Below are 144,179 nucleotides of genomic sequence, written 5' to 3'. Positions count from 1 at the left end.
AGGATGACTGAGCAGAAGATGGGAAAAGAAACAATAGAGGCAGCTGGGAGACAGAGGTGGGGTGGGGGGAGCCTTTGTCGGAAGGAGGGGAGAAGCCAACATGACCCTGAGCATTTTGTTCACAAAAGTTAAGGGGTCTTGGAGGGTGGGGTATTTAAAGTGAATTTTGCTTTTTAATGTCACCGCTGTTTTTGTGTGGTTGTTGTTGCTGTTTTTAATGAGGAATTACATTTGAATACTTGCAAGATACTTCCTCGGTATAGTTGTTCTTTGCATTGTTTTTCAACAGGGCTTTCTCAGTCTCGGACTGAAGACTTTGGGTGGTGGGCAGAGGTGGAGGTGCAGACACACTCCAGGCTACGATTTGCCCCTTACTCTTCTAAAACTGCTGGGAGGAATGTCTCTAGCTCACACTGCAGGCCGTCTTTTGCTGATACTGCAGCTGATAGAACCCAGGAAGACTCTGGGCAGTGAGTGTCCTGGGATCTGGGGCTCTGGCAGGGGGAGTGGAGCAGGGGAGGAGGGGAAAGGAAGGGGCTCCACCCTGGTGGGCACCTGTCTTCCAGCTCTTAGGATGGTCAGGTGTGGTGTAGCTGGACTGGCTACCCAGAAGGTCACACCCAGTGTGCAGGGACTCCAGCCCAAGACAGGGTGCCTGGGCCTGTGCTCCTGGAGCAGCTTGCCCTCTCCTGCCAACCCCACCTCCTTCTGCAGTAAAAACTTTCCTGATGATTAGGGGCCCCTCCTGAATGTAGCCTGTGTTCTGTGGTCTTTTTTTCCCCACTCGTGTTGAAAGTCCTGTTTGTTCAGATGGATTTTTAAGCCACTAGAAGGCAGACATTGTCTATTTTTGCTGCCTCAGAAGTTGGTACATGATGGTAAAAATATGTCAACTAAATCTTCCTGCTAACAGTATTAGATCCAAAGGATCCACAGTGGCATCCAAGAGATTAAAGCTCAGACAGTTGAAGATGAGGCAGGACTGAGGATGCAGCAGAGGAGGGGGTCTGGGATAGAGACCCCTCCCTCTGCAACCAGGCCCTGGATGGGAATCTCCTAGACACACCTGTGGTTTTCTCTCACAGATGCCCACTCTCTGTGCCTCGACCTCACTGTCAAATCTCAGTCCAGACAGGGACAGCCCTGGTGTCAAGTCCAGGGCTCCGTGGACACAAAGCCTTTCCTCCAGTTTGACAGAGACAGCAACAAGGTCAGACCTTTGGGTTTCCTGGGGGAGGAGGTAAACGACACCAAAGCGTGGACTGAATTGAGCCAGACGCTGGGAAAAGCAGGAAGAGAGCTCAGGATGGTCCTGCCTGTCATCAAACTGGACAAAAAGGAGATGAGGGGTAAGTATGGGAGGGGGTGGGGAGCTGGAGACAGCAAGAGAGGGGTAGGGGCGGAGTGCATGCAGGGAGGTCCTTCCTGTGAAAAGACTGAACACGATCCAGCCTTAGAGACCCGGTGGACCTAATGGGTAAGAAGGGAGGTCATGGTCGGAAGATCACGGACCTCTAGATGTGCAGACACACTTGACTGGCTGGGGAGGATGGACTGTGGACAGTCCAGAAGGATTCACTGTGTGGGGTGCGCAGGTCCTCCCTCCCTGCAGGTCAGGCTGTGTTGTCAGTGTGAAGCTGAGCAATGCTCTGGTGCATCCTTGCTTTTAAGCCTCAATGGACGGACAGCCCTCCTCCTTGACACCATGAGCATAACCTGGACAGTCATTGATCCTAGAGCCACAGCCCTCAAGGAGGAGTGGGGGCACAACCAGGAACTGTCAGAGTATCTCAGAAGATCTCAATGGGAGACTGCAGTTATTGGCTTAGGGAATTCCTGGAACACTGGGAGAACATGCTGCTCCCAGAGCCCACAGGTAACTGAGTGGGGTGTGGGGGAGGTGGGGGAGGTGGTAGCTCTCTTCAACAGTCCAGTGCCTTCATGTGTGGATATGAGCACATATGTTTGTGCAATTAAAAATGTGGTAGCTGGATGGAGTGACTGATCTTTTGGTGGACTTCTTGTCTGGAGAGTCAGTGATGGGCATTGCATAAGATTTCCCAACATCCTCCTTTCCCAGCCCACCTCCCTTAGCACAGGAGCCCCTTTCCTCATTAACCAATGACCCAGTTCCGTAACCCTGCTAAATGGTCCCCAGATTTATATACGTACTGTGTTTCCAGACCTTCTCTCCTTCCTGTTGTCCTCATCCTTTAACCAGCTCAAATGTCACTTAGAGAAGACCTCACCCCTCCCCAGACTGAATTAAGCACCTGCCCAGCTGTGTCCTCCCTAAAAAGGACTCCCCACAGTAAACGTGTCCACCTTCAAGATTGTCAAATAATCATTTGCTCTCTCCCTCAGTAGATATAGAAGCTCTGTTATGAGGACAGAGCCCAACTCCATTCATCTTTCTGCCCCAATGGCTTCACGTAACGAGCCAGCATCTATGTAGGTGGACAGGTGCTGTCTGGGGACAGTAGATGCTGAGGAAGGTGGACTCTTAGATGTGACAAGGCTTGTGCCTTTTTGTTTGTTTTAGAACCACTCACAAAGGCCCCGAACAACCACCAGCCTGCATCTATCCCGTTAAATAAATGCATCCTCCCATTGATCTTCATCTTCATCATCTTCATCTGCCTAATTATCATCATCGTCAAGAAATGTATGAAGAAATCAGGGACCACGGAAGGTGAGAATCAGGCTGGCCTCTGGTTCCTGGGCAGGTTTCTTCCAGGCATGACTTCAGAGAAGTGAGCCACGGGTCTAACACAAACCCCTCTCTACTGGTACCTAGGAGGATGCTCTTTCTTAGTCTTGGGCCCCCACACTTCCCAGTAGGTCTGAAATTACTCTGTTTTTGGGATAGAAGAGGCTGTGTAGGCAGTAAGATAGTGCAGTGAGCAGAGGGAAACCAAGTATCTACTCCTGTGGCAGGGGGAGAGAGGCGGGGTCTAAACTTTAAAAGTCTGGGGTGGAGTGTTGTCTTGTTGAGATCACACCCAGGGTTTCCCCAGTTCTTTGATGAAAAAAAAAATGTTTCTTTTCTGACAATACCGTGATTCAGTTCAACAGTTTACCTAATGTTCTAACAGCTCTTCGTTCCATCATCTGATGTTTCTTCCATTGACCATGAGAAGGTGGAAATGTTAGATGAGCCCTTGGATGAAGAAACTGATCCTTACTGACAGTCTGGCTGCCAGTCTAGTATATTCTCCTCTACTCGGAGTTGTGTTTACCAAGAAGCTAGAGAACTTCTGACTTTCCATGGCTGTTGATGGGCCCTTCCCATGTATTAACTTAGTCATTTTGAACAATTTGCTAAATAAGATATTTGCTCCTAATCAGTTAAGGGTATCAGCTTTATCTGATGCTTTTCTATCAGTTCCTTCCATTTTAGGTGGAATTGGAGTGTTTGTTGGCACTTTTGAATTCCATTAAGAGGAATATGAGTTAGGAATAAATATATGTGGTTTAATGAGATATACTTCATGTGTTCATGTGTTCTCACTTTTATGCACAGTTACTTCATGCTTTTATGGCCAGAATTGTATTCCCCTGAATTCATGTGTTAAAACCCTAAACCCCCAGGACCTCAGAATATGACCATATTTAATGACAAGGCCTTTATAGAAATAATAAGGTTAAAATGAGGCCATTAGGGTCTACCCCTAATCCAATCTGATTGGTATCCTTATAAGAAAATGGAACAGACCTGGTATGTAACATACATGTTACCTGGTATGTTACATGGTATGTTACATGAAGACATGGGGATGAGATGTCCGTCTGCAAGCTGAGTCAATTCCTAGGCAGGTTTAAAAGAATTCCAGGGACCCCGAGGAGGAAAAAGGGGTCTGGAATTCTCAAGGAGGAGGAAAGGACAAACTTTTTTTCTACATTCCTTAATAAGGACAGAGGATGAGATGGTCCGGGAGTTGGTGATGGACAGGGCTATCTTCTCACAGCTGCTCCAGTGCCTACCGTCTTACTGGGGTTTCTCTGACCTTGGACCGGTCCAGCAAAGCACAGCCAATGCTCCTGACCTTTGATGTGGAGTACCTATTCACAGCTGCTCCAGTGCCAAGCAGCCATGGCTCACCCAAGATTGCTGGGAGAAATATCAATAACCTCAGATATGCAGATGACACCACCCTTATGGAAGAAAGTGAAGAAGAACTGAAGAGCCTCTTGATGAAAGTGAAAGAGGAGGGTGAAAATGTTGGCTTAAAGCTCAACATTCAGAAAACTAAGATCACAGCAAGTGATCCCATCATTTCATGGCAAATAGATGGAGAAACAGTGGAAACAGTAGCAGACTTTATTTTGGGGGGCTCCAAAATCACTGCAGATGATGACTGCAGCCATAAAATAAAAAGACACTTACTCCTTGGAAGAAAAGTTATGACCAACCTAGACAGCATATTAAAAAGCAGAGACATTACTTTGCCAACAAAGGTCCGTCTAGTCAAGGCTATGGTTTTTCCAGTGGTCGTGTATGGATGTGAGAGTTGGACTGTGAAGAAAGCTGAGGACTGCAGAATTGATGCTTTTGAACTGTGATGTTGGAGAAGACTCTTGAGAGTCCCTTGGACTGCAAGGAGATCCAACCAGTCCACCCTAAAGGATATCAGTCCTGGATGTTCACTGGAAGGACTGATACTGAGGCTGAAACTCCAATACTTTTGCCACCTGATGCAAAGAGCTGACTCATTGGAAAAGACCCTGATGCTGGGAAAGATTAAGTGCAGGAGGAGAAGGGGACGACAGAGGATGAGATGGTTGGATGGCATCACTAACTCAATGGACATGAGTTTGAGTAAACTATGGGAGTTGGTGATGGACAGGGAGGCCTGGAGTGCTGCGGTCCATGGGGTCACAGAGTTGGACATGACTGAGTGACTGAACTGACTGACTGACCATTTATTGAGATTTGTGCACTCAACTGTAGGGGTGTCACATTTCAACAATAAATTAATATTGCAGTTTTCACTATATCTAGACAAACTGGAAGTTTTCTCCTTCCAGAATAAAATCAGTTAATTCAATTATGAAGATGCTGTACATTTTCTTTTCTGATGAGAATCACAAGTTTTTATTAAAACTCCTGTATATCAAGGACACAAATTATTTCAGACTTCTATTTTCCACAGCTGCCAAAGAATAAATTTTGATTGTTTTAAGCTGTCGGGTATGGTAATTTTTTATGAAAGGACTTCACTTCCAACCCAGTCTGCATCGGCTTGAGCTGTATTTCCAACACCAAAGGTAGTTGGTGAGTCATAATGCAGACAGGAGACCAGTTTTAGAAAAGAGCAAAGAAATAGACCCAGGGATGTCTAGACACTTGACATCTAGTAGGTGTGGCAAGAAATACCAGTGAAGGGTGTACTGATCAGTACATAGGAAAGGGGTAACTGGTTAATGATGTAAATAGAAAGGAATTTCTATTTGACACAATATACAAAAATTAATTTTAGGTTGATTAATACATGAATATGACTGTTCATGCAATCTCAGGACTCCACGCTAGTAGGAGTGTATTTGGTGAGTTCCTTTAGGTATGGGGCTGGAGCATTAAAAAAGAGAAGGCACTGTTTCGGGTAGGATCCAGGTTGTTGTTGAGTCACTAAGTCATGTCCGACTCTTTGTGACCCCATGGACTGCAGCACACCAGGCTTCCCTGTCCTCCGCTATCTTCTGGAGTTTGCTCAAACTCATGCCCATTGAGTCAGTGATGCCATCCAGCCATCTCATCCTCTGTTGCCCCACCCTCAGTCTTTCCCAGCATCAGGGTCTTTTCCAATGAGTCAGTTCTTTGCATCAAGTGGACAAAATATTGGAGCTTCAGCTTCAGTGTCAGTCCTTCCAATGAATATTCAGGGTTGATTTAGTTTAGGATTGACTGGTAGAGACCTAAAATTCCTGGATCAGCCTGGGGGCAGAGTCCTGGCAGCCAGCCTCTTCCCAGAACTACCCCGAGCTGTGTGTGGGCTCTGAGACTGCTGCAGGTCCCCCTGTCTTGGGCGAGGACTCATCAGAGTATGACTGTGTGTGTGTGTGTGTGTGTGTGTGTGTGTGTGTGTGTGATAGTGTCACACGAGTGTATGCTCCTCGGTTCTTTGTCTCGTCACAACAAAAATTTGGAGTGACGGACATTAAAGCCCCTCGGCGGGTCACAGCTCTCGGAGGACAGACCGTGTTATAGCTCTTAAATGAATCAGTGTTACAGCTCAGTGTTACAGCTCTATTTATTTAGATAATAGCAGGAAAATCCATCTTCGAGGCATGAGGGCACGTAGATCCAAAGACGCGAAGATCGCCCCATCACGCGGCGGCGGAGGGGGGGGGGAGCTTTGGCGCCTCTTTTTATGTGTTTCTCTCTCCCTGGGCCTGTCTTATGTAAATTGGGCCAGCCAGGAGTGTTGTTTGTTTTACCTGAGGGCTTTGTCTTCCAGGTCTTTTAGCCACCGCCATTTTGGACTCTTTTTCCCTATTCTAACTACCTAACAATAGAAAGGAGCTTGTGCCTGAGAGGAGAAGGGCAGAAGAGAGGAGTGTGTGTGGTGGTGACACTTACGTGTGATGAGGAAGGTAAGTGAAGAGAGTGAAGGACCACTGGGGAGAGTGTGTTGGGTGTGAGGGGAGTAACTACAACGCTAATGAGTTGGGTGTTTGATGTGTGTGTGTGTGTGTGTGTGTGTGACTGTGGACAGGTGAGCTTGGGACAGAAGGGGAGTGGACAGTATGCATATGCAGAGGTCCCAGTAGCGGATCCCCCTGGGGACCAGAGAGGAGGAAGACAGTGAAGGGAAATGGCTGTGAGGGGAAAGTTTCTGGATGGCAGTGGACGTAGACGGGAGCCTTCTGTGTGGAACTTTGTGTGAAGCAGTGTGTACAGACAGTGTGAGGAAGCCAGGGTCCCTGTGGGAGGGGAGCCCAGTGTGTCTTGGCAGAGAGTGGAGAGTGTGGAGGGCAGGCAAGCAGGCACTTGTGTGTGAAAGAAAGTGTGTGGTGGGGGTGGGGTGTGCAAAGTGGGGAGAGGGTGTGCGGAGACCTGCACGGACAATTTCTCGAGGGCTGGTGTGCACAAGGGTGGAAGGATATGAGTGAGAAGCATGGAGTGTATGAAGGGTGTATGAGTGTGTGGAGCTGGAGAGTCAGGGTGGAGTATGAGGGGGCTTGTGTCTGTGACTGGGGGGCTGTGAGAAGAAACATGGATGGGGAGTATGGGGCTAAGGTGGGTGATGGCTGTTGTTGGAGTGGTTGCCATAACGACCGACTCCCTCTGGCTGGCCTTTCCTTGGCCTGGACTTTGGAATAAATTAACAGGCTTATTCCTGGTCTGGGCCTTAACTGAAGTTGTAAGGAAGCCAAAATGGGCAGGGACAGTAAAGAAACTGACACCCCCGTGTCACTCCTTTTCAATCTTTTTTTCTTTTAGCTTGGAAATGCCACACAAGAGTAGCTGCCTGGGGACAGGTGTCACCTGGGGTCACCAGCCTTCACCTGCTCATGCCTGCCCCAGGCCCAGGGGCTGAACTGCATTCCCTCCTTAAGTTTCCAATCAGCCTGGAGCCTCTGAGCAATTGCATTCCCTTCAATCCCCTCCTGCCTACAAAGCTCAAGGGGAGGGACTCCTGGGGGTGCAACAGGTGGGAGTGGGGACACCAAAGGAAGTGGTTTTTGTGTGTGGAGCGGGGATGGCACCATCAATGCAATGGACATGAACTTGGGCAAACTTCAGGAGATGGTGAGGGGTAGGGAGGCCCGGCTGCAGTCCATGGGGTCACAAAGAGTCAGACACGACTGAGCGACTAAACAACAGCAGTACTTTTATCAGTTGTTCGGCAGTAAAGAATCTGCCTACAATGCAAGAGACATGTGTATGAGACACTGGTTCGATCCCTGGGTCAGGAAGATCCCCTGGAGAAGGAAATGTCAACCCGCTGCAGTATTCTTGCTGGGAAATCTCATGGACAGAGGAACCTGACAGACTGTATCCTTGGGGTCACAAAGAGTCAGACACCACTTAGTGGCTAAACAACAACAAAATATTTTTATTAAACTGAAGACAACAGCATCTGGGAACAACATCTGCTCAGAATAGAGGTAAAGACGAGGATTTTTATCTTCTATTTCTTTTTCAACAATATCACACAGCTCCACCAACCACTTTATGGTGGCGTCATAGACTCCACTGGGTCATCTCAGCAAGCCTCTCTCACCTGACTTCAACTTGGTCACAGTCATTGGGAGGGCAGCAGGTACTCTGGGCAAAGACAGGAGGGCAAGCAAGGGAGGGATCCCTGCCTGCTGGAGAGTATGACCTCATTTAAGAATCAAGACTTTTTTTTTTTTCCTTTCTCTAGATTGGGCTGGTTTGCTCCAGTTATCTGACAGTTGATTCCATTCATTCCATCTTCTTAATTCTTTTACACCTGGAGATGTTCACCTTTCTCTAAGCTCTTCTACCTAGGTTCTTAAGCCTGGACTCTTCCTACCATCTAGCTCACAGGTTTTTTTTCCTCTCTGCTTCAACTCCACAACATGAGTGTGGACCCAGCCTGCTTGGTCCCAAAGCATCCAATTCCAGGGACTCTTCACCAATTTCTGAAATTTCTGGGCCTGAAGGAAACCAGGTGTCCTTGCAAGGATCATCTGCTGGGACCCTCAACAAGGAGACTGGACAGTCCTGATTCTTCCACAAGCCCCAGAGTAAAACTATTGCCCATACCTGCAGAGAAGAGTGCAGCAAAGAAGGAAGAGAAGGACCCAGGTAAGAAACAGAAGATCAGAACCATGTTCACTCAGACCCAGATGTCTGTGCTCAACGACAGACTTCAGAGGCAGGAATCAGTCTCCAGCAGATGCAAGAACTTTCCAATATCCTGAAACTTAGCTCCAAATGGGTGAGGCCCTGGTTCCAGAACCAGAAAAACAACTGACTGAGGAACAGTGACTCTGTGACTCAGGGCTCAACAACCACAGAATTCCTGGGTTTCTATTCCTGGCACAGGACTGCTTGGTGACCTCTTCTGGAAACCTGCCTATATGGAGTGAACGGACCTAGGATATCCCACCTGGGAGCAGCCAGAGCTGGAACAGTTGGTCTTGAAGCAACCACCCCAGAAAGAGTCAGAGCTGGTATCCCCAAGCCTAGAAGAGCCAGACTTGGAACAGTCAGTTCAACAAACGTGTCGAGGAATTCCTGCCGCCCCAGATCCAGGTCCAGCAAAACTGTCCTGTCAGCGATTTGGAAGGCACTTTGGAGACTGCTGGAGAAAGCTATAACGTAACATAGCAAACTGCTAAGTATTTGAGTTCCCAGCAGCAAATCATGGATTTATTCCCAAATTACACTATAAATGTAGAGTCAGGATTTTTATAGATAGCTATATTATTCTATCTTTAATATGAGCAGTGACTGTATTCTCTGGAATGTTTCTTCTTTTAGAATTTTGTACCTTTCTACCTTGGAGTTTCCCAGGTGACTCAGTGGTAAAGGACCCATCTGCCGGTGCAGGAGACACCAGTTCAAGCCCTGGGTTCGGAAGATCCCCTGAAGAAAGAAATGGCAACCCACTCCAGTATTCTTGCCTGGAAAATCCCATGGACAGAGGAGCCTGGCAGACTGCAGTCCCTGCAGTCACAAAAGAGCTGGACGGGACTTAGTAATTAACATACACAAGAGACAACTTTACACATGGGCATCACCAGATGGTCAATACCAAAATCAGATTGATTATATTCTTTGCAGCTGAAGATGGAGAAGCTCTATACAGTCAGCAAAAACACCACCAGGAGCTGACTGTGGTTCGGATCATGAACTTCTTACTGCAAAATTCAGGCTGAAACTGAAGAAAGTAGGAAAAACCACTAGATCATTCAGGTATGACCTCAGCCAAATCCCTTACGATCCTACAGTGGAAGTGACAAATAGATTCAAGGGATTTGATCTGATAGATAGAGTGCCTGAAGAGCTATGGACAGAGGTTCATGACACTGTATAGGAAGCAGGGATCAAAACCATCCCCAAGAAGAAATCCAAAAAGGCAAAATGGTTGTCTGAGGAAGCCTTACAAATAGCTGAGAAAAGAAATGAAAGGTAAAGAAGAAAAGAAAAGATATATCCATCTGAATGCAGAGTTCCAAAAATTAGCAAGGAGAGATAAGAAAGCCTTCATAAGTAGAAAATAAGCAAAGAAAATGTCTTTGCTTCATAAGCAAAGAAATAGAGGAAAACAATAGAATGGGAAAGACTAGAGATCTCTTCAAGAAAATTAGAGATACCAAGGAAATATTTCATGTAAAGATGGGCACAATAAAGTACAGAAACAGTATGGACCTAACAGAAGCATGAGATATTAAGAAGTGGCAAGAATACACAGAAGAACTATACAAAAAAGACCTTCACAACCCAGATTACCACGATGGTGTGATCACTTACCTAGAGCCAGACATCCAGGAATGTGAAGTCAAGCAGGCCTTAGGAAGCATCACTACAGACAAAGCCAGTGGAGGTGATGGAATTCCAGATGAGCTATTTCAAATCTAAAAGATGATGTTGTCAAAGTTAGTTCAGTTCAGTTCAGTCGAGCAGTCATGTCTGGCTCTTTGCAACCCCATGGACCGCAGCATGCCAGGCCTCCCTGTCCATCACCAACTCCCAGAGTTTACTCAAACTCAGGTCCATTGAGTCAGTGATGCTATTCAACCATCTCATCCTCGGTCATCCCCTTCTCCTCCTGCCTTCAGTCTTTCCCAGCATCCGGGTCTTTTCAAATGAGTCAGTTCTTCACATCAGGTGGCCAAATTATTGGAGTTGTTGTCAAAGTATTGAACTCAATATGCCAGCAAATTTGGAAAACTCAGCCATGGCCACAGGACTGGAAAAGATCAGTTTTCATTCCAAGCCCAAAGAAAGGCAATGCTAAAGAATGTTCAAACTATCACATAATCGCACTCATTTCACACGCTAGCAAAATAATGCTCAAAATTCTCCAAGCCAGGCTTCAATCGTACATGAACCATGAATTCCCAAATGTTCAAACTGGATTTAGAAAAGGCAGAGGAACCAGAGATTAAATTGCCAACATCTGCTGGATCATAAAAAAAGGAAGAGAATTCCAGAAAAACATCTACTTTGCTTCATTGACTATGCCAAAGCCTTTGACTGTGTGGATCACAACAAACTGTGGGAAATTTTTAAAGAGATGGGAACACCAGACCACTTGACCTGCCTCCTGAGAAATCTGTATGTAGGTCAAGAAAAAACAACCAGACATGGAACAGACTGGTTCCAAATGGGGAAAGGAGTACGTCAAGACTGTATATGGTCACCCTGCTTATTTAACTTATATGCAGCGTATATCATGCAAAATGCTGGGCTCAGTGAAACACAAGCTGGAATCAAGATTGCCAGGAGAAATAACAATAGCCTCAGATACGCCGATGACACCACCCTGATGGCAGAAAGTGAAGAAGAACTAAAGAGCCTCTTGATGAAAGTGAAAGACGAGAGTGAAAAGGCTGTCTTAAAACTCAGCATTCAGAAAAATAAGATCACGGCATCTGGTCCCATCACTTCATGGCAAATAGATGAGGAAACAATGGAAACAGTGAGAGACTTTATTTTTCTGGATTCCAAAATCACTGCAGATGGTGACTGCACCCATGAAATTAAAAGATGCTTGCTCCTTGGAAGAAAAGCTATGACCAACCTAGGCAGCATATTAAAAAGCAGAGACATTACTTTGCCAACAAAGGTCCATCTAGTCAAAGTTATAGTTTTTCCAGTAGTCATGTATGGATGTAAGAGTTGGAACATAAAGAAAGCTGAGCTCAGAAGAATTGATGCTTTTGAACTGTGGTGTTGGAGAAGACTCTTGAGAGTCCCTTGGACTTCAAGGAGATCCAACCAGTCTATCCTAAAGGAGATCAGTCCTGGGTGTTCATTGGAAGTACTGATGTTGAAGCTGAAACTCCAGTACTTTGGCCAGCTGATACAAAGAGCTGACTCATTTGGAAAGACCCTGATGCTGGGAAAGATTAAGGGCAGGAGGAGAAGGGAATGACAGAGGATGAGATGGTTGGATGGCATCACTGACTTGATGGACATGGGTTTGGGTGGACTCCAGGAGTTGGTGATGGACAGGGAGGCCTGGCGTGCTGCGGTTCATGGGGTAGCAAAGAGTTGGACATGACTGAGTGACTGAACTGAACTGAGGACATTCTGCTAAGCGAAATAAGACCGTCACAAAAAGACAAATATTGTGTTATCCCACATGTACAAGATTCTTAGAGTATACAAAATCACAGGACAGAAAGTAGAATGGTGGTTTTCTTGGGTCAAGGAGAAGGTGAAATGGGGAGTTAATGTTTGATGGGTACAGAGTTACAGTTTTGCAGTGATAAGATCTATGGAGGAAGATGGTAGTGATGATTACACAACAGTGTGAATGCATTTAATATCACTGGACTGTACACTTAAAAATATTTAATAGCTAAGATGGGATTTCCCTGTTGGTACAGTGGATAAGAAGCCAGCTGCAAATGCAGGGGATATGGGTTCAGTCCCCGGTCCAGGAAAAGTCCATGTGCTGCAGAGCAACTAAGCCCATGCGCCAACAACTATTGAGCCTGCATGCCACAACTACTGAAGCTGGCATGCTTTAGAGCCCTCACCTGGCAACTACTGAAGCCTGTGTGCCTAGAGCCTGTTCTCCACAACAAAAGAAGCCACTTCAATGAGAAGCCCGTAGCCCATGCACTGCAACAAATGTTCACCACATCTAGAGAAAGCTGGTGTGCAACAACCAAGACCCAGCATAGCCAAAAATAAATTAATTCATTAACTTAAAAAATTAGCTAAGATGGTAGATTCTGCTATGTGTATTTTAACACACACAAAACAGTTAAGGGTGCACAATTCTGGCTCATCACTGGTCCTACACTCCCGGCAGCAGGCCTCAACCCTGACCCCTCCTGCACCTGATTTCTGCTCTGAGTACCAACTGGTTTACAGCAGGAGCAGCTGCAGAGAGAGGCCATGCCCAGGTGATGATGACGTGGGTGTTTGCCGCTGAGCTGGGCTGGTAGGGTAGGGAAGGATGGGGACAGCTCTGAGAGCCAACAACAAGGATCTGAAAATGTGGACCTGGGACATTACCTAAAGCTGGAAGACCCCTCTTCCTGGTGTGAGTTGCCCAATAGATTGCCCTGCTCTTCAGGGCCTGAGAAAGGGTAGAAGATTGTGTACTGACACTTTACCAGAACTCCCCAAAACTTTTTGCAGGGACTGGAATTAACTCCTGATGGAATGGAAGAGAAAGAAGGTACAAGCCAATGAACAGAGAGGCGATGGGAAAACAAAAGAGTCAACCCTCTCCACAGAGAGGTGAAGAGTCCAACACTGGTCTGAAAACCTGTGTGACCTTTCTGGCCGGCCTCACGTGGAGAGCTGCCCTCCTCACCCCAGACTGCTGACAGCTGGGCACTGCAGCCTCTCTCAGGGCCCAGGCCTGAGAGATGTTCACACTCCTCGCACTTTCTTCCTTCCTAGTCTCGTTTTCTGAGGCCCTGGGCCAAGGTTCCCTTGTGGTACCTCTGCTAAGGCCTCCATAAGAGAAGAGAATGGAGAAAGCTTGAAGACCCCTGTCCCCACCCGGACTCAGGCCCAGGGCTCTCTACACTGAGTTCCTCCCCTACCCCCACCTCAGGGTCCTTAAAGCTGCTGGAGCCTTTTGCCCTGGGCTCCCTGAACAGGGAGGCGGGCTCCACGCAGGCCATCGCACTGGGGAAAGTGAATGACAGCCGCACTTCCTCTGGGTTCAGACTCCGGCCTGTGTTCTCACATAAGGGTGTTAACTTGGGTGTCGCTCAGCTCAGCTGAGCTCCTAATAAGGAGAGGTTGGGGTGTGGTCAGGGATCAGGAGAGCCTGGGGACTGGGCTAATCTTGACCAGATCCAGGTCACCTCAGCTTTGAAGAAGCCAACAGGAGAGGTCAAGTAAGGTGGTGTCAGTCACTGTGGGGATTGCCTCAGCTTCAAAACACCCACAGGAAGCAACACTCAGCCTGGTATGAGCCACGTGTGCCCCAGGAGCTGAGGGTTTTGCCTGGCAGCCGCTGCTCTCTCCCTCACCCTCACCCTCGACCAAGAGGACGTGCACACCCCAAGCCCATGGCAGAGGGCGCCATCAGCCAGGCGAGCTGGGCGGGCGGCCAGGCTGCCGCCTGGGCTGTCGTGGCTGCTCCGCTGGGCTCACCCAGAGCTTCCGCGGTGTCCAGAGAGATTTCTCCCTGAACTACCCCCAACTTCACTCTCTGCGGACGCTCCTCCACACTCATCTGCAGCGCTGACTCCACTTCCTACTGTAGTGAGTGTCCTGTGTCAGAGGTGCAAAGCGCGGAGGTGAAACAAAACTCAAGCCACAGTCGGAGCTGCCCACCCGTCCCCTCATGACTCCTTTCTGACTGCTGAGCTGGGTGAGTGGGCAGCCTCGCTTCACCTCAGTTTCTTCCTCAGTCGCTCAGGGAGAGAAGCAGGACCACTCTCACCAAGGAGTGAGGAAAAAGCGAGGTCACATTTGCCAAGCCCTGGGTGCCCAAGAGCCGGCTTCCCTGATAGTTCAGCTGGTAAAGAATCCGCCTGCAATGCAAGAGATCCCGGTTCAATTCCTGGGTCGGGAAGATCCGCTGCAGAAGAGATACGCTACCCATTCCAGTATTCTCGGGTGTCCCTTGTGGCTCAGCTGGTGAAAAATCCGCCTGCAATGCAGGACACCTGGGTTCGATCCCTGGGTTGCGAAGATCCAGGAGAAGGGAAAGACTACCCACTCCAGTATTCTGGCCTGGATAATTCCGTGGACTGTATAGTCCACGGGGTTGCAAAGAGTCGGACGAGACGTTCGCTTTCTCTAGGTGTCCAAGAGATGCTCAACAAATATCAGCTCTCCTCATTGACTGAAGAAGCTTCAGTTACTTTTAAACTCTCCAGGATCCCCCAGAGAGAAGCCCTCTACTCCCTTCTGACTAGAGAACCCCAAATTTCTCCCTTTGCAGAAATGCTGACTTCCTTTTCTTAAGCAATTTTTTTCTTTATTCACCTCGGCCCTTTTTCTTCTTGATGGACTCAAAATACTTTATTATAAACATCATATTTTAAAATACTAAATATGCACATGGTAACACAATGCACTGTTTCTTTGTGCTAATAGTAACTTATATTTTATTTTTAATTTAACAATGTTATTGAAGTGTAGCTGATTTATGATCTTTTGTTAGTTTCAGGTATACAGCAAAGTGATTCAGTTGTACATTATACATACGTATACATACCATATAGATTATTACAAAATACCGGGTAGAGTTCCCTGTGCTCTACAGTAAGTCCTTGTTGTTTATCTACTTTATATATAGTAGTGTGTATATGTAGTAGCTTATATTTTAAATGCAAACTCTGAGCTCCACATAAAGGAGACATGGACATTTTTTTTTTCTTTCTTTGGTTGCACCTTGTGGTTTGTGGGATCTCAGTTACCTAACCACGGTTTGAAGCCGAGCCATGGCAGTGAAAGCCTAGGAACCTAACCACTAGGTCAGCTGGAAACTCCAAAGAAAAATATATGTATATGTGTGTATATATATATATATATGTATATATATATATATATATACTTTTTAGCTAAACTCAGATTTAATAAATTAATACATTATTTACTCAAAAAAAGAATAAGTCGATGACAAATTCACACTCAAGTAGTTTTGACTGTTGAGGGAAGTAAGTAGCCTATCATTTGAAACCTTAGCAGCAAACATAGCATACACATAGGTTACACACATTTTGCTATTTGTTAAATATATAGGCGTATAGATAAATATATTTACATCCTTCAGTAAGCTGTAAGAGCACAAAACTAGAGAATAGATCTTTCCCATATTCAACTTATTTGACCTGAAAATAATATACTTTCCAGCTTTTAACATATATTCTAATTTCTTACCATGCCTTAGAAAGTAAATTTACACAGTTCAACCTGTATTATTTCCATGCTAAATACTAGTTGCATGCATTTATTAAACAGGAGCATCCTTATGAGGGGATTTATGAATTTGTTCTGGAACAGAAAATGAGAACCAGATAGTGATTTCATCACCTTAAACTGAATTTCTTAGCATCCCCTCATGATAATGTATGGCAAATCTTTAACTATAAAGTACATTCTGGGCCTTGTGTAGTTCAAAGTGCTAGGACAAAATCATACCATTCTCACTACCTTTGAAAATAAACAGAATTCTTATACTTACCTTAGATCTTGTTTGAACATTCCGTTCAATTTATTGGAATTTTTAAAAATGCTGCATTACAAATGTAATACCGAATGAAGAAAACAAATCTTATTAAATTTAATCTTATTCAAAGCAATTATCAGTCTAATAACATCAGTAAAAAAAACAAAACAAAATGGTACTTTTAGTCAAGGCATGAAATACACATAAAATCTAGCTATTTTCCTATTATTCTTTGAGCACTTTCAAGTTAGAAAATACATTATAAAAAACTGAAAGATTCTGCTAAGTTTCCTCATTGAGTACTTTTGACACTGAAAATAAGAGAAAGATTAATACCACAGTTACAACCACTGGGACACAAGAATCACTAAATGATAGGATTGAGGACTTCTCTGGAGGTGCAGTGGTTAAAATCCGCCTACCAGTGCAGGGGACACGGGTTTGATCCCTGGTCCAGGAAGATCCCACATGCAGTGGGGCAACTAAACCCATATGCCACAACTACTGAAGCCCTGGCTCCTAGATCCCACGCTCTGCAAGAAGATAAGTCACCAGAATGAGAAGCCAGCACACAACTAGAGGGTAGCCACTGCTTCTCACAACTAAAGAAAGCTGGCATGCCACAATAACGATCCAGTGTAGCCATAAATAAATAAATAAAGTGAAAGTTTTTTAAAGAATGATTTTTTTTTTAATTTGGGATTTTTTATTTTATTATTTAAATTTATTTATTTTGTTTTAATTGGAGGCTAGTTACCTTACAATATTGTGGTGGTTTTTGCCATACATTCACATGAATCAGCCATGGGTGTACATGTGTTCCCCATCCTGACCCTCCCTCCTACCCTCCTCCCCATCCCATCCCTCAGGGTCATCCCAGTGCACCAGCCCTGAGCACCCTGCCTCATGCATTGAACCTGGACTGGCGATCTATTCCATATATGATAATATACATGTTTCAAAGCTATTCTCTCAAATCATCCCACCCTCGCCTTCTCCCACAGAGTCCAAAAGTCTATTCTTTACATCTGTGTCTCTTTTGCTGTCTCACATATAGGGTCATCGTTACCATTTTTCTAAATTCCATATATATGCGTTAATATATTGTATTGGTATTTTTCTTTCTGACTTACTTCGCTCTGTATAATAGGCTCCAGTTTCATCCACCTCATTAGAACTGATTCAAATGCATTCTTTTTAATAGCTGAGTAATATTCCATTGTGTATATGCAATACTACTTTCTTATCCATTCATCTGCCGATGGACATCTAGCTTGCTTCCATGTCCTGGCTATTGTAAACAGTGCTGCAATGAACATTATTTACATGCATACATACATACAAGAGTCAGGGCTCATTAAAATTATTTCCTTGATAAAAATAGGGGTACCTGCAAACCAGTCTTTCTTTCCATTGTGGTTTTCAAATATACCTATTTTCCCACCCTGAATAGAAAAACAAACTTAATATAGGTTATAGCATGCAATTTTTCCTTTAACAAAGGAAGGAGAGTAGGTATGTTTTCAACACATAAGGTTTCACTGTACATACGCTGCTGCCTCATCTGTGTGTCACTTGATGATGTACTTGGGAGACACACAGTGCTGAGTATTCCAAAGCATGTTTCTACCAAAATTTATTTAAGCATCTCTCACTTGGGTATATTCAGGGTGTTTCTAGCTATTGCTTTCACAAAAAAAAAAAAAAAAGAAAGGAAAGAAAAAACCCTGCAATAACCATCTGTACATACATCTTTCCAAACTTATATGAATATATTTGCAGAATAAGTTCCTGGAGTTAGAATTACTGGGAAGATGAGAATATTTTTAATTTCAACAATTTCAAAAACTTTTCAAAATTGACCAAATATTATAAAATGTGAGTCCTCAGTTTGGCTGGGTATGAAGGACCTAAGGTTAGCAGGAGTAAAGCCTGGTTCTGGAGGATATTTTGGCAAAGTGTATGAAAAAACCTCTAAAATGTCCAAGCCTAACCTACAGACTCTAAGGTAATAGTCTCTTATTTTGAGTCACTATACTTTGTGCTAATTTATTACAATAGCAATAGAAAACTAGACAGACACTATCAAAACTCCTCAGACAACAGAAATGGACAAAAGATAGATTTTGCAAAACTTGTACCTAAAAACAACCCTGGATTAAGAAAGATTGTACAAAGAGCTTTTCTGGGCCTATTGGAGAACTCACAGGAAAACGGTGCTCATCAGGACGGTAAGTCGCTTACTGCATTTTCCAAGGACTTGTATCCATCTGTTTAACTTGGCGTTGTAAACTGGAAAGTATGCAAATACAGCGTACTGCAATTCCAAGTCACTTGACAAGCTCTCATGATATGTTTGGAGAAAAGATGGAGAAATTTGGCTGAGCAAGGGCAGCTGGGTGGATGAGTAACCTAATAATCATAGCCAAAGCGTTCAAATTAGTGAATCCATGTTAACCTTGGGGTAGGAGTACCTCAAGCCTTCCTCCTTGGCTTTCCTACAGTCCATCATTTAAATCAATTTCTTGGACAAGGACGTAGGACACTTTACAGATGATTCAAAGCCAGGTGGGATAGAAGGTGTTAGGTTTCAGGATCAAGATCTAAAGGGTTCATGCTAGGATGTATGGATCTGTGGACGGACAGCAAGCCTGAGTAGCCAACAGGTACTGACCCTCTCTCTCTGGGGCTGGCCGTTGTGGCAGGTGTTTTCACTTAAACGTCTGGACAGCCCTGGGAAATAAGGTTACACAATCACTTCCACATTATAGATGAGTCCTCTGGGGCTTGCCCCAGGCTCACAGTGCTTTTAACACTGTGTTGAATCTCACAGGCAGAGTTGTTTGCAGGCTAAAATGGCAGCTTTTAAATATATGAAGAACCATCACTTGAGACAAATTACAGATTGCTCAAACAGACCTCAAGAAAATAAACTACAAAAAGTGTGTGGAAACTACACAGCCGACTGTAACTGAATACAAGGAAGAGCATCTAGTGAAGAGAAAGGCTGACCCGATGGGGGACTCCCCGGACGTGTGAAGTCTTGCGCTCCCAGCCAGGACAAGATAGGGACAGTACTGGTACCTGGTGTGTGAGGCTGTGGTAAGTCAGTGATCAATGTTTGTGCTGAACTCAGAGTATTGACTGGCTGTCCGACCACAGTCCTTCTTAAAGTGTCTCTTAAATTTGCAATAAAAATGAATAGAAGTGTTTAAGCAAACGCTAGGCATTGCCTTAGTCAAGTAGAAGACAACCTCTGGGGCCTCCCCCGGCCCCTCACTGCTCCTTTTCTCTGACTCTGCCCTCAGCGGGGAGAGGCAGTGCTCCTAGCCACGCTTGTGGCTCATGCCCTCTGCACCTCATGCCCTCCGCACCTGGGCACCCAGGGCCCAGCTGGACTCCTAACAGCTTCTCCTGAACCACAGTCCATGGGTGCAGTTTCTGTGCATTGCAGGAAATTAATGTATGGTAACCACAGGCTTTGTATATGGAGGGCAGAAAACATCAGCCATTGAGAGAAACAGGACTTCTGTGTTCAGAGGGGTGGAGATGCAAGACCACCGGCCCGGGAGGAAAGCAGCCTCTGGGGACCAGCTGCCTGGCTGAGGGTTTCCGCCCTGGGATCCCGGCCCCCTTTCTCGCTGGCGACGCTTCCTGTCCTGCCCATAAGTGGCATCTCTCCATGCCAAAGCTCCCTGGTGCTTTTCCTCAGGCCACTGTGCAGTAGGCTTCTGTTGTTTGCAACTCAGAGAGATTTGTTTTTTCCTGGCTGGGCTGGGTCTTCACTGATGTGTGTGAGCTTTCTCTGCGTGCAGTGAGTGGGGGCTACTCTCTGATTTGGGCTTCTCGTTTTGGCGGCTTCTCTTGCTGAGGAGCACCATTTCTACTCTGCTCAGGCTTCAGTAGTTGCCGCGAACGGGCTTAGCTGCTCTGTGGCATGTGGGATCTTCCCGGACCAGGAATTGAACCCATGTCCCCTGCAATGGTAGGTGGATTATTAACCATTGGACAACCAAGGAAGCCCAATCCACAAAGATTTTACCATGACAAACCCCATCGCTAAGCAATGATATATACAAGTCTGTGCAGAGAATCCAAGGAGGAGGCCAGGGAAGTGCCCAGGGAAGCTGCTGGGATGAGAAAGTTGTCAGGCAGCCCCTGCCTTCACTCTCTCGGGACTGCGTGTACCCCATGCTCTACAGGTGCCCCCTGCACCCCCTCAGCTGAGCAGCTTCTCTGCTCCATCACCCCACACAGGACCATGTGCCACCCCCCCCACCACCACCACTGGCCTCCCAGCTTCACTTCCCTCACTGACTCCATTGTTCCTGGGTTCTCTGCCCTTGGGAGACAGTGTTGGTTGCTGGGCTCGGGCCAGGAATTCATTATGGTTCCATCAGCAGTGGACGAGCTGGGTCACCTGGGAGCTGGGGCTGCCCCTCTGGGCATGTGGACAGAGCAGACGCTGTGAAGGGGGTGAGGATGGGGACGAACCTTAACGACATAACTACTGGGCGGCAGGTTGTAGGGGATTCAGGCTTCAGCGGGTTGCACATCTTCTAATCTTGGGGAAGCTCCCTCATTTCTCTGGGACCTGGTTTTTTCCTGTATACTTAAAAGGTAGAACAAGAAATAATAATTATTATTATTTATTGAGCATCTTCCATGTGCCAGGTGCCCCTGTAAAGATCTTACACGCACTAGTTTAACTTGTTTATTGCCTGTAAAGCATTTAAGACAGTCACTAGAATGACAACCTCATTCCAACCTTCAATAAACTGATGCATAATGTGCAACGCTCAATTTGCTGGACTTTTACCCTTAATGATCTTATAAAACAGAGAAACATCTCCATCTATTCAGATCACAGTCCTGACATCTATATCCTCACATAAAATTTCTTCTGTCCATTCATAAGGATTTGTTTAGGCTTTCAAATCAAAGCTTATTTCCAAAATAATGGAAATGAGTTTATTTATTTTAGAAATGATAATTTATAAATATGTTTATGAATGATAAATAAATTACTTCCGTTATCATAGTTCAGTCGCTCAGTCACTTCCAACTCTTTCCAACCCCAAGGAATGCAGCGTGCCAGGCCTCCCTGTCCACCACCAATTCCCAGAGTTTACTCAAACTCATGTCCACTGAGTCAGAGATGCCATCCAACCATCTCATCCTCTGTCGTCCCTTTTTTCTCCTGCCTTCAATCTTGCCCAGCATCAGGGTCTTTTCAAACGAGTCAGTTCTTCACATCAGGTGGCCAAAGGATTGGAGTTTCAGCTTCAGCATCAGTCCTTCCAATGACTATTCAGGATTGATTTCCTTTATCACAAGTCATGGCAAAAAATTCAATCAATACAAAGCCTTATAAAGTAAGAAAGTGAACATTCCCCTTCACTGCTCCTATCTTGACCCTAGAAATAACCATTCTTAATGGTAAAAAAAAAAAGAAAGAAAGAAAAGTCATTTCCACTTTTCTCAAAAATATTGAGAAGTTAGCAAAGTGGGGAAACTATGTGGGTGCTGTAAGGGCTTGGACTTGATGCCACTGAGCAATGCGGTCCCACCGCCCTCCCCCTCCTCACCCCACCGCCCTCCCCCACCACGGTGGAGCAGGTGAGCTAGGGGGGTCGCACTCTGTGCTGACTCTTCACTGTCTCCAAGACGAGTGGTGTCACCTGTCCAACTAACAGTTTCGTGAAGGCTGTGTGATATCATGTGTTTGAAAGTGTTTGCAAACCAAGAAAGCATATACAATTGTTAGTTATTATATCATACATGTTGATATATTATATCATACTTGTTGGCTTTTAATACTAATCATAATAATAATAGTTTCAGAAGGTTTGATGATACCTCTGGAGCCATTCTTATTACATGTGGAATGTTCTCCTCATAGCAAGCTTTTTCAAGCTCTGAGGTTTAAACAGAACTGCAATTTAGGTGACTCTCAGGGCATCTGAAAGTGGCTGCGGTCATGTGGGGTAAATATCTCACAATGGAAGAAACTGCAGCCCAAAGTGCTCCAGCCCAGACACAGCCTTTGGGGCTAAGAGATTTTTTTTTTTTAAGCTTCAACATCACTCAAATATGCATACACACACACAATTTTAAAATTTCTCCTTTCGTCAAATGGCAAAAAAATACTAGATTAATTTTTTTTCTTTTTTTCTCTATGTTTAGTTTCCAATTTCACCTCCTACTCTGTTCTTTATTTGAAAGCAATAGGTTCCTAACTGTCAGCTGTGGAAATAAACTACAGCAGAGACCTATTTTCCTATCCAGTCATTTATTCATACCCTCCTAAAAATCTAGACATTTAAAAATGTAAAATTCACAACCCTCAAGTTTCTAGTAAAAAAAACAAATTTCTATGTGCTAGGAACAAGAAAATGTGATTCATAATCATGAGAAAAATGAATCACTAGAAACAGACTCAGAAGTAAACAGCACAGCAGCAGCTTACAGGCAGCTAGAACTTTCAGGTGTAGCCTTCCTTGGGTTGGACTTTTTCACAGGGGTATAGGTCATAAAGTAGCCCATACTTTACTAGGTCACATAAAACAATTCCTCTCAGTCTTATAACACCTCAGCCAAAGGCCTCTGTGCGCACCGTAGAGTGAACTTTGTAGCTCCCCTTAAGTGACTGTGCTCAGGTTTCTAGTTAAGTTTGTAGAACATTGAATGAATGTGACCACTGTTTGTGTTTTTTCACAGCACTGCCTGTCTTCTGTTACCAAGTGCATCTTGGGGAGCTAAGGTGAAAACGGTCATGGACACGGGAGGTGAAGGGCTGATGATGGTGCCAGATGGCTCTCCAGTGGAGCACATCCCTTCTCTAGAGTGGCCCTGAGGTCACAAGGATTTGTGGAGACACCCCGTCCCCTCCTCTCCAGGAGCCCGCGTCGCATTGAGAAGACAACACAGCAGGTCTGGCTGGTTAATAATGATATTATAATGTGATATTTATTCTTAATATAATATATGATACTTATTTTTCACATATGATATTTATTTTTCTCTTTTTGACTTACTTTACTCTGACAGACTCTAGGTCCATTCACATCTCAAAAATGATCCAGTTTTGTTCCTTTAAATGGCTAAACAATATTCTCTTATATATATGCACCACATCTTCCATTCATCTGTCAATGGACACTTAGGTTGCTTCCACGTACAGACATATAGCTGATTCACTTTGCTGTGTATCAGAAACTAACACAATACTATAAAGCAATTATACCTCAAGAAAAAAAAAGGTAAAACATAAAATAAAATCATGTCTTCTCCCTGCTACTAGAAAAAAAGAATAATGATTTAAAAGAATACCTGTGTTTATCTCCGAGGGTGTACTGAAATGCACCTGGAGTCAAAAGGCAATAAATTACTAACTGACAAAAAGATTTTTTTAATTAAAAAAAAAAATAATAAGCCCAGCATGCTTGGACCAGAATGTCCGCCCAGAAGTGGAGGCCGGTGGGAGAGGCGCTAGACCCCTCTGGGGCACCACCTTCTTTCCATGGCTACCTTCAGTTCAGATCAGCTCAGTCACTCAGTCGTGTCTGATTCTTTGCGACCCCATGAACCACAGCACGCCAGGCTTCCCTGTCTGTCACCAACTCCCGGATTCTACCCAAACCCATGTCCATCGAGTCGGTGATGCCATCCAACTGTCTCATCCTCTGTTGTCCCCTTCTCCTCCTGCCCTCAATCTTTCCAGCATCAGGGTCTTTCCAAATGAGTCAGCTCTTCACATCAGGGGGCCAAAGTATTGGAGTTTCAGCTTCAACATCAGTCCTTCCAATGAACACCCAGGACTGATCTCCTTTAGGATGGACTGGTTGGATCTCCTTGCAGTCCAAGGGACTCTCAAGAGTCTTCTCCAACACCACAGTTCAAAAGCATCAATTATTTGGCGCTCAGCTTTCTTTATAGTCCAACTCTCACATCCATACATGACCACTGGAAAATCCACAGCCTTGACTGGACGGACCTTCGTTGGCAAAGTAATGTCTCTGCATTTTTTTTTTCCATTTATTTTTATTAGTTGGAGGCTAATTACTTTACAATAGTGTAGTGGTTTTTGTCATACATTGACATGAATCAGCCATATGTCTCTGCATTTTAATATGCTGTCTAGGTTGGTCATAACTTTCCTTCCAAGGAGCAAGAGTCTTTTAATTTCATGGCTGCAATCACCACCTGCAGTGATTTTGGAGCCCAGAAAAATAAAGGCAGCCATTGTTTCCACTGTTTCCCCATCTATTTGCCATGAAGTGATGGGACCAGATGCCATGATCTTTATTTTCTGAATGTTGAGCTTTAAGCCAACTTTTTCACTCTCCTCTTTCACTTTCAAGAGGCTTTTTAGTTCTTCACTTTCTTTCATAAGGGTGGTGTTATCTGCATATCTGACGGCTACCTTCCCCGCCCACAAAAAAAAAAAAAAGGAATGTGGGCGGGGCCCGAGCTTGCGGGGGGCGGGGCCGAGGCTGGGGGGTCGGGACCGGAGGGGCGGGGCGGGGCTTGACACGCCCCACCCCCCGCGGCCGCTGTTCACCACGGAGTGCTGATCCGTTAGACGCGGCCTCCTTCTCGCCCACGATCTGACCCGGGCTCCTGGCAATAAGAGACGCCGTCGCGCCCGGGCTTCCGGGAAGGGACGAGGAGCGGTGACAGGGCGACGGGCCGGTTATGCCTCCCGCCGCTACGATTCCCGCCGGCGACCGCGAGCCTGCGGCCTCGGGGACGCAGCGGGGCCCGGGGGAGGCCGCGCTTTGAGGTCCCCGGTGCCCAGCGCCCGCCGCGGCAGCGCCGGAGCATCCCAGGGCCGGCGCTCGCCCGTTTCCGTCTCCCTCGCACTCTGACGCCCAGCGTCGCCTCACTTCCTCCGCCGCCGCCCGCCATGGCCTCCGCCGCCCGGGAGGGCGCGGGCTCGGGGCGCAGGCGCCCGCCGCCGCGCCGGGCCCTGCCCGGCCTGTTGCTGCTGTGCTTGTGGCTGCCCGGTGGCCGCGCGGCCGGCTCGCCCTCCGCGCCGCTGTCCGAGCTGCACGCGCAGCTCTCGGGAGTGGAGCAGCTGCTGGAGGAGTTCCGCCGACAGCTGCAGCAGGAAAGGCCGCAGGAGGAGCTGGAGCTCGAGCTGCGCGCGGGCGGCGACCCCCAGGAAGGCTGCCGGGGCCCCGGGGGCGGCGGCTACAGGGCCAGGCCCGACGCCATCATCCGCACCAAGGACTCGATCGCGGCCGGCGCCAGCTTCCTGAGCGCGCCGGCGGCCGTGCGGGACTGGCGGCAGTGCCTGCAGGCTTGCTGCCTCGAGCCGCGCTGCTCCGTGGCCGTGGTGGAGCTGCCCCGGCGGCCCGCGTCCCCGGCCGCCGCGCTCGGCTGCTATCTCTTCAACTGCACCTGGCGCGGCCGCAGCGTCTGCAAGTTCGCGCTGCACCGAGGTTACAGCAGCTACAGCCTCAGCCGCGCCCCAGAGGGCGAGCAGGAAGGCCTGGAAGCCGGCGCCCCGGCCCTCGCCCGGGCCTCGCCTCGGCTGGGTAAGCACTCCACCCGAGGCCCGGGCCTGGTCGCTCGGGCCCTGCTGTCTGTCCTTGTACCTATTGGTGGCTGCGTCTGGGAGACCTACCTAGGCAGGACCGCTGGGCCCTCCTCAGTCAAGTCAGAAATGAAACATCCGGCTTTGATATCTCAGTCCTAGGGATGGTTTCTGAGAAACCCCCAGTAGATCGGGTGGAAGCGGGCACAGTGGACTGCTTCTGGAATTTTTCTAAGTTTAGGGAGGAATACTGATCTGAAAGGATTCACGGAAATTCGCTTTAATGGAAGAGAAAAGTTCAGGGGGGAAAGTCTATTTTAGTCTCAGAGGTTCTTATAAGGTATGGTTTGTGTCAAGTAATTACAAGAGCAAAATCTAATTAGATGCCAGATTGCTCACAGCACACCCTTATTTCTTAGCTTGGCTCTCAGGATTCATGATTCCACCTAAAGTTGCTTTCATCAGACAAAATTGGGAAGGGAACAGGTCAGGTTATTTTGAAGTGGGTCTGACTATTTTCTATGAACTATGGTTCTCTTTTTTAAGGAGTCGGGAGAAAAGGAACTCGATTAATTGAAAATAAAGTTTAAAGCACCTCTCTTTCGAAGAGGAGCTAAGAAGGATGCTTTTCGTTTGATGGTTTTTATTCTGGGGATGATCAGAATGAGAATTAAGACCCAAACAGGAGGCAAAAAAGAAAAAAAAAAAATGTGGCAGTTGGAGACAAGGTCTCAGGAAATAAAAGCTTGATTGGGCCTGCCTGTGTTCAGCTGCGTGTGTTTGATTGCAGTCTGTTGCTGTTTGCTTTATGATGACGCAAGAGTGAAACCAAAACAAGACTAGAGGGGCGTAGCCTCAGTCACTTTGGAAAGCTGGAGTCTCCATGACCTTTAGGTCCAAAGAGAAGGGTCTGGAAATCTGTGTCCACAATGGCCCACCTCCCTTCCCACCTCCAGTGGAATAAACATCCAAGGTCACCCGAGATTTCTAGGCCTTGAGGCACACACTGCAAAGGACCCCAAAGTTTTCTCCCTGAAGTGGAGGTGGGAGGCACTTTCACCATGCATCCCATGGCTGTTTCACACACATCTTTCCTCTGCCCAAGCAGGGACTCAAAAACAAATTCCAGCACCAATGAAACAAAATCCCTTTCCCTTCTCACTGCACAACTGGAGGAAACCATCATTGCCAAATGGAGCTTTCTCCTAAGCCAGTGAAACAGAAAGGAAAGTGGAAACCAGGAAAGAATATATCCGCCATGGGGGGCAGGGGGGACTTTAGTTTACTGTAGAAGTTTCTGAATCATTTTTTCTTCTACTTCCTTTTTTGAACTTCCTTTCTCTGGGCGAGGGGGGCGGGGGTTGTCTAGTAATTCACTTTGGAGATGCTCCAGGGTACACCCAGATGACCACTGGGCTTGGTCCTTATTCAGGAAAAGAGCTGCTCTGCTCACAAGTTCTTTGGATCCCAGGAATGTGGACACATGGAAGGGTGCTGCTTGGCCCAGATGCCCTCATTCTGTCTGCAGAGAGGGCAAAGGTCACCCTACCCGATGTCTTGTGTTTTTCCTGCCCAGATCCTTAACCTCCTGAAGTTCTCTGTGCTTCTGAGACTAAGTGGTTCCTTCATGAATGTTTTTTTGCTTTTCTGAAGCTCATGAGCACATGTCATTTAAGGCTAAAGCAGCATGAAAATGGTTTCAAATTTACAGAAAATGTTTTAGGGTCCATTTGAGGTGAATACAAGGATCATGAAAAAAGAGCAGGGGGCCAGGTGGAATTGCACAGTACACACTCTCAGCGGACCCGTCAGCCATTTGTTGTTACAGTGATCCCCGTCAGCCCTGTTTTTTTCGGACATTTATTGAGTTTGATAAACAGCACTGCTATAAGCTCCTTAGACACGTGAACTCACTGTGTCCTCACAAATCTGTCCTTTCCAAATCTAGGTTCTCTTGTAATCCCCAGGGTACTTGAAGGCTTGGTGAGAGAAAGTAACCTGCCCAAAGGTCTCATAGCACCTGCTTTGTGGAGCTATGCATTGTAAGTTGTGAGCTGTGCTTTGTGAGTTGTGACCTGTGTTTTGTGGAGCTGTGAGCTGTGTTATGTGAGTTGTGAGCTGTGCCCTGTGAGTTGTGGAGCTGTATTGTGGGGCAGTTTGAATGCTTTCTCCAACAGCATCAGGCCACCTGGAAGTAGAGATGCCCGCTGTCGAGTTTCCAGGGTGAGACTGACTAAGCAGCTACCTGGGATGATGGGAGAAGGTGGGAAGGAGTGGAGGATGCTGGAGAGAGAGGCGTGCTGAATTGACACAATCTGCCTGCAGTTGTGTGCAAAAGGCAGGGCAGGGGGCTTTTGGTCTCAGTCCTGAATTTGAAAGCCAGCTCTTCTCCCTGAGGGTCTCTGTTCATCCTCTTAGGACCTGAGTGCTGGCCTTGCCTCCCAGCTGGGCTGTCATGGGATCAAGGGTGGACATGCTTTGTGAATTAGAACGGTGGTTCCCACGCACCCGATGTCACTATGGGACCTTGGCTGGATTGTGTGGCTGACTGGAGGGACTGGGGGTCTATGTTTTCTGATGAAAGTGAGGAGCAGCAGGAAGGAGGGAGTGCAGCGGTTAGGACCTCAGAGGACCCGGAGAATACAGTCTCCAAGAGCCCAAGGGCCAGCACCTTTATGCTCTTTCCACTGGATATTCAGCCTGAAAACCAGGATCTCTGGGCAAATGCAGGGTAATCTGAGAAGTCAGGCTTGCGTCTGTATTAGGGAAAGTTGGTGTTGGACAGCACTCTGCCATCCCCTCTGCAAACCCACGCATAGCTATCCCTGGCCTCTCTCTCATCTACTCCAAGGGCAAAGGAAAGAACTGACCTGGGAAGGTTCAAAGCTCATCCCTCCATGAGTGCCTGACCTATTGCATGTTTCTCACATTTTCAACCTCTCCCTTTTGTGTTATAAATAAATATCACAAAAGAGTTGCAAATAATTATGTAATAATATTGAGATAACCAGTGAGACTATATTGAGACCTGCAACTCTGATCACGCAGAAATTCCAAATGGGTTAAAGAATTAAATAGTTTTTTAAAAAATTAGGCCATAGGTTACTCCATACATAGAAGATTTGAAGAAAATAAATTCACTATTACACGTCTGGGGGGAAGATAACTTTAATCAATTAAAGAGATCACAAAGAGAAAGGATGTAGTATACACATGTTTCTTAAAAACTTCATTATGTCAAGAAACAAAAGAAATTGCAAATAGGAGTCTGGGAAGATATGAGACCAATGTATTTATTATATTAATAGTAAACTTATGTGAATCAGGAGCTTCCCTGGTAGCTCAGCTGATAAAGAATCTGCCTGCAGTGCAGGAGACCTGGTTATGTGAATTAGTAAGAAAAACAAAAAGAAGTAGGCAAAGGATATGAACAGTTTCCAGAAGAGGATATTTAATTGATAAACATGGAAAAATGCTCAACCTTAGAAGTAATCAGAGAAATGCAAATAATACCAGATTACTGTTCCCAGGTGGCACTAGTGGTAAAGAACCCTCCTGCCAATGCAGGAGACCTTAGAGACTCTTTCAGTCCCTGGGTCAGGAAGATCCCCTGGAGAAGGGCATGGCAACCCACTCCAGTATTCTTGCCTGGAGAATCCCATGGACAGAGGAGCCTGGCAGACTACAAGTCCATCGGGACGCAAAGAGTCAGACACAACTGAAGCGACTTAGCACACACACATGCACTGTTATTACATTGGCAATAATAAGTTTACTTAAGAGTTACATTGGTATGCATGTGGAGAACTTACAATCATACATGGTCACTGAGAGTGTACATTGAAATATCTCTTTTAGAAATCAATCAAGAAAGATATCAGAGAACATTAAAATATTCATTCTCCTGAGATATGTTTTAAGGAAAATGATCCATGCTAAAGAAAAGTATAAGCAAAAAAATTATTGTGGCATTATGTATGATGATGAAGAAAATTGGTAACAAAGTAATGTCCAGTAGTAGAGGCTAGGGACTTAAAATGACAACTGTGAAGTTTATGCAGTGACACAAGCAATGGTAGGATATATGAATAAATATCAATAAGTAAGAATACATCAATAAGTTAGGTTAAATTCAGGATGTAACTTTATATTTACTGTAACTAGAATACATGTGAGTGCTCCCAAAGTATAGTGGGATGAGTGGAGCCTTTCAGTTAGACAGATCTGAGCTGATATCTCAACTGACAAATTTATCACTTGTGTGGTCTTAGGCAACTAAGTTAGCCAATCTGACCTAGTTTCCTCAGAGACTTGTGAAAATTGGGTGAATTGATGGCTCAAAAATGCTTCGTGTGATGCCTGGTACAAAGAAATCACCCAATAAACAGTAGCTGTTACTTATTATTGGGCTTCCCTGGTGGCTCAGTGGTAAAGAATCTGCAATGCAGAAGGCCCAGGTTCGATCCCTGGGTGGGGAAGATACTCTGGAGAAGGGAATGGCTGCCCACTCCAATATTCCTGCCTGGGAAATCCCGTGGACAGAGGAGCCTGGCGGGCTACAGTCCATAGGGTGGTAAAGAGTTGGACGTGACCGAGCAGCTAAACACTACCATCACCAATATTAATATTATCAGCAGCTCAGATGGGGAAAGACAAACAATACACACCAAAAATGAAGATAATTATATTGGGGTGGAAATAATTTTTTCCTGACATGTTGCAATTAAGAAAAACGCACAATGAAGAAAACAGATCACAAAAGCAAACAAACCGAAAAAATCAAGATGGATTTTGACCTTTAATATCTAAGCCTCTTCTCTTAGTCTGGCCCCACTTCCATATCCTCAGCCTTGGCTATTATTGGTGCCCATGCAGTAAGACCCAGATTCCTATTTCTTGTCATTAAGGCATTGTTCAGAGGAACATGTCGAAAATCAGAGTAGTTAATATACTTCTCTGCATAAAGTGCCACCTTGATATGCTCCATCAAGATGGGTATGAGTTTTATTTCATCCCTGTGGATCATACCAAATATGCTTAATCTTCAGAAGAAATCAGTGTTTCCAGAGTACTGCACGTTGGCTTATTACCTTTGCATAACAAAAATTTAAAGTGACATTTAAGCTTGTTTTTCATCAAGTCAAATTTTTTTTGAATGACGGCATACTCCTTTCCTCTTTTTGTTGTCATTTGTTTATTTTTAAGACCTGTTTCTGGCCTAAGTCGCCTAAGCCAAATCACTCTGGGTTGTCTTATTTCTAAGATTTTATTTATTTATGTGTTTGTTTATGGTTGCATTAGTCCTTCGTTGCTGTACGCGGGCTTTGTCTAGTATCCATGCACAGGCTTCTCATTACGGTGGCGTCTCTTGTTGCAGAGCTTGGCCTCTAGCGCATCGCGGCTCAGTTATGGTTCACGGGCTTAGTTGCCCCACTGCTTGTGGTGTGGTAGCCACATGTTCCGGGACACAAACTCACTCAGAAGGACAATGCAGATAGTGGAGTTCAGTTTATTACACCAGCGGGCCCCAAGGCAGAGTCTCCTCTTAGCCAAGGACCCCGACCAGTTTTTGTGAAAACCTTATATACCCTAAGTGTATGTGCCCAAACCCACCTCCCCAAATTCCCTGAAACTAGTCTGAAATAAGGAAAAGAAAGACACAAAGTTAACCTGTCATTCATATGCCTTAGGCCTCCGTAGTTAACAGCCGACAATTATCAATAGGCCTGTGGTCATACCCTGATAAGTGTAATAGAATTTATGTTTCTATTCAGTTACACAGACAATTAGGGTATTCTTTTAGGCAATGGAGAGTCTAGGTACGAGCCCTGGGGCTCTTCCATGGTGGGGGCGGGGGTGGTGGTGGTCTGGTTTTCCAGTTGGTATGTCCTTTCCAGAGATACCAGGCACATAGCTCAAAGTCCACAGTCCAGCATGAGATGGAGTCCTGCTTTCAAGACAGAGCCTGTTCTGTCTGTTTCCTCCTTCAGTGGGATCTTAGTTTCCAGACTAGGGATCAAACAGTGTCCCCTGCCTTGGCAAGCGGATTTTTAACCACTGGACCACCAGGGAAGTCCCAGCTCTGACTTATTTTTAAATACATTATGCTGTGTAATTTGCCTGGACTTAAACTGAGTAGGAAATACAGCTCCATTATTTCTGATACAGCGACCAATTTAGAGGACATGAAGATTTTACTGCATTCATAAACCATATCTTTAAGCTTCCCTAAAGAAAAGTAAATGACTAGAGTGATGATTTTTTTTTTCTTCCAGGAGGGCAAGGATTAGTTTTACAATATATGCAGTATTTCCAGGCATACCTGGTTTTTCCATCTGAAATATTTTTGGTTAAATCTTTGAGGGCCTGGGACTTCCCTGGCAGTCCAGGGGTTAGGATTCCGCTCTTCTTTCACTTCCGCAATGGGCGAGTGTTCAATCCAGGTCGGGGAACTAAGATCCCACAAGCTTTGCAGCAAGGCACAAAAGATTCTAGAATTGTAAAGTAGTAAACCATTGTGTCAAAAGTGATGAACCTTGCAGAAGCAAAGAAAAGTTCTCTATAAAACTAAAAGAGGGCCTATTAGTAATGCAGTTGTCATCTCTCTGCTTCCCTGGGAGAAGCAGAATAAAGTCATCAGGCCCTGGACCTTTGCTCAAGGGGAAAAAAAAACAGACCAATTGTCTTCTAAGGCAGAGGTTGCTTGTGTGGCATAATTTGATTAGCAGTCCTCATTGTTTTACATGACTGTGAACATGGGACTCATTTTCTCAATAGGAATATGTACCCTTCGGCAACAGCAAGTGTGCAGATTCCTTGTGTTAGTCGCTGAGTCATGTTCAGCTCTTTGTGATCCCATGGATTGCCACACGCATCCATGCATGCAGTGGTGGGATGTCCTCCACCATCTCCTGGAGTGTGCTCAAACTAATGTTCACTGAGTCAGTGTTACTATCTAATCATCTCATCCTCTGCTGTCCGCTTCTCCTCCTGCCCTCAACCTTTCCTAGCATCAGGGTCTTTTTCAATGAGTCAGCTCTTCACATCAGGTGGCCAAAGTTTTGGAGCTTCAGTTTCTGCATCAATCCTTCCAATGAACATTCAAAGTTGATTTCCTTTCAGGTTTGCTGGTTTGATCTCCTTGCAGTCTGAGAAAATAATAGGATTACTGCTAGCTTCAAATGTCAGACTGTTGCAGAAACCAGTACTCGAGGAAACAAGCACCACACTTGGACAGTTGGAGAACTCAGGTTTATTATGCCAGCGGGCGCAGAGGAGTTAACACTCTGAGCTTTGAGCCCTGAACAAAGGGATTACAGAGTTTTTATAGACAGACTGTTGTGGGCAACACTAGCTGTTAATAGGCTGGTTTAAACTAAGGGGTTTCGCACATGGGGGAACAGTGGTCAAGATGGGGAGGGGGCTGCCTCATCTGGACAGGCATGAGAAAGCAGGTTTGTAGGGGCTGAGTGATTGGAAAGAGCAGGACAAGGGTGAGCGAGATAAGCTCCAGTTCCTAGCATTGCAAGTCCCCACTTTCTGAGACTATGTGACCTACATGATCTAGACTTTGCAAGGGGCAAGCTGAGTTACAGAGGCTGAGTTACAGAAGGAGGTTATGTAAAATTTTAACTTTTCCTCTTCAAGGCAGTGAGTATCTGGATTGGCCCTTAGAAGTTTACTTTGGAGGCAACTTCAGCTGTGCAGAAAGAGAGCACTGTCTTAGCAACATCATTTAAACTAAGTTAAGGAAATCCAGGCCAAAATTTTGATCAAGTTTTGGTGCTAGAGTGTTATAGCCATGCTTTCCGGGAAACAACCTCACTCAGGAGGACAATGCAGATAGTGGAGTGCAGTTTATTACACCGGCGGGCCCAAGGCAGAGTCTCCTCTTAGCCAAGGACCCCGACCAGCATTTGTGAAAATCTTTTATACCCCATGTGTATGTGTCCAAACCCACCACCCCAATTTAACTGAGACTTACATAAACAAAGGAAGGGTAAATACAACTACAATAACCCCATCATTCACATGTTATGTGTTCAAACAGTTAATAATCAATAAGCCCGCAGTTACCTTCCAAACAGTTAATAATCAATAAGCCCGTGGTCACGTTCAAACCAGTTAATAATCGATAAGCCTGTGATTACATCCTGATAGATACGGGAAAAAATTTATGACCTGTCCGGAGACAGGGGTGATTATGGCATGTTTCCTCTTAGGCAATGAGTAACCTGGATGTGATCTTCAAGATTCCCCTGCCCAGAGGGGATCTTATCCTTCCATTGTCATTCCCATAGGTGCTAAGCACAGAGTTCAGAGTCCACTGGAGAGGTGACCATGCACGACCAGCACGGACAGGCCTGAGATGGAGTCCAGGCCTTATGAATTCCTTCTTCAAGAGGAGGAAGAGATAGTGGATGCCAACAAGGATGTATTACAAAAGCCTGCAGAGTTTTTTCCCAGCTAAATTACTGTTTCTGGGACTTCCCGGGTGGCCCAGTGGTTAGGACTTCACCTTCCAGTGCAGCAGTGGGGGGCAGGGGGTGCAGGTTTGATCCTTGGTCGGGGAGCTAAGATCCGACATGCCTCATGGTCAAAAAACTAAAACATGAAACAGAAGAAATACTGTAATAAATTCAATGGAGACTTTAACAATGGTCCACATCAAGAAAGAAATTACTAAGCTTCATCAAAATATATGTGGATTTGCATAAGTTTACTAATAAGATGCTGAAATCAAGTAAAATATCCACAATTCTGATCTTAAGAATGTTTTCTGTATCTGATGGCGTCTATCAACCATCCCTGGAGCAGCTGTTAATCATGTTTAATATTTAGTGGACACAGTGAAACTTACCATGAAGGAGAAAAGCTAAATATCAGTACACACTTGTTTGCTATTAATATTTTAGGATATCTCAAATTCTGTGTCGGCTTCCCTTATAAAAACTAGTAAGAACCTGTGAACTTCTTCTGTTTTCCTAGATGAAAATTGGATTCCAAGCATTTCTATGTGAATTTTATGTGAATCCAAGAACTTGCCTTAACTTTCCAGATTTAATTTATTGCAATGAAAATAAGAAAATAATTTTCAGTTCCTATACATCCTCTTGGCAAAAATACCTCTCATAATAAATGAGAAAAAATAGGGAATCATCTCACTTATGAATTATTTATTTTCTTTCACAGAAAAGGACGAGCCTCCACTCAGCAAGGCAGGGCAGGATGTGGTTTTGCATCTGCCCACAGATGGCGTGATTCTGGATGGCCGAGAAAGCACAGATGACCACGCCATCGTCCAGTATGAGTGGACACTGCTGCAAGGTGACCCGACAGTGGACATGAAGGTAATTCATGTTGTAATTGTAAAGAAAACTAATGTTTCAGCAAAGTGATCTTTCTACTTACTTTCCCCAAATGTCTGTAAATTGGCAGAAGTGTAAAATGGAGAAAAGGTAAAAATGATTGTTGAAAAGGTGTCTTATTATATGAATTTACTTTTCCTCTGAGTAAACAGTGATCCTGACCATGTGTTTTGTTCTTATTTTATTTATTTATTTATTTTTGGCCACACCGTTTAGCTTGTGGGATCTTAGCTTCCCAACCAGGGATGGAACCTGGGCCCTGGACCACCAGGGAAGACCCTGGCCATGTGTTTTAAAGCTTACCTTCATTCTTGCTTTTTTGTCGACTTCTCCAGTGCACATAAAAGCTGCTTCAAGGGAAAAGACTCATGCTTTGTTTTGTTGACTCAGAATAAAACATGTTTTTAAAACATTTAAGAAATGTTAAAAGCATTATATGTTTTCCTTTCTTCTTTGTTTCAGTTCGGAGCCCAAGTAGAAAATATGAAAAATACAAAAGAGCATAAAGGGGAAAACAACAACAAAATGAACTTACTCTTCATAGGATCCAGAAAGCAAGCGTCTCACTTAGCATTAGGCCTCCCTGAGTTAGTTGAGTTAATTGAGGGGAGTTTGACATCAAAGGCTCCTAATCAAGTGCTCCTCACTGATTTTCATAAGGCTTACCTGCGCTGGAATTGCAGCCGATGGGAATGAGCCTCTTGTCCACTGGCTACCTACCCTCAGTTAAGATGTAACTGACATGCAACATTATATCAGTTTCAGATGTAGGACATAATGACTTGATATATGTATATATTGTGAAATGATCATCACAGTAAGTCTAGTTAACATCTGTCACCACACAAAGTTATAAGTTTTTTTCTTGTGGTAACAACTGTTATGATTTACTCTCTTAGTAACTTTCAAATATGAGACAGTGTTGTTGACTAAAATCACCATGCTGTACATTACATCCCACGACTTATTTATTTTCTAACCGGAAATTTATACCTTTTGAATCCTTTCACCTAGCCCTACCCCATGCCTCTGGCAACCACCAGTCTGTTCTCTATATCTCTGAGCTTGGTTTGGGCTTTTTTGTTGGTTTTAGATTCCATGTAAGTGTGAGATCATACAGTATTTAATTTTTCTGTCTGGTTTATTTCACTTACCATAATGACCTCAAGGACCATCATGTTTTTGCAAATGGCAAGATGTCCTTCTTTTTGTATACTGTATTTTCTTTATGCTTTTATCAGCTGATGGACGTTTAGCTTGTTTCCGTATCTTGGCTATCATTAAGTAACACTGCAGTGCATATGGGGTGCATATATCTTTTTAAAACTTTATTTATTTTATTTTTGGCTGCTCTGGGTCTTCCTCGCTGTGCACGGGCTTCCTCTAGCTGTGGCAAGCAGGGGCTGCTCTCTAGTTTCGGCGCAAGGGTGCTCCTTGCAGGGGCTTCTCTTGTTGTGGAGCGCAGGCTCTAGAGTACCCGGCTTCAGTAGTTGTGTGATGGGCTCAGTTTGTGGCCGCATGGCACGTGGAATCTTCCTGGACCAAGGATCAAACCCTCGTCCCCTGCATGGCAGGCAGATTCTTAACCACTGGACCACCAGGGAAGTCCTATATGTCTTTTCAAGTTAGTGTTTTTGTTTCCTTCAGATAAATACCCGGACATTGAATCGCTGTATTAACAGAGTCTACAGTTGTTAGGAAAGTGGCTTTTTATTAACCCTGACGAGCCTCTTTGTAGATAAGAGTATTTCCTGGCTTAGGCAGATAAACTTCATCCAAATCACTCCAGTCAGAGAAGGTGGAGAAAAATCTGTGTTGGTTTGCCAGGGTTGCCATAGCAGAGTACCACCGACTGGATGGCTTAAACAATGCATTTCTCACAGTCCTAGAGGCTGGAAGTCCAAGGTCAAGGTGTCAGCAGTTCTGCTTTATTCTAAGGCCTCTCTCCTTGGCTTGCAGGCAGCTGTCTTCTCTTTCCTACATGTTCACAGTCTCTTCCCACTGTGAGGAAACACTGATTTCTGTTCTCTTAGGATGAAAACAAGAACAGTAATCAGCTAGCCCCTCGAGACTGATATAAGCCCGCTGATTTATCCAAAGACTATACAGTCTTAGAACTGGACCGGACCTTCGACCAGCATCTTACCCAGTCTCCTATCCATACAAGAGCCCCTGCTTTCGCCTCCCTTCTAGTGGTCATCCAGTCTGCCTGGTATTTCCAGAGATGAAAGCTCGCTAGTTCGCATCATGTCCTGTGATATCTTTAATCAGCTCTCATTACTGGGCCAATAGGATGTGCCTCCCTGTTATTTCTATGCATCTATGTTGGGGCTTCCTTTTGGAAAAGCACTGAACTCATCTTATTTCTATGCAGCAGCAATTAAACTTTGTTGTTGTTTTTTATGAATGTCACCACTGAAAATGGTCTTCTCAGAACTCAACACTCCCAGTTCTTACAACATTCCTCATATGAATTGGCTCTTAGACTGTCCACCATCCAGCCTTTTTTAGATTTTCTCAGGTTCATCCATGCCCCTCTTAAAATCTGACCCCCCCAATTGACCCCATACTTAAACCGTGGTTCTTCCTGACAGACTATTACCTCCTGTGATCCAGACATTGTCTCACTTCTATTAATGAAGATTCATTTACATAAACTATTTTAGTATCTGCTTCTCACTATAGGTTCATGTTGAGCTTTCCATCAGAAACTACAAATATGCATGCTGAGTCACGTCCAGCTCTTTGTGACACCACAGACTGTAACCCACCAGGCTCCTCTGTCCATGGGATTTTCTGAGCAAATGTTGGAGTGGGTTGCCATTTCCTCCTCCAGGGTAGGTTCATGTTGAGCTTTCCAGTAGAAGGAACACCTAAAGCCTACTTTACCTTTCCACACAAATTGCCATCTTGAAGTCTCCCCCATTCTATGTTTGTGTAATTGATTTATTGAACCTGACTACAAGGCCATATGTTTATCCTTTTTATACTTCAGTGTAGTTTTCAACTACAACAGAAATAATTTCTGAACTTTGAGTATCATCCATTATATTGGGCTTGGCAAAAAGTTTGTTCATGTATGGCTGAGTCCCTTCACTGTTCACCTAAAACCATCACATTGTTAACTGGCTATATACCCCAATAGAAAACTAAAAGTTTAAAAAATTTTTTTGTTTGGGTTTTTCTGTAAGATGTTAAACCTGATGAAAAACTCAAATGAACATTTTGCCAACCCATTGTTTATTATTCTTCTGTGCATTGTGTCAGCTGCTAAATTAATACATTTTTACAGAAATTTCTGAGAATTAAGATTGATCAGAGGGCTTCCCTGGTAGCTCAGATGGTGAAGAATCTGCCTGCAGTGCAGGAGACCCAGGTTCAATCCCTGGGTCAGGAAGATCCCTTGGAGAAGGGAAGGACAACCCACTCCCACATTCTTGCCTGGAGAATTGCATGGACAGACCATGGGGTCACAGAATTGTACACAACTGAGTGACTAACACTTTCACTTTTACTTTCAAGATTGATCAGAAAAGATGCATGAACAAGCCACTGATCAGACCTCTGTGAGAGTTACGGCACTCATGGATATATTTGTTCAAGCAATTGCAAATCTGTCTCTATGATCACCTAGATTTTCACACTTGCTATGAAAAGCTTTATTCTGTAGATTATGAATTGTGTGTATGAATGCTAAATAAAAATAATGCTTATGATTCAGTATTAAATTTACTGAAGGTGTTTATAAAGAAGTAACAAAATTAGGCTTTTAAGGCTGACTGAAGAGGAAAATGTGTGGGGCTTCCCTGGCAGTCCAGTGGTTAAGACTCTGCACTTCACAGCAGGACGTGGAGATTCCATCTCTGGTCAGGAGAACTAAGGAAAGAAAAAAGAGGAAACTGTGGACCAATTCCCCAGCCCAGTTATAACAGTGATAGCACATAGACCTAAAACTATAAAGCCACCATCTAGCAACAAATCCTGCAATAGGGGAGCGATTTGCTCTCAAACTGCAACTGTCTTATAGCGGTTATTAATAATTATTTATAAATAACTTTATATAAATATATTATATGTAAAATATAATAATATATTAATAATTTTATTAATTTATATAACTTATTTATATAATTTATATAATATAATTTAATACAAATTATTTTATAATTAATAATATAATTAAATTATTATATAATTATAAAATGTAAATTATATGATTTATATAATAGTTATGAATATATTAATAATATTAATATATTACATAATAAATATAATACAATAAATATTTAATATATAAATATATTTTATATTTTATATCAAAATATAAATATTAATGTATTTTAAATAATTATATATTTATATATTATATTTTATATATATTATATATTTATATAAAATATAATATATATTATATATTAATATACTGTATATAAAATATAATATATATATAATTTTACATATATACATTTATATATGTATATATATTTATATATATATAAATATGTATGTGTATATATATGTGTGATATGTATATATACATATATAAATAGATATAAACATATAATATAAATATATATTAATATAATACATTAATATATTGATATAGTTATAATTATATGTTATATATAAATATATATAAGTATAAATATATAGTATAATATATAATATATATTATTATAATGTATATTATATATAATATAATATAGGTATTATATATTGTATTTTATTATATATATTATATATATTCATGAGACATTCACGAATGCCCTCAAAGTTAACTCAACGCTCATTGGTCAGGCTTTCCGCTGAGTGCCTATCCCAACCCCTTCTTGAGCCCTCCCCTCTCCTCTCTTCACTATCTGCACAATCCTCACCCCCTTCTCTCATCTTCCATGGTGCACTAGTCAACCTCACTTTGTTTTGCAATATTTTATGACCAATTTCTAGGACCTATTCTTTCATACCCAAATCACCCATTCAGGTCTCCAAAAAACAAAAATAGATGAGGTTCTCCATCTTAAGAAGAATTATGCTGCCACCTTAATTATGGTAAAATTAATAGCTAACCTTATTTTAGCATCTAGGGTGTGTCCAGTATTGTTCTCAGCGCTTTAAATCAACTAAGCATCAGGAAAAGCTCATGTTCTTATGGAAAAGCTCATATGATTTCCTCATTTATGAAGGAAGTGAGTAAGAGATGACCGGCCATGACCAGGAGGATCTGTTTGTTTTGTTTTGTGCTTTGGCTGACCCATGTGGCTTTCAGGATCTTAGTCCCCTGACAAGGGATTAGACCCAGGCCACAGCCGTGAATGTGCCAAGCCCTAACCACCGGACCACTAGGGAATTCCCAAGAGGTTTCTGATTTTAAAGTCACATATTTTCTGCACTCTAACAGGATATTCTACATCCATTTAAATGAATAGTATTCTGTAACACATTCTTAAATGTAAGAAGACACTTTTTTCAGATAGTCTATTATATGTTGCTGAGTTTCATGATTATTTAATGTAATAACGTTAAATCTGAAGTCAGAATGTAAAATATGATACAGAGTATGACAATGTTCAGGGAGATTTGAAATTCATAAATCTGTAGATTGATTTCCATTCATCAGATGTGGAAAATTGAGCTAAACTGTCTTAAAATACCATGTGTGAAAGTTAGTCGCTCGGTCGTGTCTGACTCTTTGTGACCCCATGGACTGTAGCCCGCCAGGCTGTCTGTCCATGGGGATTCTTCAGGAAGAATACTGGAGTGGGTTGCCATTCCCTTCTCCAGGGAATCTTCCCCACCTGTGTCTCCTGCATTGGAGGTGGAGCCATATGTAACGGAAGCCTACTAAAGGATGGATATTGTTTACACTAATAACTTCATTATTAACTTAAAACCAGTTGCACACAGGTGTGTCTGCTATAAATAATTTTTACAAACAGATAGGTGTATTATCATTGAAACATGTTTGGGAAGTGGAAATAATAATTACACCAGGACCACAGAGATACACTGAGACTGTCTTGAGCAAACAGATACACGGGTCCCTCTTGATAAAACTCAAGTTTCGTGAGACTGAATGATTGGTCTCCTCATTAATCTCATTTTTAGATCCCCTTAAATGAATTAAAATAGTATTTTAAAACTGAGGCTTAGAGAAAAGGTTTTCTGGGAAAGGAACATAAATAGAAGAATACTGACTTTTTATCCTAGGGGAAAGAGAACGCAAAATAAATGTCGAATTTCAAATTGCCTTATGTCTTACGTAGGAGATGTTTTGTGGTTTACCCCTCCTCAGTCAGATTCCCTGGGATATAATCTGGGTCAATACTGAAAAATGACCACAAAAGAAAAGAATCATATATATTAAGGAGAGTATTAAAAAACATATTGAAAGACTTTCTAACCATTTAGTTAGCAGGGTTTTTAAGGCAGCCTGGGTTGTTTAACCAATACACAAAGTTCCAGAGAACCCATGTGATCTTTGAAGAGTAAAGGCTATTAATAACTATATCTGTCTTCTGTTTTTCATTTATGTTTGTTGATAACAGGTCAAGAAAACATATAAAATCTATACTATCACAACAGAATTTATAAGGATTATGAAGGATTCCTTTAGAATTATTTTCAATGAGGGACCGAGTGATGAATGGAATAGGGATTTCAATCGTCTGGATGCTGCCAGGATTTCTCCCCCTTCCTCTTTCCCTCCCCTCACTCCTCTCTTCCTTCTTCCATTTCTTCTTCCTTTTCTCCTTCCTCTTCCTTCTCATCTTTCTTTCTTCCTTTCTTCATATTTTTTCCCTTTATCTCCTGAAGCCTAGAACTATACTTTGTACTCACTAGGATGCTAACACTCACTGATTGATCTTTTTAAAAAAAAAAAAAAAAGATTGACTATTTTGCTAACCTTTCAAAAACTTCCGTTTTAACCCTCAAATTTTTATCATCCTTCCTAGCAAGATGAGCAGGTCAGCACTGTCCCACACTCTGGCCTCACACCGATGTTAGGAAGGGCCACTAAGAGCTATCTAACAATTACTTTGCATCTCATCAAAGGAGATCCTAGACACATATCACCTATTGTTTTTTCTTGGCTACTGGACAATATCTTGTCTTCATGAAACAAACCGTAAATCCCTTTAATAAAAGTTACCCTAGATATTCTAGGCCATGGGGTAGGGGTAGAGAAGTGTAGTAGACTTTCTAAATTTTAAAAAGAGAAAGGATATTAATAACTGAGAAAGCTTCCTATCACATTTCAACTATTTCCTTCCTCCCTGAGTGATTCAACAACAGTGAATGAAAGAGAAAATCTAACACAGCCTCTGCTTGGCTTTGCTTTTTGAATCCTCGATTTGCCACTTTCCTGTGCCAGATGGGGTAACAAAAGCCCTCTTTCAAGGTATTGCCGTTGCATGAACAGGGACAGCCTTCCATGGCCCAAGGCTGGGCTCTTGTCTAACACTCGGGCAGAAACGTTCCAAGGAGACACGGGTGCTGACCAAGTAAGAGAACTCCCTGGGAGGGCGCCCGGGCGGAGAACAGCAGGATGAGGGGCGCCGGGAGAACTGCTCTGCCGCTTGGCGCACAGTCTTGGCCTTTACGTGATGGGATTCGTTTCCAGGTTGTCTCTGGCCAATCATGCCGACTCACCGGCCCTTCCTGGTGGCGCACGCATTTCTCAGCCAAGATGGATTCCAGCGAGAAGGATTCTGGGAGTTGGGAGTTGGAGGTAGTTCAGTAGGTTCCACGTTCCTTACTACCGCAGGGAACTCATGCAAGTGGTTACTGTGAACACGGCCAGAGTGAGTGGGCGGTTTCAGTCAGTGGTTCTCCTAACATTATTACTGTGATGAAAGGATGAAATGCAAATGCAAATAAGACCCCTGGACCAGTGAGCAGCACAGAGTAAACAGTCAAAAATCATGTTATTCTGAGATCGTCTTTCCTTCGATGGTATCCACGTGGTCTTTGGTACTCCTGTCTTGCACCCAGACAGACTATGTTGGTGCCTGGGTAATGTTCGCTTAGAGATTCTCCCAAGGAACCCCAAATACTTACTCCCTGTGTTCAACAGTGCCCAGAAGGCCTTTAACAGGGAACAAAACCTCATACCTCCAGTGCCTGTGGAGGAAATCGTCCAAACTCTGGTCTTGAGGTAGGAGATAGATGGACCCCACCTCATGCCCCCCACCCACACCCAAGGTGAGCGCTGGAGTTTGTTCCCTGTGGACAGAAACTCCAAAATATCATAACGGGACCATCGAGAGAGGAGGCTGGGCCCCTGCTCAGATAAAAGATTAAAGACCACATATTACATATTTCTCATTCTCGAAATTAAGGAAACCCTCCCAACTAGAAAGCTCTTTGGAGGTCAAAAGGGGAGTGATGTCAAGTCTACCCATACTCCTCTTTAGTGGAATCCATCTTGCCTGAGAGATGTGTGTGCACGCATGGTAGGATACTGAAATATTCTTAATACGGATTCTGAACCAGGCAAATCAAAATGATTGGCCAAAGGACACCCAAAGGAAGAAATGTCTCATAAAAGTGATTCAGACTGCCACTAGGGCCTGACTCTCTCTCTCTCTGAATCCACGCATGTGTTCGTCCACATGTACTGTATTCTTTTTCCTCCTAATAAACACTTATTTCACTACTTCCTGTCTTTGTGGGAGTTCTTTTCTGCCAAGCCAAAGGGCCAGGGCCTTGTCCCTGACCTCTGGTATAGTGTCTAGGATTCAGCTCTCACCGCCATGCCCCGACCTCAGTCTCTGGAACCAAAGCCCCCAATTGCAGGTGGAGGCCACCCCAGATCAGTCTGGGTCAAAAAAGTATGGTGTTTCCCGCCCCCCGCCCCCCCTTTTGGAGATACAGGATAATGTGTTTATTTCAGAATTACTTAAATTTAGTAACCTTAACAAACAGTGAGTTTGAAAGTAACAGTGACACTTTTGTAAGTCCCATTCAGGCCCCTTTTGTATTGACTCAAGGAAACAATTATAGTTCCACTGATTCATTTCCTAGGGACCACCAGTTTTCCACTGGTTTCCAGACTCTCTTCCCCCCACACACACCCCTCTTGGAATCCAAGAATAATATGTTTCTTTTGGAATTACTTAACAGACTTGGTCAGTTTAAAAGTAACAGTGACACTTTTATAAGTCCCACACAGTCCCCTTTTGTAATCACCCAAAGAAACACAGTTCCACTGATTCGTTTCTTGAGGACCATCATTTTTCCACTGGTTTCTGGACAGTGTTTTTCTCTGTCTCTCTTTTGTTTCTAAACAGGACTTTTTTTGAAAAGTGCAGTTTTGTTTTTTTAAAGACATTTATTTTATTTGTGGGCTCCTCTTCCTTGCGGTGCTTGGGCGTCTCATTGCGGTGGCTCCTCTCGTTGCTGAGCATGGGCTCCAGGGTGTGCGGGCTTCAGTCGCTGATGTGTGTTCTCAGTAGTTGCAGCCTGCAGGCTCCGGACATGGGCTTAGTAGTTGTGGCACACAGGCCAAGTAGCTCTGAGACACGCAGGATCTCCCCAGACCAGGAATTGAACTCGTGTCCCTTGTATTGGCCCTGGAGAAGGGAATGGCATTCCACTCCAGTATTCTTGCTTGGAGAATCCCATGTACTGAGGAGCCTGGCAGTCTACAGTCCATGGGGTTGCAGAGTTGGATACGACTGAGCGACTAAGCACCCTTGCACTGGTAGGCAGATTCTTAACCACTGGATCATCAAGGAAGCCCCCCAGAAGTGCGGGTTTTGACACTGAAAAACCAGAGAATAGTGGTTTCCTGGGGGTGAGAGCAAAGACAGAAGGGGAAACAGAGAAGCAAAAAAAAAAAACACACCATTTGTCAGGGCACCAAAACAGATAGGGACCTCGGCAAAACTTCACCTACATTACTGCCTCTCAGCTATTTTATTCACCTGAAGATTTTAATAAAAGACAAAAAAAAGTTATAGCAGCCCATAGGGCATTTTTGAGACACAGAAGATTATCAAGGCTGCAAATTTCCTAAGAAACATCTGGGGTTAAGTTGGTGCACATGTATGAATATTCCATGGTGGCTTTAAGGATTTCTTTGTATCTTATTTCAAGAATGAAGGGTGATGTCAGTCAGTAAAAAAAAAAAAAACACAACCTACCCCCCAACCCACAGCAAATCCTAGGATTTACTATTCCAGTTAAACAGTAAGATACATGAGAGCATAATAGATGAATAATTCATACCTGTTTTGTTTCAAAGTTAACCTGGAGCCTTGAGGTAGACTACTCTTTAGGCATGGATTTTTTTTTTACACAGTAGCTCAAGGCCTTCATATTTAACTGCTTTTTTTTTTTTTCTTTAAGAAAAAGTACTTATTAGGAAAGGTTGAAAAATAATCTCCCTGGGGGGAAAAAAGCCCTCATGAAAAATAAATCTGAGTAAGCTGAGTTGTGAAAGCGCTACTCCAATAGCAGCAGGAGCTTTGAAGTCTCTTTTCTGTTCAGGAACACTCAACTTCCGAGACAATAAATTTACAGCACAATAGGCTTCCGGCATCACAAAATCTGCAGTCAATCTGGGCTTCCAGGTCCTCTTGCATTTAAACCTGACTTCCTGTCACTCTCCCTTCAAAGGTCGTGGCACTTCTATTTTGGGGTGGGTAGTGGGGTGAGAATGGGGGTGGGTGAGAGCTTTCAGAGGTTTTAAAGGACTTTGTGTGTGTGTGTGTGTGTGTAAGGAGTATGTGACTTTTTCAGGCCACAACAGGTAGCTGCTTTGTGCATGAGCTGTGGTTCAGGTCTTTCTAAGAAAATGATTCTGGAATAAGAACCCAGAAGGCTTAAAGCTCTGCTAACTGGGAGGTCGGAGTCTACAGTGACTCCGAGCATGGACTTTGGAATCATATGTTGTGTTGTGCTGGGCTCAGTCGCTCAGTCATGTCCAACTCTTTGTGGCCCCCATGGACTAGCCCAGCAGGCTCCTCTGTCCATGAGGATTCTCCAGGCAAGAATACTGGAGTGGGTGGCCATGCCCCCCTCCAGGGGATCTTCCCAACCCAGGGATCGAACCCAGGTCTCCCACATTGCAGGCAAATTCTTTACCATCTGAGCCACCAGGGAAGCCCAAGAATACTGGAGTGGGTAGCCTATCCCTCCTCCAGGGGATCTTCCCAACCCAGGGATCAAGCCCACATTGCCTGCGTCTCCTGCATTGGCAGGCAGACCCTTTATTTTGGGCTATGCTGAGTCTTCATGGCTGCACAAGGGCTTTCTGTAGTTGTGGCAAGTGAAGCCTGCTCTTCGTTGTGGTGCCCAGGCTTCTCACTGCAGCGGCTTCTCTCATCTTAGAGCATGGGCTCTAGGGCTCATGGGCTGCAGTAGTCACGGCGTAAGGGCCAGTTGCCCCGTGACAAATGGAATCTTCCCGGACCAGGGATTGAACCTGTGTACCCTGCATTGACAGGCAGATTCTTAACCACTGGACCACCAGAGACATCCCCATTTCCTCTATTGCTATGTCTGCATGTGTTTTTACACACTGTCAGCAGCTAACTTTGCTCAACCCCTTGGATTTTATATATTGCTTCCTCATGCCTCTAGCCCTACTTCTTAAGTTTGTAAGAAGAGGATTCTTCTCTGATTGGGCTGAGATAGAGGCAAAGAGTTGGACACGACTAAGCAACTACCACTTTCACTACTCTTTTTTTAACCAGGAAAATCCAGACAATTGAATTCATTTTGCTTCTTTTATGAAATTTTGGGTCATATCTGTGATGAAAAGTAAATAGAAAGAGGAACACGTAACTAAAAATCAGAACCTAAGCATGTTCACCTGAAATATCTAGACAATTGTATTAATAGCAGTATATGTTCTGGCCTCTGTTGGTCAGTTTAGCTGCCCCTGTGTCTCCTTCAGCCTGTGTGTGTGCTGGGAGATGGCATTGGATTACAACAAGGATCTTAATGGTGGCCTTCAAACCACTAACAGAGTTCTCGGTTTTGTAAGTTGACACGAGGCAGAAAGCTAGCATGCCTTTGGGTTCGCTGGTTCAATAGAATTTCTTACTGAAATATTTTGTGTGATGTTATCTTGTCACTGCTTATGACAATATGCCCAATGCCTTATATACTTTAGAAGCAACTGTGGGGGTGAGGGGAATAGAGAGGTAGTACTCATTTTGTAACCAAGTGTTGTACTGATAATCATGTATGTATATATGTGCGGTATACAAACAAATGCAAATGTATGTTCCTTGCCACTAAATTATTATTTTAGGGAGGTGCAGTGGAGCCAGAACAACAGACTGAGTTATACATTGATTTAGCCAGAGGCCAACCATCAAAGCCTCTGTTACTACAGAACAGATATGGCAGAGATTAGAAGTTCTTTGTTTTATTAAAGGTAATGTACTTTTCAAGTTACAAATTGGGTGTGTTGTGGCACTTCCCAGTGGCTAAGACTCGGAGCTTCCAATGCATCAGGTGTGGTTGGATTCCTGGTTTGGGAATCCCAGATGCCCTGGGGCTTGACCAAGAAAAAACAAACAAAAATAGGATATGTTGCATATAATCTGTGTGTATGTCTGTGTGTGGTAAATCCTTCCCAGTGTCATAAATGTGAGGAGACATCTAGAAACACCTGGATGCTTGGAGGGAAATCATCTATCTTACAGTTCTATATAGTCTTATATTGATGTTGAGTAAAGATAACTTTTGTTACCTAAATAACTAAACTAAAAAGGGCCAGGGAGTTAAAAATACAGATTACTTTGTATAAAATAAATAAGCTACAAAGATGTATTATACAGGGCAGAGACTAGAACCAATATTTTATAGTAACTGTGAATGGAGTAGTTATTGACTCACTATGTTATACACCTTAAATTTATCTAATATTGTAAGTCAACTATACCTCAATTAAAAAGAAAAAGCACATGTCAAGCTATATCACAAAAGAGATTAAAAAATTAAATGAGGGACTTTCTTGGTGGTCCAATGATTAAAACTCTGCACTCCCAATGCAGGGCATTCAATTCCCGGTTAGGGAACTAAGATCACTAATGCCAAAAAAAAAAAAAAAAGCTTAAAGAAATAATCAAATCAAGTTAGTCTTTTTGCCTTTTATGGCTTAAAAACCTGAAAGAATTTTCTGTATCCAGGAAGTAAAACCACAGAGTGAAAAAAACAACGTGAAATGAGGAAATCCAAAAGTCAAAGTGTTTGCTTCCTTTTCTCTCTGGGTCTGGGAGACCAGGTGAAACAGCAAACTCTTTAAACAAATTGCTGCACAAGAAGGGGCAAGAAGCCTTTCGTAGAAGGATTTTCACAGGAGACTAACAGGAGCTTGTTGACTTTTGCAGTTATCAAAATAAATCTCACACAAAGTCCTTGGTATTAAGTTACTATACTTAGTTTCTGCTCACAGAGGAAAGGCCTGCAGGTGTGGACTGGTGCCAATTGCAAAGCCTTCTTGGGAGGCCCTTCAGGCAAGATCCACTCTCTGCTCACAGTTGTCAGCATCTCCCTTTTCTGTTGGTGTCCAAACCCAGCGGCTCTCAGAGCTTTCCCATGGAAATAGTCGATCGTCATCACGCCTGTGGATAGCTAAAGTGCAAAATCTGACAGACCTATCCTTCCCCTCTAAGCAGAGTGTTCAAACTCTATTTATCTGAAAAAGTTTTTGAGACAAACTTCTACATACCTCGGCTATGTTTGCTAGAGTGCTCTGGCCCCATAAGGGCCAGAGGGAAATTTGGGTCGTTAAAAACCGTATTAAAGGGCTTCCCAGGTGGCCCAGTAGTGAAGAATCTACCTGCCAATGCAGTAGACACAAGTTCGATCCCTGGTCTGGGGAGATCCCACACGCCATGCACCACGGCTCCTGAGCCTATGTTCGAGAGCCCCGGGGGAGCGATGTGCAGCTACTTAGCCCTCGAGCTGCAAGTACTGAAGCCCATGCGCCTTAGAGCCTTCGCAGGGAGAAGCCCGGGCACCACCTCTAGAGAAAAGCCTGAGTGGCAACAGAGACCCAGTTGTTGTTGTTGTTGTTTAGTGACTAAGTGGTGTCCGACCCTTTGCGACCTCACGGACTGCAGCGCGCCGGCTTCCCTGTCATTTGCTATCTCTCAAAGTTTGCTCAAACTCATATCCGTCAAGTCAGTGATGCCACCCAACCACCTCATCCTCTGACCTCCCCTTCTCCTCCTGCCTTCAATCTTTCCCAGCATCAGGGTCTTTTCCAAGGAGTCAGCTCTTCACATCAGGTGGCCGCGAGAACCCCACGAACAGTACAAAAAGACAAGAAAAAGACCCAGTACAACCAATATATAAACAAAATTACTTTGAAAAACCATATTAATCCTGCCAAGTGAATAAGGACAACTAGAGCTGCCTTTAATAAAGAATGTCAACTCACACACACACACACACACACAAAGAAAGCAAGCAAGCAGGGAAGGGATATTTCATTTGAAAAGATCAAAATTCGAGTGCACCCAGGTCTGGATCTGGATCCAGTCTTTCCTGCCTCAGAGAGGAGGTACCTTGGAAGGCCAGAGGGAGGCTTCAGAGCCCAGGTGGATGGACTGGCCCCTTAGAGGGGGGTGCTCTGTCCTTCCAGACCCAGCGTTGGGAAGAGGCTTCCCGGAGAAGGCCCGGCCTGCTGAGGTGTAGTTGGACACTGGCACGCTGCGTGTTGACATCCAGAAGCCCAGTACCTTACTCACCTTCACAAAAATCTGACCAGGGCTTGGGTGAGGCTGATGTCTGTGTGGATGCCCCACCCAGCGCCCAGCCTCAGTGCCTCCCTGGTCTCTTAAAATCCCCATTAACTTCATCTGGGCCTCACTTGGCGTCCCCCAGTCACAAGTGCACTGACTCCGTCCTCCCATCTACCCGGTGCACTCAGGGCAGCAAACCCCCGGGCTGCTGGCCTTCCACAGCCTTAGGTCTGCGCTCGGGCAGACCAGCTGGGGCGGAGGGCAGAGCCTCTCTCTCACACACCTTGCTCAAGGCTGCGGGGCTCCCGTCAGCACGCTCCGGTGTGGTCATCGCCCGCCCCCGAGTCCCCCTGCGTTCCTGTCTAAGTCCCAAGAAGCAAAAAACAGTGGTGTCACCTGCTGCGTGGCTGCCGCCTGGCGCGGCCTGCCTGATTCCAAGCCAGAGTCGGAGAGGGCGAGAGTCTGCCCGGCCACCTCCTCCGGGCAGATCCACTCTTCACCCCCTGCCTGGCTACCCGCTCCCCTTGGCTTAGCCGCGCCCCTGTGGCCACAGGGAGGGGTCATAATGACCCTTCCTTTGCAACCACGTGGGTGGGAGTGGGAGGGAAGTTTCCCAAAGAAAGGGAGTGTCAGGCCCCAAACCCACCGGAACTCAGGTCTCCTGGCCAGCCTGCCAAAATTGTGTGTGATCAGTATTCTGAGGCCCAGGACCAGGAGTGGAGAAGGGGTTCACAGGACTGCTCCAAGGATGGCACTGATTTCCAGCTCAGGAGGACGTCAGATTCTGTGCTTCGGGTTCTTAATTGTGACGTTTCCTGTCTGGGTATCAGGTGCCTCAGTCCGGAACCCTGAAGCTGTCCCACCTGCGGGAAGGAACATACACCCTTCAGTTGACAGTGGTGGACACTGCTGGGCAGAGGAGCTCCGACAACGTGTCAGTGACCGTGCTTCCCGTGGCCTTCTCCACAGGAGGTGAGAAGAAAGCCCTTCCCTCGCGTTCACGGTGGCCAACACAAGCCAGGCTGTGGATGGAAGGGTGGTGTTAAACTGGCATTTTAGGGGCTTCCCTGGTGTCCAGTGGTTGAGGCTTCATCTTCCAGGGCAGGGATTGCAGGTTCCCTCCCTGGCCGGGGAGCTAAGATGCCCACAGTGCTTGAGGGCAAAACACCAAAACACAGAACAGAAGCAAGGATTTCCCTGGTGGCTCAGTCAGTGGTAAAGAATCCATCTGCCAATGCAGGGGACACGGGTTCTATCCCTGGTCTGGGAAGATTCCCACACGCGGCAGAGCAACTAAGTTGCGCCCAGGAGCCACATCCACCCAGCACACATGCAGCAGCTACTGAAGCCTGCGTGCCCCAGAGTCCGTGCTCCACAGCAAGGGAGGCCGCTGCAATGCGGAGCCCTCACACCGCAGCTAGAGAAAAAGCCCGAGCAGCAGTGAAGACCCGCCCAGTCAAAAATAAGTAAATAAAATTATTTTTAAAAACCACCAGAAGCAATATTGTAACAAATTCAACAAAAAACTTAAAAGGGTCCACATAAAAAAAAATTTGCCATTTTATATTCTAACTGTGCAATATAATGGGCCCTTCCATTTTATTTGTGGGAAATGCTGAGTGGGAAAATCTTAACTAAAAATATGATTACAAAACTAGGCTCCACTATATTTCATGTTAAGCGACACTGGAACAGAGGAGCACTTCACACTCCAGGGATGACAATAGGCTGTGTGAGTCACAGGACCTTAGAGATGCCCCATCTTTCCTTGATTCCGTTTCATAAAAGACATCTGGGTTTCCCAGGAGAGGGTGGGGTAGTTAATACTATGTTCAAAGAATGCAGCTAAGAGGTAAATTTAAAACAAATTAAAAAAATAATAAAACACGTACAGTGCATGTGTCAATTTCAAAGGACTGTTGACAACTTTTCATGGACACTTTACAGAGAAGCACAGACACGTTGATTACAGAGAAACACAGACACGTTGATAGTATAGCTCGACATACATACAATGGTTCCCACATCCTGCTGGTCATTGTAAGCTCATTTCTCTCTGTTTCTTGCTGTCCCAAACATCTACATTTCTAAGATTAGCTCATCAAGTTAAAAAAAAAAATGTACTTGGAACTTGGCAACACTAAAGCTATAGAGGTTTTGCAGAGATCGTGTGTGTGTGTGTGTGTGTGTGTGTGTCTAGAGTCCTGTGGCTCGGTCGGGGGATACTTTCTCGGCATCTGCCCTGAATGGTAACTGTGTGCAAGGAAGCGAGCATGGGTGCTGAGTTCCACAGACCTGATCCCCAGACCTGATTAGTGCCCCTTCACTAACCCTGGCTCTAGCAGACTTGTAGCCTGTCTCCTATATCTTCAGTTCCTCCATATTTGGATCGTAATCAAGCGAGCAGTCGGGAGAAAGAATAAAATCATTGGATTTGCTTGTACTTTGGCTGACCTTGTCTTCCATCAAAGAGACCAGTCCGTGTACATATTAGAAATGAAGGAAGGAGACTTTAGAATTCTAAGAACTCTGCCACCTTGGTAATTTGCCTTCCACAAAGAAACAGTGCTAGCAAGATACAGATACTAGCAACATTCAAAATGAGGTCGGCTGGCTTTCCCTGGAGTCTAGCAGTTAAGAATCCACCTGCCAATGCATGGTACACAGGTTCGATCCCTGGTCCAGGAAGGCTGCTCATGCCTCGGAGTAACTAAGCCCCATATGCCACAACTACTGGAGCCTGTGTGCCCTAGAGCCCATGCTGGGCAACAAGAGAGGCCAGCCCAATGAGAAGCCCTCACACCGCAGCTGGAGAGTAGCCCCCGTTCTCTGAAACTAAAGACTGAGCACCGCAATGGAGACCTAGTGCAGCCAAAAACAAACAAGTAAATCTTAAAAACAAAAAATCAGGTTGGTTCACTGCTGTTCAACCATGGTTCAGTTTGACCTGGAGGAAGGAAGAGCGGCTGCAAATGGTACCCCAAACTCCGGTCCAGTAGACGACCATGAGTAGGCGATGGGGAATGAGCCGGCAGCATCCCAGTCCGTACTGGAGCAAGGCCCTGTTTGTGGACCTACTGCAGCGATACGGAAGGGCCAGTTAAAACAAACCTGGCAATGCTGACTGTGCACTGGGGCAGGTGGGAGTAGAAAACAATGGCACCCGGTCCAGCTGAGGTCACGGCCAGTGGGGACCTGGATTTGCTTGTACTTCCAAGCACCTGGCCAGTGCTGAGCTGGAGGGCTGTGCTCCTGGGAACAGGGCTCCCTAGCCAGGGACCGAAGTGCTCCTGGGCAGCTGTCAGCCCTACAGAAATTAGCAAAGGGAGAAATGGCCTGAGCTGATGGAGGCAAAGGGCTGACATCAACCAGCTACTTGTTGCTCTGATTTATTCACTCTGGCCAGTCTTCTGGGCTCCCAAGGCAACTAGAGAGTAGCCAAGTTGCCGGTTGTACATTTCTGGCCTTTCTCAATGTGACGGAAGTGTGTTTGAAGCTGCAGAGGGTGATATGATTCACCTCTTATTACTGAAAGGCCAGTCGGGTGTAATTGGTCTTACGTAGGGATTCCCTGGTGGCTCAGATGGTAAAAAAAAGAATCTGACTGCAATGTGGGGGACCAGGGTTTGATCCCTGGGTCGGGAAGATCCCCTGGAGAAGAGAATGGCAACCCACTCCAGTATTATGGCCAGGATAACCCCATGGACAGAAGAGCCTGGCGGGCTACAGCCCAGGGGGGTCACAAAGAGTCTGATACAACTGAGCAACTTTGAGAGAGAGAGAGATCTTATGTATGCAACTTTATACAGCAAATAGAAAGAATTATGTTGTGTTAACTGCCTTCTGGAATCACTCACTGGTTAGATTGGAATAGCAAACTGAATTAAAGTTAATAAGACACCACATGCTGCTGCTGCTGCTGTTTCGTCACTAAGTCATGTCTGACTCTGAGAACCCATGGACTGTAGCCGGCCAGGCCCCTCTGTTCACGGGATTCTCCAAGCAAGAATACAGGAGTGGGTTGCCATTCCCTTCTCTGGGGGATCTTCCCAACCCAGGGATCAAACCTGAGTCTCTTGCATTGGCAGGTGGATTCTTTACCACCAAGTCACCTGGGAAGCTATAGGACACCACATGGAGACGTTGAAACTGAGAGATGGGGATTGAGAGGGCTTCTTCCCCTTGATTATATATACGGATCTTGCTGCTAGCTTGCTTTCTGGTAATCAAAGATGCAAGTTCTATAGTAAACAGACAAGCATATACCCTTGTTTCTATGATAACTTGATTCAGATTTGGATGTAGAGTCCACATGTTTTCAAGCTTTGCAAAAAATGATCTAGTCAAAATGAATAAAAAACAAACAAACAAGCAGTAATCTACTCAGAGAGCAAGCCAACAGACACTTCCAAGGTAACCCAGTTGTGTGATCTCCATACAGGATCCCCCACAGACAGTCAAGACATTTTTTAAAATGGACAAGAAAATATCAGAACTTATATTTGTATTCATTTTTAGTCCTCTTTAAATTGTCAGTCTATTTTGTAACATGTATTAAAATATGTTACTACAGTGGCACATACATATGATTTATAGATGGGAGATATACATGGTCAAAAGAGTCCGGAGACCACTGATCCAGAAATACATGGATAAATTGTTCGTATGGATCTGTCTCCATAGTGACCAAGGAGTCAGGAAAGCCTTGAGGTGGTTAGGATTTTCATGTCATGCATTTAAAAGGTGTGAGCAGAGGCTGCATCCTGGCTTGCTGTCTGCAGTTTCCCTTTACTTCTCCTCCCAGCCCCTTCCCCGTGACCGAAGCAGATCCTCCTTTCTAGGCCCACGTGCTCAGCCAGAACTGCTGATTCCCTTTGTCCCCTTCTTTCTGCCACTGTTTCTTAACAAGTGTTTGCTTATTTATTTGTTTATTAGGGCTTCTGTATTGGCTCAGCGGTAAAGAATCCACCTGTAAGGCAGGAGACGCAGGAGACCCGGGTTCGATCCCTGGGTTGGGAAGATTCCCCTGGAGGAGGAGATGGCAACCCACCCCCGTATTCTTTCCTGGGAAATCCCATGGACAGAGGAGCCTGGCAGGCTACAGTCCAGAGGGTCGCAAGGAGTCAGACACACTGAGAGACAGCACACACGTTCATGTATTTAGGCCGCGCTGGGTCTTTGTTACTGAATGAGGGCTTTCTCCAATGGCAGAGAGTGAGGGCTGCTCGAGCTGCGGGGCACAGGCTTCTCTTTGCGGCGACTTCGCTTCCTGCAAAGGACAGGCTCTAAGCCAGGGGCTCAGTGGTCATGGCTCCGGGGCTGTAGGGCACAGCCTCAGTAGTTGAGGCGCACCGGCTTAACTGCTCCACGGCAAGTGGGATCCTCCCAGGCCAGGGATCGAACCCTCGTCCCCTGTTGGCGGGCGGATTCTTAACCGCTGGACCACGAGGGATGTCCCTGCCACCATTTATTTTCTTCACCTCTTCTTCCTCCAGAATCTAGGTATCCTCAAATTGCCTTCCACCCAGATGGACTCTTTTCCCAGCATTTTTTTTTAAGTGTTAAAATACATGTTTTAATTTTCTAATTAGTAACAATTTATATTGAGAGAGCATAAAAACAGTTCAGGAAAAGGACTTAGAACTTAATGGAATTTCAAATGAGGAAATTATAGTTAAGAAGGGTTATGTACTATGCAACTAGTTAAGAGCTAAAAATTAAAAATACAACTACCGTATTACCCAGAAATCACACTGCTGCTGCTGCTAAGTCGCTTCAGTCGTGTCCGACTCTGTGCGACCTCATAGACGGCAGCCCACCAGGCTCCCCCATCCCTGGGATTCCCCAGGCAAGAACACTGGAGTGGGTTACCATTTCCTTCTCCAATGCATGAAAGTGAAATGTGAAAGTGAAGTCGCTCAGTCATCTCTGACTCTTCACGACCCCATGGACTGCACCATACCAGGCTCCTCTGTCCATGGGATTTTCCAGCCAAGAGTATTGGAGTGGGGTGCCATTACCTTCTCCATTTTCCCAGCATTTTAACTGAACTTCTTTCCAGTAGAATGCTTCCAAGACCCACTTGGATGTGTATTCTATGCTCAGAAATATCATCATGGTTGCTCTCCTGTGTTCTGAGACAGTTATCTAGTCCATCTGTCCCTGGAGAATATAGACTCCTTGTGACTCCTTTAGCCTGATACCTTTAGTCTGTATCACCAGTGTCAGTGGTTATTAGTTGGCTTACTCCAGAGCTGGGGGCACAGGGAATGCCTTTCAAGAAAATACTTGTAGCTCTGAGGGTTAAAAGCTCTTGAGCACTCCAAAATGGAGAAGGAAATGGCAACCCACTTCAGTGTTCTTGCCTGGAGGATCCCACGGACAGAGGAGCCTGGCGGGCTACAGTCCATGGGATCATAAGAGTCGGACATGACTTAGCGACTAAACCACCACCACCGCTCCAAAATGGAGGGAATTTCATTATTTGGAGATAATAAATTCTCACTAGCTAGTAGCTAAAGATTCTATTTTTTCTTTACAGCACCACGGATCTATGATGGCCAGCAAACAGGGTTCAACAGTAGAAAGTTGATCTCAGTAAAAATTATTATTTAGGAAACATGAATGCAAGACACACGCAGCATGTAAAAAGTGGTGTCTCTGGGCTTCCCAGGTGGCTCAGTGGTAAAGAACCCACCTGCCAAGGCAGGAGATGCTGGTTGGACCCCTGTACAGGAGGGTCCCACATGCCGTGGACCAAATAAGCCCATGGACCACAACGACTGAGCCTGTGCTCTGGGGCCCGGGAGCCGCAACTGCTGAAGCCCTGACGCCCTAGAGCCCATGCTCAGCAACAAAGAAGCCCTCAGTGAGGAGCCCAGGCCCTGAAACTAGAGAAAAGCCTGAGCAGCACGGAAGACCCAGCACAGCCAAGAATAAATAAATTAATTAATTTAAAAAATTTTAAATCATTAAAAATGACCAAAAAAATAGAAAACCCCACAGGGACTTCCCTGGCGGTTCAGATTTCAGGATGAGACTTCACCTTCCAATGCAGGGGGCACAGGTTTGATCCCTGGTTGGGTAGCTAAGATCCCACATACGTCGGGGCAAAACACCAAAACATGAATCAGAAACAATATTGTAAAAATTCAATAAAGACTTTAAAAATGGTACACTTTAAAAAAAAAAACAAACAAACTAGTGTCTCTGATAAAATAGGGTCAGCCAGCCAAGTGCTGTGCAGAGGATGGACCAGTGTTAGGGGCCTGCTGAGGATGTGATGGGGGAGCACGTGAATGCAGAGTGAGTCTCCTGAAGGAGGACACCCAGAGCTGGGTGGGGAAGACCGCAGCTGCTGCTTCTCTGCTCCCACCTCTTTAGCTCTGTTGGCTTGGACAAGGACCCTGAGACGAAAAGCCCATGGTGATTCCTGAGAGTTCAGTCAGGAAGGTCAGGAAGAAACCCCCTAACCTTCCAGAACCTACTGCTGCCGCGCAGCCTGTCAAGTGTCCCCTCATTACCTGCATCTCCTCACCCAAAGCCATCCATCGTTCACACAGTCTCGGTTGATCCTGACACGGTGGAAGCACTTTCCTTTCTGCACTCCTGTGACTTGAGACTTGTTTACAAACAGGATGCTCGAGTGTCTGCTCACGCTACCACTTCTTTTGTGACGACGGCTGTTGCATTGACATCACGCTGGCTTGTGACGGAGTGGAGCAGTGTCCTGACGGGTCTGATGAAGCTTTCTGTCAAAATCGTGAGTCACCTGCATCACATTTTGGGGGTAGAAGGGATGTCTGTATTCTGACAGTAAATGCACACTCAGCAGTGTTCTTTTTCTGCCTGGTTTCAGTATAACTTCACATGAACAAGCTATGCCTTAAATTCAATGGGCATTTACTGTAAATCTTTAATGCAAATTACAAATGTCAAAGTTTGGTATTACTTAACATTTTAAGAGATAGTTTTTAATTTTCTAAAAGAGTCTTCCTCATCCTAAAAAGTTTGTTTAGCATATGCTTTTTAAGAAAACTAAAATGAGTTAATGTTTTGTTTTGATAGATTTTTTTTAGAAAAGTTATGACATTAGGGTGTCGCTAGGTCAGAGCTATAAATCATTCTTATGAATCTGAGCAAACTCAGGGTGATAGGGAAGGATAGGGAAGCCTGGCATACTGCAGCTCATGGGGACATAAAGTCAGACATGATTTAGCAACTGAACAACAGCAATGTGTACATAAACACCGCAAGAAAGGAAGAAGGGCTGTGAAAAGTTTACTGAAGAACTGAAAGTACTTGAATGAAGAACTTGAGGAAGGATGACTGATCTCAGAACCTTAGGTTGAAGGGTACTTTGTCTATTTCTTTATGAGAAATTTCAGAAAGCTAATTCTTGGAAGAGAACTGATGACTTACTTGGAAACAAGAGCTAGTAGTTCGTCAACGAGGCTCTGAAATATCTTAGGTGATATGTTTTGAATCTATTGCAAATGTGGTGGTTTTAGGTAAAGGTCAGGGGAGGAACCTAACTGACAGCACCTCTTTCACCCTCAGTGAGCGCTGGCCGAGAGATGGAGACCCACACCACCCCGGCACAGCCTAGAACCCCGGGGCCAGGCGCAGAGGCAGGCCGGAGCGCATCGCCTGAAAAGTCGGAGAAACCTGCCACCCCAAAACAGACACCTGAACTATCAACCACAGAGAAGAAGAATCATTCCACCTTTGGGGGACCAGAAAGTCACATTGATCTTGAGATGCCAGGTAAGGACTTGAAGCCGATTTTCTCAAAGAGTCTCATTTTCTACAATGACTCTTGGCTCAAAGTGAGCTTCTATTTGAAGAGTGTTAAGGAAATATCTTAAAAGAAAGGACAGATTTAAAGCAAATGATTTGGCCAAAAAGAAAAAAAACCTGACATTTTTGCTGATTATTTATAGCAAGGAACACCTATTAAATACATTCATAAATACGCATAAATATAGCAAAGAGATCAAACAAGTCAGTCCTAAAAGAAATCAACCCTGACTATTCATTGGAAGGACTGATGCTAAAGCTGAAGCTCCAATACTTTGGCCACCTGATGTGAAGAGCTGACTCATTGGAAAAGACCCTGATGCTGGGGAAGGTTGAGGGCAGGAGGAGAAGGGGACGACAGAGGACGAGATGGTTGGATGGCGTCACTGACTCCATGGACATGAGTTTGAGCAAACCTCGGGAGATAGAGAAGGACAGGGAAACCTAGCTGCCCTTCATGGGGTTGCAAGGAATAGGACACGACTTAGTGACTGAACAAAATACATACTCCAGAGGTATCAATACATTTATTGTAAATAAGGTGGAGTTTAAAAGTTTTAACGCCTATGTTAAAGGAAACTAATGCCCTAAGTGCTAAACTTTAGGTTATTTTGAGGTGAAACAGTATAACCCTTACATGTTTAAGTAAATCCTCTTCACACTAAGCAAGTGAATGTAAAGAAAATAATGTACTGTATTGAAAAAGTAGCATGTGCTGGTAATTCAGTGTCATGCCTCCAATTTAACTAAATCTATCATCTTTTTTTAAGAGATGGCTAATAATGTTTTAAAATACATTCATACTCCTAAAGCATTACAGGATTCTCTTCTAAAAATGTTTACACTTTTATATTTGGATACTTATATGACATAGGAGAGAGAAATATAGATGAACACATTTCTGTGTGCTTTTGTAAATGTCTTTAAGAACTCAAACTCTGCATACATTTTACCAAAATCTGTTGTTTCGTTGCTAAGTCATGTCTGATTCTTTTGTGACCCCATGAACTGTAGCCTGCCATGCTCTTTTGTCCATGGGGTTTCCCAGGCAAGAATACTGGAAAGGGTTGTCATTGCCTTCTCCAGGGGATCTTCCAAGCCCAGGGATCAAACCTGTGTCTCCTGCATTGGCAGGCGGATTATGTACCACCGAGCCACCAAGGAAGCCCAGAAAGGGACAAACCAAGGACTGAGCTTCAAACTGAGGGCAGGGTCAACACCACAACTGACCAGAGTAGGTTGTGTGGAGAAAAAAGAAAGTAGCAAAGGCCTTTGCACACGTGCGTGCTAAGAAACTTCAGTGGTGTCCAACTCTCTGTGACCCCATGGACTGTAGCCCACCAGGCTCCTCTGTCCATGGCATTCTCCAGGCAAGAATACTGGGTGACCATGCCCTCCTCCAGGGGATCTTCCTGACCCAGGGATCGAACCAGTGTCTCTAACTTCTCCTGCATTGGTAGGCGGGTTCTTCAGCACTAGCACCACCTGGAAAGCCCACAGCAAAGGCCTTTGTGTGAGACAGACCCCACTATCGTTTTACCCGGTGGGCCAGGATCTGGACTAGAGGGTGCTGGGTGGGCTAGGTTCTGCTCCTGAGGGCCAAAGGCTGGCGACGCTGGCAGCACAGTGGGGATCGCACTGCGGGCAGGGCTCCTGTCGCCTGAGTGCCAAACAGCCCCCACACATCCGCTCTCCCAGCCGTTTTCTTTATAACCTTCCCAAAGACCTGTGACTGATGGAGAGACGGAAAGCACCTAACACCTGAGCATCAGACCCCTGTGAGCACACCCTTCATATTTAAATAAGAGACAGTATCAGGGCCTGCCTGTCTCCTTTCTCTTCCACGCTGGTCCATTATCTTCTCTCAATCAGACAAGAGGCCGAACTGCGCAGACAAAATATTACCAAAATAATCTCTCACTATTTCAGTAACTTCTTTATGAAACCATTTTGTTCATTATAGAAGATCCAGAAGATGCAAATAGTGAAAACGGAAATAACGTAAAATACCACCCTTTTATTGACATTAACTTTCAATATTTCCTTCTAATCTACTTTGTAAATTTATCTACAAGGTTATCTGCTTTGTAAAATTTAAAGTGCTTTGATACAAATATATCTACAAAATACTCTACAAAGGATTTACAAAAACAAAACAAAAAAGCAAAACCTTGGTCATACCACAGATATCTTTGTTCCCCAAATAAGGATTGAAGCCACAGCCTCTGCACTGGAAGGGCAGAATCTTAATAACTAAACCATTAGGCAAGTGCCCTTCAAAGGCCTGCTTTATCTATTCCTTGCTGGTACCGCCACCTAATGGGAGAACTTTGTCACTTCATCCAATGCTTTGACTGTCTTAATCCATTTTCTCCGTATGAAAATGGAGAACCTAAGAGCAGAGCTGGGGGGACCAGGTGTCTTTGGCAGCAGGGATGAAGTTGACCGACCTCACGAAGTTCTCAGAGGCCACAGCGGGTGAACTCCTGCTCCGTCACTTTGATGGAGAGGCACACGTGAACTTGAGTGAATTAGCTGAAAGCAGAGTGGAGACCCAAGGCCAGTCTCCTTCCTGAGGTCTAGTCCCAGCTCTGTGTTTAGAACCCCGAGGAGTTGCTTCATGTCTCTGAGCCTCAGTTTCCTCATTGATTAATTCGGGCTTCATTGGTAACCCCGAAGGCTCTGTCTAGCCTGGTGTCTGTTTCAGGGAAGATAAATAACCGTAGACTCATGCAGGCCTCCATCAGCCCTTATCCATGCTAGATCCTGCTCTGTGATCCCAGTTCTGTCTCCTGTGGGGGCAGCGGGGTGAGGGAAGACAGCTTCAGAATCCTTTTGCAAGTAGTGCTCCAGGCTGCCACCACTGTGAATGGGAGTTGACACCCAGTCTGAGATGTATTTGCAGCTCTCCTTATTTGGGGGCTGGGGGCTGAGTCATCCATCCCATGACTCAGCAGCACGGGGATCTTTTTTCCCAACCAGGGACGGAACCCGTGCCCCCTGCAGTGGAAGAGCAGAGTCCTAACCACTGGAACACCAGGGAAGTCCCTACATCTCTGTTTCTGTCCTTTTCAATAATAAACCTTTGACTTGGGCTGTGAAGGTGTAAAGAATGGAGTTTCATAGATGCAGTGAGATAATATGCAGTTATTATTTCTATTATATATTATTTTTCCTAATCACTCCAGTAATATGTACTTACTGTAGAAAATTTGGAAAATACAGAAAAATATGAAGAAGTAAAATCATCTAGCAAAACTCACCATTAACAATTTGTTGCATTTTCTCCCAGTTCAGTTCAGTCACTCGTGTTCAATTCTTTGCAACCCCATGGACTGCAGCACGCCAGACTTCCCTGTCCATCACCAACTCTCAGAGCTTGCTCAGACTCATGTCCATTGAATCCATGACGCCATCCAACCATCTCATCCTCTATCATCCCCTTCTCCTCCCACCTTCAATCTTTCCCAGCATCAGGGTCTTTTCCAATGAGTCAGTTCTTTGCATCAGGTGGCCTAAGTATTGGAGCTTCAGCTTCAGCATCAGTCCTTCCAATGAATAATCATGATTGATTTCCTTTAGGATGGACTGGTTTGATCTCCTTGCAGTCCAAGGGACTCTCAAGAGTCTTCTCCAACACCACAGTTCAAAGCATCAATTCTTCTGTGCTCAGCTTTCTTTATAGTGCAACTCTCACATCCATACATGACTACTGGAAAAACCATAGCTTTGACTAGACTGACCTTTGTTGGCAAAGTAATGTCTCTCCTTTTTAATATGCTGTCTAGGTTGGTCATAGCTTTTTTTCCAAGGAGCAAGCGTCTTTTAATTTCATGGCTGCAGTCAGCATCTGCAGTGATTTTGGGGCCCCCCCAAAATAAACTCTCTCACTGTTTCCATTGTTTCCCCATCTATTTGCCATGAAGTAATGGAACCGGATGCCATGATCCTGGTTTTTTTAATGCTGAGTTTTAAGCCAGCTTTTTCACTCTCCTCTTTCACTTTCATCAAGAGGCTCTTTAATTTTTCTTTGCTTTCTGCCATAAGGATTGTGTCATCTACGGATCTGAGGTTATTGATGTTTCTCCCAGCAATCTTGATTCCAGCTTGTGCTTCGTCCAGCCCAGCATTTCGCGTGATGTACTCTGCATGTAAGATAAGCAGGGTGACAATATACTCCTGACATACTCCTTTCCCTATTTATTTGGAACCAGTCTGTTGTTCCCTGTCCAGTTCTAACTGTTGCTTCTTGACCTGCATACAGATTTCTCAGGAGGCATGTCAGGTGGTCTGGTATTCCCATGTCTTGAAGAATTTTCCACAGTTTTTTGTGATCCACAACAAAATGTATATACAGACACACGTACATTTATTCACTTATAACAAAATTAGGATATCATTTTACAAAACATTTTTCTCACTTATGAACATTTTCATGTTATGAAATGTCCATCAAAGTCACAAAATTATTACATCCAGGGTAGAAATTCCCTGGCAGTCCAGTGGTTAGGCACAAGTTCAGTCCCTGGTCTGGGTACTAAGATAGCCAAAATATTTTTTTTCAAGTCCAGGGTAAAGAAAATGGGAAGAAAAGAACAGAGCCTTGAAAGTGTTAGAAAGGGCCTCCCACAGTGTGTGGTTTCTGTTTGGACAGCTGCCCCCATTTCCTTCCTTTTCCGTCATCTCTGAACCACCAGACTGGAATCCGCAGCCTCTGACCTTCCTGTGATTTGAAATTATGTTATACTCAGCATAACATCAGTAGATTTAAAAATGCACTGTTGGGGCTTCCCTGGTGATGCCGTGGATAAGAATCCACCTGCCAGCACAGGAGACATGGGTTCGATCCTTGGTCTGGGAAGATCCCACTCGCCGCAGAGCAACTAAGCCTTTGAGCCACAACCACTGAACCTACTCATCTTAAAGCCCAAGAGCCACAACTCCTGAAGCTTTCACGCCTAGAGCCTGTGTCCCACCACAAGAGAAGCCGCTGCAGTGAGAGCCCACACACCACAACAAAAAGTAGCGCCCACTCACCACACCCAGAGAAAGCCTGCACAAAGTGACGAAGACCCAACCCAGTCATTAAAACAAATTTTAATGCATTATGGTTTGTGACCTACGCCAGTGTTTTACAAGGATCATCAGCTAGTACAGTAAATATAGACAAGTTGATTTTTCTGCTCCCTCATTCCCGCACAGGCTTGGGAGGATAAATAAGACTAAGCTCCCTGAAGACGTGCTAAAGAGATACTAAGATTAATACTAATAATGTAGTATAGAAAGTAATGAGATTAAGTTTTTTAATCTACCACATTGGCAAAGGTGAAAGCATAATAATAATAAGTGTATAGAGAAGTGTCTCACCTACTTTTGGTGGGATTCAAATTAGTAGAGTCTTCCAGAGGGCAGTTTCTGAAGCCTTGTATGTATGCCTTGACCCAGTTAGCCTGCTGTTAGGAATTTATCCCAAGCATGTTCCTAAGGATGAAGTTAAGGGCGTGGGTGAATATTCAGTCCCACCGGTGAACGCATGCTCTGTACGCTCAGAGCCGCAGTGGGGCTGGCATTTGCTCATGCAGACGCACAATGGCTGGACTGTTTCCCGGGGTGGTTGCAGCTGTGAGGCCTGTTCTCTGTATGGTCCAAGTCGTCTGTAAACAAGGCTGTCCTCTTGTGTGGACCCAGCTGAAGGAAAGAAATCTGGTTTCCAGTTCTGCAGATTAGCTAGAAAAATGGTCAGGTATCCCCATTCACACTGAATCTGGGTTGTTGGTTTTTTTTTTAATAGTTATATTTTGTATTCCACACTCTAACAAATGTCTTCCATTTTCTGACTAGTCTAATAACTTTTAAATTGGAGAATAATTGCTTTACAATATTATGTTGGTTTCTGCCATACATCAACATGAATCAGCCACAGGTACACGGATGTCCCCTCCCTCTGAAGCCTCCCTTCTGACCCTGAACCTGGATTTCTTTTTATAACTAGAAAACATGTTCATCCCCGCAGGTTGGCCACATTTTTTAAGGATCTGGATTAAAGCATGGACTTAGGAGAATAAACAATTTCTGTATGGGGATGAGGGTGTTTGCCCGTACTTTCTCGAATTCCCATGCTAAATATGCCAAAGCCTCGCTGTTGGACTAATCTTTGGAGGTAACGAGTGAGCAACTTAGACCTTCAGGTTATCATGGACAGTATTTTATTCAGAGAGGACATTCTCACAAAGGATATTTAAAGGGTTTCTTTCTTCCTTTTTTAACATGTCCTATATTTTATGTTTTCATTCTGAATAGTCTGTTGTCTTCCTGCGTGGTGGTGGGAATCAACTGGATTCTCAAATGAATGGAAGATTTAGTCAAAGAAATATACTTGTCACAAATGAAGATAATCAGATGGCTATTTCCACAAACTTATTTTGAAGGGAGTAGGTCCTCTTTCATTGACCTAACTTCTTTGGAAAATATCATCTAATGAGCTATAATCAGCAGACACCTTTAAATATACCCAAGTATTCTGGTACATTCTTTGGCATTGCCTTTCTTTGGGATTGGAATGAAAACTGACCTTTTCCAGTTCTGTGGCCACTGCTGAGTTTTCCAATTTGCTGGCATATTGAGTGTAGCACTTTCACAGCATCATCTTGTAGGATTTGAAATAGCTCAACTGGAATTCCATCACCTCCACTAGCTTTGTTCATAGTGATGCTTCCTAAGGCCCACTTGACTTGACATTCCAGGATGTCTGGCTCTAGGTGAGTGATCACAGCATTGTGGTTATCTGAGTCATGAAGATCTTTTTTGTATAGTTCTTCTGTATATTCTTGCCACTTCTTCTTAATATCTTCTGCTCCTGTTAGGTCCCATACCATTTCTGTCCTTTATTGTGCCCACCTTTGCATGAAATGTTCCCTTGGTATCTCTAATTTTCTTGAAGAGATCTCTAGTCTTTCCCATTCTGTTGTTTTCCTCTATTTCTTTACATTGATCACTGAGGAAGGCTTTCTTCTCTCTCCTTGCTATTCTTTGGAACTCTGCATTCAAATGGGTGTATCTTTCCTTTTCTCCTTTACCTTTTACGTCTTTTCCTTTCTCAGCTGTTTGTAAGGCCTCCTTGGACAACCATTTTGCCTTTTTGAATTTCTTTTTCTTGGGGATGGTCTTTTTTTTTTTTAGTACCTGTGCAAATCCTTTATTAAAGCAACAACCAAAGTACAGGATGGCTCACTTTTTTTTTTTTGCTGCTATATCAACTTAAATATTAATCATTTGTGTATACATTTAAATTATTTTTAAAAGGCGAACATTCATAGCTCACAAATCAACAGAGTGACATTTCCACCCAGATACACTTTTCCATCTTATTTCCCAGTTTTAACAATGAACATTCAGAACCAGAGGGATAGCACATCAAACGTAAGTGGCAGCACCTTCTGTGAGCAGCGCTAGGGTGTCTGAGAGATACACTGAAGGTTTACATTCTTCATTAAATAAAAATAATTTATGCAGGAATATTCTTAGACCTATTTGCTTTGTCTTTACATTCTCTATGAGCTTTAAGTTCAGTGGTGGCATTCTGAGCATTAGACCCCTTACAAATGACATCCCTAAAAGAGTCTTAATTAAAGGTCATTATCACTGTCATATGATATTTTCTTGTATAACAGATAATCAGTCTTTCAGAAGGCAAAATAAGCAATTCTATTTTATTTGATTTTTCACCCCACCACGGATTTGTTTAATCCAAATCTTGTTAATCACTGTAGAAACCCTATAAGTCATTAGGAAGATGAACTTTGTTATCTGCTAGAGGATTTTACAATGAATAGGTGAATGTAAAAATGACTAATACCTTGAAGATGATGGTGGTTTCGTTGCTAAGTTGTATCTAACTCTTTGCCACTGTAGCCCGCCAGATTCCTCCATCCGTGGGATTCTCTAGGCAAGAATACTGGAGTGGGTCGCCATTCCCTTCTCCAGGGGATCTTCCCGACCCCGGGGTCAAACTCGCATCTCCTGCATCGCAGGTGGATTCTTTGCTGCTGAGCCACCAGAGACACCCTACCTTGGAAGCAACAGAGATCAAAATATGTGCGTGACTATACAATGAGATTTGGTGGCTATTTAAAGGGTACCAATGAATTAGTCTAAAAAGCAAGAACAGAAATAAGAATTATGATGTAAAGGGAATGCAAAAAGGGTGTGTGAAGATGGATACTGGGCAGTCATTGAACTGTGCTGAGTATAAAACAGAGTATCTGAAAGATAAGTTAAATGCTCCGTTTTCTCACCCAATGAAACACCAAGAGGAAACCCCTATTCACAGAACCACTGGGGCCATGAGGAATTTCAGCACTGGTGAAAAAGTGAAAGTGGCAGTCACACAGTTGTGTCCGACTCTTTGTGACCCCGTGGACTGAAGCCTGCCAGGTGCCTCTGTCCATGGGATTCTCCAGGCAAGAATATTGGAGTGGGTTGCCAGGGGATGCTCTTGATCACTGCCTCCTGTGCAATGTCACGACCTCCATCCACAGTTCTTCAGGCGCTCTGTTTATCAAATCTAACCCCTTGAATCTATTTGTTAAAGAAAGGCAATGACAAAGAATGTTCAAACTACCTCACAATTGTACTCATCTCACTCGCTAGCAAAGTAATGCTCAAAATTCTCCAAGCCAGACTTCAACAGTACATGAACCATGAACTTCCAGATGTTCAAGCTAGATTTAGAAAAGGCAGAGGAACCAGAGATCAAATTGCCAACATGCATTGGATCATCGAAAAAGCAAGAGAGTTCCAGAAAAACAGCTACTTCTGCTTTACTGACTACCTCAAAGCCTTTGACTGTGTGGATCACAACGAAATATGGAAAATTCTTGAAGAGAAGGGAATACCAAACCACCTGACCTGCCTCCTGAGAAATCTGTATGCAGGTCAAGAAGCAACAGTTAGAACTGGACATGGAACAACAGACTGGTTGCAAATTGGGAAAGGAGTACATCAAAGCCGTATATTGTCACCCTGCTTATTTAACTTATATGCAGAGTATATCATGAGAAACACTGGGCTCAGTGAAGCACAGGCTGGAATCAAGATTGCCAGGAGAAATATCAATAACCTCAGATGTCCAAATGACACCACTCTTATGGCAGAAAGTGAAGAAGAACTAAAGAGCCTCTTGATGAAAGTGAAAGAGGAGAGTGAAAAAGTTGGCTTAAAACTCAACATTGAGAAAACTAAGATCATGATATCCAGTCCCATCAGTTCAGTTCAGTTCAGTTCAGTCGCTCAGTCGTGTCTGACTCTTTTCGATCCCATGGACTGCAGCACACGAGGCCTCCCTGCCCATCACCAGCTCTCGGGGTTTACCCAAACTCATGTCCATTGAGTCAGTGATGCCATCCAACCATCTCATCCTCTGTCGTCCATTTCTCCTCCTGCCCTCAATCTTTCCCAGCATCAGGGTCTTTTCAAATGAGTCAGCTCTTCATATCAGGTGGCCAAAGGATTGGAGTTTCAGTTTCAACATCAGTCCTTCCAATGAACACCCAGGACTGATCTCCTTTAGGATGGACTGGTTGGATCTCCTTGCAGTCCAAGGGATTCTCAAGAGTCTTCTCCAACACCATAGTTCAAAAGCATCAATTCTTCGGCGCTCAGCTTTCTTTATAGTTCAGCTCTCACATCCATACATGACCACTGGAAAAACCATAGCCTTGACTAGACAGGCCTTTGTTGGCAAAGGAATGTCTCTGGTTTTCAATATGCTGAAGAAGCTTTAAAGTTTTTTGTTTGTTTGTTTCTTCATAAAATTCCTCATGTCAGCAGATCACTTCTGATTTATTTCCATTGAGCATTTTATTTTGCAAAAGTCTCACCTGAAATTACACTTCCATGTGAGGGTAACTCCACTAACTCATTCATTACGATATTATCAATATCATTGAGCACACAAGTGCCATGAATTCCTAGATGGCAGATAATAGAATGACACAGCCCTGGCTCATCAGAACCTGAGATGAAAACTCTAAGATTTAATCCTCTGTTACTCTCAGGAGTATATTTAACTGAATAGAACAGGTAAGCAATGAGCAAGCTATCATTACATCAGAAGTGCTGGTTTCCACCAATAAGCAGTTAGACACATCTGAGTTTGAATCTCAACCCTATGACTCACTGATTACTTGAATGAACCCAGGTAAGCACTGAACCTCTCTGAGACTAACCAGAAAAAAAAGCAACAGAGCTATTAATGCCTGCCAAACAGCGTTGAGGTAAGAAAGTGAAGTAGCTTGTGTGAGTGATTTATATGTGCTCACTGTTCAGTTTCTAAAGAAAAAAATGTTTCTGGACTGTTTCTGCATTCTATGGTATAAAGTCCAACCCTAACCCTTGGCTTTTCTAGCTGAGCTTTCTCCTTCCTTCTTTGGGTGGGGCGGTAGGGGTGGGGGTGAGGGGAAAGTTCTGGAGCGGTGAGCTTGTTTCCCATCTCTGTCCAATGGTTTTCCACTAGCCTCACCTCTGCGTTATTCAGTTGGTCACATTGGTTATCTTGTGTTTTAGTATCAAACACAGGCCTATGTTTATTGGGGAAATAAAGCCTGTAAGTCCTTTCTTTAAGCTCTTCCTAAAAAAAATATATGGCTGTATTTTCACATCTATTTCCTGAAGTTTCTGATGAACCTTCAGTATGTTTTATTATTTTCCACAGATGGTGATTCCTCAGGGAAGAACAGAAAAGAGGAAAATTATATTTTTGAGTCAAAGAGCAATCGAGGAGGAGGGGAACACCCGGCCCCAGAAGCAGGTAAATGTTCACCTTGGAAACTCATTGCAGGGTCGGAACAATTGCAGGACCATGTATCCTGTTGCTGAGGTTATCAAGCAAATTTACAAGAGTTCGTGACAAGAACAGGGATCTATGGGTCAGAAAAACTGTAAATTCTCATCTCCTATATCACACTTCATCTTGGGGCTCTTGAACTAGTATCTTCACAGGTTTTGTCCTCAGCTTTCTGTTCTATAAGTTGACTGGAGTGGATGATCACTACAGTCCCTTTCCCAGGCATAACATTCTGTGGAAGGAGTAATACTCAGGACACAGTGGTTAAGAACATGGGCTCTAGAATCAGATGCCAAGGTTCAAATCCCCTGCTCCATCACTAACTCCATGACCAGGTTATCTTCTCTCTCTGGGTCTCAATTTCCTCATTGGTCAGATGGGTGTAATAACTATACCCAGAGCTGTTAGGTAGAATAGATAGGATATCACTACAGAGCTTTTAGCATATTGCTTGGCTCATTTGATAAGTCATACAAGTGATGGCTATTATGACTGTTATTTGTGATCAACAAGGGCAGAGGTGTTAGAGTATACAGTTCTTTCTCCAAGTGCTTCAGTGACAAGAGATGGAAGACACAGGAATGGGGAAAGTGTGCAGGAGGTAGAGGGGATATTTAGTAAGTAGAAGAAGAATACTGTAATTTCATGGTTTTGGTTATTTTTAACTAGACAGGAAACACTTTCAACATAGTCCTGTAGAAAGGTAGATTTTGATCCTAAATCTCACAAACAAATTAGTAAAATACAATTTAGGAGAACAAAATATGATTATTAAGCTACAGATCTAAACACTGAGAAAACTTTCTTTTTACCCCAGAAGTAGTCTCATAACAATGGTCACATCTAATTTTTAAATAACATTGTTAAATAATGCATAAATTTTAAATAATAAATAAAATTTTAAATAATAAAATATCCAGATATCAAGTATCTAGATGCTGCCCAGTCTGTGGACCTGCTGGACTTAGCTGTCCCAGGATATTTGAATAAAAAGAGCCTGTTGGACTTTCCTGGTGGTCCAGTGGTTGAGAATCTGCCTACCAATGCAGGGGACGCCAGTTCAATCCCTGATCCGGGGAGATTCCACATGCTGTGGAACAATTAAGCCTGTGCGCCCCAACAAGAGAAGCCACCACAATGCGAAGCCAGCGCTGCGCAACCAGAGAGTAACTGCCTCTGCTCACAGCAACTGAGACCCAGTGCTGCAGTCAAGAAATAAAGAAAAAAGAAGAGCCTGCCCCCTGCCAACAGACACAGAGAACGGGGCTCGCCCCTTGCCTCCATGGCCAGATGTGTCCAGAGACCCTCGGTTCTGATTGCCCGGGGCCTGTCCTAATTGTTACACACCTGAGTGTCACTCTCAGTCTTGTGAACAGAAGTCCATCTACTTAGCTCATTCCTGAGAAAACTAGCATGGTGTGTTTTAGAAGTGTGTGTGTGTGTGTGTGTGTGTTAAGTCGATTCAGTCATGTCCAGCTCTTTGCAAACCCAGAGATTGTATCCTGCCAGGCTCCTCTGTCCATGGGATTTTCCAGGCAAGAATAGTGGAGTGGGTAGCCATTCACTTCTCCAGGGAATCTTCCAGACCCAGGGATCCAACCTGGATCTCATGTCTCTTGAATTGGCAGGTGGGTTCTTTACCAATAGCGCCTCCTGGGAAGCCCTTAGAAGAGGGAGGGAAATTTTAAATTACCTGAACTAAAAGCATTAAAGTATGCCAACGGAGTATTTAAAAGTTGAAAATAACTTTCAGCATCCTAGCAAGTACTTTATGGGAGACTTCATCTTCTTTGTCATCAAAGTGATTAATAAATCATTCTTGATTCATTAACCGGGAATCAGCTCTGACAATAGAGAAACCCTATGCCTGACTTTTTTTTGTTGTTTAGTCGCTAAATTGTATCCAACTCTTTTGTGACCTCAGCGACTGTAGTCCGCCAGTCTCCTCTGTTCATGGGCTTTCCCAAGCAAGAATGCTGGAGGTGGGTTGCAATTTCCTTATCCAGGGGATCTTCCCGACCCAGGGACTGAACCCTCGTCTCCTGCATTGGCAGGCAGATTCTTTACTACTGAGCCACTTGGGAAGCCCGTATCTGACTTTGGCAAACAGAAAATCCCCTTAGATTATATGCTGTTTTATGATTGCCATAGCTCCCTCTGAGTCCCATTCTTGGGACTCAATCACAGCTCTCTTCTCCTGAAGTCTAAACGCTGGCGTTCATCTTCAAACAAGTCACATGCATTTAGAAAGGCAGCCTGTAATCAATTTCCTTCCCTGAACAAGCAGAACTGGGGCTGGGTGTTGGGATCCAGCTTGTAAGAAGGGGTTTTAGGTTCCTAGGGTTGACCAAAGTCTCTTTTTTATCCAGATCCTTTGTAACCTCCATCTTTGTGACTAGTACCAGAAGATGCAGGGAAACTGACACCTTCAGGGCCAAACTGAGCCCTTTCAGAACTTCTTTTCTCTGGGTTACCATTAGGAAACTGGAATGTATGCACCAGCTCGAGAGTCAAATTCTAGATGGTTGGTTTAACACAGACTTTTATTTTTTACAATTCTCTTTGGGAACACTGTGCATGTGTGGTCAGTCGTGTCCAACTCTTTGCAACCCCATGGACTGTAGCCTCCTAGCCTCCTCTGTCCGTGGGATTTTCCAGGTAAGAATACTGTGGTGGTTGCCATTTCCTTTTCCAGGGGACCTTCCCGACCCAAGGATCAAACCCACGCCTCCAGCGTCTCCTGCACTGGCAGGCAGATTCTTTGCCACTGAGCTACTTGGGAAGCCCTTGGGAATATTGGCCTCACTCAAAACACTGTTTTGTATCAAGAGTCACTGATGCAACCTCGTCATCCCCTCCTCCTGAACCCAGACAATTCCAGAATGTTCTTGAGAATTTTCTTCAGGAGTTTTACCTAGGATTCCACAAATATACCAGAGGTTGAAATGCCATTAGTGTGTACTCAGCTCCAGCTCCTCTTGTCTTGGAGAGGAGGCCAGCTATACCTGGGAATGATTTTAAGCTCAGAAAATCAAAGCTATCCCAGGTGGCGCTAGTGGTAAAGAACTTGTCTGTCAACGCAGGAGACACAAGAGACTCAAATTCCATCTCAGGGTTGAGAAGATCCCCTGGAGGAGGGCATGATGACCCACTCCTGTATTCTTACCTGGTGAATCCCATGGACAGAGGAGCCTGGCAGGCTACAGTCCCTGGGGCTGCAAGAGTCAGACACGACTTAGGGACTAAAGCATCACCATCAGGAGTGAACTTCCTTGGTTACATGCACCCAGTACCTGTCAGTACCCACCCTCTCTTTTTTTTCTTGGCCCCACTGTGCTCTATGTGGGATCTTAGTCCCCCAACCAGGGATCAAAGCCATGTCCCCAGCATTGGGAGCGTGGAGTCTTAATCACTGGACCACTAGGGAAGTCCCCCACCTTCTCTTCCTTCCCTCCCCTTTTTCCAAGGTCAGTATCCCGCCCTGACTTTGATAAGGACCTGTCAAAGTCCCTGATAAGGACCTTGCAGCTTCTTATCCCCTCAAGTTTGTTTTTCCATCATTTATTAACTCCCCGTGTTTCTAGTCTCCACTGGTTCATTCCCCTAGACACATTCAGCTCTCTCAAAACACACAGGAAACAAAACGGCATCCCTCAGCCTTCAGTCTCCCTGTAAATGAACTCCCACTTGCTAAGCGCAGTGGCCGCTCCAGGCGTCGCCTCACTTGACCTCTCCTTAGCATTCGATTCTGCTGACCACTCTCCTCTTGAAATAGCCTCGGCCCTCTGCTTCCAGGACTGCCCGCTCGGTTGGTTGCCAGCCATCCCTCTGACATGTCTCTTTCTATGCTTCCTGGCTCTCTTCTTTGCCTGCCCTCTTAAGTGTTGATGTCTCCTAGAGCCTTGTTCCTGGCCCTCTTCTCTCTTCCCTTTCTCTCTGGAAGTCCCACCCGGTTTTGTAGCTGCAACCACCACCTTAATCCTAAAGGGCTTCATGTGTTTGTTTTTTTTAATTTTTCTTTGTTTATCTTACTTTGGCTGTGCTGGGTCTTTGTTTCGGTGCTCGAGGTTTCTCTAGTTGTGGTGAGCAGGGACCACTCTCCAGTTGGGGTGTGAAGGCTTCTCCTTGCAGTGGCTTCTCTTGTTGCGGAGCACAGGCTCCAGGACACGTGGGCTTCAGTACTTGCGGCACACGAGCTCAGTAGCTGTGGTGTACGGGCTTAGTTGCTCCATGGCCATGGGGGATCTTCCCAGGTCAGGGATCGAACCCATGTCTCCTACATTTGGCAGGCCGATTCTTAACCACTGGACCACCAGAGAAGTCCCAGCCTTTCACGTATTTAAGCCCAACTAATCAAAGAACCTAATAGAAAATTCTACCTGGATTGGCCTTAGGCATCTCAATATGAAACTGTCAAAATATAATCTCCCTCACCCATTCCAAATAAGCTCCATCATACATGTAAATCGTGCAAGCAAAAGTCCTAGGAATCAGATGCATGGACCACTCCTTTTTATATCTGCACTTCGTATATAATTCTACCTTAGTAACTATAATACTTTATTGTATCTTTTCATTTAAATGTCTTTCTTACCCAGATTTGAAGTCATTAGAAAACAATCTCATTTAACTTTTGAAGAAGTGGTATATATAGTGGTTCTGAAACCCAACTGTCTGTACCATGTACCATACTTAGTCAAGTCACTTAATCCTCGATAATTTAGTTCCCTCATTTGTAAAATGGGGATAAAAATAGTATGAACTCATATGGTGGTTGTGGGAATTAAAGTACTTCATGTATAAAGCACTCTTTACTATCTTTGATTACCAGTGTCAGGCACATGGCTATTAATGCAAAATGAATGAATATATAAATGAAAGAAAATATTATGAAGTCAGTTTATGCAGTGGAGATTTCGGCTCCTCTAGTTCCACCAGTTGGCAAGGCCCCTGTAGCTAAAAATATTTCCACCATACCATCTCCAAGCCTGGCCTGACTACAGAGCAGATAGGACTAAGAATAGACCCTGCTGAGCTTGATAAGACAGACTGATCTGGGGTACACTCTGTTCCTTTCAGACTCCTGGATGGCTCTAAAAGATGCCTCTAGTCTAGGTGTCTAGGACCAACCCCACAGGGAAAGAACCTGTGACGGAGAAGTAGTGATTTTTTTGCTTACTTTTTTTTTTTTTTAATTATTTATTTGGCTGCACCAGGTCTTAGTTGCAGCACCTAAACTCTTAGTTTCGGCATGTGGAATCTAGTTCCCTGGCCAGGGATTGAACCCGGACCCCCTGCATTGGGAGCATAGTCCTAGCCACTAGACCCCCAGGGGAGTCACTTCCTGAAGTTTTTAATAATGGTTCTACAGGCTGAGAGTAGGTTCTCTGGCTTTAGGAAATAAAAATGTCTTTAAGTCCTAACCAGAGCTAGGAATCAGGAGTTCGTCCATATTTATCTTAATGGAGAATGATCATGTACGAATCCATAAATGTAAGCTACAATGAAAATATATCCTATGGCTACAGGGTCTTTGCAGTTGTCTGTTTACAGGATGTCTGTTAAAGTTGGATATAGGGGAGTCTGACTGCAACATTTGTACCCGCTGATGGCATATGCATTTCATAGGAACTTGCCACACAAGTTGGCTTTAAGGAAGTCTGTGTTTGCGACCTAGACCTTCATTTTACAAGCTGGGTGCTCTTAGGCCAATTACTTCATCTTTCTGTACCTCAGTTAATCTGCCAAACAGAGGTAGTGCAAGTACCTACTTGTAGTGTTAATAGTACTTGTAGTAGTACAAGTGCCTACTGAGTTGTTCAAGTGAAATAAAACAGCGCACGCAAAGTGCTCGTCACACAGCAGATTGTGGCCGCTATTGCTTAGTCGCTGACTCACCCTTGTTCATTCCTGGCCTTGTGCAGGTGCAGTGCTGCCTCTGGCCCTGGGTTTGGCTATCACCGCTTTGCTGCTCCTCATGGTTGCCTGTCGGCTACGACTGGTGAAACAGAAACTTAAACAGGCTCGTCCCATCACATCTGAGGAATCTGACTACCTCATAAACGGGATGTACCTGTAAGAGTGGAATCTAAATAGCTGAGCGCAAGGACATGTTTCACTTATAATTTATACATAGTTTGGGTCCTGATATTTATTACCTCTTCTGTTCTTAACTAAGCTTAAGAAAACTACTGAAAACCCTGGAAGATTCTGCAAATACTCAACCTTTGTTTTTACGTATTGATTTTCCGTGGGAAGTATGTGACACATTTTGAAATTTAGAGGAGTCCACATGATTACAGACTTTTACAAATCTGATTTATGTAAGCTGTCTCTAAAAATAGGAATTTGTAGTTAGCCAAGGCAGAAGATTCAGTGTCTCTAGAGGTGCCTGACAATGGCGGTGTTAACACTTTACTTCACAGAAGCCAGCCGTTGGCACTTCATAGCACCCCGCGTCCCTTGTCCCGTGGCCTTCTCCTTCCTCATTGTCAGCTTCCAGTGCTCTCCTTTCCCTTCTCCTCTTCAAAACCTGTTTCTGGGGATGGATCTCAAGGGAGCACACGCCTTCAATGAGATGTTATCCGTGGCAAGAATATCTAAGCTATAAGCCTAATGATGGGGTCAGTGAGGCCTGCAGGAAGGTAAATATCAGTTCTTTCCAATGGCTGACTGACATCATGTCATGTGGCTGCTTCATTCTCCCAAAGGAGAGTAACTCAGACTTTGGATTACAAGTAGCTCTAACAGGGTCATCAAGTGAGATAGAAAATTAAAGCAGAAGCAGAGAAACTGGCAGGTCAAAAACTTAACAGACACCTAGCTGAGGGAAAAATGAGCAAGGAAGATGTTTAGTTTTTTCTTGGATCTCTGCTAAATGCTGTTCAATGGTCCAGAACATAGCAGCTCACTTATATGGCCACTGGTTTTCAACATTAGTGTTGAGGAAAGAAAAAAAAAAACACATTCAAATGGAAAAACAACACTGAATGGATCTCTGGGTACAGCTTTTGCAAAAATAAGAGTCAGTGATTCATGAATAAATAATCAACTTAAGAATCAGTGATTCTTCCATTCAGTGGAGTGATGCAGTTTTTTCCCATTATTTATTTAATGCTCTAAAATGTTACAGTATGCAAACAGCTAATGCCAGGCTTATATATTCCCAGAGCATAAGGGAGTTTTGCACAAATTCATCTTTATAGAAAACCAGCATCTAGCGTAGCATCTTTTACCTTTTAATCTGTAGGATTTTAAAGGCATATTATTTCCACCATTGCTTAATGCTGGGACAATACACATTCTAGAAATTACTCTACTGAGGCGAATGTATAATGTCTTCTATTTATATAATAGTTTTTTTTTTTTCTTACCATAAGTGGTAAATCTTTTAAGATACTTGAAATCCCTCTAGAAAACTATGTTTAGACTGAACCTGATGTAGGTTGTTCCTTTAGTAAAGGACTTAATTTGGGTTGGAGATATACATTAAGAAATGGGTAGTTAGTGGTAGGAAAACAAAGAAATTTGTTATTTTTTATTTCCTGAGAAACTCGAGCATTTTGTTGAATTTTAGAATTGAGCAAAGATTTAAATTTCTCATTAAGGAGTTTAGAGAAATGACTGTATGAATGAACTTAAGATGTTTGTATTCTTTATGTGATGCTGTGCAATTTGTTTTTATATAGAAGGATGTCACCTATAGCCATATCCAATAAAATAAAAACTGTTGAGGCATGCACCTTTCAGCACATCTTTTATACATGAAGAAATTAAAACACAATTTAGTATTGCTATGGTGTTGAAGTTCTTGATAAAAAGATGTCCCATGTCTATGTGTACAATATTCTTTAATAAATTGTATTTTATTCTTAAGCCTTTTTTTTTTTACAACTTTTAATACTTACTACTACAGATGGTCTCCAACTTAATATGTTGCTCTGACTTACCTTTTTTTTTTCCTTTATGATGGTGCAAAAGTGATACACATTCAATAGAAACCATACTTGAATTTTGAATTTGAACTTTTTCTTTGGCTAGTGATATGCTGTATATCTACTCTTGTGACCCTGGACAGTGGCAGCACAGGTCTTCCCCACCCCCCCAAGAAAATATCGTTTTTACTATTGATTGAAAACTGATACAATAGTGTTATCATGGAAATTTTGCAGCCTCTTTGATCCATAAGCTAATTTCTAGGCAAAATCCTGATAGGATAATCACCAACAAACCTCAATAAACAAATAGTGCTGGCAAAAGAAATTACTCCATGTGATGCAAGGCTGTAAGGGGCATAGTAATGTTCAAGGTGTGGGAATTCAAATACAGATGTCCTCAGCTGCCCTAGGTCCCTGGATCGTTGCCTCTTGTATTAATACTTAAAGTATCCTCACTATTACCATCACCAGCCTGGATACTCTGCCCAAGTGAGAATGAGTTCTTTAGACCCAGCAGCCCTAGAACTTCCTCTCACGTTAGGAAAGAAAAAGGGAAGGAAGGGAAGGGAAAGGGAAGACAAGCTGCACAGGAAATGGGGGTGGGGATGGGGGGCGGGGATGGGGTGGGGAGAGAATGAGGAAAGGAGGCAGGCTTTCACGGCCGGGAGAGCACTCCAGGAACTAAAGCAAGGGGGCATGGAAGAGTCCTACCCCGGACAACACGGGTCAGTTAGGGAAAAAGAGCCTGGAGTGGGGAACCGACACGACTGCTGTAGCAGTGATAGTGGATGGATTAGGCATAGGGAAATTATCAGGCTTTTTTCCTCTTTATTATGATATATAAACAGAAACTTCCTTGGGCTCCAAGGGCCAACCAGTTTCTCTTCAAGCAGGATTTCTTAGTAGCGCTCTATTGGGTCTCTTCTTTGAGTAAAACATATGTAAATTAAAAGTTCATATAGTTAAAATTCATTCATCTTTACCCATTAATAAATGGTGCTTGTTTAAATCCACTCCTCCTTATTCAACATTTTTTTAAATCTTTTGTTTTTTTTTTTTGCCACACAGCATTTCGGATTTCAGTTCCCTGACCCGGGATCAAAGCCCGGCTCCTGCAGTAGAAGCTTTGAGTCTTAACCACTAGACTCCCAGGGAAATTCCTAAACATTTTTTAATTCAAAAAGTGTGAAGTCCAAGAGCAAGGCTTGGCATAGCATGTGCCTTCACCAATCAGATGCCACTTATTAGTTTGTCTTATCAGATTTATTAACTGTCCCCTCAACCAGACTGCAGACTACCCACCCCTTGAGAGTAAGGGCCTTTTTCTATCCCCAAGACCTAACAAAGAGACTTAACATAAATTGTTGGAAGGATACAGATGAGTGAATAAGTTGAAGAATTAATTTAAAGTCCTTGAGAATACTTGACCTTTGAAACTATCGCAAATTGCAAGTCCTGAATCAAAAGAGTTCATGGCCAGAAGCAATACTAACCACAGCAAACTGAAGCCAGCAATGAACTCACAAGTTTTGGTTATCAACTAATGCAAGTTTCCTGTGCCTAAGACATTGCCCAAGAAGAGACACTGGTCAAAGATGTATGTACAACTTTTTAAAGAAGTTTTTAAAGAAGTAATATTTTAGACTTTAACTTAAGAGGTGGGGGAAAGTTGCCTCAGCACCTCTCTAAGGCTCTGCCTGCCAGAATCATACACACTTGCACACAACAGAGCGAAGGGCTTTGCTGGGAGTGCTGGTTCTGATAGGTTCTGGAGCGTGTATTTCTTCAAGATTTAGAGCCCTTAAAAAAACTAAGATCCTGCTGTAAAAGAGAAGATCACAACATTTAAGCAAGATCCCAACGTGTTACAGACTTAAACTCATTTTACAGTTGTTATATTAATAAATCTATTTGTAGGTCATAGATGGGTTTTGGTAAATTTATCCTTAATCTGCTCTTTCTTGACATCAAGTCAATTCATTCATTCATTCAGCATATATGGTACACCTACAAGAGGCCCCATGTTAGGCAAAGAAAAATAATAAATGAGGTGAAGTTCTTGTCCCCAAGAAACACAGTTACATTCCTCAAATGTGCAGTTAGATTAATGCTGTTAACTTACTCAGATCTCACAAAATGGAGCATCAGAGAAACAACATTTTCTCTGTGGTCTTAGCATTCTGTACCTGGTGGACATATGGCTCTTCTATATTCAAACACCACCAATGCCTCTTTCATTTTTAACTTTATTTGGCAAAGCAGCACTGCATAAACTGTTCAGTAACTAGGACACAGCTTACACAGCATGTTAAATCCATATACATTATGAGCAGCAAGTTAGAAACAGAAAAAACAACACTAAGCTACAAGTCTCCTATCATTTTTAAAGAGCAAAAGGAAGAACTATGTCAGTTATGTCCAATCTGAACAGCCGAGTGTTTTAAGGGACATCACCTGCCATCTCCTTAAGTTTTAATATTTACAAATGCTTAGTTTTAAGGTAACAAAGCAGCTGATTGTATCTACAACATGCTATTCTATGACACCACATCAAAAGCTTTAAAAAGGAAGCTCATCTCTATTTTCTTAGTAGCATCTAACATATACCCAAAAACCAAGAATCTTAACTTGTGAATGGTGGTGTTATCTGCTGCACAAAAGCAATTCGATAAATTAACATCAGAACAGAATTAAGTGCCTAAGAAAAGAAAAGTCACTCCTCAAAATCAATTCACAAACCATGTTTTCCATTTTGCAGAACCTCTTCTTTTAATATTTAAAGGAAAACGTGGGCATGTTAAAGTAATAATACACAAATTTATATTTTTCATCCTTCTTTCCAATCTGGCTTCTGTGCCTCTCTGAAGAATTAGAAACCCCACAAATCCACACATTTTCATGCTGAAAATAGTGTAAGAAAGTTCAAAACAAGCTGTGATGCTGTTGATTTTCAAAAGCTTTGAGGACTGAGATGAGCAATCCACTGTAATATTATTATACTGGTCAAGCTGATGTTGCTTTTACAGTTCATCCCTGGGGGGAGAAAGAGAGAAATATATAAGTAGGAGTTACATATGATAAAACTTGGCTTTCTAACAGTTTAGATACAACTAATAAATCAGTAAAAATATACTGATCCCCAAGCAACATATTACATTAAAAAAAAACAAAAACAAAAAAAACCCTAAGCAAATGATTGAGGTCAAAGCAGAAATGGAAATCAGCCATTTCAAACATTGTTCATGCTACTCCAGAATGAATAATGAAAACTAAAGGGCCTGAATTTTTTATTTTTTAATTCAAAAGTAATTTTTTTCCTTCAAGACCAAAAATTCAGAGAAATGATAACTTTTAGATCCAGGATCTTGCTAATACTATTTATTGTAAAATAATAACGAGTATTTAGAGTTCAGATAAGTCTTTATAGTTAATATTCACAAAACTGGACAAAAATTTAGTCTTTTGTTTAGAGTATCTGTTGAGTATATTGTTGAGCAATCACTGAGTGGGTTAATGTCAACCCAAACTCTGTGAGAAAAAGCATCATCTGTAGGTATAATACACCTGTCAGCTGATGTCATAAGGCAGCTTTACCAGCTCTAAGAGAAAGCATTTGCTCAGCCAGGTGCAGCACTATACCAGCAACCGCCAGTGAGAGGAAGAAGGAATGAAAATGCAGTCTAAAGTAAACTGTATGGTATATAAATTATACCTCTTAATAAAGTTGCTGAAAGCGAAAAAATAAAGCTACCAGAAAAGCTTCTTATTTGAGGATAATCTGAGGAACAAGCAACACTGTTAAATATTCAAGTACTTTAGGGGTAAAGAAGGATGATGTTTGCAACTAAATGTCAAATGATTCAGGGGAAAAAAAAGTTACATATGTGTGTATGTATATGTGTGTTTATATATAGAAAGAGGGAATGAAGAGGAATGTGGAAAGTGTTAATAATTGTTAACTCTGGATGAAGAGATTCAGGAGCTCTTTGCACAATTCTTGCAACTTGTCTGTAACAAAATTTTTTTTATGTTTTTAAAAAGCTGTTAAATAAATTTGAAGGGAAGATAAATAAAGATAAAAATAAAATCTCCCAGGTACATGGTGAATTAAGGGATTTTTGGACAATATGGTATTTTCTATAAAATATGAATTTTATAAATTGTACAAGAAAATATTTTAAAAATGATTTCTCCTATAAGCTGTCTTTGTCATACAGTACTATTAAATGATAAGTTATCAGTTCTGGCTCCTCTTAATATATTCTTCCAAATAATATAAGTACTATAATTCTCATAAAACAGTTTTTACTGAAATTCATGCAAGCATTAAAATACTTAAAGAGTTTACTTGCAAAATGCTCTGTTCATAAATTTACTTGCACTTTTTAAAATATGAATTAAAAATACTATTGTTTTTTAATAATTTTACATTTTATTTACCAGTTGCAAGGTACTAAGGATTTTGTCAACAGATATCCTTATTGCCCAACAATATAGTACAACATTTCTAAATATCCTCTCCATTTAAAAATTTTTTTGAAAAGGGAAAAGGATTAAAAACTCTCAACAAACTGGGTATAGAGGGAACGTACCTCAACATAATAAAGGCCACATATGACAAGCTCACAGCTAACATCATTCTCAATGGTGAAAAACTGAAAGCTTTTCCTCTAAAATCAGGAACAAGACAAGGATGCCCACTCTCGCCACTTTTATTCAACATAGTACTGGAAATCCTAGCCAGAGCAATTAGGCAAGAAAAAGAAATAAAAGGCATCAAAATCGGAAAGAAAGACGTAAAACTGTCTCTTTTTGCAGATGATAACTAACTAAAATTAGTTGTTTCTATATACTAATAATAAACTATCAAAAGAAAAATAAAGAAAACAATCTCATTTACAATTATAGCAAAAAGAATAAAATATCTAGAAGTAAATTTAATCAAGGAGGTGAAAGAGTTGTACACTGAAAACTATAGAATGTTAACGAAAGATACTGAAGATGACACAAATAAATGTAAATATATTTCGTACCCATGAACTGGAAGGATTAATAGTTAAAATATCCATACTACCCAAAGTAATCTACTGAATCAATACAATCCCTATCAAAATTTCAATGACATTCTTCACACAAATAGAACAATCCTAAAATTTGTATAAAACCACAAGAGACTCCAAATAGCCAAGGCAATCTTTAGAAAGAACAATAAGACTGGAGGTATCACACTCCCTGACTTCCAACTATATTACAAAGCCAAAGGAATCAGAACAGTATGGTACTTGGCATAAACACAGACATAGAGACCAATGGAACAGAGTAACGAGCCCAGAAATAAACTCATGCATATATGGTCAATTAATCAGGAGCCAAAAATATATGATGAAGAAAGAACAGTCTCTTCAATAAGTGGTGTTGGGAAAACTGGACAGCCACATAAAAATGGAATGAAACTGGACCTCTATCTTAACACCACATCCCAAAAAATCAAAATGGATTAAAGACTTGAATGTAAGACCTAAACTTATTGTGATGATCATTTTGCAATATACCAAATCACTATGTTGTACACCTAAAACTACTACAATGCTATATGTCAATTATATCTCAACAAAACTGGTGGAAAAAAAATCATACCATTAAAAAATATTTAATGATGAGGGACAATGTTGATGATAGTTTATTAAACAAAGAGAGATTATAAAATAAAGCTATGATCTCAGGACTACAAGAGATGTATATACTTCTACGGATATAGAGAAAAGAAAAAATCTATAAAATGTTAATAAGAGGTGATCTCTAAATTCGGGGATTATGGGTGACTTTTATTCTTTTGTGTTTGTTTTTTTCCTATTTTTACAATGCATGTACATTACTTTGATAGGAACTGTACTGTGGAAACCAAATAGAAGGCAATTTATATTAACAGTATCCTCCCTCCCCTAACCCACACACACACACACATGAAAAGAAATTAAGTTTACAGATCTGAATTATAAGGTGTTAAGGAAATTATTTAAGGTGTTAAGGAAAACCAAAAATTTGCTGCCATGGCATGTATAACCTTGTTACATCCTACAACTCCAAAATCTATTAACCTTCTTAATTTTTCCTAATATTTAAAATTCTACATAACCATATTTTTCTTTATCTGACTTACATGCATAGATCATTTAAGATGAAAAATAGTATGTACTAAATTTCTACAAAGGCTCTTTAAAACTGCTATATATGTGCTAATATTAGATTCAGTTCAGTTCAGTTCAGTTGCTCAGTAGTGTCTAACTCTTTGTGACCCCAAGGACTGCAGCACGTCAGGCTTCTCTGTCCATCACCAACTCCTGGAGCTTGCTCAAACTCATGTCCATCGAGTCAGTGATGCCATCTAACCATCTCATCCTCTTTTGTCCCCTTCTCCTCCCACCTTCAATCTTTCCCAGCATCAGGGTCTTTTCCAATGAGTCAGTTCTTCACATCAGGTGGCTGAAGGACTGGAGTTTCAGCTTCAGCACCAGCCCTTCCAAAGAATATTCAGGATTGATTTCCTTTAGGATGGACTGGTTGGATCTCCTTGTAGTCCCAGGGACTCTCAAGAGTCTTTTCCAACACCACAGTTCAAAAGCATCAATTCTTCAGCACTCAGCATTCTTTATGGTCCAACTCTCATATCTATACATGACTACTGGAAAAACCATAGCTTTGACTAGATGGACCTTTGTTGGCAAAGTAATGTCTCTGCTTTTTAATATGCTGTCTAGGTTGGTCATAGCTTTCCTACCAAGGAGCAAGCGCCTTAATTTCATGGCTGCAGTCAACATTTACAGTGATTTTGGGGCCTCCCAAAAATAAAGTCTGTCACTGTTTCTCCATTGTTTTCCCATCTATTTGCCATGAAGTGATGGGACCGGATGACATGATCTTAGTTTTCTGAATATTGAGTTTTAAGTCAGCTTTTTCACTCTATTTCATCAAGAAGCTCTTTAGTGCTTCTTCACTTTCTGCCCTAAGGGTGGTGTCATCTGCATATTTGAGGTTACTGATATTTCACCCGGCAATCTTGATTCCAGCTTGTGCTTCATCCAGCCCAGCATTTTGCATGATGTACTCTGCAAATGTTAAATAAGCAGGGTGACAAAATATACAGCCTTGACGTACTCCTTTCCCAATTTGGAACCAGTCTGCTGTTCCTTGTCTGGTTCTAACTGTTGCTTCTTGACCTGCATACACGTTTCTCAGGAGGCAGGTCAGGTGGTCTGGTGTTCCCTTCTCTTGAAGAATTTTCCACAGTTTGTTGTGATCCACACAAAGGATTTGGTGTAGTCAATAAAGCAGAAATAGAAGGTTTTTTTTTAACTCTCTTGCTTTTTTGATGATCCAACGGATACTGGCAATTTGATCTCTGCTTCTTCTGCCTTTTCTAAATCCAGCTTGAACATATGGAAGTTCACCGTTTATGTACTGTTAAAGCCTGGCTTGGAGAATTTTGAGCATTATTTTGCTAGTGTGTGAGATGAGTCCAATTGTGTTGTAGTTTGAATATTCTTTGGCATTGTCTTTCTTTGAAATTGGAATGAAAACTGACCTTTTTCAGTCCTGTGGCCACTGCTGAGTTTTCCAAATTTGCTGGCATACTGAGTGCACCACTTTAACAGCATCATCTTTTAGGATTTGAAATAGCTCAACTGGAATTCCATCACCTCCACTAGTTTTGATCTTAGTGATGCTTCCTAAGGCCCACTTGACTTCATATTATTTAGATTAGATTAATTATTTAGATTGCTTAGATTATTTAGTTTCATATTAACTGGATTAATAACTATATGTAACATATTACTTTATTGTATAATAAATAATTATACACATAATTATTAGGCTAATAACTGTAAGACACTAATATTTAGTATTTTATATTCTTTATCAAGAACAACTGAAAATATGTACTGTCAGGAAATAGCAATCAAAATCTATGAATGTTTTCTAATTAATGGGCTTTCTGAGGTAATACAAGCTTTGTACAATTAACTTTGTGCAAAGCATTATGAAAGACATAAAAAGAATTCCAAAAGTAACAATATATCCTAGCCTTTAAGGATGCAAAGTTTATCATAATGCTGTGTAACACGTGTAAAGAAATTAAAAAGGGACAGTATAGAACAATTTGGAACACAGGATGAATTGGATAAAGAAATTAAAAAGGGACAGTATAGAAACAATTCAGAACACAGGACCTATGAACACAGATCAATTGGACCTATACCATCAATCCTAGAAATGCCCAGTCAGTTCAAAACATCCTTTTCATGAGTACATGGCACTTTAAGAAGACATCAATAGATAAAGTACTTATGGAACAAGAACCCTGAAACATTCCTCTGTTTCACAAAACAGAGATGGACTTATTCCATCGACCCTTGTGGCTATTAAAAACAAAAATAAAACTTACCAGAAGATTAACAAAATGTTGATTTCTAGGTATGTAAAATAAACATGTATGTATAAAATAAAATATAAATAAATATTTGCATTTAGTTAGTTGCAACCAACTAATGCAACTATTACCTATCTATAGTCTTGAACATAATACCACAGATTCTAGGTCTACAGCCTATCTATCTGGCATTCTCTCTCCTTTAAATTAATCCATCAGAATTGCAAGGAATATTTTTCCAAGTATAAGGGGACAAAAGTCGACATTCAAGTTTCCAGGTTTATCTGACATGAAAATTCGGCATGCCCACTAAGTCCTCTCTCTTTTTCTTTTTCCCCATCTAGTTTCTATCACATCTTTCCAGCAAAGATTGGATCTCACTCTCACAGAGCACTCGCCTTAGCTCTGGATGCCTCAATTAGAGAAGGATGGAAAGCAGGTGAGAAATAAGGGAATATTCTAAGAAAGCACTGGGATGAGTCCTTAAATTAATCCTGAAGAAAAAAATCATCTAGCCTGACAAGAAACTGACTTAGGAAGCTTTTTACATAATTACCATGTGAGATGAGAAAATATAAGTGACTTTTTAATCACATTCTATCCTTACCACCACTGCTTTAATTCAGCCCACCATCACCGCGCCCCTGATTTGCCATAGGTATATTCTATTTCTGGCTATAGCTTTATCCCTTTCCAATCTACTCTCTACCCTACTACCAAAATTATCTTTCTGAAATGGAATTCTGATCCCTTCACTGCCTGGCTTGAACACTTGCTCCCTACCACCCTCAAGCCAGAGTTAACACACTGCTAACTGCCTGTTTGTCTCCTTTTTTGGATCCTCTACCTAACTGTAAGTTCCACTAGAATGGTCAGTTTCAAATTCACAGCTGTGTATTCCTGGCCCTGCAGCAAGGCCCACATAGTGGGCACACACTTGTTGAATTAATGATGTATTAGAGGGGTCATCACACTGAAGATACTTAACAAATTTAACAGAATTGCCAAAAAAAAGTATTAGATACTGCTTTTTCAAAGGCAATTTAAAACAAACGCATTTTTTTTTCCCTGTCAAGGACAGTTTAAGCATAGGTTAGCCTGATGGCAGTAGAAACAGGACATATAAAAACTAGACACCTTCTCAAATCTCTTTCATACCTAAATTTAAAAAGAAGCAGAGATACCTGCTCCATGCGAGGAAAGGGGAAGGAAGGAGGTGGTGAGAGCTGACTTCAGACTACATCTGGCTGAGGACCTCTTCCTCCCTGACTTAAAGTTAAGTCTGTCTGCTGTGATGCCCTGGTAGAGAGAAGAGGGCAGCGGCAGAGAGAGCTGAGGTGACTCCTACATGTGGGAGCAGCTGCTTCGCTCTATAGCTACAGCTCCTGTCAGAGACCCCCACTCCCCACCCGGTCTCTGCTCTCAGTGGGTTCCAGTAAAATCGTTTCCTCACCTTTAAGTCTAGAGAGGTAACAGCTTCCTACCATCACCTTGGAAATCCCTGGTCCCTGGCTATGCCACATCCTTCACCGGTTCCCATAACTTTTCCCATGTTTCTTTGAATAGTCCCTTCATTAAAATCACTTCAAAATCCTGGCTAAGCACACTTGGACCTTGACTGACAATTTATGAACACAAAAAGGAATAGCAGATGAATGGGCCCTTAAGATTTTAAGTTAACCGTTGATTTAGCTTTACTCTTTCAAACATTCTATTTTCTAATAATTTCTTTCAGCACAAATTTAACGTCAGTTTTTTTTTTTCAACTTCATTTCCAGATTCTGTTTTATATTCTTTAAACTTCATGATTTACAACTAAGCAACTGATTATCTCTGTAATTATAACTACATCTTTGGACATACGAAAATGTGTTTGAAAAGATAGTAAATTTGCAATAGAAAAAAATAGAAAATCCTCTTAGTACAACTGGAGAAAAGTTTCCTATGTGCATACATGTAAAATTGCTCAGTATTTTTAAAAGTTGAAGGCCAAAAAGAAAACCAAGTATATATATATTTAAATATTCGGTAAATGACTGAACAATTGTCCATAGATTTAAAAATTATTCTAAATTTAATACAAATAGTTTAGTCTTATCAGGGGTAAAATACAGGTAAGTGGAAGCCTGAAGCTTATATAATTGGGTAAGGGTGGGGGCAGGTTGAACTGCTTTATGAAGGGGAAAAAAAAAAGTACACTAAAAACGAGGCTATGTATATAAAATTTGGTATAAGGCCATGACTGGCCCAAAGCAAGTGAGGGCCCAGAAACTTAAGTTTCATTACCTTCAAGCTAAATCTACCTCTGGTTATAAAAACAAAACTCGTTTTGTATATATCTGGTTATAAAAACAAAAAGCACTCTTACCTGATACCCTATTTCAGTAATATCAGTGATATGTTTGCTGCATTTATAGAGCAGCAATCATAATATTTTGTAATTATATAGCCATACTAGAAGCAAAGTGAAGGAAGTTTGTAACTATATCTGATTCTAATTGACAAGACTGCTAGCTTTTAAAAAAATTTTTTAAAGAAGTGGCTGTGCTCCAGGTTAGAATTTAAAGAAAACAGCTATAACTACATGGTGAAGTGAAAGTCGCTCAGTCATGCCCAGCTGTTTAAGACCCCATGGACTGACTATACATGTAATTCTCCAGGCCAGAATACTGGAGTGGGTAGCCTTTCCCTTCTCCAGGGGATCTTCCCAATCCAGGAATTGAACCCAGGTCTCCTGCATCGCAGGTGGATTCTTTACCAGCTGAGCCACAAGGGAAGTCCTTAACTTTATTAACAACTACATTAGGTGAAGAATTAAAATGCATTTCCTAATAAGGATTAACAGAAATGGCCAGTCAGAATTAATCAAAAGTAAAACTCAGTTTTGAACAGAGTTAAGATTCATTACCACTTTTGCTGTTAAACATTCATTAAAAAGGCATCTTTCCTCTTTCCAGAAAACAAAATTGAGAGGTCTATGAAGCCTGGTGTGTTGCAGTTCACGGGGTCACAAAGAGTCAGACACTACTTAGCGACTGAAAAACAACATTAAATCTATAATCGCCATTTTACTTATTAATTAAGAAATCATCTTAAAATAAGTACCTCTGTCAAGTAAAAACAGATTCTAAAACAAGGAAACAATGAGACCTTTCTTATTTTGGCAGGTAATTTCAAGTAGTCTTAGCTAATGTCTTACTTATGGATCTCACTCCCTCCCCCTGGTGAGAGTGGGCAGGGGAAGAAGGAAGACAGGAAACAGAGAAAGCTTGGCTTCAAAGAGAATATCCAAAGATGCTGAGACACAGAAACAAAAGTGGGCGTTAAACGAGCCATGCTGTGCTGAAGAAATGCCACATGCTGTTGGCCCTTTGGGTGGGTGTGTGAGACCTGGGCACTCACAGAACCCCCTTCCCTCCCCAGGGACTTAGAGGAGCTCAACAACTGGCCAGTCTGTTGTATAAAATGGTTAAGCTTCTTCCTTACTGTGGTTCTGAAATAACAGCAGGATAGAAAACAGGCACAGGTTGTCAGGCATCTATGAACCTGACTGAAAGAGAGAAGTCAAGCTCAGAGCAAGAATGTCCTCTCTGGCCTTGACACCTTCGAAAACTGGGACAAGAGTATCTTTTCCCTTCTCTTTCTTCACAACAATGCTATAATAGAAGATGAACTAGGGCAGGAAATGATCCCTTCTCTTCAGATGAAAGCCTTCATTTCCATGACCATATAGCAGATATAAAAATTAGTTGTCAATATAGAAACAGAGTGGCTGATAATAAAGTAAAATTTAGAAAGCGTGACTGACAGCCTCTTTAAAAAGAAAAACACCTTTGTGCCAACCAAGTCTCACCCCACTTTCCCAAAGATGAGTTAAATCGAAAGAAGGACAGACCATGCAAAACTTTTCTACATTTTTAATGTAGTGAATTTCTGATGTTAAAATGGAGTAGCATAAAGGTGACAACCAAAAACGTGGCTCTTGCAGTCTGATCTCTGAACATCCACACCCTTTCACCTTGCGTGTGTGGAAGAAGAAAGAGCAGAAGATAAAATCACTTCCACCTGGACCACTGCTTCTCTTTATCTGTTAAAGGCACGTATATCACTCCCATCAGAGGCTTCATTTTGACACTGCCATCTTGCAGCTTGTCATACTGCTCCAACATCTGGTTTCCACCTGCAGGACCAACTGGCAATATCAATCTTCCACCAGGCTTTAACTGGTCTATTAACTAAAAGAAAGAGAAAAGGACACACACACCAAGTTATAGATTTTTTATTAATAGTCATTTTATATCACTATACACAACTTTCAGTGTCCATGGGCAGAAAGCAGAAATGTACCTTACTTAGTGCATACATTCTTCCATTGTTAAACTTGTTACTCAATTACTCACTTACTCATTTACTACTGACCTCCTCTACTACAGTACAAATTCTCTGATGACGGGGACTGTGTCTTATTCATCTTTGTGCCCTTAGCATCAAACATAGTACCTAGTACAACTGCAAAGCTCAAAATCTTTGAGTTGAACCACATAATATGGACTATCCTCTTGAGAAGACCAAAGGCAAAGCAGAAAATTTCAATTCCTGTATGCCTGTTATCAATCTTTGTAGTTTGGGAGGCAAGAGGGGAAGTGTAGACAATCAGCAAGGAATCCCTATCCTATCTAAGAATTTAAGGCATCACTGAACCAGAGATAAGGGAACTCTGGTTTTATGACTGAGTTTAGGATCACAGGCAGCATGACGTGATAAAGGAAGGTAGGGCTGGGGTCCCTGCAGCATTAGAACGAGGACGCCGCTGTTAATGAAGAACCAAAATTGCTCAGTTAAAGCCCCTCTGGTTAGAAAATTTTTAAGTCACATGTTACAATGTGAATGCAGCCTGAAAGATGATCATCAATCAAAAAGAGTAAGGAAAAAAACCTTCCCAGAGAAGGGTGTCCTTAATTAAAATTCTGGTTGTCAGCAAGTCTATCTTATTTTTTCCCTTTTAATTCCTCTAAATGTCAAGATTTTCAATGAAAAAATAGGCTTCTTCCCTCTCCCTCAATCTTGCTCCTTTAATCCATTAATTTTAAAACCTTTTAGCTGTCTTTTTTTATAGTGCTTACTTCTAAAGCATGTCATTTTTTTTTAACTGAAATATAATTGACATATAAACACTGTGTTAGTTTTAGGTGTACAACATAATGATTCAATATATGTATATAATGTAAAATGCTTACTACAATAAACTTAATTAACATCTATTATCACACATAATTACAATTGTTTTCTTGTGATGAAAACTTTTAAGGTTTACTCTCTTAGCAACTTTTAATTATATAATATAGTATTATTAACTATAGTCAATATAGTCAATAATTAACATAGTATTAATTATAGTCACCACCCTGAATAACATTTCCTTTTCTACTTCAAATTATATGCCAGATGAGGACTAAGCTCTCATACATGAACACCTGTCCCTCAGTATCCAAGGGGGGCTGGTCCCAGGACCTTATCTCTGATACCAAAATCCACAGACATGCAAGTTCCTTATAGACAATGGTGTAGTACTTCCATATAACCTATACATCCCATGTACTTTAAATCATCTCTAGATTACTTATTACATTTAATACAAGGCATACACCATGTAAACAGTTGCCAGGTACAACTTCAAACTGCAACAACAAATTCAAGTTCTCTGCTTTTTGGAACTTTCTGGAAAATTTTTTCTGAATATTTTCGATCTGTGATTGGTTGAATCCTTGAATGTGGAACCCTTGGATACAAAGGGCCAGCTGCATTCTGCTTCTTTCCCCTAATCCAACCAATATCATTTTTTTATGAAAACCGTTTTCTGTTATGACTGTGTAAACATAACTTGCACCTGAGCCAAGAGGTACTCAGTTACTGTTTCCTTTCTTATAGAATAGTTGTTTTCTCTGCAGTTAAAAACTGAAGCTTTTTCCTTTTTTTTCACTCACTTAATTTTCTTTGTAACTGTTTCTCCCAACAGCTTCTTGACGAAATTTTTATACAGTCAAATCTATTTACAAGCACCTTCCTTTTTTCTTTTACTTCTCTCTCTTTTTTTGTAGGCTCCCTTCTAGTTCTTTTCCTCCTCTGCTCTAAATCTGGACTGGTTAGTCTCCGGGCCTGCTGCATAGCTGTCATGCTGGGACTTCCCTTTGCAACAATACTGGCAACTCTGACCATTTCTCTCCTGAACAAGCTGTCCTACCTTCCTAGACGCCATGGCTGCTTCCTTCTGGTTTCTCCCACTGTCTCTCTACTCCCTCATTTTTTGATGACATTTAAAGCAATTCCTCCAGAAGTATTCTGTGAAACAGTACTGTGGAATACTTTTAAAGAGATTGAGATTTGCAAGTCTAAAATTATCTTTCTTCTATGTATTTAGTGATATGTGCAGGTACAGGATTCAAGACTGGAAACTGGAAATCATTTTCAGTTCACAATTGTGATGCTTTGCCTCTGACTTGTTCATTCTAATGCTGCTTATCTACAGATTGATGCCTTTCTGATTACTGACCCTTAATGAATGATCCATTTTGTTTTCCTGGAAACTTTTAGAATATTCTCTTTATAACACTCTGAAATTTCATGGTGATACTGTGGGTCCCCCCCCTTTTAAAAAATTCATTATACTAGGTACTCAATAGATGTTTTTAAACTACAGAATCATGTCTTTCAGTTCTTGGAAATTTTCTTAGGGCTTAGGGCTGATTGTTCCTCATAAAGAATTTCAAGCAGCAGCTCCTCTTTTCAGGCCACAATGTCATCTCTGGTTTCCAAGGTCCTGATGCCTCCAGTTTTTAAGCTGTTGCTGAGTTCTGCAAAACAAACGGCCTCTGCACTGATATTCCCCTCTGTAGTCTCTTTGGTTTAGCTTCCTCCACCCTTTCAGGTCAGTTATTACTCCATCTGCTTTTCTGTCTTCATACACTGTAGCATTCAGGACTGTTAAGTATAATCTCCTAGATAACTGAATATAGAGTTTCATATTTCTTGTTTCTTGTTTTTCTAGCTGTTACGAGGCGGTATCCAAAGGAGGCATAAACATCCTGACTCTATTATCTTAAAACTGGAAAGCGCCTCCAGCATGTATGTCTATCTTCAAATTTAATCAGATGTAAAGAGCCACCCCCCAAATAATACTCCACCTGCGACTACAAATGTTCAAATTCATACTGAGCTAAAGCCAGAAATGCCCTTCAAGATCATCTTAGGATCTTAGTAGGGAAGATGAGTCCCGTCCCCAAGAATCTTTCATTTAAACACATTTCTATTTTATATTTTAATTGTTCTTCCTAGGTTGCCAATATTTTCAAAAAACAAAAAAAGTTTAAGAAGTTAAAAAAAAAACCTACTGATCATGTGTTCGTATATGAAAATTCATTATTTACTTATGACTTGTACAACTTTCTACATCATGTTAATACTTCTGTTAAAAACTACTAGTTTGGTCTTTTTAAAAAAATAGATAACAGGGCCAGAGAGAATAGTTCATTTTCCTAAAGTCATTCAGCCAATGAGTAACAAGTCAGTAATCAGAACAAATCTCCAAACTTTCAGCTCCTCATAACTGTGTAAACACACACAAAACTACGTCCAGGTTGGGGAGTTAATGAGACTGGGCAAAAGAGACAGAGTCAATTTTAGCCCCTTGTCATCTAGTTAAGAACTGTGTAAAAATCACATGTAATAGAAATCTAAGCCAAGGATTATTTGGGCTGACATAAGTTTATCAGAGTCTTACTAAAATGAAAACTCAATTTTGTACTTAAATATTTCCTTGACTATGTAATATACACTACTGGAATATCCTACCTTCTCATTGCAACTATGCAAATTAAGATTTCCTTCTTCCTACTATTCAAGATTCAGTTCAAATTTTATTACTGTATGAAATCTCCTTCACTATTCTATACAACATACTCCCCTTCCTCTGAACTCCTACAGTGCATATTTTCTTTTCCCTTCAATATCTATCATATGCTGACGATATGCTATCAAATCATTCATTTCTCTGACATATGTACGATAGATCTCTTCTAGTAAAGTCAGTGAGGATAAGATGTATGACAAATACTTCCTGGTCTTACCCATGCACCTAACATAGTCTTGTACATAACACACCAAGTGATTACCAGGTCATGAACTCCAGAGGGAATTGCCCAATTTTACTGGTGTACTAGTTCTTAGTTGAATCAAATACTGCTCGAAATAAGACAGTCACGAGCTGTGGCTTAGTCATCTTCATATCATTTATACAACTGTTTGTATATGAAAAAAAACTGCCTAATAATTAAAATACACAGCTAATTAAAATTAAAATTCAATTTAAAAAATTGAGCATAATTATCGGCCAAAAAAAAAAAGGGGTACAATGTAACATAGATGGTATTTTCAACATCAACAGAAGTCATTTCCTATAAATGTTTAAGAGCTTTAATTGAATGAAGTAGACAAACACAGAAAAAAAAAAAACCAACTCACTGCCTGGGGCACAACTGGGGCTGCAGCTCCCACGTGAATAGCATCGTAAGGGGCTTCTGCGGCGTATCCCATTCGTCCATCCCCCACTGAAAGAAAACAGTGCTGTAAACACCTGTTCTGACAGAATTACCCAGCGTGAAGAATTACAGGGGGTTTAAAGCGGCAAAAGGACAGATCTTTTTAAAATCACTTAACTAAGTGATGCTGGGACAATGGATAATTCAAAGAAAAAATAGACACTTGGAACCCCACACCTCACGAATACACAAAAATGAACGTCAAAAAGATCAAAGATCTAAATGTAAAAAGTTAAAATGGTAGTATGTCCGAGAAATAATTCAAGGATGTATCTTCATGATTTCAGAGTACCTTAAATAGGATACAAAAAACACTACAAGAAATGGGTAAGTCTGGCTATATTAAAATTAAGAGTTTTTAATTATCAAAAAGAACAGTTAAGAGAGTAAAAAGACAGATCACAGAGTGGGAGAAGAGATTTACAATATGTATAAATAGACAAAAGGTTAGTGTATAAAAGTCCTACAAATAAAAGAAAAATATAAATAACTCAATATCTGAATAGACATTTCACAAAAGAGGAAATCCAAATGGCCAAACATATGAAAAAGTGTTCAACTTCACTGATTAATATTAAAATACAAAATTAAAACCACAGAGATACTACCATACACTAAGTGGGTAAAGAGAAAAATTTAGTCATCCCAAGTATTGGGATTGTGAGGTGAAGCAATAGGAACCTTGATATATTACTGATGGGAATGTAAGTTGGTTCAGTCACTTAAAAAAACAATTTTTGCAATATCTATGGTCACTCTATGAACTTGTAGCAACACATCTACAGAAATAAGTGCTTGTATGATGAGTGTATATCAGCATCTGGACTTATGTACACTGCAGCACTGTGAGTATCTCTAAATCAGAAACAACCCAAAACATCCATCTACAGTAGCATTAATAAAAAAATTTTGGTAATGTTCCTACATTCGACTGCTATACAGCAATAAAAGTCAACCACCATGCAAAAAGGATGAATCTTACAAACATAATAATGAATGAAAAGTCATTCATCATAGAATATGTACCATATGATTCCATTAAGCTAACATTGAAGATATTAAACATCATTTATGGAACTGCAATTAGGTAGTAAATGCCTAAAACTAGTGATACTAGTCACCACTAGGGAAAAGAGAGGTAGTTACAATGAGGAAACAGAAAGCAGAGGACGCTCAAGGTGCTGATAAAGTCCTATTTCTTGATCAGTGTGGTGATTAAACAGGTGCTTGGTAAGCTTCACATTTATGTTTTCTGCATATTTTCAGGTCTGTTATTTTTCTCAATATAAAACATACTCACATGGAAATGTGTCCACAAATACTACTGAATGGAAAGTGAAGTTACTCAGTCGTGTCCGACTCTTTGCGACCCCATGGACCATGACCTACCAGGCTCTTCCGTCCATGGGATTTTCCAGGCAAGAGTACTGGAGTGGGTTGCCATTTCCTTCTCCAGGGCATCTTCCTGACCCAGGGATCGAACCCGGGTCTCCCGCATTGCAGGCAGACGCTTTACTGTCTGAGTCACCAGGGAAGCCAACTAAAGAACAATATGTAGAGTATAAGTCAATCTAAAAACTGTGTGTGTGTGTACAATTTATTCATACATATATTTATATGTCTAAAAACCTGAGGAAAAAAAGAGGCTTTCTTTACCTTACACACCTCTGTGTACCGCTTACATTGTCTACATTCCACACTGATTACTCTGATGTCACTTCTTAAAGAAGCAGTGAAGAGAGAACTCAACATGACATCTTCTGAAACGGTTAACAGTCATGTCACCCGTGGTCAAGGCGGAAGCAGCATAACATTTTAGTTTATTTTCTTGCTTAGTACGTAAAAGTGAATGTTAAAAAAAAAAAAGCAATAATTAGCTCTGAATACTATTGTCGCTTGCATGGGACTTTTCTGAAAACAAAAATTCTCCAGAGAGGAAATTTTCAAAGCTCTCTGATACTTACCAACCAGTTGCACCCTCCCTGAAGACAAAAGCATTGGATCATCCTTTCTGACATTATTTATTGAGTCATCTACTAGCTCTTTAATGTGGTCAATTCCTATGACTTTTCCACTAGGTCCAACCTAGAAGTGAGAATAATTCAATGGTTTTAATTAGTTTTTATAAGGTGTCAATAAATTATTTCTTTATCCAAAGTCATATTCAGCAATGAGAAATCAGGACAAATAAACAGTTTAAGCCTCTAATTTGATTGTTAAACACTCAGTTTATTATATATTATTTGGCAAATACAACTTTCTCAGCCATAACCCTAAGTGAATGATGATATGTCAGTAATTACAAAGCTAGAATTATAAAAATGTATAATACTAAGAAAAATGGTATCTTCCTTCATTTTTTTCAGACCCAGAACCCTGAAATGGGACTTAGCTACCAATATTAAATGGTAGCTATTAGTGCAACCATTTTTTATTTAAATTCCATTGAAAAGTGTGACTTTAAACATAAAACAGATACATAAAAATTTTATAGGAATTTCTATACTGATCCTGTTGCCACATATGGGAAATATAAAAATACATAAAAATATCAAAAGACCCTAAATATAAATATTAACTGTAGAACAAAATTAACACAATAAAGACTCTGAAGTCAGACTATCTGGGTTTACATCTAAGTTTCTTACTTACAACTATACAACCTTGACAAGTTATTCTATCAATCAGGTTCCTCAGCTGTAAAGTGAGGAGGAAGTGGGTACCTACCCCATAAATGACATGAGGACTAATAAGAGAATACATGAAAAGCATCGTGAACACTGACCAGCACATGGTAAACGTATGAAAAACATTAATTAGTATCATTCTCAAAAAGATAACTCAGAAATAAAATGACTTTTTAAAAAATGATAATGCCTCTGAAACCATAAACAGTCAAGTGTAGAAAACAAGTCATTAATTAAACACCATTTCTAGTATTTAATTACATCCCATTCAGTTCAGTTCAGTTCAGTCACTCAGTCGTGTCCGACTCTTTGCGACCCCATGAACTGCAGCACGCCAGGCCTCCCTGTCCATCACCAACTCCCGGAGTTTACTCAAACTTATGTCCATCGAGTTGGTGATGCCATCCAGCCCATTACTGAGGGTTAAATTTATACAAAACAAGTCAAACAACTGAAAAGGAATATCTGAATCCTTATTGTGTGCCTGGCACTGTTCTGGAGGCTTAGGATACATCAATGAAAAAAACTCAGACAAAATTCCCACCACTCTGGAGCTTACATTCTAATAGCCTGCCAATTATACATTCATAGCAAATTAAATGGATTCTAGTCAAAAAGGACCCATAAATCCTAACTTAACTAGACCATAACCTTCCAAGCTGGCCTCCAGGTATAGATTTTTCATAATCAACCTGACTTGATTATCTGAGCACAGACAAACTTTTACTCCAAGGTGCCTGAGTGTGCCTCCAGACTTAAACTCAGAATAGGCATTATCGGATAAGCCTCTGATGATGAAATTTGCAGTATAATAAAATAAAATAAAAATGCATTAATTTTTCTTAATGTAAAAAGAGCTCTCCTTCAAACCTAATAAACCTATTGTTTGTATATCAGGTTGTATTCGGTTCTGCCAGATGAGAACTTATAAGAATGAAATTTGGGAGCTCTTGGTTGCCACTGTGTGATCACAAGAGAAAAGCATATCGGAGAATGCAGAGAACTTGTGGAGGAGAGCCAAGTCAAACCAAGAACCAGAGAGAAACTCACTGTCCATAACAACTTGAGATCTTTCTCTGAATCCAGCCATATAAGAAGCCAGAGAGACCTCTAGACTTTTCCATGATATAACCAAATAATTCCCTTCTAGTTCTGCCAGAGTTCAACTGAATGTTCTGTCACCATCACAACAAAAAGAAATCCTAGGTGACATATATTCTAATTGCTATCTTAACAGAATTTAAAAAGAAAGAAAACCTTCAAAAACTGCTAGTGAAAAAGATACACAGCCAAATCATATAATATGCTTCTGTTGGGGCCAGAATAGTAAATAAAGCTCTTACCATACGTGCAAAACACGCAGTAAGGATTCCACTTCCAGATCCTACATCAAGAGCTTTAGCTCCTTCATGCAACTGATCAAATAGAAGTTCTAGTGCATATGCATGCTGCCAAAAGAAAACAAAGCAAGGATTCATTTTTATTCCCAGGATTCTATAAAGTATATATACATGGCATATGAATAAAGCTGCTAACTTCTCAACAATTTTTCCACTACTGTCATCTACCAAAACAATGAAAACATAACATATTATATACTTATACCTACAGAGGAACTATGCAAGAACATTTTAGTTTGATTAAAATTCTTGTGTTTAAAGTGTTTCAGTAATTTTAGATCTCCAGTATATGAATATTTAAAATTTAACTAATTCAAAGTAAAAAGCTACAAAAAGAACAAATATGCCTAATGAGAGATACTTAAGTTAGCTTCAATCTTCCATAACAAATAGATAATCTTAAAAGGTATTAATATACCATAAGATAATATAATAATCTTTTTAATAATCTTGTAAAGTATATCCATAGGATAAATAGCTAGAGGTGGAAGTAAGGGGGCCAAAGGATACATATTTTTATGTTTACAGTGTAAATTACATATCAAATAAAGTCACTGGTTAACGTTTGGACCAAACCAAGAAATAAAGACTTCTCTATTCCATCCTCTTTATGAACTTACATTTTAGTACTTTTCCAAAATGTGAGGTTAGAATTAATAAATGGTATCTCAAAAGCTGTCCTTAAATGCCTAGTATGTTCACTACTAAAAATCATCAGATCCAATAGCAATAAGCACAGTCACTATCAGATAAAAATATACATCCATGAATCCACAGTGACAGTAAGTAAATATATCCCTCAACACACACATAAATGGAGGATAGGGAGAAACTGTTCCCAAATGTTCCAAATACAGATGAAATAATGAACTTAGAAAACTGCCATTTGGCAACAAGTTCAGTAATAACTGATTTAAGTCAAAAATCACAAATGGATGCTGAAACTGGTATATTATCACTTGATAAGGAAACACTCTCAAAGTGTTTGCCCAAGACACATTGATTACAAAAGGGAAAAATAATAACTTTACAATGGAGGTCAGAAGTTTCTTAGTGGAGAAACTTGACTGACATTACCTCAATCAGATGATTAAAGTTACTATTACCAAAAATGGAACACTCTGACATTACACAATATCTGCAATATTCCAGGAAAAAATGCATAACTCATATCTAATCGAGAAGAAAAATCAGACCAACCTAAATTGAGAGGAAATCTATAAAATAACTGGCCTGTATTCATAAATATTTTCAAGACTATAAAAGAAAAAAACTAAGGCACTGTTCTAGATTAAAAAGACATGGCAATTGAATGAAACTCCTGATCTGTAACTTTCTTTTTCTATAAAGGACATTACTAGAACAACTGACAACATCTTAATGAGGTCTGTAAAGTAGCTAACAGTGTTGTATCAATGTTAATTTCCTGATTTTGACAACTGTAGTATGGTTATTTAGGTGAACGTTCTATTTTTAGAGATAAAGAGCATTCTGTTTACAAATTACACCTACAGAGTTCATAAAAATATATGTATATTTATATATATATATGTGTGTGTGTGTGTGTGTGTGTGTATATATATATATATCTTCCTCCCCCCATATAAATAGGGGGAGGGAAAGAGAAGGAGAGAGAATAAATGATAAACCAAATGTAATACAATGATAATACTTGAGGAATATGGCTAAACAGCATCTGGGAATTATTTGTACTATTCTTAGAATATTTCTGTAAGTTTGAAATTATGTCAAAATTAAAAACAAAATTTTTCTTAATCATCAGATACAGGTTACCATTCAAAATGGAGGACAGAATGGAAACTCCCTAACTTAGCTGATAAAAGCTAAAATACTGGTTACCTACAGGATGGAGGTTGACTGGGAAAAGAAGCCTTTCTGACTGAGGGAGCTTTCTGGAGTGCGGGAAATGACGTGGGTAGAGGTCACACATATGTAGACATGTAACATTCATCAAGTTGTACACTTAAGATGTGTGCACTTTGAAAAAATAAAAGTGAAGTCACTCAGTCGTGTCCAACTCTTTGCGACCCATGGACTGTAGGCTATTCTACCCATGGAATTTTCCATGCAAGGATATTGGAGTGGGTTGCCATTTCCTTCTCCAGGAGATTTTCTCGACCCAGGGATTGAATCCGGGTCTCCCACACTGCAAGCAGACTCTTTACTGTCTGAGCCACTTTTGGGTATACTGCAATTTAATAAAAAAACTTTGAAAATACTATTTACTCCAATCACTAAAAGTGGGTGGTACAGACATATATGTACCTCCTGATGCAATGAACAGAAGAACCATTAGGAAATTTTCTTGAAAAGTAAAAAAAAGGAAAGTTAAATACGGCTAAGAATCATTTAATCAAATTCAGAATATGGGAACTTCTATAGGATAAATGAACAAACTTTGTCAATAAATAGATGGTATTTTCAAAAAGGAGACTATTAAAATGAAAAGAGACTTAAAACGACTAATAAGGTGTAACATAAGGCTCTTGTCTGGATCCTGACTTAAGCAAATCAACTATGAAAGCTGATAAAGTTTGAACATGGACTAGGTATAAGATAATACTAAGGAACATTGTTAGGCATGATATGGTATTGTAGTTGTGCTTTTAATCCTTCAGATTTATACTATTTAGGGGTAAAATGATATTATGTTTGGGATAGCTTTAACATATTTCAGTAAAAAAGAAATAACTTTATAAAATAAGATTAGCAAACTGTTCGTAATTAATGAAGCTGGGTGATTGGCTACATGAGGGTTTATTGTATTATCCTATTTGCATGTGTGGTGTTGGAAACTTTCCATTTAAAAATTTTTTTAAAGACATTGAGGCTACCTTTTCCCACAATTAACACAAAAAGTGGAGAAGGCTATTAATAGATGCAGCCTCATATAATCTGAAGATTTTGAAACCGTGTTCCAGAAAGTAATTAAGGTTCTGCAGAACCTATTTAGGAGCAACACGCAAATGTAGACTGGTGGGTACTGTGTTTGGGAAGAGTTATAGAAAACTAAATTTTTCCATTTTTCATACGGATTCTTTTGCAAAGAGCTTCTTGCCTAATGAGTGAAAACCACTGGTACTATGAAAAAGAGTCCTGGATTAAATGTTCAAAGTACTGCTATAAAGGATATCATAGGAAGATGGCGGAGGAATAGGACGGGGAGACCACTTTCTCCCCTACAAATTCATCAAAAGAACAATTGAACGCAGAGCAAACTTCACAAAACAACTTCTGATCGCTAGCTGAGGACATCAGGAGCCCAGAAAAGCAGCCCATTGTCTTTGAAAGGAGGTAGGACAAAATATAAAAGGTAGAAAGAGAGATAAAGAGCTAGGGACTGAGACCTGTCCGGGAAGGGAGTCTTAATAGAGAAAGTTTCCAAACACCAGGAAACTGTCGCACTGGCGGGTCTGGGGGAAGTTTTCGAATCTCGGAGGGCAACCTAACTGGGAGGGAAAAATAAATAAAACCCACAGATTATGTGCCTAAAAGCAACTCCCAGCAGAAAAGTACCCCAGACGCCGCATCCGCCACCAGCAAGTAGGGGCGGAACGGAGAGGAGCTGGCGGCATTGCTGAGGGTAAGGACCAGGCCTGAGTGCCCTGAGGGCAATCGGAGGAAGCTTTTGTGAGATTCCAACTTAAACTGTGGGATATCAAAAGAGAGAGAGAAAATTAACCGGCCGTTCCCAGAACAAAGGGTCTGAGCAAGTCCAGAGAAGAGCTAGCCCGCGGCTGACCGGCCCAGCCCCCCGCCCCCCAGGAAGGGGGGAGGGGAAAGGGGCAAACTCGGCCCCAGAGACGGCACCTCCTACCACACTGCAAACAGGCCTCCAGTTTATAACCAAAGACTTTCTGAGATTCTGGATGGTCAACATCCGCAGGGAGGGTCGCGGCTAAACTCAAGGTGCACGCACCCAACCGGCGGCGCGGAAACTGAGGCTGGGGCCTCGGAGGGGAGAAGGCGCGCCGCACCCGCGGAGAGTGCGCCCGTCAAGCTCCTGGCTGCCTGAGCTGCTGGGCCGGGGAAGGCACAAAATGCAGGGGCAACCGAGTCCCCACTTTTGTGGAACACCCGAGGGCTGGAACCGCACGCAACGCAGGGCCCGCTCCATATAGAGCAGCCGGGAGCCTGAGCAGCGTAGAGGGGAAAGCAGTTCCCCTCCCTCTTCCCAGCGCGAGGGAACTAGCGAACCTGAACTAGAGACCACCTCCGCCCGCCTGGGTCAGGGCGGAAATTAGGCTCTGAAGAGACGGGCAAACAGAAGCCAAATAATCAAAGGGAACCGCTTCAGAAGGGACTGGTGCAACAGATTAAAATCCCTGTAGGTAACACCGACTACACCGGAAGGGGCCTGTAGATATCGAGAAGTGTAAGCTGGAACGAGGAGCTATCTGAAACTGAGCCGAACCCACACTGACCGCAACAGCTCCAGAGAAATTCCTAGATATATTTTTACCTTTTTTTTTTAATTAAAAAATTTTTTTCCTTTTTTATTTTTTTCTCTTTTATTTTCTTTTAAAATCCCTATTACTCCCCCACTACTCCTTAACTTTCATTTTCATATATTTTTACAATTTTTTTAATTAGGAAAAAAAAATTTTTTTTCTTTTCTTTTCTTTTTTTCTTATTTTCTTTTAGTCCTCTATTACTCCTCTACTACTCCTTAATTTTCATTTTCATTTCACTATAACCTTGCAAAAAAAAAAAAAGAGAAACCCTATTTTAAAACTGAATTTCATATATATCTCTAAATTTTTTTGTGTTTTTCTTTTTAATATTGTATCTTTAAGAGTCTAACCTCTACTCTAGATTTTTAATTTTTGTTTTTCAGTATATGATATAAATTTTGGACATTTAAGAATCCAATATTCAGTTCCCATTTTTATTCAGGAGTATGTTGATTACTCTCTCCCACTTTTGACTCTCCGTTTTCTACCTCAGAACACCTCTATTTCCTCCTTTCCCCTTCTCTTCCCAGTCCAATTCTGTGAATCTATGTGGGTGTCTGGGCTATGGAGAACACTCTGGGAACAGACAACTGTGTAGATCTGTCTCTCTCCTCTTGAGTCCCCCTTTTTCTCCTCCTGCTCATCTCTATCTCCCTCCTCCCTCTCCTCTTTTTCATGTAACTCTGTGAACCTCTCTGGGTGTCCCTCATGGTGGAGAATCTTTTCACCATTAACCTAGAAGTTTTATTATCAGTGCTGTTTAGTTGGAGAAGTCTTGAGACTACTAGAAGAATAAAACTGAAATCCAGAGGCAGGAGACTTAAGCCCAAAACCTGAGAACACCAGAAAACTCCTGAATACACGAAACATTAAGAAATAAGAGACCATCCAAAAGCCTCCATACCTACACTGAAACCAACCACCACCCAAGAGCCAGTAAATTTCAGAGCAAGACATACCACGCAAATTCTCCAGCAATGCAGGAACATAGCCCTGAGCGTCAACATACAGGCTGCCCAAAGTCACACCTAAGACATAGACCCATCTCAAAACTCTTTACTGGGCACTCCATTGCACTCCAGAGAGAAGAAATCCAGTTCCATGCACCAGAACACCAACGCAAGCTTCCCTAACCAGGAAACCTTGACAAGCCAATCGTCCAACCCCACCCACTGGGTGAAACCTCCACAATAAAAAGGAACCACAGACCTCCAGAATACAGAAAGCCCACTCCAGACACAGCAATCTAAACAAGATGAAAAGGCAGAGAAATACCCAGCAGGTAAAGGAACATGAAAAATGCCCACCAAGTCAAACAAAAGAGGAGGAGATAGGGAATCTACCTGAAAAAGAATTTAGAATAATGATAATAAAAATGATCCAAAATCTTGAAAGTTACAAGTTACAAGTTATGGAGTTACAGATAAATAGCCTGGAGACAAAGATTGAGAAGATGCAAGAAATGTTTAATAAAGACCTAGAAGAAATAAAAAAAAGTCAATTAAAAATGAATAATGCAATAAATGAGATCAAAAACACTCTGGAGGGGACCAAGAGTAGAATAACAGAGACAGAAGATAGGATAAGTGAGGTAGAAGATAAAATGGTGGAAATAAATGAAGCAGAGAAGAAAAAAGAAGAAAGAATCAAAAGAAATGAGGACAACCTCAGGGACCTCTGGGACAACGTGAAACACCCCAACATTCGAATCATAGGAGTCCCAGAAGAAGACAAAAAGAAAGGCCATGAGAAAATACTCGAGGAGATAATAGCTGAAAACTTCCCTAAAATGGGGAAGGAAATAGCCACCCAAGTCCAAGAAACTCAGAGAGTCCCAAACAGGATAAACCCAAGGCGAAACACCCCAAGGATATCATAGGGACAACTGGAAAAATGTAAAAGGAGTTTGAAGATTAAATGGTAGTAATGTGTCAATATTCATGTCCTGGTTTTGATGGCTATATTGTGGTTGTATAGGAGAATGTCCTTTATAGGAAATATACTACCATCCTGAAGTATTCAAGAGTGATGGAGCATCATTTCAGGAACATATGCTCAAATGGAGTAAAGAAAGAAAGGTTCTTGATAATATACTTGCAACTCTGTAAGTTTGAGATTGTTTCAAAAATTTCAAAAATCCCTCACTAACCTTATCTTTCTTTGATGTTTCAAAAAGATAGAGGGGGATACTATCTTTGAATTATCATTATGTACATCAACCAGTGGAACAAGGAAGTGTTAATTAATGAGGTTTCTATGAGACACACTGGTTTAACTTTTACTGAAGAAACTACTAGAAACATTTTATTTAGTCAAAGCTATTGTTCTTAGGCGCATGAAGAATGGACTCTCTAAGAGAAAGTTTGTGAACTTTCTTCAGGAAGGTCTGTAACTTTTATCAGATATTTTGAAACAATCAGTATCCCCTGAAAGTTTAACAAACCCATTAATAATATAACAAGTATCATATTTGGCTGAAGTAATTAAAGAAACAAAATAACTCCTGTAACAGCTGGACTTTCCAGAGTCCAAAAATGAAAGGACTAGAAAGGATTTAAGGTGCCAATCCCTATTTTGTAGGCAGTACTGTCCCAGCTTAACACCGAAAGAAATTCAGGAATTTTTTTTTCAGTACTAGGTTTGTATAAAATTTGTTTTTTTTTAAAGGATGGTATGCTAAGCCATTATTAAAATCCTATTCAGATGTAAAATGTCAAGGTCTTCAATCGCAATTACCAGCTTTTTTCATGCTTTTATCACTGTAGTTAATATTCTTTTGGATAATCCATGCTCATCTCTAAAATTTAAGTTTTTTAAAAAACTCATTTTTGATAATTATGAAAAATTTCAAGCCCACAGAAAAATTTCAAACCCACAGGAAATACACATAACACCCTTTTCTCCTCATGTAATCATCAACTGTTTCTATTGTGCCATACTATTTTATCAAACCATCTGAAAATATGCTGTGGACATCATAATACTACACTTCTAAATACATTAGCATGTATGTACCTGCCAAAAAAAGCAAACTAGGACATTTTTCTTTGCAACCACATCTCCATTACCACACTCAAGAAAATCATGTTTAGTATCAACACTGGAGGGAAGCCTGTAGCTGATGGTTTCAAAAACAGTTGGACATGACTTAGAGACTGAACAACAACAAAGTATCAACATACACACCACATTCAAGTTTCCACAATTGTCCCCCAAATCTCCTTTACAGTTGTTCCCTCCAATCCATTCAAAGTTCATGCTTTGCAACTGCCAATTCCAGAATATTCTCCCCCATTCTTCTGTTCCATCCACGACTTTTCTTTGTCTATCAGAGCACTGACTCCTTTTAAAAGCCCTGCCCAACTGTCCAACATCCTACCCACACATTCTAGATGTGTCAATTTCCACATCATTAAATTTAGATCAAAGAACTTTATCAAGGCCACCACACAGGGGCTTGCAGAGCACCTCCCACTGCATCACATCAGGATGCACACAACACTGAGCCATCTCACTACTGACTTGCTTATTAGCTGGACAACTCAGTAAATGTAGTAACTGTTAGATCACTCTATTTTTCTGGGCATAGCTATCTCTTTGTAACATGTCAAATAATAATTTGAGACTACAAGGATGTTTTTTGTTCCCCAACAACTTTCCTCTTAGTGGTTTAGATTAATTGATGATCTTTGTCTAATTCAACCACTACACTGATAATTACAAAGAACTGATTTTTAAAATGCTATTATTCTTTCCACATTTATTAATTGGCATTCTGTTTTTCATCTTTTCCATCTTGCTATTTTTTCTGTTTTTTTTAGTCTCTATGGACTCACAGATTTTTGTTTCTGAATTCACTCTGTTACAATCCATTGTCTTCATTATCTACCATTTTTTGATTCTCAAACTGTCTCCAATTTGGCTTCTGGGAGTCTCTTTAAATCTGCTCCCATGTCCTCCTGATAATACCCCAGTAGACTTTAATTACTTCTTCACTTTCTGAAATTTAGTCACTTCGCCATGAAGCTCTAGTATTTCTCTTAGTGGTATTTGGGATTCAATGTCTGGATACTACATATGCTCATTGCTACCAGGACATCATTTCATATTTTTCTGTAATTAAGACTTTGGAAAATATTCCAGAAATGCAGTTACTTTCAAACCTATGACTTTGAGGTTCATTAAATGCAGATATAGAAATAGTGAATAAGCACATGAAAAGATGCTCTCATCATTATTATTAGGGAAATGCAAATTAAAACCACAATGAGATACCACTTCATAGCTACTAGGATGGATAAAATAAAACATACAATAACAAGTGTTGAAAAGAAGTGGAGAAATTAGAACCCTCATACATTGTTAGTGGGATTATAAAATGACGTAGCCACTTTGGAAGACAGTTTGGCAGTTCCTCAAAATGTTAAACATAAAAATGTCATTTGTTGTTTAATTGCTAAGTCTTGTCCAACTCTTTTGCGACCCCAAAGACTGTAGCCTGCCTCTGTCCACGGGATTTCCCAGGCAAGAATACTGGAGTTGGTTTCCATTTCCTTCTCCAGGGGATGTTTCCAACTTAGGGATCAAATCCGTGTCTCTTGCACTGGCAGACGGGTTCTTTACCACTGAGCCACCAAGGAAGTCCATGGCCATTATATTTCTATATTTTTAAAATATTCTTTCCCTTAATTAACTCATCACTAAATAAATAACTACTTTTTATATCCACTTTTTACATGATTAGATATTAATGACAACCACCAAAAACTTTAATGACCATTTCTACCAGAAAGAGTTCCTTCTACACATCTTGTATTAATAATTAATTCATTACAAATAAAATAATAAAACTGATTATGATTAGAAGTTTAAAATGTTCTTATAACCGTTTTTACTGAAGAAAGCACTCTGAAGAGGAAAAACATGATCCACTTGTACCCAAATGACCAATGTTAACTTACCATGTGTGGAGCACTGATTGTTGCTTGGAATCCTGCAAAAGAAGAAGAGAACTACTGATACATTCAGCTGCAAAAACACATGAAACGCTCCATGTCATTCCTTTTCTAGCATCCATACATTGTTTTTCATAATAATTATTTTCACGTTTATGATCTCAAGAAATAAAAGTATTTTGTACTTCAAAGTACTGTCATGCACAGTTAAAATTAGAAAATATAATCATGCCAAAGGCTATCTGTGCTCAGTACAACAGTCCCACTATTTCTAAAAATTTCTTCCCCCATATAGTTAGTTAAGGAAGAATTTCATTGACTTGATAAATTTATGATGTTTTTCCCTTCAGATTCACAAAAAGAAAATAAGCTTCCATATACCATAAAATATGCAAAATCACTGCAAATTAACTTACTTCATATTTTTGACACCTTAAAAAGAAAACTGGAACTAGCAACCAGAGGAACTGAAGAGACTAATAAAGTACTTCCATTTACTCTTTACACTATCACCTAATGTTCATTAAAACTATCTTTTTTTACTTTTAGCTTTTAGTTTTTTCCAGTGTTGCTTTCTCAAGACTTATTTACCTGCTTCTGCATCTGAAGCAATTTTCACTGAGCGGTGGTAGCAGGTGCCTTCGGGGTTCAGAAGCTCCCCAGGATCTTCTCTGCTGACCGTTAAAGTACTTCCAAAAGAAGGCAGCATGGCAGCTGGCCGACAGAATCCTGAGGCACTCCTAAGCCTCAAAGGCGCCCACTGCCAAGGCTCAGCAGTTCAGCAAAGCCTGCTTCAGGAGAAGGAGTTAAATATGGCACTTTCTAAAAACAAGCACAAACCAGAAAACTCAGGGCAAGTGAAGCAGAGAAGTCAGTAATAACTTAGCTACACATTCCCTTCAATACTGATCTTAGAATTTTCTGCTACTGCAAAAACCAACCTTTGTCAACATTAGAGACCCTAAAGAGAATTCAGCACACAGCTTAAACTCTAAGCTTTCATCTGAAGTGCACTTTAAGGAAATGTTTATAGAATTCTTACATATATCCTTCAAGAAAATAGAAACTGTAAGTTTTCATCTAAAGGACGCTTTAAGAAATTGTTTATAAAATTCTTATATATCTCCTTTAAGAAAATAGAAAAGACACTTCATAAACACCACTTTATTAAAATGAATCAGCAAGGTAAAAAATGGAAAATGGTCTATTTTTACTTACAAAGATTAGAGAGCAAATGAGTAAAATTTGTGACATTTTCAAAAATCCAAAACTTACCTATTGATTGTGGAGAATCCATATAAGGGTTACATTTTGCATAGTGGGAGCGGTCTGTGGCCAGCATTACTTCAAACACTTTATCTGTCTTGATGATTCCATTTTCTGAAATGAATGAGGCAATAATTTAAGCCGGGAGTGGCATGATCAGATGTAGTTAGTAGTTTAGCATAATTACTCTGGCCACACTGCAGAGACCAGACTGGAAGAGAGCAAACTTGCTGCGATGGCTCAGGTGACCACAGTCTGGTCTTTAATAATGAAAGTAAGGACAAAGAAAAGAAGGACTTGAGTTATATTTAGTAGGTAATGTATACTTGACTGACAAGCTTTGAAGGTGGGAGGGGGATAATGTTTGAGATGCTGGTGTCATATACTGGTCTGAGAAATCCTAGAGAAGCATCATTCGCTAAGGAGAAAAAGGAGAAGCTATGTATTTAGGAGGAGCGATAGACCATACTCATGGAGATACATAGCAGCCAGTTGGACAAACAGATCTGGGGCTCAGGAGAAAAATCTAGATTAGAGATATAAATGACTAGCTGTACAGATGGCAACCGAAGCAAGGGAAGTGAAGCAAAGTGGCCAGGGGAAAAAGTACACAAAGAAGAAAAACAAAAGTGTCCATTTAAGAGAAATGCAAAGGAACTGAAGCCTTCAAAGTTATGATGAGGAGCAGCCACAGAGGCAGAAGAAAATCAAGCGGACATACTGTTACAGGGACCAAGAGAAATAAGTTTTTCAAAAAGGAAGGCAAGACCATATGACATAAATGTTTCTTGAAAACATTATAGAAGTGAAAGAACTCAGGGGCAAAGATGGCATACTGTATGATTCTATTTGATGAAATGTCCAGAACAGGCAAATCTATAGAGAAAGAAAGTAGACTAGTGGTTGCTTATGGTTAGGAGAATAGGAGGGCAAAACAGGGTATCTTTTTGAGGTGATGAAAATATTAAATTGACCATGGTAATGGTTGCACATACCTATAAATACACTAAAAGTCACCAAATTTTACCATCTAAATTAGAGAATTATTTTAAAAATTTAGTGGGGCCAGAAATGGCAACCATAAGAAGTACTGCTTCTGAGAAAGAACCATACAGGCAGGGAAAGGATGACACCGCGTGATACGGCAATGAAGGGAAAGAAGGAAGAAAGTGAAGGGTCCTACAAAAACAGAGGAGCAACAAGATACACCGGATCCTCCCCTTTTCTCACCACTATTACCAATATCATTATCCATTAAAGAAACTGCAAGTGCTCTTGAACTGTGTGCATAAAATGCCTAAAAATAGGAAAAAGAAAAACTCCAGTCAAAGCTACTGTAAAAACAAGACAACATGCAAACAAAATATTTCAGCTGTTTAAACATACCAATACTATATTCTAAGAAAAATTAACAGAAAGTAAATATTACCAGACACATCAACATCCAAGACATCTACTAACACAATTATCAGGGAATTCCCTGGTGGCCAAGTGGTTAGGACTCAAGTGTTTTCACTGCAGGGCATCTGGGTTCAACCCCTGGTCTGGGAACTAAGATCCCACAAGCCACATGGCACAGCCGAAAAAAAAAAAAAAAGAGAGAGAGAGAAGAAAAGAAAATACTATCAGACTTTAACACAAGAAAAAAAAAATTTCAACTCTCAAGGCAAAAAAAATCAAATTACCTAGGAAGAGTTAAAAAAAAAAAAAGGCAACCATTAGCTTCCTTAAGAGCAACATTCAAAGCAAAGCAAGAATGAAGCAGCAGCATTTTCAAGAAATTCAAGGAAAGGATGTGCAAGTTAATAACTAAAAAGGAGCAAACTGTAAATGTACCCAACAACATGAACAAATCTCAAGAGCACTAACCTCAGTGAAAGAAGTCAGGCAAGGAGATTTACCCTGTGTGATTCCATCTATTAATATACCCAATTCCAGAAAAGTCAGAAACATAGAGGCTGAATTGACCTCGGGTTGCTAGAGGTTGGGGGGTGAAAGGAGGAGATTAATTGCAAAAGGGCATGAGAAAATTCTGTAGGTGAAAGAAATGGTCTGTATCAGAGAGCAGCATACTTCTGTTAAGATCCAAACGGCAAATATTTTAGGCTTTGAAGGCCATATAGTCTCTGCTGCAACTACTTGACTCTGCCACTAAAGTGCAAGAACAGCTATACAACAGACACAAATGAATGGGTGCGGTTGTACTCAAATAAAACTTTATTTCTAAAAACAGGCAGCAGGCCAGATTTGGCCTGTGGGCTGTAGTTTGCTCACTCCTGTTTTATATCATTAGGGTGGTGGTTATACAACTGTATTTGCCAAAATTTTCAAATCGTCGTCTTAAAATTGGTGCTGCTGCTGCTAAGTTGCGTCAGTCGTGTCCGAGTCTGTGCAACCCCACAGACGGCAGCCCACCACGCTCCTCTGTCCCTGGAATCATCCAGGCAAGAACACTGGAGTGGGTGAATTTTTCCATAAATTATGTCTCAATAAAGCTGACTTTTTAAAACTGCAGCCAAAACTGTTCTTCGAATTATCAAGGTTATAGGAAAAAAAGTCTTAAATGTGCAAGAACACAGGGAATGCTAAACACACATGTCCTTCCTAAGAAATAACGAAGTGATTACCAGGGATACCTCAGAAAAGTACATATGTCCAATTGTAGAGCAAAGGTTAAAATTAAAAGGGTGGATTGGCCTGCCTCCAGAAGGATCCTGTCAAATTGGTTTAGCCAGAACACCCATTAGTCCTGATGTAATTTTCCACCCACTGATCCACTCCCTGCTCCAAGACTATAAATCCCCACTCACTCACGCTGTATTGATAACTAAGACCAGTTTTATACTGATGGCTCTTTTCCCCTATTCCAATTGTTACTGAATAAAATCTGGTTTAATTTTTTTTTTTAAAGGAAGACTAAAAGGGTAAAGACACTAGTGGAGGACTTCCCTGGTGGCACAGTGGATGGGAGTCCACCTGCCAGTGCAGGGGGCGTGGGTTTGATCCCTGTTCCAGGAGGATTCCACATGCCCCAGAGCGACTAAGCTCAAGGGCCACAGCGGCTGAGCCCGTGGCTCTACAGCCCAGGAACTGCAACTCCTCAGTCCACCTGCCGCAGCTACTGAAGCCGGCACACCCCAGAGCCCACGCTCCACAAGAGAAGCCACTGCAACGAGAAGCCTGTGCACCGCAACTAGAGAGGAGCCTGCACAGCAACGAAGACCCAGCTCAGCCAAAAACAAATAAATACATTATTTTTTTAAAGACCAAAAAATAAAAAAGACCAAAAGCTGTTTAAAAAAAAACAAAGAGAAGCGGCCACAATGAGAAACCCGTGCACTGAAATGAACAGCAGTGCCCACTCACTGCAACTAGGGAAAGCCCTCACAAAGCAAGGAAGGCCCAGTACAGCAATGAATTTTTAAAAAAGATACTAGTGGGATAATAATACTTATGTTGTATGTTCTGACAAAGTAGAAACAACGCAACTAAAAACAACAGGAAAAGGAAAAAAAGGGAAAAGCAGAATTAGATCATTGACTGTTTTGAGGAATCAAAGGATACCACTTAATACTGACTGACCAGACAGTATTAGAAAGAAATACCAACGTAAGAAATACTAAGCATAAGAAAAGGTAGTTTAAGGACACTATAAAATGTATAAATACACACTGTCCAAATAACAAAAGAATGTTTTAAAAACTAGCAAATAAGGCATACCAACTAGAGAAACACTTAAATAGTCATAGACTGGTAAAGATACAAATCATTTTCCAACTAAAAATATTACAAATTTGGATTCATTAACCCAAATAGAAAGTACTGTTTCTACATAAATAAGCTCAGGCAAGCCACCTGTAAAGGCTACTAAAACAGTTAAAGCATTTTTTAAAAAGTTTTAAAAGCAGAGTAGTAATAAGAGGTATCATTTACTCAATATTTACCACAGGCCAGACAAAACCCTAAGCACATTACACATTCTATCTCTTTTGAGATATGAACTTAGGAACTATGTAGCAATCTTACGTTATCTCTAACAATCCTATAAAGTAAGCACCATTACTACTCCATCTTACAGATAGAAGACTGAGCACAGAAAGACTAAGTTGTTCCAGGTCACTGAGCAAATGAGGGGTAGGGCCACTGAAACTGAGATGTCAGATTCCTGTTGACCACTTCACTGTACTGCTACTACCATATTCAAATAGCTTAGTGACTTACACGAATTCACAGACTCTCAAGGTCAGAAGGGTCATCAAGTCTAACTTCTTTGTAAATTGGTACCATGATCGCTACTTGAAGAGCTGCACAAGGTGAAACAGCCATTTCGCGTTTAGACTACATTATCAGAATTGTGTGAACTGTGCAAGTTGCTCAGTCGTGCCCAACAGACTACACAGTAGACCCCATAGACTATACAGTCCGTGGAATTCTCCAGGCCAGAATACTGGAGTGGGTAGCCTTTCCCTACTCCAGGGCATCTTCCCAACCCAGGGATCAAACCCAGGTCTCCTGTATTGCAGGCAGATTCTTAACCAGCTGAGCCACAAGGGAAGCCCAACTATCAGAATACTTCCCTATATTAAGAGGAAATCTCCCTCTTTATAACTCACTTACATAAACCCTTAATGCTACTCTCTAAAGTCACACAGAATATACTGAACTTTCTATCCAAACAATACTTTTTACACATTTAAACAAATCATGATCATTTCATGCTTTTATCTTTCTCAGGTTAAGCAGCCTCACTCAACACTTCCAATTACCATTATATTCACACATTCTTCTCTAAATGAACATTTGTGATACATAAAATCAAACACATTGCTGCCAGCACATTCTAAAAATCAAGTATATTGAAGAGATTACTTCCCTTAAGCTAGATAACATACATCTGTCAAACTTACCTGAGTTTCTTTGGTAGGTTTCTTAATCTATAGAGGGATACAGAATTCACACACACACCAAAAAACTAACAGGTTTTTAAAAGTATGTCACCAGTCATTTATTAAGAAGCTAAACACATAAGGCTCAGGATAAAGACTTCTTAGACTATGAGTAGGTGATTTCCAAAATTTCCACTACAAGGTTATTATTTTATTTTTCCCAGGATTCCATATTTTGAAAGATGCCTAAAGCAAGCTATGCTTACTAAGCTATTAAATCATTTTCCCATTTTTCACAATCTGACATACACAACTGCCAGTGCCTGCAATATCTCTAGTAAACAGCAAAGTAATGTTTCACTTCATTGGTACAGCCTAATTATAAGTAAACATGCAATTACTATTAGGTTTTCTGAATTAGTGAACAGCTTTAGAACCACTCACACTCAATTTTCCTGCACCCTAAGGATCAAGGGCCCTAATTAAATAATTATAACAATGGTTAATGTTGATCTGAATAAGAAGTTAGTAGAATCCAGGAAGGAGAATGCAGAATCCAAGCTATAAACAACAACAACAAAAAAAAAACTTGAAAAAATTAGACCCATGTTAAGAAGGTATTTGTTTCTCTTTTCAACTTGAGGAATAAGGAAGGGTAAAAAGGGAAATAAATTCCAGGAAAAAGACAAAAACCCTATACAAGAGTCATAATTTATATAAGAACTGTAAACTGTGGCATGATTTCAAGCAACTGATAAAAGTGTAAAAGAAGGAAAAACATAAATTCCCTGGAAGTTCAGTGGTTAGGACTTAGCACTTTCATCACTCTCAGTCTCTGGTCAGGGAACTAAGATCCCACTAGCCATACAGGAAAAAAAGAAAGAAAAAAAAAAAGGAAAAACATTTGACTATTCCTCTTCAACAGTAGAGAGGGGTCTGTGATATTAGAAAAAAAGAGCAGAGAATAAACTCATAGTGCACTATGTAGCTCAGAGAAGTACTGACCCAGTCATTAATGTTTGTGATGATGGTTATTAATTTTCAATACTTAAAAATTAATAGAGTGCAGAAGATTTATTGCTCAGAAGCAAATGAAATGTTATCAACTTTGACAATGCAAAAGAGCCACCAATAAGTTGAAAAATAAGCACCCTTTCTTACAAAGTGGAAGAGTTATAGTGTCAGTTTATAAATTAAAGAACACAAAATTGAGGTTAAAGTATATTACTCAAAGTTACAAAGGGAACCACAAAAGAGGAAGCAGAAATTACAATATAACTGTATGTGGGGAAGGGAGTAAGTTAAAAGGGTGTAAATACTCATCCATCTTGGCAGGAAGTCAGTAGATGATGTCTAAAGCTGATAAAGAAATAGCAGTTCAAGCATATTATTTAGAGACATGAAGACAATCACCAGAAGACCCAAAAACGCAATTAAAAATGTTCACTAGAGGCTCCAGTGAGCAAGATGGAAGATGTGGCAGGGTCTCTGTTTCTTTCACAGTGGTAGAATTGGAGGCATTATCTAGCCTCTCTGTAGTTAAATGTAGCCTTACAATTAAGTTCTTGCCAATGAGAACACAGGAAGAAATAATGTATGCCCTTAAAAGGAATGTGGGTTTTCTCCTTTTCCCATTTTTCTTCCCACCAGCTGGAATATGGAAATGATGGAGTCAAATTAACTTCAACTTTGTAGACAAGGGAAAGACTTTTGGGGTCACAACAAGAAAAAAGGAGCCCAGGTCTCCAAGACCGTAGAACTACCATATTAACTCTGAATTGCTTGCTTACACTTGGATTGTTACAGGAGACAAACTTTGTATGTGTAAAATGAGATCAGCCTGAACAACAGGACTGGAGTTGGAGTATGGGAACAGGTTGCAGAAGACCCCTAAAAGGCCTGAAAGCTAAGCAAGAGGCATCTCCATTTGGTACAGTAAGCAACAGAAATTTTGGCAAACAGTGAGAAAACAGAGAGTAGTATACTAAGACAATCAGTGTAAGGCGTAGCATGAACCTAGGGAACAGAAATTCAAAGTGTGATGACCAATCAGACACTTGGAGGCATATCACTCCAAGTAAGAACTAACAGCCTAGGCTAGGGTACAGTCAATGAAAATATGGTGAAAGGGTTGACTGTGAAAGGCATTTGTAATAACTACTGAGTTAATCTCGGGACAATCTGAAAGAATGGATAACTATTCCAAGATTTCTGATCTGGGAGAACAAAAGACCGGAAGCAATCTTGGCAGAGATGGAAAAAAAAGACAGATCCGGTGCTGGTATGAAGCACTGAACACAGATAAGAAAACAGGCTACAGATGGATTTCAGGTCACACAGAAACAGTTTCCGTAACTTGTTACAGAGTTAAATCTCAAATAAAGAACTATTACAGTATTGTATTAGTTTTATGACTTGAGTATTTGTTAATCAACTACTCTCTATTTCTTCCCCACTAACAAAATGCCAGGGAGAACAGTAAGAAATCAACAAAATGGTTCCCTTTTACTTCCAATCTAGAACAATTAGGCGTTGAAAGGAGGTAAGTAGAACCTGAGATACTCTCCGTACAAAAAGTCTGAAAGGGATTAACTTTAAATTATATTATTTAAGTTATATAATAAACCATAATCAAAGAAAAATTTTAAGTGATACCAAGTTATGATAAAGCATATCATCTAAATATCAGAGATTATTAAAAATACATCTTTCTCTAAACCATTATCACTTAATAGATACACAGTTATCTGTTCTGACACTGCTTCTCAAAAGAGCATGTTCCTTGGACTCCTTACATTTCTGACAAAGTAAAATGTCATGCAAAACTCTATAAAATATAGGTAACCAAATGTTAACTTCTCTGGTTCTCTCCTATAACACACACACACACACATACACTCCCCACACATGATTTCATGCAAACCATGAAGTGATTAAAATGACAGCATCTTGGATTTGGAAGGGTCCTCAGAGGTCTACTATATAGTGAAAGCCGAGGACAAATCTCTTCCACAATATCGCTTACAACGAAATGGTCGATCATTTTTTGCTTCAACATATCCAGTGATAGAAAACAGTTTTTCAAAGCCAAAACTCTGTTAGGATTGCTTTATGAATACTTCCTTATAATAAGTCAAAATCTGCCTCCCATCTGTCCTGGTTTGACCCTTCACTACATGATTTCCTTCAAATATGTAAACACTACTAGGGAGCAGGGGATGAACTGGGAGATTGGGATTGCCATATACGCACTGCTACGCATAAAACAGGTAACTAACAAGAATCGACTGTATAGCACAGGGAACTTTAATCAATGCTCTATGGTGACCTAAATGGGAAGGAAATAAAAAAAAGAGGGGATATATGTACAACTATTCACTTTGTTGCCCAGCAGCAAATTAACACAACATTGTAAAGCTACTCCAATAAAAATTAATTTTAAAATAAACACTACTGCTCTCTTTAGCTTTCTCATTGCTAAATCAAACAACCTCCATTTCATCAAATCATCATATAAGATCCTGGTGCACTTGTCATCTTGACCACTCTTGTCTGAAAATCTTTGGTATTTCACTGCTACACTTAAAGCGTGTTGGTCTTAACTAAGTGCAATACTAATAAAAATATGTGGAACAGCACAACAGAACTAAGATCATATTGAGTAGAATGTAATATAGTCTATCATCTAGATCTAATGCTGCTCCAAAGAACTTCTTATGATGATAGAAATGTTCTACCTCTGCACTGTTCAGCAGTCTAGCCACTAACCTCATATGGCTATTGAGCTCTTGAAATGTGGTTGGTATGACTGAGGGGCTGAATTTTTAATTTTAGCTAAATTTAAGTAGACACACTGATATTAAAATTCTTCCTCAAAAATTTTTCTATTAAATTTTAGTCAATACACTGTAAGTTTACTTACCAGGATGTAACCATAAGATTGACATGATATAAGTTAAAACGAGGGAGTGTTTTTTGGATTCTAAGTGAGGCCCAAATTTCCAAAAAAAAGTCACTTAGGATTTTATTACCTGGTTACATTTAGCCCATGAATGCACATGATAAAACTAATATTCTCTTTTCCACTAGTTATGCTGTTAGTGGATAAGAACTGACACTCCAAACAGAATAAGAAAATGATTTCAATTTATTTGTAGAAATAAAGAAGGACATAAAAACTAAAAATTCTTAAAAATTTAAATGCCTACTAAGGGTCTTCACTTTAATTTTTTATTAAGCAACTCAAACCAAACATTTCCCCAAATAAACTCCTGCTCTCCCACACTTCCTAGCACACCCCATCCCCAAATCCCTGCAGCTCACTCACTTATTATTTCCAACTCAGAAAATGGTCAATCGTTCCCATTGCCCAGGTCTAAAACCTTGTATCATATCCTTGACTCCAGTCTTTCTCCTACACCCCAAATCCAAACCCAGCACATTCTATTTTGTCCGTTTAGAATGCCTGTCCCCCAGCTCTATCTGCATGACTTGAATTTCTTCTTCATCAAATCTTTACTCAAATGACACCTTAGTGAGGCCTTCTCCCCTACAGCTGCAAACCTACCACCCCATACTCCCTATCCTTGTTCCCTACTTTGCCACTTATCATGTGATATATATTTTCTTTGTCTGCTCCCACAAGAAGTAAGCTTCAAGAGAGAATAGATATTTGCTTCTCATTGCTGTATCCCCAGTGTCTGGCACATAGAAGACAGTCAAATGTCAGTTGACTGTTTCCACAAATTATGCATACATTATACATGCAAATGACATACTCAGGGTTGCAAAGGAAATATACTTAGAAATAACTGATGCGTTAGGGCAGTGGACTGAATTTTTTAACAACAACAACAAAATAGGTAAAAGAACAATTATTAGCATTGTTTTAAGTGACCAATACAGCATTTGAAGTCTAGTCAGAATTAATCTTTCACAAACACTTTGGTTTGGACATCCCTGCTCTAGCAGACAACCTTTCTCAAGCTCATCCACTCCTGCCCCCTTCTCTTCCTTTCACCACAGCATAAAAATATCCCAATAAAAGTAGAAAATAAACTCTAATATAAACATTAATCGTCACATTCCCTGGATTAAACAGGCTCTCAGTTGTTTTGAATTAACATTTCATGAGCACGTTATCAGTCTATAGCCATAAAGTATCTATTTTCCATTTCTAAAGACCTGTGATGTCCAACATGTGGCATCAAAGTTCATTTAAATAACACAAAAACCCAGTTCCTCAGTTGCACTAACCACGTTTCAAACACTCATGCCCCATGCAGCTAGTGGTTACCGTATTGAACGGTACAGCTAGTGGTTACCGTACTGAACGGCACAGATATTGACGCGACAGGCAGCTCTGCTGGGCAGGTCTGCTAGAGATTTTTTTCCTAAAATTTTATTTCAAAGTATAAAAATGATTCAACTGAAACACTGGCAGGGTTTAGTCTTGTAATTTTCAGTTCCCTATGGCAGTGATTCTCAAAGTGTGGTCCCCAGACCAGCAGCAGCATATTACTTAGGAACTTGTTGGAAATGTGAAATCTTGAGCCCCAGCAATTGGTCTTAATTTGCTTTAATGAGCTCTCTGGGTGATCCAGCAGATTTTGAGGCATACTCAAGTTTTAGACCAGGGTTGGCAGTCACTTCAGAGCAGTTATCAATACAAACATGGGCTCTGAGGTATTATGAATGTATCATTACAATCTAAAATAATCTATAAATATCAACTGTGAAATCATACTTCTATCATGTCTTGTAGAAGAAAAACCTCAGTAGGTATTTTCAATAAAATTAATATAAAATATTAAAATGAAACCAACCATGAACCTTATTTGATTTAAAAAAATTAAAACTGTAATTTGCTTCCTCTTCAAATTTGCAGATCCATATTCACTTCAGTATCAGCATTATCACATTTTAATCTTTTTCTACAGATTCAGTTAGAAGCCTTTAAGTGAGGAAGAATACACAGTGGTGCAATTACCAGGAAAGAGTGAGAAATTTTCAATGTATGCCAACTGAAATTTTTATGTGAGCAAATATTAGTGTTATTAGTGAACTATTAAATAAATATGAAATATATTGGCTCAAATTAATTCATCTAGAAGTTGAAGCTAAAGTTGCAAAAGTGTTATGAAAAAGGCTAAACATAGAAAAGAAAAACAAAAAAAAACAAAAATAGAACCAAAAAAAAGAAAAAGGCTAAACAATCTACCTACATTATTTCCTCTTATTAATCATAGAACTAGTATAGAACTAAGTATCAACATCCATGTATGTTAAATATTTCTCCTTAAATTTTCTGACAGGAAAACAGCCTTAGAAATTTCAGCTAAGAATACATTTAATGAAATATATTAAAAATAATTACAAAACCACTGGGAAAAGATCTAGTTTTGGCTTACTACAAATTTGGCCGGAAGAGGAGAGTCTTCAAGAGCCTGATTGATTACAAATTTCTGCCACAGCCAAATGTTTACTGAGATAACCTGCTCGTGGAAAATTACTTAATCACAATTCAAGTACAGAATGTTTCAGGTGCGTAGGCACTAGATAATTTTAAGAAGTTTTATTAAAATATTTACAACATATTGAACTTCTGGTCTACTTGAACCCAAATCACTCTTAACACTGCCACTGCACATAAATTTCCATTTCCAATCAACTATCCTTCCATAAAGTGAATACTGGCAATGTTAGACAGGGCTTTTAAACCTAAACATTCTTTGAACATATATATATATATATATATATATAGGTAAGTTGTTTCAGTCATGTCCAGACTCTGCGACCCCGTGGACTGTAGCTCGTCAGGCTCTTCTGTCCGTGGGATTCTCTGGAGGGCAAGAATACTGGAGTGGGGTTCCGTATCCTCCTCAAACATTCTTTACTAAACACTAAGGACACAATCTCTAACTTTGGAACATTGTGCTTCTTAAAACAAACCAAAAACAAATGACTAACATTAAGTACTAACCATGTGCCAGCCAATGTTACTTATTTCTCTCACTAACCTTGGTATTCCTAGCATAGATTCAAGCATATAATATATACTTAATTGGCATTTATTTTTTAAAAAGTAATAATAATTAAGATGAAGGAATTCAAAGATACTAAAAAAAAAAGAGAAAAAAAGTCCCGGCCCTCAAGGAGGTTACAAATCGAATCCCGAAACATGACACACGAAAAGCTAAACAATCTATAACAATTAAAAATACCACGTGGCAGGATTGTGATTATTTGCAAAGTCAGTGGCAAAGAAGAGTGCTGTAAATTTCTGACCAAAGAGACAGTATTATGGACTGCGGTTCTTCTGGTCTCCCGACCAGACGGCGACACTATAGTTCAATTTAAAAAAAGAAAGTGACACAGCACTCATCCCACCCTAAAATTATCATCAGAGGAAGGAATACAATAACTGAAGAGAACGGTGTAAAGAAAACTTCCATACACAGCTTTTAAAACATACGATGGCCCTGATAAAAGTGAAAACGTGCCGCAGAACACAATCGTTCGCTGGATCTCCAGGACCTCTGAAGGCTCCTGAAACACAAGTCTCTCAAGGAGAGCATCCTTCCTCCTTTCTCCCTACGAAGCTTGCCACTGGACAGCCGTCCCAGAAATTTCTCCCAGCATCCGCAGTGACAGCAACTCTCATCTTCCTCTCCCTCCCCTCGCCAGTATCAGACGGCGGCATCTCCCGCCAGGGGAAAAAACGGAGGGCGGGGGGTGGGGGAGGCAGAATAGGCGAGAAAGCTTGCAGCTAGGTCGATTTAGGACGGGAAGAGTAGGTGTGAGGACGCGGGGGTCGAGGGCGGGGTCCTCCCAGCTCCAGCTCCAGCCTCTCGGGGGCCTGGCCAATATCCCACTCCCCCCACCCCCAACCAGGGCGCGCCCCTCGCCCGCTGGACCTGAACCGGGAGGCGACGGACTCGAGTGACAGCCCCACTACCCGCGCGCCCACCCCCCAGTCCCGTCCCCCAGGCCCGCGGAGAGACGCCTGCCCCCGCCCCACGAGCAGCGGCCCCGAGCTCCTTCTCTGATTCCAGTCCACATCGCCGATGAGTGACAGGTCCCGGGGGAGGCAATCGCCAGCGCTCGCTGCTCGGGACCGCGGGTGCAACCGTGGGCCGAAGCCCTCCAGCAGGCACGGGGAGTAGACAGAACGTCCCGGGCGGCCCCAGGGGACCCGGACCAGGCCTGGCCTTCCCCGGTTGCCCCACACCCGGCGGGGGTGGCACTTACTGCGGAGGTTGTGGATTAGCTCCGAGTGGCTGGCGCCGCCGGATTTCCAGGCCATCGCTAAGCACACCCGGAGCAGGTACAGAACCACCTTCAGCGCGGCGACGGTGCCCAGCAGCTTCCCCAAGAGTGAGACCACCTCCCACACGGTCACCGCCCCGTTCTCGTCCCCGCTGGAGCCGCCGCTGTTACTGCTGTCGTCGCTGCTGCCGCCACTGCGCGCTCCCGGCATCCCCCGCGGCACGCATGCGCTCTGTGACGCCGCGCGGCCTCGGGCGCGGCCGGGTGGGGTCGGAGGCGGGGGTGGCCTCACGCCCCGCCGCCCGCGCGAGGGGCTGCTGCGGCTGCCTGAGACTGGCGGCTTGGCCTCGCTGAGTCAGCGCCACCGCCGCCACTGCGTGGCCTTTCTGAGGCCTCGGGCTGCGCAGCGCCTCCTTGCTTGGGTTTGCCCTGCGGTCAGGCGGGGTGGGCCCCAGCGCGGTCGGCCGCGTGCCTCGCTGCGGCTCTGGTCACCGAGAGCGGTGGCGAGATGGCAGGTCGGGTGTGGTTCCGAGGCTGCCCGTGGCTCTGCAGTCGCCGCTGGGTCAGCTGTTGCGAGTGGCGGGTCTGCTTCTATAGCTGTCCAGATTGTTAAACGGTGGGCTTCCTCCGTCCTGCCTTCACCAACCCAATGAATGACTAATGTATTTAGGTCGGTTAGAGTAAGAGCTCCCTATGGTAGAGCCTGAATATCTTAAACGGAAGGCAAACGTCCTCTCTCACCCGAGTTACTCCAGGCTCTAGTTGACAAGTACATTTAGTGTCTGGTTAGCAGAGACTTTGGGACCCTGATTTGTTCTCAGCTCTAAAGCACAAATTCGGAGAGTGGAAGAATACTGAGACACGGGTTGGAGGGTGGAGCACCGACAATGCTTTGCTCCTTAGGAAAATGCACTTGCTTAAAAATATTATAGTAGCCTATGGCGACTATGTTTTTCTCCTAACACAAGTGTGCGTTTTTAGCTATTTAAGCCTCACAAATTCCACCATTAGACTGGACTCCGGCTTTGCTGCTATCAGCTATGCAAGACACTGAGTGAACCTGACAAGGAACATTGCCAGTAGAATCCAACTTGCTGACTCCTAATCAGAACTGAGACTGGAAGGATCCAGTCATCATTTAGTCCCAATAAATTTAAGGAAGGAAACAAACCTATGTAAGGACATTGATGCTACTGCGTCAGCAACAATGCTCAAATTTTAGTTCTAACCAGACTTTGGCAAATGTGGTGTCTATGTAAGTATATATGTATATATTTCCAATCCAAAATATACTTATATATTAACTATTTCGTGGGATTCTGCGATAATAACCGAAGCAGCATTCTTTACTTCAATATTGGGAATATTTTAGTCAGTTTGGGACTCAAAATTGGAACTGGGGCTCTTCAGAATTACAACTCCAGTTTCTGACTGTGTGTTAGCACTGAAAAAAAGGACTTGCTTGGGGGGAAAGGAAAGAGAGGTTTTGAATAATACATTGGTACGTTAATGGACGTAATTCCACGAGAATTTAAGGATTTTGAACCTTTTCTATGCGTGGTGAAATGCAAGCCTACTTAGGTGTGGCTATTGGCTCGTTTTTCTTGCATTGCTTTTATATTGTTTTTGCTCTTAAATTTGTCTTTACATTACAAATTTTTTTGCGCCAATGTATTGTCTCTGCGTTCCTATACCGATTTTGCAGATTAGAAGCTGGTCCTACAGCACAAGGACGGGCATGCTCTGGCTTTGGTTCAGAGCCGCCAGGGTGAGGAAGGGCGCCGTATCTTTGCTTGTCGGGTCGGGTTGTTCTTTCCCGCACTGCCGACTGAGGAGAATTGTCTCTCTGCAGCCACCGTCCTTCATGAGCTCCGGTCCAATCAGGGCTCAGCGAGAAGGGGCGGGACTGGGTGGCGCGCGCTGTACTTCGTGCTGTGCCTGCCTGGGTTGCTCTCAGCATGGAGGAAATTTATGCTAAGTTTGTATCACAGAAAATCAGCAAGACCCGTTGGCGACCATTACCTCCAGGGAGCCTGCAGACAGCGGAGACTTTCGCCACGGGCTCTTGGGACAATGAGGTACCCCTGCGCCCGGCCGGGATTCCCTGCCAACTCCTTCCAGGAACCGCACCCCTGGCCGTCAGCGCGCGAACTCCTGTTTTGTAGCTCCTCGCGCGGTTTTCTGTCTCGCGAATGCATGTCTCACGCTCGGTCGCCTTATACCTGAGAGCCATCAGTGGCCTCGTTTCTTGTGTTTTTGGCCGCCGTTTGCCAGGGATGCTTTTAAAGCAGGGTTGACTGAAGACAGTGCACATTTCAGTTTCGGGGAGTTTGACGTATATTTCATCTCAAGATGAAATTTTCTGCCTTTCAGGAAAATTATGTTTCACTGTGGTCTATTGGAGATTTTGGAAGCTTGGATTCTGATGGAGGATTTGAAGGAGACCATCAATTATTGTGCAGTATCAAACATCATGGTGATGTAATGGATTTACAAGTACGTCTGTTGTAATATCCAAAAGCTAACTTTTAAAAAATTGAGAGTAATAATACATTGAGAGATGTGAAGGACTTTAAAGTTTGTCTAGTCTTACCTCGGGTTTACAAGAACTTGAGTTCTCTGTGGGTTGTGATTTGCCAGCGTCATATAGCTGGTTATGGCAGAATCTGCACTGGGGAAGGGGATGTGAAGTTGATCGTAGCTTGTTTGTTTAATTGACCATCTACTATGTGCCAAGCTGTGTTTACATAAGTTAGTTTCATTCTCATGGGATGCTGGTGAATCAAGTATTGTCCTCTCTTATAAGAAAACTGAGACTAAGATCTTTTGAGGATGGACTATGTGACAAATACTGTACAAGGCACTTTACATGTTTTTGCTTTTTGAATTCTTGTTTTACAAGTTTACCAAGGCTTGGAGAACTTAAGTTGGCCAAGGTTTCAAAGCTCGTAATAAGTGGTGGGAATGGAATTAAGTTTTCAAATTCTGATCTGTAAGACTTAAGAGTCCCTGCATTTTCTTCTGTGGAAAGCTGCCTGATCCTGGGAATTATGCTCTCCTAAACCTTTATGGTAGATGTACAAAATTAAATCAATTGTAGATGAACAGGTTTGGGGGGGGGGGAAATTATTGTTGTTTATTCTTCATGAAAATACTTTTATTTGTATAGCAGTTTTGACTTTCACATTTTATTTGCTTGGCATCTGTAGGCCCTTTGCATTTTAAAATTGTTACACTGCTAACTGAGTTAGACAAATGGGCTTCCTCCCTGCTGATATTTATGAATTTATAACATGCAGGAATTTTCTGTTTAGTTTTTTGACCAGGAAAGAATTGTAGCCGCTTCATCAACAGGATGTGTGACAGTTTTCCTCCACCATCCAAATAACCGGGTAAAGAACTTTTGTTTGAAAACTCAGTTTGCATTTTAATTATTTTTAGGAAGGTTTAGAGAAGGCTGTACTTAATAATGACAAATAATAAAGTTTTATAGTTTCAAAAACTATAAAGAGGGGGAAATGTCATTGTATTACCCATCTTTTAATAGATTAATTCTAGAACCATTTCTGTGTGAACTTTCATTGAAATTGGGTAACTTCAATTTTCTTAGGTTGAATGTAACAGTATGGTATTCTGGCAAGTAATTTATCTGTAACTCGCTTTTAAGATCCTCCTCTGGTTGTTTGAAGAAAGAGCACTTTCTAGCTCAGGCATCATGAGAGGGAGCAGGAACAGCTGCTTTCCTTCTGTGGACAGAACCTAGGTTTTAATTAGAAGGAAAGACACACTATATGAAGGCTTGACACTTTTTCAACGCCGTCCTTGTATGTCAAAGGCTAAGAGTGCTGACCTTCAGAGCACAGTGGTAAGGGCAATCCTTTAAAATAGCCCCACTTGAAGTAACAGTTTTAAGTTGCTGGAAGAGAATGCTTATTTAGATTTGGATATTAATAAAGGTCATCTTACTAATAGGCATACCTAGTGAGTATAAGACCCAGATCTAGTTAAATGTTATTCTTAACAGAGTCATTTGGAAAGCCCTGCAGAGATTTATCTCTTGAATGTAGGTCAGTTCCCTTAAGAATTTAAAGTTGCCTTTGAACACATAATTACCTGATACTTAAAAACTGTTTCTTTAGTTTGAGATAAGTTTGGGATATTATTAAACGGTGTTTCTTTTGAATCTAATCTGGTGAATACAGAGCTTTAATGGAAGTATTTCCTAGACCTTAATACTTGGAAATACAAAGGGAAAAGAGTACTATTTTTCTAGAAAGGTATGAGACACAGTTTTAAAATAATAGTTTAGTTGGGGAAAGTGCTAATTTTTTGGAGCTTTGCTTTAATTAATCATAGCCTCATTTCTGACACCTAGACCCTGTCAGTCAGCCAGCAGTGGACAGCAGCTCACTACCACACAGGTCCGGGCAGTCCTTCCTGTAGCAATGCACCATGCACGGGTGTTGTGTGCAACAACCCAGAAATTGTTACAGTTGGAGAAGATGGCCGGATAAATCTCTTCAGAGCTGATCACAAGGAAGCTGTAAGAACTATAGGTAAGAAAAATCATCTTTCTTTGGTCTATCTTACAGTAATTGAGCACCTCCCATGTACAATGCCTGGGGTTTAATGTTTGAGGGATTTAGAAATATACAAAGCAGGATCCCTTTATCAAAATAGTATGTTGATAAGGCCTGTATGAAGGACTGACTAGAAGAAAGAGAAATTTGTGGGGAGGAGGGTTGGAAGGAATTATCGGATAAAGAATTGAGGGGCAGGGCAATTCATTTAATCTAGATTCTAGACAATAAATAAGACTAAGAAGTGGCACACCAGATAGAGGGAGTAGCATAGAGGCAGGGTGAGGCCGTGCAGAGAATGACGGAAAGTGTAGTCTGACCTGACTTTAGGTATTTGAATAGGAGAGTTGAGAGATGAAACAAGAAAGGTAAATTGCAGTCAGGTTGTGAAGAATATAATACATATTTTAGGTAGGCGGCTGAGGGGCCATTGAAAGTTTTTGAGCAAAGGGGTAATGTACCCACATCATGTTTTAGAAGGATTATTTAGTGCAGTGATAGTGGTTTAGTTGCTAAGTCATGTCTGACTAGCGTAGTGGTTCTCAACCATATTTTGTACAGACTTGCCTGAGGAGATTTTTAACAGCCCATCACCCTAGACCTCCTGAATTAGAACTTCTGTGAATTGAGCCCATGAATCAGTTTTTTGTATTGTTATTATTTTTAGTTCTGAGGAATACCATTTGTTTAGCTTTGAAAGACTTCTGGCCTGGTGACAGTTTGGAGGAGGGTCACAAAACAAAAGTCTTTAAGTATATACTAAATAAAGATGTATAAGCTTAGACACACTAGGAAAAACAGAAGGACCATTAAAGCAAACAGGAAGAAGTTCATGGCAGAAGGGAGATCTGATAAGGATAAAGATGAATTGATTTGAGATGAGTCAGCAGAATAACACAGGGTCAGAATGAGCTCTGTAGGAAGCTGTGGTGTTTGGCCCAACAGAATGAAGGTTCTGGAGGAAGCAGTTAAGTTCAGTTGTTCTTTGTGACCCTGTGGACTGCAGCACGCCAGGCTTCCCTGTCCATCACCAACTCCTGCAGCTTGCTCAAGCTCAATGTCCTTCGAGTCAGTGATGCCATCCAACTACCTCATCCTCTGTCACCCCCTTCTTCTCCTGCCTTCAGTCTTTCCCAGCATCAGGGTCTTTTCCAATGAGTCAGTTCTTCACATCAGGTGGCCAAAGGATTGGAGCTTCAGCTTCAGCATCAGTCCTTCCAATGAATATTCAGGACTAATTTCCTTTAGGATGGGCTGGTTTGATCTCCTTGCAGTCCAAGGGACTCTCAAGAGTCTTCTCCAACACACAGTTCAAAAGCATCAATTCTTCAACACTTAGCTTTCATTACAGTCCAACTCTCACATCCGTACATGACTAGTGGAAAAACTGTAGTTTTGACTACACAGACCTTTGTCGGCAAATAATGTCTCTGCTTTTTAATATGCTGTCTAGGTTGTCTAGGGTGAAGCAGTGGTGGGAGATAAAATTGGATTATAAAGGGACTTGGACAGCTGTCTCAGAAATGGAGGGTAGTACTCTTACGTGGAAACAGAGAAATATGTGAAAACTTAGTCCTCTATTTGGAAAACAGTTCAGATGTCCTGTGAGTAATATAATTTTTCTACCAAAGGAGAGTCCATTTTAACATATGTTCCCATATTTTTCCATAGAAATAAAATTGTGACTTATTTAAAATTTCACTTGTAATCTTTCAGTCAACAGAGGGAAGGCTGTTTAAGGTATTCATGGAAAAGTGGTGGCCTGTTAACATACCTGCGGTTTTCTTAATTTACAGACAATGCAGATAGCAGTACACTCCACGCTGTAACCTTCCTTCGAACTCCTGAGATTCTTACAGTAAATTCAATTGGACAGTTAAAAATATGGGATTTTAGACAACAAGGAAATGAGCCCACTCAGATATTATCACTGTAAGTTTTGATTTGTAATTTCAATAGTGTAAAACAAATTTGTTTATTTGTAGCAACTAACTTTATAAGCCCTATTGTATTTTAATTGCATGTTAAGAGTAATTTCTGATTAACTTTGATAAAGCAAATACAGTTGACCCTTGAACAATATAAGGGTTAGAGTCACTGATCCTCTATACACGCGAAAATCCATGTATACTTTATAGTCAGTGCTCCATATTCCAGGAATCCTCTGTACCGAAGGTTCCACCTTCCCAGATTCAACCAACCTCAGCTCATGTTGCAATGTACATTTACTATTGAAAAATACTCATATGTAAGTGGACCCATGTTGTTCAAGGTCAATTGTATAATTTGATGGGCTTGATAATACCTTGCTGCATTTAATAAATATTTGTAGTATTGATTCAGAAGTTTATATTTTCTCTTTGAAGTGTATATTAATTAATGGGGTACTTATTTTTGCTCATCAGATGATCCTATTAATAGTGAAATAATACACTTTAGATGTGATTGGGAGGAAAATATGGTCCAAGATACTTTTTCTAACAGAAATCCCCTTTCTATGTGTGCAGCCTCCTCTTCTCTAGATAATAGTATGTGTCAAACTGAAAAATATATATGTAAACTAAGCATTAAATAAGACAGAGTAGAAGTAAGGAGTATGCTGTTTAGTTGATATATAATGCTTTTTAAAAGCTAAGAAATGAGAAGCAACCTAGATGCCCATCAGCAGACGAATGGATAAGGAAGCTGTGGTACATATACACCATGGAATATTACTCAGCCATTAAAAAGAATTCATTTGAATCAGTTCTAATGAGATGGATGAAAGTGGAGCCCATTATACAGAGTGAAGTAAGCCAGAAAGTTAAAGACCAATACAGTATATATATGGAATTTTAAAAGATGGTAACAATAACCCTATATGCAAAACAGAAAAAGAGACACAGATGTACAGAACAGACTTTTAGATTCTGTGGGAGAAGGCGAGGTTGGGATGTTCTGAGAGAACAGCATTGAAACAAGTATACTATCAAGGGTGAAACAGATCGCCAGCCCAGGTTGGATGCATGAGACAAGTGCTCAGGGCTGATGCACTGGGAAGACCCAGAGGGATGGGATGGAGAGGGCGGGAGGGGGGATCGGGATGGGGAACACATGTAAATCCATGGATGATTCATGTCAATGTATGGCAAAAACCACTACGATACTATAAAGTAATTAGCCTCCAACTAATAAAAATAAATGGAAAAAAAAAAGAAAAAAAATAAAAGCTAAGAAATGGAAATATTTTGCATATCTTACCATCAAATTTTCTTGTTCCATATGTGTCCAAACTGAAGAGAGAATGAATAACTCTAGCCTTTAATTCCCCCTCAGAATTCTAGTATTTAGAGGTATATTTAATGAGAGATCTTGTCTGGAAGATCCCATGGACAGAGGAGCCTGGAGGCTACAGTCCATGGGGTCGCAAAGAGTTGGATACAACTGAGCAACTTCACTTTCACTTTCATATTTAATGTAGTCAGGTTTTTGACATAATTTAAGTTTACCCAGTAGCTCCAGCCACAAAATTATTTAGTTAATGGGATGACACTTGTTTCATGGGTTAGTCAATGATTAATTACACTTTACCACTGTTTGAAGTCATTGTATTTCCCATTAAAGGACTGGTGACCGAGTGCCACTCCACTGTGTTGATCGACATCCCAACCAGCAGCACGTTGTAGCTACTGGAGGCCAGGATGGAATGTTGAGTATTTGGGATGTTAGACAAGGTACAATGCCTGTGTCTCTGCTGAAGGCTCATGAAGCTGAAAGTAAGTCTTGTGAAGATACATGAAGTTTTTGGTGGGTGAGCTATACAATGTAGTGTTAGCAGATTTCCATAAATGATACATATGGATCATTCTACATCAGAACTTTTGACTGGATTGTATAGATTTATAATAATTAACGGAGAAGGCAGTGGCAACCCACTCTAGTATTCTTGCCTGGAGATTCCCGGGAATGGAGGAGGCTGGTAGGCTGCCATCTATGGGGTTGCACAGAGTCAGACATGACTGAGCGACTTCACTTTCACTTTTCACTTTCATGCATTGGAGAAGGAAATGGCAACCCACTCCAGTGCTCTTGCCTGGAGAATCCCAGGGATGGAGGAGCCTGGTAGGCTGCAGTCCATGGGGTCACTAGGAGTTGGACATGACTGAGCGACTTCACTTTCACTTTTCACTTTCATGCGCTGGAGAAGGAAATGGCAACCCACTCCAGTGTTCTTGCCTGGAGAATCCCAGGGACGGGAGCCTGGTAGGCTGCTATCTATGGGTCGCACAGAGTCAGACACAACTGAAGCAACTTAGCAGCCACAGCAGCATAATAATTAACTCCTTTTTTATTTGACATTTACATTCTTAACATGTTAAACATGTTAAACATGTTTGTTATACATAAAACTGTAGTGATTATCCATATATATTTATCTTTATGTGCTTATTTCTTAGGATAATTTTTAGAAATAGAATTGATGAGTCAAAAAGTTGGCATAATTTTAAAGCTGTGATTCATGTTGACAAATTGTTCTACATAAAAATAATAACCAGTTTATATTGTTATACCCAGTATGTCAGAATGCACTTTTCCTATGCAAAATGCAGGTTGTTATTTTTAATATTTGCCAGTATGTGTGTTGTTCAATTTCTTATTATAACTTTTTTTTTTCTTTTAGCAAGAACAAAAGATATAGGCTCTTGCTTTTTTTGTTTGTTTTTTTATTTTAGTGGAGATGTTTTGGCTGAACAGAAATGTTTCATTTTATCACCACAGGTCAGGGTGGATTATAGTTTTAAATTCTGTCTTAGGAAAAGTTGGTATTAATGCTTGAATAAAAGTGTAGAAGAGCAAATGTTATACCAGTATTGTAACTTCGAAGCTAAAGTTTCACGTCATTAATACTTGGGGAAGATAAATAGTTTTTAAGATTATATATAAGCAGCAAATAGAAACTGTTTCCCTCTTCTAGGTATGGCTCTGTGGGGTGGGGTGGCGGGGGAAGAGGGGGGAATGAATAGGGTATGCATCAGAGTCTGTTGTTGCTAACCCAGTGGTAGTTAGAATTATAAACTTTCAAAGCTCTTCTCACCAGCCTATTTTTAAATGCCAGCCTGTATTGTTAAGCAGAACACACTAGTGGCTTGTAGTGTATTTCGATTCATCTTGACTCTTGGCTAGAGGTTTGTTTTCTAATTGGAAAGTATATAAATACGTAAGTGTCTAGATTTGGGCAGCCTGCAATGGCTCTATTAGGCTTTTCTGTTTTACCTTGTTTTAGTGAAACAGCATGAATGTACTTTACACAGGGAGTCACCCAGAATACATTCTTTTCCGGAGGAAGGTCACCTTTTTGTTCTGCAGCATGTTTTATTGTGCCAACTGTCAGAATGAAAATGCCAGCTTGCAAACATGTGCCTTGCACTTTTTATACGACACTCTGGGTGCTTTCTGTGCTGCCTCTCTAAGCCTACCTAACCCAGGATCACAGAAGCCTTGCTCACAGACTCCTTTTTTTACCTTCATGCTGCAGATAACTTCCTGAGGAGTCCTGGCCAGTCCTTGGCTCCCAGGTGTCTGTTGGCACACAAAGTTCCCTTGATGTTTAGAGCTTGAGGCGCCCCCAGTCCCAAGCTGGCTTCTTAAAAGTCCTCCATCTGAAACTGGATCCAGATTCTTGAAGCCTTTCCAGGTTTTGGCTTGTTGAGAGCTAGTTGCTATTTCTGTGATACAGAGCAGAGTCTTGGCATGAGCCAAAATTGGACTCTGCCTCTTAGAACTAACTTCATTTGTATACTGCTTTTATGGTCTTCCCTCTCTCCCTTTCCAATAATAAAACCTTCAAATATTAATGACATAGAAATTGAAAATGAAAGAACTTAACAATTTTCAAAAAATCTTTTCAGAATTATCCCATTGTCATATTGGGTTGGCCAAAACTTTGTTCTAATTGCCATAAATTGATATGGAAAAACCTGAACACACTTTTTGGCCAACCCAATACTCTTCCATGTAAAAAAGCAGTAGGTCAGATGACTAGTGTTTATTTTCATTCATTTGCTGGCCCGATACACGAGTAGATTTACTTGACGTCTTTATCCTATCTACATGTTTCAGCCATTTGGAGCGTTATATTATGCCTTCTTTTTGACACTGAAGCCTTTGATTTTTATCACAGGCTTGGAGTTTGAAGGTGTTTGATGGAGGTTAACGGACAATATGCCTAGAGGTAGGGTTTTGACGTTGGTTTAACTGACCTTGGCTCTTATCTCACAGTGTGGGAAGTTCACTTTCACCCATCCAACCCAGATCACCTGTTCACTTGTTCTGAAGATGGATCTCTTTGGCACTGGGATGCCTCCACAGACGGGCCTGAGAAGTCGTCACTCTTTCACCAAGGTAAAATGTTTTGATGAAGATTCTTGTGAGCAACTTGAGATTATATTTTGATATACCAAATGAGAAATACTCATATTTTTAACATTAAGGAATGACATTAACATTAATGTTAGATAATTTTAACATTAAGGAATAACATTAAGAATTCCATTCTCTGGCCTCAGGGTAAATTTTAGTATCACAGGGCATGAAATCTATCAGCTGCTGACCACTATACTGCTGACAACTAGAAATGCTATTAGCTGGCTAACTTTGTAAGTACATTGTTGTGGGCCCTCATGCCACAGAATAGGCACTGATCACTCTCTTATGTTACATTGTCAAAGGTGTATGACAAGACAAAGGTGATCTTTTATGTATTAAGGTACTGGTTTCTCAGAATAAAAGGCTCTGTCTCCTGATTAAAGACAGGTAAGTAAAGGTTGGGCTTCCCAGGTGGCGCTAGTTGTAAAGAACCCGCCTGTCAATACAGGAGACCTAAGAGGCGCGGTTCAATCCCTGGGTTGGGAAGATCCCCTGGAGGAGGGCATGGCAACCCACTCCAGTATTCTTGCCTAGAGAATCCCATGGACAGGGGAGCCTGGTGGGCTACCGTCCATAGGGTTGCAAAGAGTTGGACACGACTGAAACGACATAAGTAAAGGTCATCCAGAAACTATACACTTAAAATCAAGAAGTATTTTTATTTCTATTTTTGGTATTTTCTAAGCCTCCTGTTTTTGAGCTTGCCTGTGACTGCAAACTTTGTTCAATCACTCAGCAAATGTTTATCAAGTTCCATGTGCTAGGTAGGTACTCTTCTAGGTGTTAGAGCCCACGATAGTGAGCAGAAAAGCCTTGAGGCACGTAGAGCAAATATTCCAGTAGACAGTAAGTCAGTAGATGATGTTTCAGTAAAAGTCCAATCAGAAAAGCAGAAACTACCCTGGGTTTAGAGGAATTGTTTTCATGTGTGTTGGGCTAGAAGAACGGAGAGCAAATAGCAAAAAGGAGGAATACCCAGAAATGAACAGTTGTTAATAACCTCCGCTGTCATGTTAGAAGTGCTGTCAGAGTTGGTTCTGGATCAGCAGAAAAGGTGCCACCTCAGCTGGGGCTGGAATCACTGTATTTATTGTCAGAAACCTGGAGCTTTTTCCCACCCCCACCCTACTCCCCACAGCCTCTCTGCCTTCATCACCCACAATAGTTATCTCCCACACACAGACTTTGCCTGGAAGGCAGATGGCAAGGGAGCCTGGAAAAAGGAATTCATTCCTACAGTACATAGCAGAGCACAGCAAAGTAGCAAAGGAGACAGAGCAAAACGGAAAAGAACTGGATCAAATACCCTGATGACGATGCAGAAAAGTGAAGAGAGTAGGATGATAAAAAGAAAAATTAATCGGGGAGGGGCCGCTTGGCAGAGGAGAGAAGATCTGAGCAGAGACCTGAAGAGATGAAAGTACCAGTCAAAGGCAAGCATTCCAGGTAGAGGAAACACCAAATTCCAAACACCTGAGGCTGAGAACAGAAAAGAGCCAGTGTGGCTGCCGCTCAGCAGGCAGGAGGGGGAGTAGATGGTAAGGAGGAGCTGAGGAGCAGGGCTCTGCAGACTGGGAGCGGGACTTGAGATTTCCTTTTGACGTGACCGAAAGCCACTGGGGAATTTTGAGCAGGGAAGTGGGGTGATCTGTCTTACGTTTCCAATCAATCACTTTGGCAACTGTGGGGAGAAGGTTGGACAAGTGGAAGCAGGGGGACCAGGAAAGAGACTTTGCACAATGGTTCTAATGTTCATTTCACAGTATTCAAGAGTAATATAAGACATCAGAACAGTAAAAGGTAAACAGAAACTAAGAAGGAAAAGTCCAAAACTTCTCCAGAAAAATTCTGGAAAAGTATGCAATGTGCAGAGCATGGAGTATGCCTGTGTTAATAACTTCATGTATGGAGAAACTAATAGTTTTATTAGTTTCTAATAAATACCCAGGAGTAGCTAAGCACTTGGTTTTTTATTTCTTCTTCTACCCCCACTATCTTGCATTTGAGGTTTTATAGTTTGAAGAATGCTGGTTAGGTTAGAAATAGTCATTTACTATATCCTATGTCTGGTATTGCAAGGAACAGTATTAGACACTGTGAAAAAGTAAAATAATCTATATAACCTGCTCTTAAGGAATACTTAATTTAGTTTTAATTTAGGAGAAGGGGCCACAGAAAGTTAAATCATGATATAAGAAATGTTGCAAATAGTAAATTATTAGGGGTGCATACAAGTGCTGAGGGTTCCAGGAAAGAAAAGAGAAGCATGAACTAGAGTCATCTGAACAGACTTCTCAGAAAAGGAAATTGAGCTGGGCTTTAAGAATCAGCAAGATTTGAACCCACTAATTTTTAAACTTCAAGGTATGAGAGACTTTGCCTTGTATTCCCAGCACTTAGCACAGAGCCTGGCATATAGTAGGTGTCAACCATTTATTGAGAGTAAATGAAATCTGTCTTTATTTGATCTGGCAAAAAGTAGAAAGAAAATTTCAAATGAAGGCTAAAACTGAAATAATTAATTCTATGTTAAATGCAGAGCACTGTCAGAGATAAAAGTTTATAATTTGGTAGTGTTCTAAAATTCTACTTTTAAGAACATTTACCTAAAATAAATGCAAGAATAAAGGGAGATCTACAGCAAGTTGATTATATTTTTAGAAATATACAAATAAATATATTTTTAGAAATACTCAGAAATACATCCAGAAATTTTCTCATGACACTTCCATTTTTTGATTGTCTAACCGTTTAGGTTTCTACATATTATCTACATCTGTTCTACTTGTCCTCTAGCCATTTTGCTACATTTCTGAGACCTTCCATTAAAGTATAACGAGGAAGACAGGGTCAAAATGAATCCTGTGCTTTGCTGAAGAGTTCAAGTTTGAAAGCCATGTTATCCCATGAAATTATGTTTAATATCACTGACTTAAAAGCTTTTGGTCAAAAACGGTGATGTGTTATAATGGAATCATCAGCCTGTTATTCTTGAGAGTTAAAACAAGTTTATATCATTACATTTTTTAAATATTAGAATTTCAGATATTTACTAGTATAAAATTGGTCTTGAACAATGTTTTCCCCTTTTCTTTTTGTTCCCAGGAGGAAGAAATAGTACTTTTTTGTCTCATAGCATTAGTAACCAAGCTAATGTTCACCAATCTCTTATAAGCTCCTGGCTCAGCACTGATCCTGCCAAAGATCGTATTGAAATCACAAGCTTGCTTCCTAATAGGACTTTGTCTGTGAACAGTCTGGATGTTTTAGGTCCTTGTCTTGTTTGTGGAACGGATGCAGAAGCAATTTATGTTACTAGACAACTTTTTTCATGAAGATACTAAAAGATTTCAGGTAAAACATAATACAGTTACAGCCTTTCAAATGCCAATTTCTGTACAAATTTTTGTTACTGGAAAATGTGAAATTTGCAAGGGGAACATCCATAAACTATTGTTAATGTTGATGCCCAGTTTGTTAGTTGAATATTGCTCTAACAGTTGCTGGAGTCTGATTGATGACCCATGGCAACAGAATTGAAACATGTGGCGGAACATCTGTGATAAATGCACTGCCTTCGGCACCATTCTAGACAGCTCATGGAACCAACTCTCCATTTTTGATGCTGTAGGGCTTACTAATGTCAAACCACCAACAGGTTCCTTTCCTTTTTATCAGCAGTATGCGGGGTATGGTATACCCCTCCCTGGTGACATTTTCCAATACTAGTATTTATTCTCTTTACTGCAAGTATTTCTTCAGTCCTTCAACATTTTATTTCCTTAATAATTTCAGTAAACTTTCTTCAGTAAGAATTGAGTAGAGCAAAAATGACAGTTTTTGGTAGTGTTCAAATTTTTATTTAAAGTGAAAATGTTTTGATGGGTTCCTTTATTAGAATGGGTTTGAATAGAACTCTGTCACCTCCTTAGACCCAGCTTTGTTTCTCTTGAAATGAAAAAAGACAAAATACATTTTTCCTAAGGATTTTTGCTTTTATTTAGTTTTTTTACACCATAGTTGAAAATTGCTGAATTGGACATTGTGCAATAAAATAGGATTTGACATTGTTAAGTGAGCCAGCTTCCAAACTAAAATTTGAGAGGTAACATGTATGAGACTAGTATGATGATGTGGTAGGAGTAACGAGTTTTGCTATCCTTAATTTTAATATTAATGATGACCTAACATATTTTGAGACAGTTTTATGATACTGTCTTTCCAAAGTTTGTTAAGAGTAAATGCATCATTGAATTGTAAAGACCTTAATGAAAGATCACTCCTGTTACACAGGAAGTGTATGTTTATTTACTTTACAGTTCCAACAACAGATAACTATGAGTTTTTGTCTTTCTGGCCCAATAAATATTTTCAGTTTTTTTATGTTGACTTACTCTCAGGATTTTGGGGGTTTGGAGTTTTTTTGGTCTACATTTTAAAATAGAATATATATATGCATTTGTTGTTCTGTATATATGTATTTGGCTCAAAAACTAATTGACTAAAGATATTTAGTAACTTTGAATTCCAAAGACTCAAAGAAGGAAAAAAATGTTGCTGATAGGAATTTTTAATCAGTTTCTAGTTTTATTGCTGGGGCTAATTTTTAAAACTTTGTTATTACAAAAGCCATTCATTACAGAAAAAGCAGTCAAAAGAAAAATTAAAGTACTGATAATCTCAAACAGACACAGTTCTTTTCATACCACTTTGTATCCATTAATGTAAATAATTTTTCATAAAAAATGAAATATACATGTTATATTTGTGAATGCACATTCTCTCGCAGTAAATACATGGATTCGGTAATAAAAGTATAGCTAAGAATTGTCCTTTTGGCTTCATACTTCCCTTTATATGAATGCCTTGCTGCAGCCTAAGCGGCAGCACCCCTCTTCTCACTTAGCAGAGGCACCCTCGCATTCCACTCGGCAGCTCAGCATCCTTGCTTTGAATGGGCCCAGAGTTGATCCTGATTCCTGGAAGACCCTGACTCCCAAGGGGCACATTTTCCATGTTCAGTGAATGGCAAATGCTTTGTGGCTCTGCTTTAATCATATTACCTGCTGTTGAAAAGTTGAAGGTTTCATGAATGCTGTTAGCACCCTTCTCAATTTCCAGCAGTAATGTAAATAATTTCTCTTGATTGTTATAGTAAATAACAATTTACTATAGAGAGAGTGAACCAGACATATAGGCTTAGCATACTAGCTTGGACTGGAAACAAGTTTGAAGTTTGAAGCTTTGATTTGATTTAAGGGTATTTGTAACCATAAGTAAAAGAAAGTACATGTGAATAGTGTTACATTTTCTATCAGCTGATGAGTTCTGCCAGATGTAATAAGAAACATAAGCTTTATGTAGTATAAATAAAACCCTTATTTATGAATTTGTTCATTCTCACAGCTTTCATTCATGAAAGCTATCAAATAGTTTCTTTTGAGGGCTCTAGGATCTCCAAGGTGAGCGTTATCTTTGAGGGCATCTCCAACCTAAATTGAATCATCACATCCACAGATTCCCAATGAAAAATTTTCATCCAGCCTCTACTTGAAAATACATGATGATAAAGTCTCCCATTTCCCAGTGTAGCCTCCTTGTTTGGACAGCTGTAAGTGATATAGCACATGGCAAGGTTTTAATGTGTGAGTGGGGTTCTAAACAATCCTATAAAAAAGGTAGAATCATTATTGTGGGTTAATGAAATGATCATGTGAACCAACTACATAGTAGGTTCACTATGAGACAAAGCCAACCACCAGTCATTTTATGGAATTTCCATTGTGTTGGGGTACTTTACTGTAAGTTTCCACTAAATAAATGAATTTTCACATACTGAACTGAAATTTGCTTCCATTTGTCTTTTTTTTTTTTTTGTCTTTTCAAAAACATAAAACTTTATGAGTTTAAATCATCAAACATACATTGACTTTGTACAATCAACTAAGAACTTTTTGGATGAGGACAAATATACATTGAAAACACACACTATAAGATGCTTTTTCCTGAGTAGAATGCTAACTTCATATCATATTAAGCTTCTGTGAATTTTCAAAATAGAAATACCAAGGCTTTTCCACAAAATCAAATAAAACAGGAATGTTCACCTTCACATCCAAAAAAAGAAGTTCCAAGTACAGGTTCAACAAGAATGATGTAAAATCTGAAACAGGCAGCCAACATTTTAAGTTATCAGATGGCTTTTCACTTTAAGTATTCTTCGGTAAACTTCAGTTTGAAACAATTTATTAAAACATGAAAGATATTTCCAGGAAATTATCCAATTTGGAAAATAAAAAATGTAACCCATGGTAAGAAAAATACAAATCATACACTGAACACAGGAGAACAAAAAAGGCAACCAACCTTTATAAACTTTCTAAACATATCCTGTATTATCATGGGTAGAAAACTGTAATTAAAGTAAGGTAGTTTTTATTAGTCGCATAATCTAAAAATATGAATAAATTTTGGACTTTAAAGGAGATAAAGGGTTTCAGAGTTGTTACTGAAATACACATTTCTTGAGACAATGGGCAAAGTTCCCATTAATGGGAAATATGTTCTCTTCACACAGTGAAACTGAGAAAAATTATATCAAATGAGAAATCTTCTTCTCTAAAGTAATCTCCTTAAATACCTCAATAATGCAATACTTGGGAAATGTAATTTTCAACACAGACTTGAAAGTTATTATGAAACAAACATACAGAAATCTTATTGCTTGGCACCAGATTTTCCCAAAAATGAAAGAACTGTTTGAACCACCATATTGTTTTCAAATCCTATTTTTTCACAGTGCTACTTTTATTTTCAGAAGGTAGACTGTTCAACCTAATGACAAGCTAGACTGAACCTTGCAATGTACAAGCAAGTCACAGTTCACTTCAAACCAAAACAAATAATTGATCTTCTGTTTCTGCCAAAATCATATGAAAATATTTGTAAAAATTAACTAGGATTTATCTGTGGCCAGTGAAGGACCCACAGAACGTTGTCTTACAGCATTCTGTGCAAAGTCTTTGTTTGTTCCTTCTTTGCTTTCAGATTCCTCTTCTGAAACATCTTCTACATCAGCCTCTTGTTCTTCCTCCACTTTTTTCAAAGGTTGAGAAGATTCTGGTAGTAATTTTCTGGAAGGGCATGCCTGGGGTCTGCGCCTTTTTGAAGGACACAGGAAGTCCGCCACAAATATCATGAAAAGTCCTAATAATAGTCCTGAAAGCAGAGTTGCTAAAGCAAACACTGTATATGATCCCCAAATCGGTAATCCAAGGTCTTCAATAAAATAGTTATGGCAAGTCCTGATCCACATAGAGAGCCGAAAGAGTGCTGACATGCTACTCATCAAAATAGAACCTGGACCAAACCATGATGAAACGGGTTCAATACTTTTCCACTCTTTGTCACTTAGAAAGTTTATGAAGTCCTTCTTAGTTCTTGGACCCTGATATCGCCTAAATTCACCGTCTTTACAATGATAAATAGTAGGAAGAGCAGTTATGATAAATCGTCCACTTAGTCCTGGCTGCTCTGTGACATCAACTTTTGCAACATTAACTTCAAGATCTTCTCCCCATTCGGCAAAACTTTCCCATTCTGGTTGAAGATTCTGACAAGCAGGACACCATGGAGCATAAAATTCTATCATCCACTCTCCTTCCAGCAACTCTCTCCAGTTCTCGTCCGTGATGATGCCCACGTCGCTCCGCCTCCCATGGGCCCAGGGAGCTCCCCAAAGCAACAACAGCAACACTGCCACCGGGATCCGGAGACTCCCGGACGGCGCCTTGTCGGCCGTTTTGCCCACCCACAACAACCGAGCTCCATTTGTCTTCTTTACTTGGGAGCCACATAAAGCAAATTTAATTTCTTTCAGCATATATTCAGATATTCAAAACTACATATTGTAGCTGCTTTGGGGTAAACTTTTAAAATCTCTAGTGGTTTCTTTTTTTTTTTAACAGCTCAGCTTTTTATTGAATGGGTTACTAAAGAGGTTTAGTCAAAAAGACCAAAGCCCATGTCATCATCAGACTCTTCAGATTCTTCTTTTTTTGCTTCTACTTTCTTCTCCTCAGCTGGGGCAGCAGCGGTGGCTGGTGCAGCACCAGCTGCCGGGGCAGGTCCACAAGCCCCCACATTGCAGATGAGGCTCCCGATGTTGACATTGGCCAAAGCCTTTGCAAACAAACCTGGCCAGAAAGGCTCAACATTTACACCGGCTGCTTTAATGAGGGCATTGATCTTATCCTCCGTGACAGTCACCTCATCGTCGTGCAGAATGAGGGCAGAGTAGATGCAAGCGAGCTCCGAGACGGAGGCCATGGTGCGGGCGAGTGCTAGGTGAGGGCTGCCGGGCGCGGTGCTAGTCGCCGGATGAAGTGAGGGCCTCACCCCAAAACGGCCTTAGCTTCCTCGGAAGAACCGAGCACCTTAGCGGCAGCGGAGGAAAGAGCTCTTTAGTGGTTTCTTGTGGGCAGGTTCCCTGTCCCACCTTTTTTGCCCTTTTTGGCTAAATCCGGCTTACCTTTCTGAACTCCTTTTAGGTGTCATTTTCTCGAGAAACGCTTCTCTGGCCTCTTAACAATCTGGGCTAAATTGTACTCTGCATCAAAAGCCCATTGTGCAGAGCTTGTACTGTGCTTACTGCCATCTGCTGAGCAGCCTGTCTCCCTCTACTGGACCATAAGCCCAAGAACAGGGCCCATCTCTGAGTTAACGCAATATCTGATAATAGTAAGCCCTGAATCAGTCTGAACTAAATTAAATTCACAATTATGTCTTCCCTTTTTTAAAAAAATGCCTCATTTGCCGAAGAACACCATTAAAGCGTGACTTCCAAAATTAATACTTTCTCAGTGGTCTCTGCCTTGACTTGCTAAGAGTATGACAGAAATCTATCTTGGTTCTGGGTACAATATTCCTTTGTAGTGGCTGTCTCAGCCTTTTCTAACTATTTTGATACTTGTTCAATTAGACTGCTAATTTAACTTACACCTTTAATTTTTCACACCTGATACTCCCTAAACCATACTTCCCTATTCTAAAGTTAACGCCAATGGTTTTGATTCTTGGAATGGGTGCATCCTTCGTGGTTAATAAGACAAGTGTTATGTCACTTTAGGAAAGAGCTAATGATCACCTTTCAGTCCTTTCTGCAGAAGCTGATCATTTTAGAATTGCCCAGCATGCTTGCTGCACCTTCATGCCGTTGGGTTAAATGGACTATAATGCTTAGGCACACTCCTAGAGTCTTCCCAAGTATCAGTGACACGCAAGTCATTAGTATTCGGCTACAGTTGTTGAAATATTTGTAAACCAGCCTGATTTTTGACATTCGGCCCCATTCATTTATCTTGTTCACAAGGCTACTGTGAGAAAAACACCTGTGCTATAGCCATCTTCCTAGCCAAATTTTGGCATAATTGAAAAATTCCTTGTCCCTTGAGAATAACACTTCTATTTCATGGTAGTGTGGAAACGTCATCCATTTAATAATCCATTCTAGAATCTTGTCTAAGAAGCATACTAAGTTCACTAGTGTATAATTTATATCAAGCCTTCATTTAAGCTTATGGTATCAAGATATCTAGCTCAGACTAGTTAGATGATCTGAAGCAGTAGATGTGCTCTTGTTTTACAGATTATGAAATCTGGGTAGAGCCAAATTATGATATGCAACTGTTAAACTATTTCATTGGTATCATTCTGAACCATAATGTTAAGTGGCAATACAGAATAAAATAACAAACTAACAGTCTCAGTGGTAAAGAATCCACCTGCCAATGCAGGAGACACAAGAGACTCAGGTTCGATCCCTGGGTTGGGAAGATCCTCTGGAGGAAGAAATGGCAACCCACTTCAGTATTCTTGCCTGGAAAAATCCCATGGACAGAGGAGCCTGGTGGGCTATAGTCCATAGAGTCGAAGAGAGTCAGACAACTGAGTCACTGAGCATGCACACACATACTCGACTACAGTCATCTTAACATCAAAACATTTTCAACACTTCACTATATTAGAAGAGAAAGCCACAAAGGAGGGGGGGGTGAGAAGACAGAATTAGGGAGAAGAGACTAAAATCTAGCTGATCAGGTAAAAAATTTTAATTATAAACAAACTGTCATGACTGGACTTGGGGGGAAGAACGGTTGACAGCCCAACATAGCCATCAGATATGCATCAGTTTTCAAAATTTTTGTACAGACCATGGAAATAAGCTAAACTGTAATTAATACCAGACTGTAAAATACTAGCTGCAACAAATCAAAACACACTATACTTACTCCTGTATAGTATGGAATCAAAATTTCTTAGCTAGAGATCCTACAAGCAAGGATGCCTCAGTAGTAATGAGCACAACTCGAACCCAGATTTGGTTTCTAACAACATTCTCCCAATAAAAGGAACCAAGACTCCTTGGAGGGCAAGAAATAAACCAGGTAGTTTAGAGCATTTTGCCGTGCCAGAAAGTGAGAAAGGTTTTTTCGTTGTTGTTTTTGTTTTTTTAAGTCCACAATGATGGGAGTATGTCACAGGGACACAGAAGCTAACTGGAAGAGTTCTTAACAGCCAAAGCTGGAAAAATTTGATCAATTTTAAAAACTCCCATACTATTTCAGAAATATCCATGAGTCCACACTAATAACGTTTGAAAAAAACTGGAGAGACAAATCTGCTCAGAATTCCAAATAATTTATGTAGATTCTCTTCTCTCAAGAAGGTGGAACACAATTCTCCACTC

General features: G+C 41.4%; 5 protein-coding genes, 1 long non-coding RNA gene and 1 pseudogene across 7 annotated transcripts; 4 read left to right on the top strand and 3 right to left on the bottom strand.

The window, feature by feature from the left end:
• The first annotated feature begins 1,771 nt into the window (after nt 1–1,771).
• LOC122433877 lies at nt 1,772–3,957 on the top strand. Its single transcript, XR_006267198.1, has 3 exons — nt 1,772–1,876; nt 2,543–2,692; nt 3,096–3,957. It is a non-coding gene; the product is annotated as an uncharacterized LOC122433877 (long non-coding RNA).
• A 3,272-nt stretch (nt 3,958–7,229) lies between these two features.
• On the top strand, nt 7,230–9,163 carry LOC122433973 (annotated as a pseudogene).
• Nucleotides 9,164–25,070: 15,907 nt separating this feature from the next.
• LRP11 (LDL receptor related protein 11) lies at nt 25,071–77,426 on the top strand. The gene is made up of 7 exons (XM_043457125.1): nt 25,071–25,837; nt 35,029–35,186; nt 50,740–50,881; nt 57,546–57,671; nt 58,469–58,675; nt 69,420–69,515; nt 75,476–77,426. The coding sequence occupies exons 1-7, from the start codon at nt 25,204–25,206 to the stop codon at nt 75,628–75,630; spliced, it is 1,518 nt and encodes a 505-aa protein (XP_043313060.1). The 5' UTR covers nt 25,071–25,203; the 3' UTR covers nt 75,631–77,426.
• A 2,288-nt stretch (nt 77,427–79,714) lies between these two features.
• PCMT1 (protein-L-isoaspartate (D-aspartate) O-methyltransferase) lies at nt 79,715–122,692 on the bottom strand. 2 transcript variants are annotated; one of them, XM_043457127.1, is made up of 9 exons: nt 122,430–122,675; nt 109,303–109,407; nt 108,034–108,065; nt 98,541–98,645; nt 96,475–96,595; nt 94,434–94,519; nt 89,982–90,151; nt 82,081–82,224; nt 79,715–80,521 (listed from the first exon to the last, which is right to left on the bottom strand). In XM_043457127.1, exons 1-9 carry the CDS (start codon nt 122,656–122,658, stop codon nt 80,509–80,511), a joined length of 1,005 nt encoding a protein of 334 aa, XP_043313062.1. In that variant the 5' UTR covers nt 122,659–122,675; the 3' UTR covers nt 79,715–80,508. The 2 variants fall into 2 exon arrangements, with proteins under 2 accessions (XP_043313062.1, XP_043313063.1); XM_043457128.1 differs by lacking the exon at nt 82,081–82,224 and having other exon boundaries at nt 122,430–122,692.
• Nucleotides 122,693–123,996: 1,304 nt separating this feature from the next.
• NUP43 (nucleoporin 43) lies at nt 123,997–139,315 on the top strand. Its single transcript, XM_043457126.1, has 8 exons — nt 123,997–124,525; nt 124,821–124,943; nt 125,762–125,839; nt 126,823–127,003; nt 128,824–128,959; nt 130,631–130,782; nt 133,286–133,408; nt 136,538–139,315. Exons 1-8 carry the CDS (start codon nt 124,406–124,408, stop codon nt 136,765–136,767), a joined length of 1,143 nt encoding a protein of 380 aa, XP_043313061.1. The 5' UTR covers nt 123,997–124,405; the 3' UTR covers nt 136,768–139,315.
• A 535-nt stretch (nt 139,316–139,850) lies between these two features.
• LOC122434012 (thioredoxin-related transmembrane protein 1-like) lies at nt 139,851–141,347 on the bottom strand. Its single transcript, XM_043457129.1, has one exon. The coding sequence runs from the start codon at nt 141,312–141,314 to the stop codon at nt 140,388–140,390; it is 927 nt and encodes a 308-aa protein (XP_043313064.1). The 5' UTR covers nt 141,315–141,347; the 3' UTR covers nt 139,851–140,387.
• Nucleotides 141,348–141,383: 36 nt separating this feature from the next.
• Nucleotides 141,384–141,915, bottom strand: LOC122434013 (60S acidic ribosomal protein P1-like). Its single transcript, XM_043457130.1, has one exon. It carries the CDS (start codon nt 141,758–141,760, stop codon nt 141,434–141,436), a length of 327 nt encoding a protein of 108 aa, XP_043313065.1. The 5' UTR covers nt 141,761–141,915; the 3' UTR covers nt 141,384–141,433.
• Nucleotides 141,916–144,179: the final 2,264 nt, after the last annotated feature.

This window comes from Cervus canadensis, chromosome 33 (assembly GCF_019320065.1).
Source record: "Cervus canadensis isolate Bull #8, Minnesota chromosome 33, ASM1932006v1, whole genome shotgun sequence".
NCBI classification, from domain to species: domain Eukaryota; kingdom Metazoa; phylum Chordata; class Mammalia; order Artiodactyla; family Cervidae; genus Cervus; species Cervus canadensis.
Note: the sequence above shows the minus strand (reverse complement) of the source record. Positions and strands in the feature narration are given on the sequence as shown.

Excerpts from the sequence above, each read along its gene's own strand:
- LOC122434012 (XM_043457129.1), bottom strand. The coding sequence starts at position 141,314 with ATGCTGAAAGAAATTAAATTTGCTTTATGTGGCTCCCAAGTAAAGAAG.
- LOC122434013 (XM_043457130.1), bottom strand. The coding sequence starts at position 141,760 with ATGGCCTCCGTCTCGGAGCTCGCTTGCATCTACTCTGCCCTCATTCTG.
- LRP11 (XM_043457125.1), top strand. The coding sequence starts at position 25,204 with ATGGCCTCCGCCGCCCGGGAGGGCGCGGGCTCGGGGCGCAGGCGCCCG. Across the intron at positions 50,882-57,545 it reads CGTGGCCTTCTCCACAGGAG|GATGCTCGAGTGTCTGCTCA; the intron begins GTGAGAAGAAAG and ends GTTTACAAACAG. Across the intron at positions 58,676-69,419 it reads CATTGATCTTGAGATGCCAG|ATGGTGATTCCTCAGGGAAG; the intron begins GTAAGGACTTGA and ends TATTTTCCACAG.
- NUP43 (XM_043457126.1), top strand. The coding sequence starts at position 124,406 with ATGGAGGAAATTTATGCTAAGTTTGTATCACAGAAAATCAGCAAGACC. Across the intron at positions 124,944-125,761 it reads GTGATGTAATGGATTTACAA|TTTTTTGACCAGGAAAGAAT; the intron begins GTACGTCTGTTG and ends TTTTCTGTTTAG. Across the intron at positions 127,004-128,823 it reads GGAAGCTGTAAGAACTATAG|ACAATGCAGATAGCAGTACA; the intron begins GTAAGAAAAATC and ends CTTAATTTACAG.
- PCMT1 (XM_043457127.1), bottom strand. The coding sequence starts at position 122,658 with ATGCCGGGAGCGCGCAGTGGCGGCAGCAGCGACGACAGCAGTAACAGC. Across the intron at positions 109,408-122,429 it reads GCTAATCCACAACCTCCGCA|AAAATGGAATCATCAAGACA; the intron begins GTAAGTGCCACC and ends CATTCATTTCAG. Across the intron at positions 82,225-89,981 it reads AAAGAGAAGCAGTGGTCCAG|GATTTCCAGTACTATGTTGA; the intron begins GTGGAAGTGATT and ends TGCTCTGGCTAG.